At 42.0% G+C, this 144179-nt stretch overlaps 1 protein-coding gene across 9 annotated transcripts; it reads right to left on the bottom strand.

Annotated features, from left to right (window-relative positions):
• Nucleotides 1-8617: 8617 nt before the first annotated feature.
• On the bottom strand, nt 8618-115182 carry sema6dl (sema domain, transmembrane domain (TM), and cytoplasmic domain, (semaphorin) 6D, like). 9 transcript variants are annotated; one of them, XM_057348747.1, is made up of 22 exons: nt 115074-115171; nt 75538-75614; nt 75115-75201; nt 49403-49430; nt 19332-19494; nt 18710-18821; nt 18571-18631; nt 18231-18293; nt 18044-18145; nt 17746-17836; nt 17193-17312; nt 16899-16987; nt 16119-16336; nt 15902-16033; nt 15546-15701; nt 14566-14739; nt 14190-14330; nt 14006-14083; nt 13755-13813; nt 13394-13450; nt 12771-12941; nt 8618-11915 (listed from the first exon to the last, which is right to left on the bottom strand). In XM_057348747.1, the coding sequence occupies exons 5-22, from the start codon at nt 19441-19443 to the stop codon at nt 10642-10644; spliced, it is 3210 nt and encodes a 1069-aa protein (XP_057204730.1). In that variant the 5' UTR covers nt 19444-19494; nt 49403-49430; nt 75115-75201; nt 75538-75614; nt 115074-115171; the 3' UTR covers nt 8618-10641. The 9 variants fall into 9 exon arrangements, with proteins under 9 accessions (XP_057204730.1, XP_057204729.1, XP_057204731.1 ...); XM_057348746.1 differs by lacking the exon at nt 75538-75614 and having other exon boundaries at nt 115074-115182; XM_057348748.1 differs by lacking the exons at nt 49403-49430; nt 75115-75201; nt 75538-75614; nt 115074-115171 and adding an exon at nt 26823-26843.
• Nucleotides 115183-144179: the final 28997 nt, after the last annotated feature.

A 144179-nucleotide genomic window follows, 5' to 3' on the forward strand; every position in this document is an offset into this window, starting at 1 on the left:
TCACTGAGCTTTGAACGATTCACTGATCTCTTACATTATGTGTAAACGAATTGGTTCAAAGGAGTCATTTGTTTGCGAGTCTTTCTGATCGCAATGTGCGTTCATACTGGCGAACTCGCTGTGTACAGAATAACGCTGATTCAACGAGCCAACTTCACAGCTAAAAATATTACAAAGATGTAAAGCAAGTTAATTTAGAACACCTTTTAAAAAAATTGAATGTAAAACATCTGAACAGCCGTGAAACACAGCTAATACAGCTCCTAATAGCTATAGCTATTTTACTGAACTCTTCAGCATCTCACTGCGCTGGTAACGAAACAGCGACTCTATTGTGGCGTAATGCTGCAACTGCAGTTACAATTGACAATCTGTTACAAATGACAATCTGTTTAAGGCACGGCACGCAGTATTTTTTGTGAAGACACTCCACATATTTTTGACGAGAGTCTGAGGCAGCCGCCTCCACTTTCTTTATGCAGGAAAAACCCTGATCTGGGATTACTATATACAAAGTTTGCCATCTCTGTGTGTGTTTTGTTGGGGTTAACGACCTTTCGTGCATTTAAATGTGACCAAATTTCTTTACTAGTGCGTACAGTATGACTCGTTAGCACTGTACTGACCTTATTATATTGTCTTTATGTGCCCATCGGTCTGCGCAGCGGAGTCAAACAACCTTTCTACCTTTGAACTGGCCCTCTTCCTACCAAGCGCACAGCGCTCTTTGTTTGACAGATGTTTTGGTCGTCAGTCATTATAACCGTGTTGTCGGTGTTCATGGAGAAATACTCACCGGCACATTATCATTGCTCGTGGCCGGGACAGTGCTGTGTCTGGCGGGAGAGAGAGGCGCTGCTGCTGTAGGAGAAGCGGTGGAGTTTGTGTGGGGAAAAAGCAGAGACTTTGGCAACAATCTTTTGTGAATCGTCTTTTTTCCTCTCCGCTGGTGTAGCTGCGTTTCTTTGTCGTTTTATTTCCCTGCGACTTTAACTTCGTTTAGCAGCTAATGTACCACACAATGACACTCTCGCTGTGGGCAGTTCTACTAATTCCGCCGCGTCGCTAACTTTCTCTAGCTAGTGTCGAACTCGTCTCGCGCATGTACGGTGCTAATGGAATGGTCCACTCTAATCTATAATGGGGGGGCAGTGCCTTCGTACAGATGTAATAACTTAAAACGTTATGGGATATCCCGACTATTTGGATGATTACTTGGGGCTCTACGTGGCTGCTGACACGGCTTATTGGTTATGTCCACCCCTTGCTTTTGGAGGCCCCTGGTAGCTCGGGGACCCCTGGCGACTGCCTACCTTTGCCTAATGGTAAGTCCGCCCCTGGCTATTCAGACGTTGCGGTCACGGGTAGCTGTTTTCTTTCTGGAAGCAGCCGCCACCTCGTCAGCTTCCCGTCCTAGGACCGCAGCGGCTATGGCCCTGCCGTCCCTGACGGCGAGCGGCAGGGGTGATATGGGGAGCTCCGTGAGCGGCAACCCATCAGCCACAGGCTCGCGGACCGCTCGCTTCCTGTCTCGCTCGTCTGATCGTCCCCCAGGAGACGGTCCTACCCCGTCTTGTTCCTCCGCCACGTACTCGGAAGTACGTGACGATGATGAGATGTCGCTTACAGCATCTAAGGGCGACTTATTGGCATCCGATCCCGACGATTCCTCGGAGCTCCCTCCCTCGGGGGGTCGAGCCCAGCATGAGGCATCGAGATGTCAACTATGCTCTCCCGGGCCGCCGCGAGCATTGGGCTGCAGTGCACCGCACCGCCCCTCCCCCAACGCTCGCGGCTGGATACGTGGTACCTCGGGTCTGGACGCGACTCCAAGCCGCGCCCAACCCCGGTCCCGTTTTTCTGGAGGTGCATGAGGAGCGCAGTAAGACGTGGACACCCCCTTTTCGGCGCGTTTCCGTCAGACCAGCTCTGTCGCTCTCACTTCCCACGATGGTGGGAACGTTACGTACAGTATGTAACCTCAGTTCCCTGATGGAGGGAACGAGACGTTGTGTCCTTTATGCCACAACGCTGGCCGCCCACCGCAGTGGTCGAGGAATGCTCTCAGGCTCCTCAGCCCAAAAGGTGAATGAATGAGCACGCCGTCTTCCGGCATGCAAATTTCATTCGCCAATTTCATTGGCCTTTTCCAAATAGTCAGAAGATGATAGGTTCTCAAGGCAAACCCCCATCTGTCGGTTCGACACAATGTCTCGTTCCCTCCATCAGGGGCGTACAATGGAAAAGTATGAGAACCACTGCTGTAGTGGATATTTGAATACAAAAACCTTACATCTAAGTAGGGTTGTAATGGTATGTAATTTTTACGGTATGATAATCGTCTGAGCAAACATCACGGTTTTACAGTGTACGGTATTACGTCGTAATTCTTATCAGTAGCAAAGACCCTTTAAAGAATGAGAACCAAGTTTTTTGACTGAACAAAGGTTTTATTTCAACAAACTTTTCAATGAAAGTATAGAAGTCTCCCTTTTGAAAAAGTAAACAAAAAAAAATCTATACATCTCCCATTTGAATAAAATAAATTAGAAGGAATAAACAAGCAAGGTCTTTATATAAAAAAACTAAACTATCCTTCCATATAAACAGCATAAATGGGAGACCAAAATGTGCAATACCAAGTTTTTCAGCAGCATGTATTTCTTTGTTTTTTCACTGGTAATGCATAAACCCTAATGATGTATAATAATAGTATATCTCTTATAATTTCAAGGTAAACAGAACTTTCATTTTGACGGGTTGTAGCAGACCTGGAGTTAATGTCAGAGCAGATGCTTATGTATTTATGAATTCACCGAAAACACTATTATTGTCATGCATACTTCAGTCTGTCATAGATAAAACGGGCCACACAGGGGCGTGCAGAAAGAAGCAAATTGCATATTTATATGGCAGTCTTTTCGTGATTTAATATTCACGTATCTACTTTATTTATCCATCCAATCGCACGTTTTACGTGACATCCGCGTTATACTGTACTTTCAATGTTCATTGTTCAGTATGTACACTGCGTCATGGAAATTATACACTTTATAAATCTCATACATTTATCTGCACGGAGGGATGGTGTTCGCGAATATGAGCGAACCATATTGGATGTATTTCCTCCTTTTGCAGCCACTTTGCATCCACATTTTTTGCAAAATTGGATATCCGTCCTCGAGGACAATCAGATTTTAACTTCTTTTTCGGCGGGGAATGGAGATCAGATGTAACAGGCTATGTGTCTGCCATTTTCTCCGCTGCACAGTGTATGCAAGTTAGTGCGACCCGCCAAGAGGAAAAAAGTTGCGCAGGTGATTTTTTTCAAATCTTTTATGTAAAACCGTAGATATGCAATTGTTCATGGTATAATAATCATGGACGCTCAAACCCGGTACCGGTACACCGTTACAACCCTACATTTTAAGTGTTAAAGCTCATGATATACTAGATTTAAGGATTTTCAAGTCTGTTTCCTTTTAAATGACTAAAATGTTCTGCTTTATGAATGTAGGATGTGCAGGTTAGTTTTAAATGTATTTTTAGTAGAAAGTTTTCTCAGCAGAAATAGTTCTTCCATTTGGTTTCATGAAGTGCTTTAAACACCTTTTCACAGGGAACGGCCTAAATGATAATGGTAGCTTTTCACATGAAAGACAGACAGAGAGAGAGAGAGAGAGAGAGAACAGTGTGTGCTGCACTACAGAGTAATTACTGCTTTATAATCACTGACGAAGACAACTGAGAACACGACTTATTCTGAATTCCAGTAACACGCATAAACAAGCAGATATTGAACTCTTTCTCTGGCTCCTTTAGAACTAGCCCTGACTAAAAGAATTACTTGCATGCAGATTTGTTTGTTAACATACAATCTACTCAACTCAACTTTATTTATATAGCGCTTTTTACAATTTTCATTGTTACAAAGCAGCTGTACATAAGACATATTGACTATAAGCAAAACAATTAAAGTTGTACCTGCAAAAACAAGAAAAAGGTGAAAACACAGAAGACAGACATACCCACATACAAAACACTCCACACACACAATATGCACACGTACTAACACACATAGACATAGACACACACACACACACGTACACAGACAAGTACGCGCACACACACGCACAGTGAGAGCACACATTTAAGATAAAGGAGAGAGGCACAGGTCAAAGGTCAAACAGACTATAAATTCCTATATGCAATATTAATAAGTAAAAACTTTAAAATTCTAAAGCAGAACCCCCGGCCAGGCAAATAGTGCAAAAACAGTATGCAAACGGTGGCGAGGAACCCAAAACTCTAATCGAGAAAAAAAGCCTCAGGAGAACCCAGGCCCAACCAGGGGATTCCAGTTCCCCTCTGGCAAAAGCTGCTGCCTCTGCACAAGCTCCAGAGAGTTTGCACAACAAGGCTAAATAAAAATAAATAAACTTACTAATAAGGTAAATTATAGTTTAAGAATTATAGTTTAAGTTTGAAATTTTGTGGTGAGGACGTGTCAGGTAAATCTATAAAAAACAAATCTTGGGACATTGGAATGATCATGTTTTCTGGTGTAAAGTAAATGTGCAAGAAGCTTGCGATGTGTCCCGTATAACAGTGTTAGGACATTGAGGAACGTCTCAGTACAAGGCGGCAGGAATGAGGACTGCATATGAATGTGTTTTTCTGGAGCTGGGCCTCTGGGGGAATTGGCCACAGGCGCTGCGTGTGGAAATCCAGGGACCGCTGTGTGTGTCAGTGTGTTTTAAGGGTGCGATTCCTCTAGAATGCTCGCTAAAAGCAATGAAGGGCCTCTTGCGCAAACAACAACAGGAGCACCTCGGCTCACAAACAGCCGTCTGATGACTGTCTCACGTCACATGTCTCAAATTAAACCCATTCAAAGCCGCTCACGACTGAATTTAGCTTTTAAAAGACGCGAGGGTGTCTTGAGAAGTGCATTGATGGATGGAGGTCATATCTACATGTCTAAACACTCCTCCCTGGATAAACTCCAGAAGAACAAAGAGCTGGAGTGCATTTAGCACAGAGGAATGTGGGATTACCCGTAGCGTGTATCTACCTGCGCTGTGCTGTTCACAGGGTTGGGAATTGACAGCTCGTTTTTATTTGGGATCGGTTGCACGAATGATCATGCATGAAAACATTCTGCGATTTCATCAGAAAAAGTGTGGAATGGACTTGAGCATGTTGTGAAGACTTTTATTGACACCTGAGGGGTTTATTGACGAGCATATGATTCCCATCGCTCATTAGAACTCTCCACTGTTCTTTTCACATAATCGTACAGAAATCGAACTGTTTGAATTTCGATTTATGAACAGAAACCTCATTGCTCAATAGGAGGACTCAAGTGATTAATTGCTCGCATTTAACTCCTATCTGTTCTTCACTCGACATCTCTGGGCTTGTTTGTGTGTTCAGAGTGTTGAATTTGAGGTAAAAATGATGATGAATGTCTTTCTCAGGGTGGTTTTGTGTTCATGTTAAGCGGTGAGAAATGAGTTTTGTGTGTGTGTGTGCGTCTGGAGTGTTTGGTCAAACTCCATTAACCAATGCTTGGTCTGCAGGTTCAATGACAACACCATGAATCACAGCCCATGAGCCCGGGGATGTGTGTGTGTGTGTGTGTGTGTGCGTGCGTGTGCATTACGCCTATGGACTGTCCCCACGGAGATAGTAAACCAGACGTGTGTGTGTGATGAAATATCCCCTCTGTCCCCTGCTGGCTGCTGTAATTACAGTTCATTCATACCTCCTTTACACAGGATAGCTCACTATTTGACCCATTCTTTCACTTCCATTCAATTGCAAACTAAAACTAAAGGTGTGTGCTGGGGGGGCACATCAGTTGGCTAGTTGTGCAGAAACAACTAGTTGGTTAATGACTATTGAATTTCTGTAGATAAGTTGTATGTTTAGAAGCTTTTAAAGATTTTCAAAAGGGTTTGAACATGTCTTCATCAGAGTCAGAATTCGCTTTATTGTCCAAGTGTGTGCAAACACTCAAGGGATTTGTTGTGGGTTTTTTTTTTTTTGAGCACTTGATGCATACATATACGTGACACGAAAACTGTAAGAACAGTAAGTACAAATAAGTAAAACTAGAGGTAATACTACTACTAATAATCATTTTGTATCAAATTTGGAACAGAGGATTTATGTACAGGTTTGCACATTTACAGTATATACAGTTGTATATATAAAATATGCATATGTATTTACATACTACTTTAGAGAGTAAAATTGAGCTGTACCACGCCAAACCATGCAGTACTATGCAGTGTAAAAGCGCCATATGTGAATGTCCCACTTCAGGTCCTGAGAGATGGTGGTGCCCAGGCACCTGAATGACTTCACTGCAGCCACAGTGCTATTCATGATGGGGAGTGGGGGGAGTGCAGGGGGTTTCTCCTGAAGTCCACTGTCATCTCCACTGTTTTGAGTGGATTCAGCTCAAGGTTGTTTTGATAACACCAAACAGCCAGACGCTCATCCTCTTGTCTGTAAGCAGACTCGTTGCCATTCCTGGATGAGACCGATGACCGTGGTGTCATCTGCAAATTTCCGGAGTTTGACAGAGGTATCTTGAGAGGTGGTCACTAGTGTAGAGCAGGGGTCTTCAACTACTTTTCTTTGAGGGCCAGATTCCAAAAGTATAAATAGGATGCGGGCCAGTTTTTTCCCATATCATAATTTCTACTGTTATTTTGTATTTCCTTTTATTTAAGGAATGTTGTTCCTTTTATACTGTTTTTGTTGCTGTTACTTACAGGCCATATATTAAAGCATGCACACAAATATTGCATCCAGTATATACCTATTCAGGATATTTAATTACTTAAAAAGGGATAGTGTCTTTTTAATTGTATTTTATATTGATGAAATTGCTGTTAATTTACTCACCCCCAGACCCCCAGTACTTCCAAGTGCATCAAGAATCAGTTGTGATATAAATAAAACAAGTTATATAGTATGGTTAGTAGTTAAACCATGGTTAAACCAGCTTTTGCAGAATGAAGTTTACAGAATGTCCTCCAATCCAAACTCTCATCAAATGCAATGGTAAATTCTTGAATAGACCCGTTTAGACGTGTCTGTCTGGAGCTCCAGTGAAATTCTAGAGAACATCTCTATGAGTGTATGACGTATCGCTGTGTGTAGTCAGAGCCAGTGGACCAGATGTTGGGCGCTCAGCTTACAAATGACTTTGGAGGTTTTCCCAATCAGATGTGGAATGGCTTCTCCTCCACAGAGATTTCAAAACAAGAGGCTAAAAATACCACGTGTGCTCGCTCTCTCATCTGTGAAGCTTCAGTCATGCAGTTTTGGGTTTCAGCTCACAGGTTCTGTATCCAGAGGGACTGTCTCAGCATGTATGGCAGGAATCTGCGTTCAACTGCGGACAAAAGTCCAAACGCTTTAAAGAAAAAAGTATAAAGGAATCGTTTGGGTCTTTTTTGCTATTATTCACTTATCTGGAAATACTTTAACTGATTGTTAACAAACAAAATCTGATTGTAATGCAACATGACCTAACATGAACTAACAGTGACCCATACTTCTACAGCATTTATTCATCTCCGTTCATGTTAACTTAACACATGATTAAAGTCACATGCTGGCGCTGTTCACAGTTAATGCTCAATAAACCAGGATTACCACTTGTTATTATTATTGGGGTGAAATGGTAACAGGGCTGACGCGGTTGACTCCAAATGCAACTGAGATTTTATTTTTGTTTTTTGTGTCTTTATTTTAGACACGGTCATGTAATGACTGGAGGATAAAAGGGGGCGAGATTGAGCACAACTGGAGCTGAACACCCACACACACACACAACTACACAACATGTCAAAGCATGTGCACGGCCCACTGATATACATCTGATGATAAATGACATCCAAGCGCTATAACACAGAGATGAAATGTATTAAGAGCAGCAGCACTCAATGTAAGGTTTGTGCCACAGCTGCATGATTAGTGATTTTACCAATCATTTTCTCTGTTATGGTTAATCCAGCAGTATGTTTAAGTACTTCGCAGTAGTATTTCTAATGCTAAAATATCATTATCGTTGTTATCTATACATTTTTCTATTTACCTTTCATTCAGATGCCCAACAGTTAATTGTCTGTAATAGAAAAATAAGTGGAAAACTAAAGATCTTAACGTGGTTGCACCCAAAATTGAAAATTCTGTCATCATTGACTCACCCTCTTGTCATTTCAAATCTGGATGACGTTCTTTCTACCGCAGAACACAAAACGAGATGTTTTGATGAAAGTTGGTAACCAAACAGCACTGGACCCCATTCACTTCTATTGTATGGACACAAAACCAAAGCAAGTCAATGGGGGCCAGTTAACAACGTTCTTCAAAACATCTTGTTTTGTGTTCTGCGGAAGAAAGAAAGTCATACAGGTTTGAAATGACAAGAGGGTGAGTAAATGATGACAGAATTTTCATTTTTGGGTGAACTATCACTTTAAGAGCTTTTCTATGTTTCAGGGAAGAAAATAATCTGGATTGGAGCATAATGGCTGTAGTAAACCCTGATCACTTTCCATTCAGTATGTAACACCACATTGAGGAAAAAAAGTGCTTCTGTGCAGTAATATTTTATTTCAACTATACATGCCGTGTTAAAAAAAGTCAACAAAAATATTCTTAAACAATGACTGTAATTATTTACACTTTCACAGTACAGCTTTACAATATCTACACATTAAAATATTCTGTAAAAAAAAGAAAAAGCTGTTGTCCAATTGCCAATGTTTGCACAGTATCGAAACTCAATGGTAGACCGGCCTGCTTTCTTTACACACAGAGTATCAACTGAACGCGAAGGCTTGAACTCACATGGCAGGTTCATATTGCAATTTACAAGGCAGCTCAACACAGGACAACTTGAACCAGAGCACAGGATCAACTTCTTTAATAAATCTGATGTTTAGAAGGTGATGAAGCATCAGCATCAGTCCGCTCAACCGCTTCAATACAGACCATGTAAACAAACAGGGGCAACCTTCATCTCAATATACCGAAATCCTCAAGTAATGAAAAACAAACTGCGAGTCTCTAATCGTAGATGATCTTCTCGATTCGACTGCTGTGAAATGTGGAGGAATAATGTACGCTGAAAATCAGCCGCTGTAAATTTTAGGAGCATAATACATTCATTACATGGCATCTCATTATCACAAATTAGCACCTTCCAGATACGCATAAGTGGCAATACATTATTAGAACCTTTGTTTCTATTTATTTCCCTCTCTAAAGAAGCCCAGTTCATTGAAATAACACCATTGTACAGTTGTGAAGTGCTCCCTCCACCCAAACATACAGATGAGTGGCTTTTGAAATGACAGAATCTTTTTAACCTTTGGTCCCCCTGATATTAAATATTTGGTTGCATTCTTCGCTCAAAGATCATTTGTGATTAAACGTCCAAAACCAAGCCAGCTGCTCATGACTTTAATAAGGCACACAAATACACTGATCTCGGTAAAATTGCCCTGTAAAAACACAACTATTTAAGTGTGAGTTTGTTCAAGAACGCTCGCTGGCACGACTCTGCAGGACACACTGGTAGGTACTGCAGCGATTATATGGTTACTGTTTTTGTTTTGGACGAAACTGAGGTTTTAATTCATGAAAACAAGCTCAACACCTGGACAAATGCTAAATTCAATAGAAACGAGCCTGTGGTGTTGAGAATAAAGAATGTGTGTTTTTTTTTTAGTTTTAGCCTCAATAATAACTGGTTGTTGTCTTTCATTAATTAGACAGAACTTCATGGGTGCAACAGGCGTGACTGTCATATTAAGAAAGCAGAGAGGTCGATCAATAATCTGTCTCATGTCAGAGCTGAACGACGACTTCATGACACTAGAGGATTTGGTGCGTTTTTCTGCGTCTAACAGTGACCAAAGGGAACATCGTACATTTGACCGACGTGATCCTGTGCTGAGCCCACGGGTTTAAAAGCTTGACACCGCTTGACCTGCCAAACGGCTGCATGGATCTGGAGTCTGTCAAACATCTCGTCTACACTTAGCAGCACAAATGTGAAGGGCACTTTGCCCCTTGTGAGTTTTGAAATCAGTTGCCCAGGTGTAGTAGCCCTGGACATTTCTTTTGCACGCAGAAATGATAAATTAACATCAGATGTTAATACACTCAAGCTTGCTCTCCATTTACTGAACCAACATGGACAATTAATGCATACTGGTTAGCCCCAGAGACTAGTCAAACTCAAACACACAACACACGATACATCCCTTTCATTCCATCTGTCTTCTGAAGAAACGTCCTGTTTCGCAAGCAGTTTGACAGATGCAGCCATGTTTCCTGTGTTTTCACACTTCACATTGACTGGGAGAACAGTGCACGGGGTGCCCGATCGCCTATGACCTCAGGCGTCCCTGCCGCCTTAAAGATCAGAATACGTCACCTGTCCGTATGGGCACAGTGTCATTGGGAACTAAGCGAAATACTTGAAGCAGAAGGTCTGACCAGCCATTCTTTTACCTTTGAGGGAAACCCAAGACAGGCACGTCATAGCTCTGCAGGCCAAACGCTTTTACTTCCACTGTCCGTTCATGGAGTAAAATCCCACCGAGCATCTCAGTAGCTATATTTGTTCACAGGCCTCATTTGTGCAGTCTGCGGCGCAAAGCCATTGGGTTTGGGGGGAACGTCGGGCTTTAACGACACTGTCCGTTTAATGGAGGTTCGAGGTAAAGATCCGTGACCACTGTAGCTGTTTTGCCGGGACACGGAGGGTGCCATAGCCATTGGCACCCCGTGAGAGTCTAGTCTGGTAGGAGGGGTAGGGGTTGGGGGCATGTACCCGCCTCTATTCAGGCTGGGCTGTCGGGACACAATTGTCCCACTTGGTGAGTGCAGTCCTTTGGGTGGTGAGGATATAGAGTGTCGCTGGGAAGAGTTGCGGTAATACCGCTGTCTCTCAAGAGTTCCCATCTGACCTGTGGGCGAAGTCGGCGTGGTCGGCACGTCCAGTCTCTTGGTCGGGCTATTTCTGGGTAATGAAGAAGAGGGAGAGTACAACGAGGCCTCTCGGCTTGGGACTTTGGGGGGAATTTCTGTCGGGCTCACAATGGGTTCCAACATCAGGTGCTGGCGGGACTTGGGCATCTCCACCATGAGATTGGGGTTGCCCTCGTTCAGGTGCTTCAAGAGGTCGTTTAGCGTGTTCCTGGCGTCAACGGTCCGCCGCTGGTCTTTGCGTCCCGATTTGGACCCGTGCTGATCGCTATTCTGGACTTTTTTCTCAGCTTGATGGCCTTCGGGGGTACTGAAAGAGGCCCTGCTCTCATGGGTTGCATTGGGAAGCACCACGGCGCTGGGAATGGCGCAGTGGGGGGGTGGACTGGAGGGGTAGTATTGTGGGCTTTTGGGTGGCACATCTTTGCGGCAGCCGCTCAGCTTTCCGTGTGCTCTCTCCCACTGGTTCGTTATTGGCGGAAGGCTCTTCTGTTGCAACACGGGTGTGGACTCAGGCGTAGGCAGTGCTGCCAGTTCCGGCGGCTGTCCACTCAGGAGCATTGTCTTGGTGTCTCCAGTGGTTGGCGCTTCCCTCCCATTGCTCAGCAGGTTGGTGTAGAGTTTGGGAGAATCTATATTGGGTTGGTACTCTTTGACGGGACTGTCGAACAGACCGTTGAGCTTGGCAAAGCTGCCAGTGGAATCAGCGCAGGACTGGGCTGACTCGGTATCTTTCGGCATCTTACGTGGAGCACGCAGGAAGGCATCCCTATAGCAGTAAACGACCATACCGGCGATGAATGCACCCAACAGAAAGGCACCGAACACACAGGTGATGAGGATGTTCATGTGGACCAACTGGTTAGATTCGCCTGCCTGTATTTCCCACACACCTGCAAACACAGATGGCCAAACAACACGTTAACATGCATTTGCACACTTGGTCACACGGCAGCTATGTTAGGGCAGGAGGGTCCTTTCCCCCCCAAAGGTATTCAACCATTTACAGTGACTCAAAGCATAGAGCTGTTATTTGCAAAAATAGGAGCAACTAGTTAGCAAGAGCTTAAGCATCCCAGTATCCTGAGGATTTGTATTTGCATTAGTACAGAGGGTGTGGGGAAAGATTTTACTGCAGACGAGTTGGGGTATCAGGTGAGTTAGTATTTTGTGGTTGTAAGCCCGCTGTCTATGTCTAGTACCCGAGGGTGAGTTCGATTAGTATTCTGAGACATTCGGAAAAGTTAGTCGATGAGTAAATGTTGCACGAGAAGTGTTGCTTAGTGGCAAGGCCTTTCCTAAAACCCAAAAGAATGGGTGGAGAAAGAAGGTAAATGAAAAGTGTAAATGGAAACAAGATATAGCTGAACATTTTCAGACAAAAAAATCCATTGAAGCAAAATAAACATAAAATATAAGATGAGAAGCAAATCATAGTAACATAACAGACAATAAGAGTATGGAAAATTAAACAAAAGCTTTCAACGCTGATGGAATCTGAGTATAGCCGCTTGCGTCATCTCAATATGCTTTCTAAAAAGGTTTTGTGCACTCCTCTAGGAGGATCTGGTGCTCTCAACTTTGCTAATGTAGTGTGACTGACTGCAAAATTGCTTATCACGCAATTCTGTTGAGCAATGGGCTGCTATCAGAGACACATACACAGTCGCAGATGATTAGACGCACTAATAGCAGCTATGACCCACAATTCCATGCAGCAGCGCAAAGAGCTCCGGTCAAGGCCTTACCCTCCAGCACACCTGGGAAAGGCTCAACAGAATGTGAAGTGGCTGGGTCATCGTGGAGCACAAATTTCCGTGAGCCAAGGAGTTGGGTGGTCTGAGTGGGGATGGTTTGGGGTGATTGTATGGGTTCAGAGGTCGCGGGCACACTGACCGACGAGGTCGCCAACTCCATGTCTGTAGCGACAAACAAAGTGTTAAGAACCGTTGCGCATGACGGGTGAATCGAAACGCTCGGGGGTTAGTGCATACGGAGTCAAGTTTGTACGATTCATTCAGTGACAATTATTCAGCCTTTGAAGACTGACCCTGATGCTTTGGAGCATCACGAGGGTGTGTAATGGCTGTACAGAGCCTGAGAGGGGGAAAGGATGAAGACTTAATTCTAGTCGATTCAGGACACGACAACACAGTCCAGGGAGATGCTAAGGCAGAGACAGCATGTATCCATGCAAGAAGAAAGAGACAGAATGAACGAATAAGATGATGGGCTGTGGAGAGATTGGGAGCCTTTCCTAAAGATGACGATGATGCTGTGATGAAGAGATGCTGTTTCTGATAGGTGGCAGCGGTGAGGAAGAAAAGAGAGGAAGAATCAGAGAATGCTGAACTCAGTACAGGAAACTAACCAGAGGTTGGGTCGCCATATGATTTGAAATCTGGCGCTGATGTAGTGGCCAAAAATTCTGAAGGAATTAAAGGAACAGGAAATCAGCATGAAATAAAAGTCTGAAATCATAAAAGGCTGTTTTGATTAAGCTACCAAATAAAAGTGTGTGTTGGTTTTCCTCTGGTTTTCAAGCGTTACTTTAAAGCAGGTGTGTGTTTCTGTGTTTCTATGTATGCTTGCATGTGTTTAGTGTCAGACACACACATGGAATTAGTTTGATGTTTGTGTTAATTTTCCTCAGTTGCGAGTGTGACGGGGTTACTGATGTGAGAACTACTAGCTAATGCTGTTTCTGAAAGGAGACGCGTCGACGAGCTCACCGTGACAGTCACCGAGGTGTGCGGTGTTGCCGAATTCAACATCTTGCTCATAACCACTTCTGAAAGACAAAGAGAGAGAGACAAAGGCATCGGTTTTAAAGTATGCTGATACAAATATGATTAGATATTCTCATGTAGCCTTCAAACAGAGATGATGTTAATATAGCGGCAAATGTTACCGACTGCCGCTTTAACAGCTGTGTTTTATATTCTTTTGTCTGATGCCATTTCAATACTTTACAAGTACTTACTGTGTAGCTGCAGAAATGCGCTCACAGGCTCCATGAGACGTCCATCCGCAGTATGGGTCTCTTGAAGCAATGCAGGACCTGCGAAACAAAACAAACCTTTATCAACACTCTAAATTACCTCACAACCGACCGGGCGGCCTGTAGGTTACACACACACACACTGTGACGTGTAGAGAGGACTCACTTCTGACAGGACGTGTGGCGCTCGCAGCGGCTCAGAGGAATCCTGACCACACAGCTGGAAAAGGCCACGTACAGCGTGTGCGAGTCTTTATCCAGGTGGAAAGACAGAATTCTCCGGTCGTCCTCATTGCTGGATAAACACCTGGGAGAGAAGCAGAGCAGAAAGTGAGAGAGCGTAAAGAATAAATAATCACACGTTATCAGATCTACCTGTCAGTCAGTGGTTTCTTCAGAAACAAATCAGCAGTTCAAACCCCATCTAATCTCAAAAACTGTGAGGTTTATCAACCGATTCTTACTTCTACAAATAAGTTTCCCACCGTTAGCCAACTGTAAATGAGAGTGAAGTTTGAGATCATGATAGGGTGAGAACATACTTGGCTTGGTTGAAGACGTCAATCTCCTCCAGCAGAACGCTGTCATTTAGAGACAGCAGGGACGTCTTGGCCAGAACTTTTAGCACGATGCCGGCCTCCGAGCCAATAAACACCACGGTGTAGTTCTTATGGGGTCCTGCAGTGTTGTCGACGGCGAGCGCCGTGAGTCTGTACCTACAGACATGAGGGAAAAACATCTGAGAGTTTGAAAATAAAACTTGTCTGATACAAGACTACATAAACATGCTGAAATGGGACACATCCATGAAGACTTCAGACGTGTTTAAACCGTGAAACAAACACTGCAATCCTTTTATCTTATAGTGTTGATATAGTTCTGATCAATTCAACCCAGATTTGACATGGCACAAAAGTAAACATTCGAGTCCTCTGATCAAACGTATCATGAACTGCATCATTTGAGTGTAGAATGCAATTGTAGCGAGGAAGGCGGGGCGAGAGCCGTGGGGCGGGTAAGGCGGGGCCGGCGGCGTAAGTGGCAACGAGTGTCAGCTGTGCGACCGCCGGTCCCCGCATGCCTCAAGGGGGAGCTCGGGAGCATAAGAGGACGAGCGACCGGACCATTGAGAGAGAGGACCCGGGCCCGGAAACTGTTAAGTTTGTTTATGTTTGTGTGGCCGGCAGTCGACCGTGAGGTGGCTGCCGGTCTTTTATTCTTGGATTATTGTTTGTTTATTTTGATTAAAGTTTGTTAATGTTCGCCGGTTCCCGCCTCCTTCCTTCCCTTCTATTGAACTTTATTACAGCAATATTATGGGTTTCTCTTGACCCTGTTGAAAAAAACAGTATATGCTGGTTTGGTATGTTTTGATGCTGGTTTAAGATGATCAAACCAGCATCAAAACATACCTAACCCAGCATATGCTGGTTTTTTCAACAGGGGACCCAGACCCGTAACCCAGCACAAGATGGGAGATTGCATTTAAAACCTTCAGAGCTTTGAGGCCCTGCGCCCGTACCTGACTCTTGTTTTGGTGAACCACGGTTCGTCTCTGATGGAGGGGACCGAGGCGTCCATGAGTGGGTGTGACTTGATGAACTGAAGGGTCTCGTCTGGAAACTCGATGGAGGTTTTGTAAGACTCAGCTGAAGCGTGTCCCGCGCAGCACCCGGGTCTGAACACACATGCACAGAAAAATTCCGTTTGAGGAAAAGAGGACAAGAAGTCACGTGCCACAAGCCTGTAAATCTACACCAGTCTCCATATGGCCACCGCACACGCAGGTTAAATATGCAGCATGTTCAATTATCAGCCGTTAATAATTCATCTCAGAATGATTAGCCCGTCACGCACCAGCGGCGGGCGCACACTAACCTGGGCTTCGGCAGCTTCTCCTCAGGATAAGGAGTCCATACTGAGTCGGCCGTCTTTTGCTCCTTGAATCGGCCACGGAAGACACTTTCGATGTCGTCCATGGAGAAGGCGCACACAGCCGAGCCTGGGATACTGAATGAACCACAAACAGCGGTCTCAGATGATGCTGTATGTTTTCATGAGGAGATTTTCTAGAGAGATTTTTCAAAAGCTTCACCTGTTCAACTGGGTGGTGAAAACTCCAACCACGGACGACACTCCGTTAATGTCGATGATGTCCGTGATGGCCTGGAGAACGTCGAAGTAGAAAAACGACTCTCCGGGAACGGAACAGTTCAGACGGGCCTTGACAAAAGACGTCCAGTGTTTCTCCAGCACCCGTTGAGACCCTCCCATGTCATTTTTACAGATCCGAGCCACTCTGGAGTAAACCGCCTGCAGAGAGCGAGAAACACTCTAAATAATACATTGCGCTCCTCTCTCTCTCTCCAAATATACGGCAGAAACTTCCTCTGTAGTCTGCTGAAGGGCTTGAATTAGCGCAATGTAAGCGCCGATTAATAATTCACTACTGTAAAACCTTCTCACAACGCAGGTGTTTACTGCAATCTTTACTCCACTTAAATATTCAGTAGCCTGTGGTTGAAAACACTCGATGTATGGTCAAATTTAAAGCAAGACCTGAGGCAAATGAGAGATACATGATGCCTCAAGGTTAAATGCTCATCTCTGAATCAAAGCCTTTGAGCACAACATTTACAGTATGAGCACAACTAGCAGTTCACATGTGAAAAATGCTGATAATGTGTTCTTTGTTCAGCCATTCCAACAAATTTCTATGGTACTTGTGTACATTTCTGCTTGAAATTTACCATTACAGAACCTGTACCATGCACACACCAGGGTACATTAATAGCGCACATCAATACAGTAGTATTCTCATCAGATTTCACCACTTAACATCCTGTTGTTGTGCTCAGTGTGGTGCGAGTCGTACTTTTCCCAAGTTGTTGTGTTCAGCTGCGATTTCTCTGAAGAAGAAGTAGACGTAATCCCCATAATGCACAGCGTGCAGGAAATGCGGCTCTAAGAAAAAGAGGACACGAGCATTAGCGTCTCCACCACTGACCTCACACTTAAATTTCCACGCGTTTTTGTTGGCTAAGTGAAGCCGGCTTGTGCAGTATTGACCTAGATTGTTCAACAGGCCATTTTCTGCTCTCTCACATCCAGCTCGCTTTTTTGGGTATAGTTTAAATGTCTGCTGCACATATACAAGACGTGTTTTTACCTTTTAACCACTTGGAGTCGTATTTAATGGTGCGCAGAGCAGAACCGTCTCCCATACTACGATAAATGACAGCGTCGCTCGCCAGGAAGTCAGCAACCGTAGCCGAGTACAGCTTGCCATCTACAACACATAAATGTAGGTGACCTTAAACACAAGTCACAACTGATGCCAACACGTGAAATGTTCATAACAAGATCAACAGCACCACCTAAAATCCTAAACACTCACATCCTCGTTGTACGTCAAAGTTGCAGAAATCACAGTAACACTATTGTGAGGCGCATTTTTCCAACTAAGAATGAACAATTTGACAAAAGTGTAGAGATGACAAACTAGGATATATGTGCTATATAAAGTGAAGAGCTGTGGCATGTGTACTACTTCACAGCGGGTTGTGCAGTATCAGAGTTGGTGTGAGGACAGAACGCTCTCTCGCTGATTTATGTGTAACATCAGTCTCGCCTCTCATTGGAGCCTTAATTTTATCCGAAACCTTTAAAATTCATGGCAAAGTTATTCATCATCCTCCTCATTATCCTGACAGCTCTCATACCGGCAAACAGCGCAACGTTCGTCTGCTTGGCATCAAACGGGCATCGGGCCAAGCCGCTGATCTCCTCACCATCAAACTCCAGGTTGTCCAACTGAATACGTGACAGAAATAAAGAGAGAGAGAGATACTGAGCCTTTTTATCTTAAGTGCACTGTAAAACCGCTCCCAATCACGTGAGACTTCCTTATTATTAACAAGTTACTTATTAGCTTAAACAGTTCCAGACAACACAAGGACGTGCGACATGAGTCACAGTGAAAGAGAGAGAGACAAACCTCTTATAAGCACGGTGACCTACCCTGTAGTAACGGCACATGGGGTTGAAACCATTTGTCCCACATATGAACACCAGATCATCATTTCTCGGAACCAGGACTTTAATGAAATTATGGCACTCGTCCTGCGAGGAGATTGAACAGTGAGTTTTATGCTCGCTTGTGTACGGTAAACAGCGCTCGAATGCTTGATTTATGCTCAAGACTCACTCTGTGTTTGCCTTTCATGGCGCACGTCTCTCTGTCGGCCTGTCCGGAGCGCCACGTCAGCTTCTGTGACATCACACAAACACACTCACATGAAACACAATACCGATCCATTTCACAAAAAACACCAATCATAGACGCAATTGCCATCTAAATATTGTATCATGTTTTTATATTCTGACCAATGAATAAACAGTGGGCGGGCATGACGCGACACCTAGTGGCAGCTGGCGTAAAACTGGAATGAACACGGAAGAGCAAAGATTTACTGCGTCACGCCCGGTTACGACACGTGGTTATATCGAGAGCATTTTAGTCGTAAAGTGATATGATGTGAACCCACCCTGTACGGGATGATCTCGTTCCTGTAGGATTCTCTCAGACTCACTAGATAAACCTGATCCCTGCGACAGAAAGAAAACCGTTTTCATGAAAGGCCTCACACAGTGGAGTCACACAGTTTTGTTTCAGCGCTGTCATACCTGCCGGCGATGAAGAGCGTATCGTGTATCCGGGTCATCAGCTGAAAGTCCAGTCTGTGCTGAGATTCGTTGGCAGAGGGGCGTCCGCGGAACACCGGGTACTGTCGTGCATCTGCAGAACAATCACGCCGGCCGTTATTCAGTGTTAACGTCAGCACAGATCCGCATCTCTATTGATCGACGAGAGCAAGCGCATGTTAAACTGGCCTGCTAAAGTGATGAATATTACACCGGCTGCCCTGTCAGCATGCATGGGGCGTTTCTAAACTAATGCGACGTCTCCACACTTGAGAATCATCAGATTGTCTGAAACACTGGATGGATTTTAAACACAACACAATATTGATATGTATTCTGAAGGTCCTTCAATAGAGACATTCAACTGTTTTGCAATTCACAGAATGTGGAGAATTGATCAGAAAACTGAATTGCTGTCGAACTGTTCCCATGCCGCAGCTGTTTCGGAGACGCCCTTTAATGCACCACAGCAAATGATACTAAAAAAACTAAATTCAACCAGTTCACCTAGTCTTTAGACTTACTTACTTACTGCCCTGACCTATTCATAGTCCCACGTGTGAATAATGAGAATGCTAAAGTGCATTAGTACAGTGGGTCTTACAGTGTCTGTCCACCACGTCCAGAGGGATGTTGTCTTCTGGAAAGCTCACAGCCTCCATGTGTGACACCAGCAGCAGCAGCAGGAGGTCAAGGGTCAGTTCACGCCGCCCCATCGCTGGCACAGAGGGCACACACCTTCTGTACTGCACTGATCTAGATGTTACCTGAAACACACACGTCAACATACATGTGATTTCTGCTTACATCATCTGCGCAGGTTCACTCTCAGCGTGTGTGTGTGTGTGTGTGTGTGTGTGTGTGTGAGCCTTTGGCAGCCAATACCCGTGATTGAAAATCTGTCTGTGAGAGAAAGGTCAAAAAACAGACAGAGAGGGGGTGGAGAGCGCGCGTTCGCGACACCAGGACAGCGGATATCCTATCAGCTGGCTCCTGCCATTGCCACTAATGCACTATGAAGGGTGCTTGTGTGAGTGTGCTCGAGTGTGTTTGCCGTGTCAGAAGTTTGTCGGAAAATGAGAAGATAGATTTTCCAGATGTCTTCGTGATGCGGTTGGGGTCATCATCTGTGCATATTAATGAATGGTGTAAAGTCAAATATTTATAAAGCTACAAATTATTCATGCCAGCAAAAGCCTGAACGGATATAAACAATTTACATGTAGACAACGAACAGATTGGCAGAGAGAGAGAGACACTTCCTCACCACACACACATACACAATATTGACATTTTTGCTATTAGCGGCTTGACACACCTGCTCCCTCACTGTAACACACACACACACAGCTGTTATGGATTAATGCTCTATTGATCAGAAGATCTCAAAGTGAAATATAATCCACGGCTCTGAGAGACACGTGACACGTGCTCTTCTGATTGCTCTCGTGTCTAACCACAATATGATCAACAGTGAAGAGAAGCTGGAAAAAGATGAGACAAGAAGACTAAATAAATGAGAAAAGAAAGATAAAGGAGACGAGGCAGGATGAGACTAGCGATGAGAGGTGAGATGGGGTTTGATATTGAGAGATTAAAAGCTTGAATGTTTGGACACTCTGTGGATGTCAAAAAATGTGCCCATCATAATGAAGTTCCAAATGAATTTCTATTCCCATCAGCATGTTTGATCCACGCGGGACTGCGCACGTCAGCTCTCTGTGAGGATTAAGGGAGGTGTACAACAGTCCGCGCTGGTTTAACACGGCAACATTGAGGGTCTAATCACATGTTCACAGCGCCGTATCATCTCCTCCGCCTCTATATTAAACAAGAAATAAAAGAGGGAGATTTCCAGCACCCTGGAATATATTCACAGAAATTCCTCATGAGGTCTGATCATTATTCATAGAAACACCGCAGGGAGTTACGCAGACACGCTACAATAGCACGATTCCAGCATACGAGAAACATCGGGATTGGTTGACGAGAGAGCGAGAGGGAAACCTAATGCAAAACAGAAAGAAAGAACACACAAAGGTCAACCGTCTTGAATTACTTCTCAATATACGGCCCGCGCAACATGTTTTCTATTGAACGTCTCGCTTTGGTTTTCCATTCTTGCCCTCCGGTGTATGAGCCTGGACAGGCCCGATGAGGAGAGAGACGGCTAGTCACGCAACACGCTAGTGCTTAGCAGCTCTCATTACAGCCGCTCTCAACGGCACCCAATCACGCTGGCTGATGTTTTTGGCCGCGGTTCACGGGAAGTTGGCACGTTGCTTGCGTTGGCAGGCTGTTTCGGTAGGATCCACCCCGCGCGGGGCCGCCTGCGGTCCAGCTGGGGCCAAAAAAAACAGAAGCGGCTGGTGATGTTGAGGAAAGCGTGGTGGCTTTAGTTAACCGTGCCAAACAAACACTCTCCGCTGAGAGAATCACTGCAGATGCTTACAGGACTGAATCCTGTCACCGCTTGCTTCCGTTTAACAGAACGCCCGCAGTTCTGCCCGAGGCCAGCGGGCAGGGACACTTTTTCCTCTGTGAGGTGTGACAGCAAAAGAAAAACAAAACGCAAGTGCAACAATACTGAACGTCACACGAAGATGACAAGGGTTTGGTTTTATGACTGAGCGACCCTGCAAAATAATCCAATGAGATGAAGAACCCGTCACTGACAGCAAGTGTTTCCAGCGGATATAACACAGAAATCATGAAGATGTTTACAGTGAGATTACAGCTGAGCTCAAAAGTCACAACTTGTTGATCTTCAGCGTAAAGATGCCCCCCCCATTTCTCTCTCTCTCTCTCTCTCTCTCTCTCTCTTCTGCAGGTGTGTGAATGAGAACAATAGAGATGTCAGGATTCATGGGCAGTGAGGAGACTTCAGTGTTTTAAAGGTTAAATCAGTTACTCAAGCCTGACCGGGGCCGAACACAAGACACCAGCACTGCTGAGTGTAGACACAATGTGACCAACTGTTGTGAGGGCCGCACACACACACACATGTTGGGTTTCCATGTTTTATGGGGACATTCCATAGACGCAATGGTTTTTCTACTGTACAAACTGTATATCATATTCCCTACCCCTAACCCCCCCCAACCCTAACAATCACACACAAGTGTCTGCTCTTTCACATTTTCACAAAAGTTAATTCTGTATGATTTATAAGCTTGTTTCCTCATGGTGACAAAAAAATGTCCCCACAAGGACAAGGGTTTTGGATATTGCCATCTTTGTGGGGACATTCTGTCCCCATACCGTAGGGTTTACCCTTCCCACACGTGCTGAAGTTTCAGAAGAGCTAGATGTTATCAGTCTCTCTCTGAAAGAAAGCTTGACAGGTTCAGCAGAGATAAGAGGAGATGCGGAGCGCAGACTGTTGTCGTCTGTGTTTATAGTATTTCACAGAGATCATCAGATCGAGACCTTCAGTCCCTGTGTTCAACTGCACAAATCCATGAATCACACATGAACATAAACATACGTTATGAGATCGGTCCAGCCTGAGTAACACCATCAGATTTACAAACAAGACATAAGCTACAGGGCCGGGGTGATATTATAGAACAAACCACTTCAGAGGTTATACCTGGCTGCTCATATCCCACAATCCTCTGCGGTACTTCCCACAAAGCATTACTTACTACTGGACTCATGATGATGGGCTAGCACATAAACACTGAATAACACACACACGAAGATAACACAAACTGACTATAGTCATATCACAATAAACAGTTCAACAATCTACATCTACCATAAAATGCAAACTAAATTTGAACTAGATGAACAATAGTTAATCTTCATAAGGGAAGGGCTCAAACAGAACAGAGGTTACAATAAACACTTCATATTTACCATAGTATTCTTTAACAACCAACACTGCACATTTACCCACAACAAAAAGTGTGTTCGTTTTGTTAAAACTTACATGCGTTCATCCATTCTGCAGTGGCCTGTCAGTCACTCATGAGTACACACACACACACACGCACACACACGCTTTGGTTGACTATCCCTGTGGGGACAGTCCATAGGCGTAATGTTTTTATACTGTACAACTGTATATTCTATCCCCTAACCCTAAACCTAAAGATCATAGAACACTTTTTGCATTTTTAGATTTGTAAAAATTATCGTTCTGTACAATTTATAAGCTTTTGTGCCCATGGAGACCTCAAATTTGGTCCCCACAGTGACACAAGTCCCCATGTGTTCGTGTGTATTCAGGTTTAGGTCCCACTAACATATAAAAACCACACACACGCACACACACACACATGCACGCGCACACTGTTTACTTCAGTTTCCAAAACGCAGAAGTCGTTTTGTTTCTTTACTCTCTCTCTCTCACACATTGTGTGTCCGTGTGTGTGTGCGTGTGTGTGTGTGTGTGTGTGTGCTGGAGCCGTAGCGAATCTCTTGAGTTGGCAGTAAATGCATAAGGACAACAGCGAGCCGTGAGACTTGTGTTGGGTCAGTAATGGGTTCTGCTGGGAAATTGATTCTGTTAATGCATGACCACTGAAAAGCACTTTACACAACGACAGCAACACAATCTACCCCCCCCCCTCCCCTCTCTCGGATCTTTGAACTGTTTTTCTGTTTCAAACCTTGTCTTTATTATAGCGATAGCTCTTTATTAGTGGCGCACTATCAGATGAAATCAGTTTTAACGACGTAACAGCACCGCCAGTATGGAAAGGCAAAGGTTAAATGACTCTTCCTCGTTGAACGAACGTTACTGTGCAAACTTCAATCGCATTGAATCATTTCGAGACATTCATACATGTAGTAACGTTATAGTGAATAAATCTTTACATCCATCCCGTTTATAAAACAAAATAAACGACAGTATACATGGGGGATCGAAATCCTGAATCGGCTTCTTTTACAGTGTTGTGTTATCTTTGCTTTATTTCAAACCTTTTTGTTATGTACATGTTATTAATATGATAGAAAAAAACATAATGCATGCAGTTTATTTTTGTCAAATAAACGCGTTGTAGCAGCAATGTTAACAATATGGCACTATGTATCCAGTTCCATTGCTCCTACAACCAGTTTACTCGAATTGCGACCTGAATTACATAAAAGGTCCAGGTGTAATAAACTACTCATATAGCCTACTATTACATTGGTATGAGGACAAATATCCGCACAACGCGTAACAAAAGGGGTGAAGTGTTCAATCCTACCTGAATGTTTTCCAAACGGGCATGTAGACTACGACACTCTCCGCGTTATAGTCCAAAGTATTCACGCGATTAAATCCAAATGCATATCAAACCGCACGTGTGCGGCTCGGTCCATAAACCCTGAAGATCCCCATGTGTTTGTTTGATCCGAAGCACGCAAAACAACCCCGCGAGCCCGTGGGACTCGTCCAGCTCGTCCTTGTGCTCGGGATAAAGCTTTGTGATCTTCAAAAGCTCGCCGATCAAATAGCACCAAGACCCTCCCTCTCCTCTACTACTACTACCACCATCCCCCAGTCGTGCACTGGACCAAACCAAACCAAAAGACAAGTCACTAAAAGATCGCCACCGATGAAGAACTTTAAGCGCGCGCGCCTTATAAAAAGCTACAGTCCGCTTTCAGTGTGAACAGGCAACAGGGTGAATACAAATAAGTCCGCTTCTACTTTTGCTCTGCACCTTGAGTTCCTCTGTTTCGCAGAGCTTTTTCCTCCTCGCTTTTTTCTTCTTTTTCGTCTTTACAGCTTGTGACGCTCGTAACGTTGCATTTGCAGTGAAAAACAAACCCACCTCATCTAAATGCGCGATTCTCGATACTTGGATCGCAATAACTCCCAGCGTCAAGTCTCTCTCTCTCTCTCTCTCCCTCTCTCTCGGTGTGTGTTGAGCGAGGAAAACAAACTAATGCACGGCAAATGGTGTAACTCGACCCATCCCGAGTCCATCCATCAGCAGACCAATAGGATACCGATCCCTCCCCCAATCCCTCCCTTACCTCTCTCTCTCTCTCTCTCTCAGCTGTTTTTGTTTCTTCAGTCAGAGTGCCAGTGCTTTATTGCGTGTGTATATAGTCATATATGGATACAGATACACATAGCTGCCATGTTTAAGAATATATTTTGTAATGAAAACTATTCTTATGGAACCATTAAAGCTTTTGTATCTGTCATGTGTGTGAGAGAGAGAGAGAGAGAGAGAGAGAGAGAGAGAGAGAGAGAGAGAGAGGCCCTCACATCTTGGTGACCCTGAGGTCCCCCTCCCTTCTCCATCCCTTCCCCCAGCTCAGTAAGCAGCTTGTTAAATCTGTTCCACAGAACTGTTTTTGGGAGGGAGAACGAACCGCACTCATAAGCACTGACTGCTCTTTGGAAGGAAATCTTAACTTTCAGTTTGAGGAGAAAGAGGAAGACTTTATTTTGACAGTGCACCCATGCACTTTAGACTTTACACATCTGTTTTTAGTCTTCTCCTAATCTTCGCATGAAATGCAGCTGTGTGCATCTGTGTACACAAATGAAATAGTTTGTTATTGTTTTTATAAGTTCTTATAAAGCATATAAATATAGTACTTATAGTCCTGGATAGTGACTGGTCAATAATCATTCTAGCGCTAAAATACACAAAAAAACTGCAGCGACAACTACAGCAATGCAAAAGAGCTGTGCAAATCGATGCACGGTATACACTAAATTAAAGGAGTACAATGGATTATATAGACCAGCAAAGTCACATAATACATTTGTTGGTGAAATCTCAGTATGCTTATAGTACAAACAGTGAATATGTTCAGGATAAAGCTCAGTGTAAACATCAGCTGCCATGTGACGTACTTTCACTGTATTGTGTATGAGTGTGAACAGTCACACATATGAACTGATAGTGAAACAAAAGGAACGTGGCAGCATTAGAGGATTTGGACGCTCCAGTCAAAAGCATTTAGTCATGCGCTTCCTTACAAGTGCAAAACATCAATATCATCATCTGTGATCTCCTCCTCACACATGACCTCTCAGAGCGGCTATAATCATCTGAACGTTAAATCCACCGATAATTGCAATGGAACAAAACAAGGGCACTGTGCACACTTGATTCTTTCATACTTCAGAGTACACTCTTAAAAATAAAGGTGCTTCAAATGTTCTTCACAACGATGCCATAGAAGAACCATTTAGTCTTTAAAGAACCATCTGTTTACATTCATTCATTTGGCAGATGCTTTTATCCAAAGCGACTTACAAGTAGGAGAGCATATAAACATTTTGTCGTCACGCTAAACAGAAGCGTTAGTTTACAAGGCCATGCTACTAGAGGATTAAAGCTGGAGTAAGCAAAGGAGAGAATGAACAACAAGGTTCTTTCTTACTCTTTTATAATCTGAAGAACTTTGTTTCGCCACAAAGGTTCTTTTGTGAAACAGGAAGGTTCTTCAGATGGTTCTTTATGGATCCAAACGGTTCTTCTGTGGCATCGAAGAACTTTTTGAAGCCCCTTTTTGTAAGAGTGTATGCAGTGTGGAGCAATCATTTGATCTTGATGAGAAATATTTGAGTTCTCACACTTTGGATTGCAGACTTGATGTCTGAGCACAGTTGGAGACATTAGTAAGATCTGGTCTGAGGAGACACCACAGAGATTACCACCGTCTTCTTCTCAGGAGAAGACGTACAGGCTTAAGTCTCCATCTGATCTCATTGCTGTCTACAAGAATCAGGTGTGACAATAAAAGAGATTTCATCGGCTTAAGCCTTCAATGTCACATGCTTGACATGCTTTATCTTATTGATTTAAAACTGCTTTAAATGTCGTTTTCACGAGCTTACTGTAATGAAGAGATGATCTTGAATAATTGAACCTAAAATCTCAACGTTAACAAAAAACATCAGGCACGTGATTTCATGGCAAGTACCCAAAAGCAAAACAACATGCATGAGAAGTTTTAATAAAGTTCTCCTCCAGGGGTTCAGATGTAATAACACCCCCTACACACACACAATGACATACACGCATGAACAAACAGCGACACACACATGTGACACCCCTCCATTAGCGCTCTCAATGCTGTTCATTAACATTTCAATGTTTAGCAGGAAAGACAAAAAAAACCTGTGAACTACCTGCTACTGTTCTGAGATCTGTGTGTGTGTGTGATGGTGCGCTCCCTCGTTCACTCTCACTGCTCCAGCTGATTTAGTGCAGGCCGGCCCCCACAGATGGCACAGAGACACACAGAGACCGAGCGCGTGGAAGAGCATTTGTGTGACAAATGTAACCCAGACTGCCACAGACGTGCTCTTCATCAGCCGGTGTGTGTGTGCGTGTGTGTGTGTGTGTCTTTAAGTGCAACTGTTTGACTGCGTGTGTGTGACGCTCTGTCATAATGTCCCGCTGAATTTCAGCTTGATGCTCTTCAGATAAATCATGCGGACACTTTCTCAGATGAGATAACCTTTACATAAATCACTCGTTGAATGAATGTTGCTGGGATTCTTGAACGTGCCGGGCGTTCGCCACGCCCTCTTCCATCAGGAGAAATGTTTTTGTCAGGACCTGTTGATCAAATCGCGTGCGTGCAGGGTGTGTTATTTGCGTTAAAGATTATGATTCAGAGATTTAATGTGCGTGGTTGAGAGAGAGCGAGAGATTGAACCAGGCTGGGACAAGCCCGAGGTCTAGTGCAGAAGCGTTTAGCTCTGGCATGTAAAACACAGTCAAGAGTCCAGAATAACTGCTGCCTGCCTGCCGTCTGTCTTTCTTTCTTTAAATAGACATTTCCTCGACAGCACTCCACCAGCTATTGTACAAAAGTATATCTCCATAGATATAGACAGTCCTGATCTCACGGGAAACTATTTTACACGGTGGTGATTTTGTATCAATTTCTATGACGTTTATTAGAAAAAAGCAAGAATAAAACTCCCAGAATCCTGTGTTCGGAGTGAATGATCTGTAAAACCCTCGAACAATAAAAACATCTGTCTGCTTTTGAAAGGAAAGGCAGAGTTGTTCTCTTGTGTTTCCAGAAAACGGGACGGGACGAGAACTGGAGGTTTTGTTGACACTCACATTAATTATGAATGTAGCGCCGGAGCTCAGATAGACAGAATCATATTCACAGTCGCTGCCGTAGCTCATTTCCAGAGGGATATGTCGGCGTCTGTGCGAGCCTACTGACTGAAGACATTCCAGCTTATTATTTATTGACTGGTTGCCATGAAATTAGTATGCAAAATAATTTTCCATTTTTTCATTCATCCAGTAAATGTCAAATATTGTGTGTTTTGGTGGTCAGGTCTGCTCTGAGCTCAGAATCGGATGTTTATTGTGTGACGTGTGTCTGTTGTTTCTCTCACCTCAGAGATGATAAAACCACATGAGTACACCACTGATCAACGATGCCAACTCAACAACTCTCTTGTCATTGAAGAGATTTCCTTTGGCTTTTCAGCTCTGATGATATGAAGCTCATATCTGAGCAACCTGTCTTGAGGAGTGTTGTGTGTTCGTGGGTTTCTTGCACATTACTTACAAATCTCCACATTTGTATTTACATGTATAGATATGTGTATGTTATATGCCCTTTATGCATATAGTTTACATGCATCTAATGTTTGTGTACTACGGAGACGAACCCTAAATTACAACGTGACAATAAAGTATTCTATTCATTTTTATTATGTGTGTGTGAGTGAATAGTCACACGCAATGAAAAAGAAAGGCTTGATCATTTTGAGATTTAAAATACACAACAAGTCACATCTCAACAATCACACTGATGTGAACGCTCTAAAGATGGTTGTATAAACAACACATTTTTTGGATCAGTTATGGACTTAAAGACAACTTGTGTTATCCTTTTCATTTATTTCAAACAAAACCGACACATATGTGCATAACACAAACCTTTCTCTTCATATGTGACATGTGTTCTGTGCAGTGCAGTGTTTTTCAGTTAATGATCTTAGAATGTTCTTCAGGGTGTGTGTCTGGGGTAAGTCAGGTGAGAGCGAGGGCATATTAACACTGTGACGAACAGATCCAATCCAACTTACAACAAGCCTCTACAAGTCTTGTGAAGAGCAGTTGATGCAGCTGAAATGCGCTGTTAGGGTGTGAGAGACTGACTGACTGACTGTGTCTATGTGAAAACGAGTCCCAATACGAACTAGATTCAGTGGGACCAGCAATCATATACACTGCGTCTCTAGAGAATACAACAGAAAACCATCCGACCCTTATTTCATCCTGATGTTCCCCAGTGAACAACGAGAGCAGATGTTTCGATGAATCTTCAGACCGCTCTTCTCGCTTATTCTTATTCTTTAATAAGATGATGACATGAACTTTCACATTTAGATGAATGTTGTCTGTATGGACTGAGGATAACAGCAGGGGTCTCTCATCTGAGGGTTCGTGGGCCGCGACAGGAACATGTGTCCCACATTTGCTCCGTGTGTGAGATGAGCCGTTTGTTAAAGCTTCTTGTTTGTTAATGAAGAACAGAAGCAGAAATCTGTGCCGTCACCTCACACACTCTCAAGGTCATACGTCACTTGATGGATTAAAAAAGCATAGGCCAGAAACACCCTAGCACATATTTAACGTTATATCGTTGGCGGTTATGAATGTTTTCAGAGGTTGATTTCAGACTAACGCCTCTCTGCTAGCTCGAGTGGAAAAAAAAGATGAACGTAATGATGGAAACAGCTTGGCAGCAGAAGAGAATCATCGAAGAGACATTCTCTGAGGTAAAGTCGTGTATAATGGCGTCTCTATGCGCCCTCGGTGGCTCCGTCCTGCATGTTAAAGGCGGCGCTGCTCGGAGACGAGCTCCTTTGTCTTGACTTTGCTTTTGTAAATGAGGTAATGGTGAAGTGGGGATTTGTGAGGGGATTTGGGGCGGTCTGGGCGGTGGGACGCCTGTGAGGGCAGAGCGGAAGGGAAGTGATGAATATTAAACTGCTGAATGAATGAAAGAACAGCACAGGAAGATGTTCCCGGGGTCATTTTTATCTCCCGTGCCGCCGTCTGCTTTCCTCAACACGTGACGTCAAAACAAAACGGCACAATTTCTCAACAAATTTCTGCTGCCATCATTTATTAGTGCTGTATGTAGAGGCCATCAACAATTATTTGGATGATTATAACAATGGAAAAGGCATCAAAGTGTAGCGATTTAACTCTTCAATCAGATGCACTCTTCAAAAGAAGAACCTCTTGGTTTCAAAAAGATCCTCAAACATCATTTTTATCTTCAGATAAAAATGCAAGAAAGAGATGGCTCTTTAAAGAACCTTTGACTGAATGGTTCTTTGTGGAACCAAAAATGGTTCTTCAAAGGCATCTTTGTTAAGAACCCTTGAAGCACCTTTATTTTTAAGAGTGTGGACCTGAATGACATTGAGATTTGGCTCAGAAATCTATAAGAACATGCTCACCATGACCCCGAACACACCAGCCACCGTATAGGCATGCCTTGGCAACAACCCAGAGCTCCTTAACATCGCAGCGCCCAGTGTTCCACAAGAAAACACCAGTGACTTAAGACAATGTCCTGTTTGACTACAGCAGTGTCAGTCTTCGGTCTTCTATGTCTTAAGTGTGTGTGCTCAGTTTACAGGCATACGTGTGTGTGTTTTCTCATCTCGCTTGGCGGAGGCTCGACGGACTCACGGGATGTCTTATATCTGATGGGACACATTGGCTCCTGTGACCTCATTAAAGTCATTTGAGCGCTGGAAACACACGCGTGCTCCGCTGATGAAATGTGTGATCCAGTTTGTAAGTGATTATTGTAAATCAGGCTTATTATTCGGGGCTGTTTTTGGGCGTTTACCAGCAGTTGTATACGTGTGTTAGGAGTGAAACGGGCCGTGTGTGCGTGTCATCATGCTGAACGGCTAGAGTTACAGTGCTATACAGTGATGTTACACTCAGCTATTGTACTGCAATTGGCACGTTATGCCAAAAAACACCTTCTAGCCATTCGCTCAGATTGGGTGACATTACGCTTGTGCTGCTGCTGCTGTTGTGTGTTTATGGGCAGAAGATATCTAGTGAAGGTGAGAGAGGGCGAGAGGTGATTATAACACACCTTCACGTGAAGGATTAAGGGCGTTCTCACATTTGATCTTTTGGTTTGGAGTCTGTTTGCTTGGTTTTAAAGCCAAATCTGTGTGGATCTATGTGTGTCCTTTACAGCTTGCAATTTACTTATTACATGATCATGTATTGACAGCAGGTAGTAAAGTCAAAGACACAAAACCTTCAGTGCATCGCTATATTTTGGCTACAGTGGAAAAGCAGTTGGTTCTCACTAAGTGTGAGATAAAACTTGGAGTTAGACCAAACAAATCAAGTCGAGTAGGAAAACACCTGAGGAGGTCATTCACATGACACACAACTCATTTTTGTATTCTCTAGTCTGTGTTAGTTTAAAGTGAAGTTGATCTGTACGTACACACACGCACACATTTCCTGAAGGAGCAGCAGGTGTGTGACTGACTGAATGCTCAAAGAAGTCTGGGAAAAGTCCTTCAAGAAAATGTAACAGACAGACCTCGAACCTGACTTGTACTTGACATTGTGTAGCAGCGGGACAACGTCTTATGAGTCTTTCACTTATTTCATTGATCAGCTACGAGCATCACCCTGTTGAAAAAACTGCATGTTATGTTTTGATGCTGGTTTGACCAGCTTAAACCAGCACAAACCAGCATCAAAACATAACTAACCAGCATATGCTGGTTTTTCAACAGGGGCATATTCTTGGACTTGAGGATTTAAACAAACCTAAACTCCAGATAGCACCACAAAATCAACCAAAATAACAACTCGCAAAAACAAATCTGAATGTTTGTTGAATTCTACACAGATAAACTGACAGAACATGTCAAAGAAATCATGTTTTCCTTTGTGTTGTTCCTACTTCTGTTGTATTTTATTGCTCTGTTTTATTAGTGTGTATGTGTGTGTGTATGTGTTTTGAGAGATAAGCATGATGTAGTTTTATTGGTCATGTCAAACACAAAACATAAAAAGAGTTCATGATATGAGTATACGAGACTAATGTGATCAGTTTACATTAAATTGAGGGTTTTGTGAGCGTGTGTGTACATCACAGTCTGTCAGTGCTTAATGCATCCTGACACCCACACATCCATACTGATCTCTTTATCAGCGAGCGAGCGAGAGAGAGAGAGAGAGCATTGTGGGTTTTTCTCGAGAGAATTGAGGCTCTATTGTGGGTTTAAATCGACGTTGTTCGGACCCCTGAGAGTTTTTTAACCCCCACACAAAGTGTCTGTCATTAGCATATGAACGGGAGGGTGGCAGGGTCTCTTTATGGACTGTTTGCAAAGACCCCTGCAGCCCCCCCGCACCCCTCTGAACACTGGCCTGCTGGCACTCAAATGGCTCTGTATGGGAATCTGTCTCAACACTATTCACACAACCACATTTCTTCACTACTGCATTTCCTCCTCCTCTCGCTCTCTCTCTCTCTCTCTCTCTCTCTCTGGCTGTGTTTGGGTGTGTAGGGTTAAATCTGTTTTGTTTTGTGAGAGGTCACAGTGTAACACATGAAGGGACATCTGGTTGCTAGGTGAACAGACCTGTGGCTAGAAACAGTCGGCTGGTTTAACCTGTAATGACCACAATTAGACCACAAGTTCAAACACACACACACTGAATATTCTGTCAACATCAACTATCGCTCTCTATTACACCAAAGAAGAATTAGGAATGACATGAGGGTGTATGGGATTACATTTGTGTCAATAAAAATAAACGCAAACTTTAAAAAAACGAACAAAAATATACAAAGAGAAAGAAAAAAAACACTTTGATAATGAAAACAATAAACTCAATTGCAAGAATGTGACATGATTTTCAAATAAACTGCTATTTTTCTTAACAATTTTCTAAGTTTCGTTTTTGCAAATAATAGTTTTGAATTCGCTGCTAGATTTTTCATTTGCGCTTTCCGAGTTTTCGTTTACGCTTCTCAAGTTTTCGTTCACCTTTCTGGCACAAATCTCACGTGTGGGCGGGACTTATGGCCACTTTACTCTCATTGGTTAGTGAGATTTGGATTGACAGCTCCCTGACCAGGAAGTCGATACTGAAGAACTGATACTGAAGGATTAGAGAGCAATCTGTTTGCGGTTTTCTGTATTGTATTGTTTTAGTGTTTGTACTTAAATAACTTTCTTATTTTGTTAGTATATTAGCAGGGTTGCCAACTTTCACGCACTTAAAAGTAGGACACGCTTCCAGGCTTTATGACGCCGTAACAACAAGCCAACGTCGAGTAAAGACAGGATAGATAGCCATATTCACAAGCAACTACATGTGGGTTTAGAGGCCGTCAAGACAGCAGTCTATAATTATAATTACAATGATATCAGGAAAACGAGATGCATAGTGAGTTTTGAGGAGATATACAATAAAGTGTTATGCTTCCAGTTCATATTTATAATTTATAGATTATAATCGTGGTGGCATTTTATGTATTGTTTCTATCTTTAAATGTTTGTTTATAGTTTAAGAAGTCTCTCTTTTGCTTTTCTTTAACCTGTTTTGTGTAGGTGTGTAAATACATAATGAAATTGTTGTTTGCAAGAGGCAGACTAAATGAATAAAACATTCTAAAGGCCTCTAATTGTGTCACCTTAGGAATTTGTTTTGTTGTAGCGTTTAAAAAACATAAATGTCATTTGAATGTATTGGTAGTGTTTTATGAGGTGTACTTTCTGTGAATGTAAAGAAAGGGGTATAATACTGTACATTCACCATGAGTTTAAAAAGAAAGATACAGTACTTGACTTATAAGTGGACTTAATTCTTTAAAAGGAGACTGTATGCAAGAGCGACATCGTTATACCTCCTCAGCTGGACACAAGTCACCATCAGGTACATTTATGTAACCGAGATAATAAAATCACTAAAAGTTTCTCTGTACAGTAACTATGCAGCAATGTTTTCATTTAGCACGTTAATTTCTCACAACCCAATAATCTGTAACGTGTCTTTATTGGATGTTATAATGCAAGTTGTTCGTTCCTTTTTAAGAAAATTATCTTAATAGACCATAAAATAATACCTGAAAAAAAATATAAAGCACACAATGAACGCGCTTAGTAAAGACAGAATTGCTACTGTACAGGAATAAAACTTTTAGTGCTTTTCTTTATTATCTGAATTACATTAATTTACCGGAGGCTGAGAAGGACGATGATGAGGAGGAGGCCGCTTGGATCCACACCGCGCATGACTTTCAAATACCAATTACTAATATACTAACTAAATAAGAAAGTAGTTTTAAGTACAAACAATAAAGATAACAGCATGCAGATCGTTTTCTAAGATTCGTTGCACTGTACTATCTTCAGTATCGGCTTCCTTCTCAGGGAGCTATCAATCAAAAACTCACTAGCCAATCAGCGTAAAGCGACCACAAATCCCGCCTACACGTGAGATTTGTGCCAGAAAGGCGAAAGTTTGTTTCATTTTTATTGACACAAAAGTAATCCCATAAGGGTGGGTTTACTTTCTCTGTGGGAAAAAGGGGGGAATTAAACAAGATTCAAAGCCCCTGAGAACATGGTTACAGGTTATGAAATACATAAACAAAGATTTTTTGTGACTTTAAAGCCACAGTTTGTAAAATCCGCCTCTAAAGGGCGCACATTCAAAAAAATGGCGTAGCTTGATGACACTGAGATCGAGCGTGGAATGATGGGATCTGTTGGCCATCAATCAGATGGGAACGAGAAATCATATTAATCACGTTTCTACTAAGGCGGTAACAAAGGATAAACCGTGTCACTGTTAAAAACAGCGATTTTCTCACGATTTACAAGTAGTTGGAAACATTTGCGTTATTGTAAGTACTCCACTGAAAAAAATAGATAATACTGGCCTAGTGGTTTTTGTATATTTTACTGCAAAATTGTTACAAACTGTACCTTTAATTCAATATTAAAGAGATTTAAATCCAACAATAATAGCACTATTTGACCCAATATGTTGTGTTTTTTTTTTGTGGTTGTTAGTTTATGTCAATCTGAATCAGCAGTACTCATGTACATTGAAGCATTTGACAGACACTTTTTATCCAAAACAATTAACAGTGCAGTCAAGATATGTCTATACAAGAGACGTCACATGTGTGCTTAATGTTAGTGGTGATGTTTGTGTGGCGTGATCATGTAGACATCAGACAGACAGCAGCTGACCAGAGGTTTTAGAAAGAACACATGAATTGAACGATGAAGTGCACGACGTCATGATCATGATGATGAGATACAGGTATTATACTCTCTTTCTCTCGCTGGCTGAAATGTCTTCGTGAAGAGCTGAATGATGATACTGTACTTCAGTCATTTGACAGCTGCGTGATCTCAAGAAACACTGGTTGTTGTTTTCTGGCATTGTTTGTGTTTGATAAAGTTCATACACTGTATTCTCCTGTGATATTCTCAACACTCATATTGATTACTCATACAGATGAAGTAGATCCAGTCTTTCAGGGCAATGTGTCTAGTTTTGATTAGGTAGTGATAGGTAATTTAATGCATCTAAACGCAGACTATAGTTTCACTTAAAACGTGACACGAAGGCTTTTCAAGAGGCTTGTTTTCAGGTTTTGACTATCTGGTGATGTAGTATTAAAGGATTGATCTGTTTCTCAGGGAAGTTCCCTATGTTCCAGACGAGGAAGAGTGACTCACACGTGACACACGCATGATGAAGCTGTTTTGTGTCATTGTGGTCCAGTCTCTGCAAACACATGCATCAGATGAAAGACACAAACTCCACCCTCAGCTCCCCCCTCGCCTGCCGACGGCCTCGTACATGTGCCCACCCGGTTTAATCTAAATCATAGCTGTATATATTTCTGTTATCATGAAGAAAGAGAGAGAAAGATAGCGACATGTGCTAGGTTCAACAAAACTTATTATGTGTGGGTGGGTGGGTGCGTGCGTGTGCGCGTGTTGATTTGCTGTAAAGCTTGTGTTTGATTGACAGTAAATGTTTAATAGCTGAGAGATTCAGAACACACACAACAGAAGCTTCTTGTAATGACGTGTAATGTGATTTTTTCTCATTTTTCTGTCAAGTATTCACAGAAGAGATGGGTTTGAAGTAGTTTTTTGAATGTTGTGAGAGATGTGGTTAACCGGACTGAGTTAGGAAGAGTGTTCCACCAGGAAGGAGTTGTGAAGGAGAAAGAGCAGGAAAGCCATTTACTGCCCTTAAGAGAAGGCAATACAGTTTCTGGCTCATTTCCATCCATTCTGATCAGTTCAGTGAGAAATGATTAATAGTGTAATTATTTAAGCATGTGTCTGCACAACACTGCTCTTAACATTCAGGTTTAAATCAGTTTGCAACCCTGAAGCTGTAATAGTTGTACATATGTTTTGATGCTGAATTATGTCTTCAAGATGAAATAGATCTACAAGTTGTGGATTATTTCGTAGAAATTTATTAAGACACAAAATCCATGTTTATTTGTTCAAGAAAACTTATTATTAACCACATTGGGAATAATTCAAATGATAACAAAAATAGTTGATCGTTTTTACATAGACGTGTATAAAATATTGGAAATAGTAAAGTATTTTATCACAATATATATACTTTTGAAGTAATGCAGTGTTAATCATATTCACTAACCAACTGTTATTCACTTTAACCTGAATCTAAATATAGTTAATGTCATGTAAATGAAAAAACTCCTTTCAGGTAGTCATGATTTATCATTATTATCATAGGTTACCCTGGTTCATGTTTGTCTGGTTATATTTATGATGTGTGTCTGTAAACAGGAATGATATTGAAGTGTTTCTCAGATCATGGAGATGGTGTGGTGTAGACACAGATGTTCCCTTTCTGTCGGTCTCTCGACGTTGTGTCGAGCCGACAGATGGGGTTCGCTCCTATCACTTCCGACTATTTTAGAAAAGGCCAATGAAATTGGCGAATGAAATTTGCATGCTGGACTCCGCGCCCAGATATCCGGGTATAAAAGGGAGACGGCGTGCTCCATTCATTCACCTTTTGTTCTTCGGAGCCTTCACACATGATCGACTTCAAGACTTCAAATTCTACGCCGAATTACTGCTGGAATCTTACGATGTGGTGCAGCGGACTGTCCCTTCCTGCAGCGACTTCCCCTGGGCATCTCGGCAGTTCCAGAAGTGTTCGAGTTTTTTCTCTAAAAGAGCAAATTTCTCCAGCGTGGCATGTCCCGCTGTTCTCGTGGGTGCAACACACTCATCGAGGAGGGGGACAGACATGAGGACTGCTTCCAGTACGCTGGGGCAGCCCTTGTGGATATGTCCTGCCCGCACTGTGGGCGGTTGACGATTCAGACATTGCATCATGGGTGGCTGTTGCGTTGCGTCTGACCGTTCCCCACGAGACGGTCCCACCGTCTTGTTCCTCAACCACGTATTCGGAAATGGTGCGTGATGATGAGATGTCCCTTGCAGCATCGGAGGGTGACTTACTGGCATCTGACTCTGACGATTCCTCGGAGCTCCCTCCCTCGGGGGGTCGAGCCCAGGAAGAAGCGGATGTCAAAATGTCAGCCATGCTTTCCCGGGCCGCCAGCATTGGGTTGCAGTGCACCGCACTGCCTCTCCCAACGCTCGCGGCTGGATACATGGTAGCTCGGGTTTGAGCGTGGCTGTGCTACTTGCACTGAAGGGGCTGCAGCCTCTCGTGCAGGGCAGGTGATCAGCTCCACACATATCCCAGGCGACCTGAACCAGACAACCGACATGCTCTCTCATATTAGTCAACGCCTCGCGGAGAGTGGCGACTCCATCCTCGCGCAGTCCGGCTCATATGGGAGCAGTTCGGCCAGGCACAGGTAGACCTGTTGCCTCCCCGGACTCCTCCCATTGCCCGCTTTGGTACTCCCTGACCGAGGGACCCCCTAGCGCACAGCTGGCCGCGGGGCAAGCGGAAGTACGCCTTCCACCCCAGTGAGCCTCATTGCACAGGTTTTGTGCAAGGCCAGGGAAGAGGAGCATCAAGTGGTACTAGTTGCGCCCTATTAGCCCAACCGGACTTGGTTCTCGGAGCTAATGCTCTTGACAACAACTCCCCCTGGCCGATCCCCCTGATGAAGGGCAGGTTACGGCATCCCAGGCAGACCCCTGGAACCTACATGTCTGGACGGGACGAGGAGATCCTGAGTGGCCCACCCCCTGTGTTGGTTGAGACCATCACTCAGGCTAGGGCCCCGGCCACTAGGTGGCTATACGCCCATAAGTGGCGCCTCTTCTCGTCCTGGTGCTCTGCTTGAAGAGAATTCCCACGGAGTTGCTCGATCAGGAAAGTGCTGTCCTTTCCTCAAGAGAGACTGGAAAGTAACCTCTCCCCCTCCACACTGGAAGTGTATGTAGCCGCCACTGCCGCTCATCACTACCCAGTTGCTGGGAAGCCTCTGGGACAGCACGACCTGGTCATTAGGTCCCTAAGGGGCGCGAGAAGGCTACCGCCTCAACCGCGCTCCGTACCATCTTGCGACCTAGGTGGCGGGCCTCAAGAGGCCCTCCCCTTCGAGCCCCTCGGAGATGCCGCTCTTTCTCACCTCACGATAAAGACGGCTCTCCTGATGGCAAGCACCCTCCGTGTCCACAGATTGCCTAGAACTCGGGCCCGATGATTCTCACGTTATCCTGAGACCCCGGCCCAGCTACGTGCCCAAAGTTCCCACCACTCCTTCTAGAAACCAGGTGGTGCACTTGCAGGCGCTCCCCACTGGGGAGGAAGACCCAACCCCATCCATGTTGTGTCCAGTACGTGCAATTCGCCTCTACTTGGACAGCACAAAGAGCTTCAGAAGCTCTGAGCAGCTCTTTGCCTGTTTTGGAGATCAGCAGAAGGGGAGGGCTGTCTCCAAACAGAGACTGGCGCACTGGATCATGGATGCCGTCCACTCGGGGTGTAGCCTCATCATGGGCACTGGCTCAGGGTGCCTCTCTGGCAGACATCTGCAGAGCTGCGGGTTGGGCTACGCCCAACACCTTTGCGTGGTTCTACAACCTCCGTGCGGAACCGGTGTCAGCCCGTGTCTTGCAGGGAAACAGGTAAGACCGGTAGGGCGTACGCCTGCGAAAGCACCGTCTCCCTCCTAGGTGGGTCAGCGTGCTAGTTCCGCCTCCCTTCTTTCCCCACTGGGTAAAGAACAGGCATTCCACCTATCACTAAGCACCTTCTGGGGGCCCTGGCTGAGCAGAGCAGCCCTGCCCCCTTAGGCCAGGGAACAGTTGAGTTATCTACCACATAGCTCTAACCGGACCTAGTGCTCCAGATGTGGTAACCCCCCAATGGGTGGTTCCATCTGATGTATCCTCATGACTGGTTCCCACCTCGGCAACCCATGACCTCCCTAGGTGGACTTCCACCTTGCGGTTAACTTTTTCAGTCCGCACATTTTCCCATGAGTTCTCCCCTGATGGTGAGGCCATGTTGGTGTCTCCATTAATCCCTCCCTATGGTAGGTAGTGGTCTCTGTAGCGTTTTTCCCCCAGGGGGGAATAATGCTTACCCAGTGGCCCTTACGGTGCCAGGCGGCTTCTCGCTGTTAGAGAATCAAGGCCTCTGCCCGTGACGGCCGGTGGCAGGGGCTTCCCACCTTTTCCTCAAAAGCTCTGGGACCCCCTACCTCTCCACTGGACGGTTACAATTTCGCTCTAGCGGTCACGTCTGACTCGCCCAGGCCAGTCAGCGTCGCTCCGCTAGAGATTTTGACGTGGCACAGCGCTGTGGCGTTTTCCATAGGAACCCCATCTGTCGGCTCGACACAACGTCGAGAGACCGACAGAAAGGGAACGTCTTGGTTACGGATGTAACCTCAGTTCCCTGATGGAGGGAACGAGACGTTGTGTCCTTCTTGCCACAATGCTGGCCGCCTGCCGCAGTGGTCGAGGGATGCTCAGGCTCCTCAGACCAAAAGGTGAATGAATGCAGCACGCCGTCTCCCTTTTATACAAGGATATCCGGGGGCGGAGTCCGGCATGCAAATTTCATTAGCCAATTTCATTGGCCTTTCCTAAAATAGTCGGAAGCGATAGGTTCTCAAGAGCGAACCCCATCTGTCGGCTCAACACAACGTCTCGTTCCCTCCATCAGGGAACTGAGGTTACATCCGTACCCAAGACGATTTCATGTGTTGGAGTCACTTGTGTTCTGTAAATTGTGTTCAACATTAATTTACTGGAAGTGTTTGTCCCGTTACCTGATTTACATAATACTTTTGTGAATGAAGTTCTTCAAATGCACACATAAGTTGTGAATGAATGATTTCCCCGATGTGTATTGTGAGGATGTGTTGTGTAGTGTAGTTGTGTTGGTGTTCTTGAAACCCCCACTGAGAGTTGTTCTGTACACAAGTGCGGTCAGTGCAGACCGAGCGCTTCTGTCTTCTCTCTCTGGAGTTTAATCGAATCCCTTCGCGTCATGTCAGGCCTGCTAATAAGGAGAGAGCCGCGGTTTGATATCGCCGGCTGAGCCCGTCGAGCGGACGGCATTAAAACATGAGAACTGAGGAGCGGAGGATAGTGTTTCTACATGAGCTCAGGACCCTCCGCTCTGTTTGTTTGGAATAAAGAGGCCAAAGAGTAGAATTATTCTGCAAACAGAGAGAGGTCATACAAACACTTCTCATTCGCCGCTATTGTCCTGCTGACCCAGACAGATTCTGTCGGCCAAAAACAATATGATGTTTCCAATCCTAAACACTAGAGGAGTTTCATTTTTGACTCGACGTTTTATCTGTTGAATGTTTTAAAAATTAAGAGACCATTTCAGTTGTTTTTCGGATTTTAAATTGGACTATTTATAGGTATGTGATTAGGCAAAAATGATCATTTTTGTTTTATTCTGTGAAGTACTAACAATATTTCTCCCAAATGTCAAATAAATGTATTGTTTCTATTTGCATTTATTTGCAGAAAATGAAAACTGGAGAAACAGGTGAAAATAATAGAAATATCCTCCTTGTATTTTAAGTTCATATTCACTTTTAAGCAATACAACAGTCTTATTTCTACATGTATTTAGGAAAAACATATTTTCTCACAGTTTTCTTGTGTCACGCTGTCAGTCTTTCACATTGCTGTTGGATGACTTTATGTCACTCCTGAGGTTTGATCTGGTTGATGTTCAACAAACACTGGACTGGAAATGACCACAATACATCTAAATGATGATGAAATGACCATTTGCAGTGGTCTCTTAATTGTTTCCGCAGTTGTATACAGCATACTGCACACATATGTAGTATATGTCAAAAGGGTCTGTATTTTTAGAAGGCTGTTGTCCTTATATAACATCACTTATAAAACGGTCAGTTCTGGTCCTTGATTCTGATTGGCTGACCCGAGTTCTAAGCTGTTATAAAATACCCCGATTTATAACGGGTGACCACATCACATAGCCTCAATATCATTTTATTTACTTTATTTTATGAAAACTTGCTACGCATATGGAATAAGCGTTTAATAAAAGCAATAATCCCTGTGAAGCAGTGGGTTACAGTGCATTTTATAACAGCTGAGAGGGTTTAATGACTCCGCTTCGCGTCGTGCCACAACGCCCTTTACCTGTTATAAAATGCACTGTAACCCACTGCTTCACAGGGATTATTGCTTTATTATTTAATAGCAGATTTGTGTGTGCGATGGATTTTGTGTTGAGTAATCATCAAGTTGTGGTGGCTGTAGCATAATAGTTAGTTCTTCATCTGCTGATTTAAAAATGACAATTTCAATCTGAAGTGACGGAAGAGTTTCTAACAGGCACTTGTTTTCTTTAAAGCGCAAAGAATCAAGCACATCTGTCAAAGTGTTCAGAGAGTTTGACTTAACTGATAAACGCTAACAGACCCACCAATTATCTTCTTACTCATCTGAGAACCCCAATGACTCCTGGTCATTATTCTTCTGCAAACACAATGAAAGCATATAGAAGAGCTACCCAAACACAACTGGTTCTCGTGTATCTCCTGACAGTGAACGGTTAAATCTACACTCCAAGAAGAAAAGGTTCAAAAATGAACCTTTTGAGGTTCCTGGAGATTGCAACTGTGGGGGAAGCTTAAAGGTTCATTTTTGAACCTTTTTAAAAAGGTACCAATTGGAACCCTCTCTTAAAGGTGCATTGAAGAACCAGCAGAGTTCCTTTTGGAACCCCTTTGTAGTCACTATTTCAGTAGTATTATTATTGTTACTATTGTTATTATTATATTACACATTATACTATAACAACATTTCATAACACATGACACAACACCGTGATTCTCCATTAAATATTTATTGCGTACATGCACAAATTTCAGACAAAACACAAAATGACAATTCATTTTATTTAACATCTGATTGTGATATGTATAACATTAACAAAGTAAAATAATAATGAAATAAAGCACGCCCACCTCACTGCATCCATTTATTTAAACAAACAAAACTGCCCATTTTAATCTGTAATATGTGATCATATTTGATCATGATTACTCGCCATCATATTCCAAACCCTCCTGACTGTCTTTCCTTAGCAGAGCACAAGAGAAAAAATGTTGCTTTTTGACTAGTGTTTCTGTATGTAAGTGAACGGTGAATTTGTCAGTCAGTAACATTCTTCCTAACATCAGCCATAAACAGAGAGAAAGTCCATTAAGTGATGTATGCAGTGCAGAGCTGTGTAAATCCCAGTTGTATGATCCTTCAGTACTGCAGGGTGACAGTTTCAGAACCACAGTCTGTTTTTTGAAAAAGTGCAATAATAAGTAATACAAATACAACACTAATAAATTACCTTTTGCCCATCAGCTGCCACACTGCACTGATGTAGGCTTCACTCACACCTGAGAGAAAGAAAAACAGACAAATTCATAAAATAACAATTAACTTTAACATCTTCAACTCTGTAATTTTAGATTTAGATCTTAATGATATCTCACACAGTAGATCACAGTAGAGGAATATGTATCATCAGTAACATCAAGATGCCACAGCCTGAGGTAATGATAAGGATCAGTCATTCATGATCATATTGCTGTTATTGTGTATTAATAAGAAACTATAATAAATACATCCCCTTAAAACGGACCAAAATACTGAATAGAGAGAGAGGCAAGAAACCTGCATATAAATAATATGTTATTCACCTGTGATGGTAATCCAGATCATTGAGGAAAACTTGCTCAGTGTCTTGCACGGACAAATTCTGCAGCACAGCCAAACCATATAGTGTATGATGGCCTGCTAAATACAAAATGTTAATTTAAATATACCTTTATACTAATACAGAATAGCATACCACTTTACTCAGATCTCTACATAAATTCACCATCGTAGACTTGATGTTTGCATACCGTACAGTGGGCTTTAAAAGTGCAGAGCAGGAGAAGGCACAAATGCATAACATGGGTGGACACAGATCTGGAAACAGAACACCACAGATCTGTGAAACTCATTTGTGTTATGTTGTGTCCTCTGCAGTACTCCTTAAGGCCACAAGGCTTTCTCAATGAAATGTATTATTCACAGATTATGCATTTATCAGTTTAGATCAAACATGACCTGTAGCATGTTCCTTGTGGTTAGGCATAAATGGAGATCAATTATCCATTCATTAAAATTATGTAGGCTTTTGACTCTTTGTACAGGTTGTGGGTTCACATTAATGGCAACATGACAGTAGAGAGACACATCTGGAAAACAGAAAACACATGGAATGATTAAAAGCTATACAGTAATATACCACAGTAAACTTGATCAAGAAATCATTGGTTTCAGCTATATTCAGTCTTGTCATGTAAATCATTAAGATTAAACAAACATTCACACTTAAAGGGATACAGTACTTCACCCAAAAATGAAAATTCTCTCATCAATTACTCACCCTCTGATTGTTCCAAACCTGTATACATTTCTTTCTTCTGCTGGAAGATATTTGGAAGAATGTCAGATCTCAGCCCCTACTGACTCCCATAGTATTTATTTTCCCTACTATGGCAGTGGGGGATGAGATCTGCATCTGACATTCTTCCAAATATCTTCCTGTGTATTCAACAAAACAAAGAAATGTATACATGTTTGGAACAATCCGAGGGTGAGTAAATGATGACAGAATTTAGAAGAACTTTTTTGGGTTAAGTATCCCTTTAAGACAGACTATTGCTGACTTAATGTAGCTGACCGACACAAAATGCATTAAAATATTAATATTTTATGAAGTTTAGTTCATTACTTGACAGAATAAATTGTAATAGTCACTAAATCAGTACACGTTTACCTAATTAAACAGACTTTATTTCTGCTTGTTGTGCCTTGCAGACTACAGTTACCAATTTTGGCTGTTCAATAAGAAAGCACAATTTTTTTAACGTTAAACACACAAATCTCCATTAACATTCAGTACTTACGCTCTGATTGTTGTCCATATTTGGTTGCTAGAAATGCGCTTCATCCATTTTGCAGGTGCGTTGTCAACTGCGTCTTACCATCTTTCCCCCTTTCAGTGATATATGTTTATCTTTTTCTCTATTTAAAAAAAAGTGAAGGGGTGAAATAATTAACACAAATGGTGCCTTTGTAGCACTATACATCTCTCTTAATAACTTTTTCACTGTCCTAAATAGAAAAAAGGTCACTTTGAAATGAACTAACGTTAACAGAGCTTCGGTCTGTATTTTAATGTACAGTAACCACGTCTTAACTTTAATGTTACATTTCATTTGTTTTATTTTCATGTTTTCATAAAGGTCATAGTAATTTTGTTAAGTCTTACCTCAGATATTCGAGCATTTCATCTCAGTTCCTGCGCTCGCGCAGCAGAGTTTGTAACGAGCTGCGCCACGCGCGCGAGAGTCATTTGAACGCAAGACTTCGTTCGAGGCGAAGTGAAATATCCCACTTCCGACCTCACAGCGTTCCAGTCAAATACTTGACAGTCTCTTAACGTTTCGCATAAGTTACCTCCGCGCTAATGTCACCGCAAGCATTTTGGATCATGTAACGCGTCTCCCTGCGCTCGTGCTTGATTGATCTGCCCTGAGTTCATAGGTCGTATGTCCGACTATGAGCGCAGTTTCCGATGTTATTTCCAAGTAGTATATGGGAAGAAGCATTCCGAGTTTGCTTGAACGTAGCACTGGCTCTTGAACTCACAAGTCTACGTCATTTTTGATGTTTGAAATAAATTAAAACGATTGGAGATGTTTTTCTCTGTGTTTTTCATGGGGAAATGACATGTTTATTGTTTGAGATGGTGGTGTCTCAAATTGTTTGTGTATTTAATTTTTTAATATATTCATCTTTAAATATGACTAATGTAAATGTAAACTAAATTAATTATTAAGAATAATAATAACAAAAACAACTAAACAGCAGAAAATCTAGTCCATCTCAGAAAAGGGTCAAAAAGGAACCCTGGTAACAGGCCAGGTTCTAATTTGAACCCTTTTGCCACAATAGAGGTTCTAAAAAGAACTAGCAGTATACCAAATAACAAAGGGTTACTTATAGAACTTATAAGTTCAACTTTGAACCTTTTTGATTATTAGAAGTTCATATTTGAACTTTAAAGTTCTTTTTTTAACTCTAAAGGTTCAATCTCTTCTAGGAGTGTATATAACATTTGAAGGTACGGATGAGGAAAAGATTCTCAGTCTGGTCTTCATTAGAACTCAAATATATTACATGAGTGATACAGTACTAATGTTTCGTACTGCTTCACAAGCCACGCTCATTTCATGCTTTTGATAGAAAATCTCTGTTAAAAACCATTCAAGTATAATCATCCTAAAACCAGTGGCTCCTGAACGCCACACAGGTTCAGTCGCGACTTGATAATCCTTCACAGGACAGCTGCCTGATGTGTTTTTCACCTTCTTAAGTCTAAAGTAAACACTATAATGGCTTTTTTCCTGGAGGCAGACTTGTTGGTCTGCTTGTCTTAAAGCATTCTTTAGAGTGACGTTTAACCATGAGAAGCGGCTGTCACTCATCTGTAGATGTGTATTGTGAGGTCGTGCGTGCGTGCGGTGACAGTATTTGTTATTTCTCCTCAGAGAACTGGGCTAGATCGCATGAGGTGTGTGTGTGTGTGTGTGTGTGTGTGTGTGTGTGTGAGCGTGAGCGTGAGTGTGTGCGTGCCGTGCACACACGCTTCGATGAACGTGTGTAGAGATTAGCGCTTGCACGACAACTCATTTTTACCCGCATCCATCAGTCAATATTTACCTCATGCAAATGTCTCATCATATACATGGCTGCGCTGCTTCTGGCAATACAGTTCTCTCAGATTCAAGGTGAGCGAGGTTCAGGGCGGACCAGCGAGAGCTTCCGCTTATATGTGATTGGTCAAAATGAACCGACGTGTTAGAGATCTCTCAGGAAAGTTCAGCTACTGGTGCTGGTTTTCATTCATTGAGTCAAGCAATGTTTTTATCGCATGCGAGAGAAAATCTTCTTCCAGCTCAGATGCTTCTATCGTATTAATGAAAGCCTTTCAGGTAGATGGAACAAATGACCTGTTACACGACAAGAACCTTTTTAAACAATTGAAATTGGGTTTGAAAGGAGAAATGAATAGATCTTTTCATCTGATATGACCTGACGTTTCTTTGAAGGAGAACGTCTGTCTGGTCGCTCCTGTCAGGATAAACACAACCGGAGACACATTGTGCTCCCGTCTGGACAAAAGACCATAGACATTCTCTCTGGCTCTTTCTGTGGTAAAGAAGATCTGGCACCTGTGTCAGTATTGATCATTCAGTTATAACTCAATCTGATGGATGAATGATGATTCATGACGGCCACACTATTCTATATGTCTATAGTGTGTTGTCTGGCTGACATATCTCAGATTCACCTGAAGCTTTTCTGAAAGTGTGTAGCATTGATAAAGTCAGTGAACGTGACTGTCAGTTATATGATTATAAATATCATTATATATGTTTTACGAGGTGGTCCATGAACCAAGAACACACAAACGTATTGATGAATCAAGAATACACAGACTACCAGTCAAACGTTATACAACACTTGAGTGAAATGCTTCTCATTTTCTTTTGAGGACAAAAATATAATCGTGCACATGTAAACTCTTCTTTTCATTACTCACCAAAAGCTGATTTACTACAAACATGTCTTTGAAATGGTTGACTGAGCAGCTGTTAAGAGCACAGAATAGAGCAGTGGTTCTCAAACGTTTTTTTTTTTTTTGTGTGGGTCACATTGGTTTTTGACCTCCCCAAATAAAGACTTATGATCTTAAAGAATTTGAATTAAACCGAAGACATATTCAATTATACAATGCAGGAACATCAATTCTTTTGGTTGGGGGTCTTATTTTTCTGATGTTTGATTGCACCATTTTTTGGGATCAATTTCTACGAAAAACTGTGCCCCCGGACATCACAACATGATTATCAAGTTTACTTTGTGTTTCTCCACAGTTTTGGTGAGCTTACTATTATTCTGAAATGTGGAAAAAATATGAAGTTTCTAAAACTTTTGAGTATGATTATTATAAAAAAAGCAAGAATGAAGCTCCGCCCCTAAGCCTAACATCACTTGTGGTGAAAGCGGTTCTAAAACAAGATCATAGAAATGATTGAATAAGGCATCTTAGATTGTGTTGGATTGATCTAAAAAGCTGTTTTCAGTGAATCTTATTCATAAATATTAACAGAGTAATGTAATGTTCCTCCAGTAGGCATGTAGGTGTAACTGTAGTTGGTTACCTGTTACAGCCGTTTCATACTGCACGCGTGAGCAGCGCGTAGGGAGAACTTCATCAAAGCGCTTTTAAGTAGATTGCATAACTATGATTTGTTATATCCGCTGTTTCATGCTCTTGTAGATCTGTGTAGTACAAGTTATAAATAAAAAGCCATCATGCTTTGAAGGCTACGAACTCACCATAGGAGAGAGTGACTGACTTGTGATCCGATCGCTTTTCTCTCGCACATACGCAATATAAGCATATAACACGATGTCTATGTAGTTTTATCTGTTTTTTTCAGGAGGTTATGATGACAGTGGGTTTCAGACAGTACACTGACAGCGTAATGCGATCGTTTTCCACTCCTTCATATGCAATATAAGCATAACATCTAAGATATACTTGTATTATAAATCCTTTAAATGTGCTGTTGTGGTTTTGGCCAAAAAAAACTCCTGGCAAAAGTGTTTTTGAAACTCATGGCGACTGTTAAAAACACATTAGACACCACTTACGTGCTTTAAAGGTAAAAGTGTAACTTTTTCCTGTCAATCCATGTCGATTTGGTCCGTAAAGAATGCACTGTCGAGCGTACGCCGGCTTCACCCCTAGTTCACACTGCACGCGTGAGCAGAGCGAGAGCAGCGCGTATTTTTTTCGGCGTGCATGTTATCAAATGAGTGCTTTCATACCGGGAGCAGGAGCAGCGCGTCAGCGTCAAGCAGGAGCGTCGCGTGAGCAGCACTGATGCGATGGTTTCGGCGCCGAGTCTATTTTTGCTGCGCAGCTCAAGCTCAGTTAAAGTGACAGCACACTTTAGATGGACAAATATAAATTGTTGCACAATAAAAGTGCTCAGAATGCACAGAATAAGCAAGCCTGTTGTGTTTTTTTGCAAGACTGGGAGTATGTTAAAAAAACATTTATATTTGATGTACCCCTTCATTTGTTTTGAATTATTCCGTTTGGGTGGAAGCATGGTTTATAAAATCACGGCAGTTAACCAGCCAGAAAGCGGCTCTAGCAGTACCCAATCAAACCTGAGTTTGTGGCCAGATTTCCGATGTGATAAAAGGTGACGTGTCATACCTCATTCTTGTACCACAATGGACGACACAAGGCTGATCGTTGAGATTGAGAAGCACAAAATGCTTTATGATCCTTGTAGTAATTAAAAAGACATATATTCAAAGGAAAAAGCCTGGGTTTAAATAGCTTAAGACTGTATGTCATGTGAAGATTGTAAACCAGCAGTTTCCTGGTCACGGACGATCAACTATCACATGTGCTTCATCTGTTCCTCTTCATACTGTTTATGGTTGAGTTGACTGTTAATGCAAACATTTGATAGAGCCCTGCCAAATACACCAATGATATCAGAAATATATAAAAGCCACCGCATGTTCTAATGGTTGCTACGTCCCTGTTGGAGATTATGTGAAAGAATGTGTTTGAGCCATTGGCATTCAAGAGAGTGTGTGTTGGTAATTGAGAGCAGTAGTTGTTAATTGGAAGAGTGGAGGACATGACGGGTGTTTTGGCTCATCTGACCCAGTGGTGCTGTTTCACCGTCAGTCTTTTAGTCATTGAGTCTGACCTGGGCGGCACAGCAAGCGGGAGACATTAGGGGGTGTTAGGGGACATAGCAGGAGACGACAGACATATAAATCAAGCTAGCAGTTAGTATTAGCCGAGGCTCTCCTCCCGAGAGGGACAGAGAGGTGCAGGACGGAGGAATCATGTGGTCTGTCTCCATGTCCCGGTAGCTTTCAGACTAATAAACGGATTAAAGTCCACTTTCAGCCAAAGACAAAAGGGGATTTCTGCCATTCACACAGAGAGAGAGAGAGAGAGAGAATGCAGACCAGCACTACAGAGAGAAAGTGTGTTTGATGAGGTGTTAGCGGTGTATTGTGATATGACATCTATATGAATCTGTACTCACCGAAACCACAGGCCGAAACTCAGAGTACCTGTGGAGGAATGAACAAACGTCACTCTCAATGTCACACACAGGTTTCAATGATAACATTTATACTTGCGAGTACCTACAACCACCCAAAAAAAGAAAGGGACCATTTCAAAATCAGATTTAAAGAATAAAAAATAAAAAGAAAAAAATTAAGAAAAAAAAAAAAAACAGGTGAAAATAACAGAAAAGATGCTCTGTAATCTTTCAGACCTCAAATACTGCAAAGAAAACAAGTTCAGATTCACTTTTATGCAACACAACAGTCATATTTCTACATGTATGTAGAAGTTAAAAATATTTTTTTCTGTGACAAAATGGATTTTTCTCACAGTTTTCATGCGTCTTGTGTCATGCTGTCAGTCTTTCACATTGCTGTTGGATGACTTTATGTCACTCCTGAGGTTTGATCTGGTTGAAATTCAACCGACAATGGACTGAAATGACCACAATACATCTAGAAATGATGATGAAATGAACATTTGGTCTCCAAAAGTTTGAAAGTGAACATGTAAGTAGACTTCATTTAAAAGAAATGTCTTACAGAGAGCCCACAGGCTACTTCAACGCCAGTCGAGGCACACGTGTCTCCTGTTATTTCAATATCAAGCAGGCTTTAGTTTACAGGAATGAACTGTGATTTACAAGTTTAGAGGTTATGAGGAGTGGACATTTACTCTTAAAAATAAAGGTGCTGAATAATTATCATACAAGAGGCATTTATAGCCATATGGTTCCATAAAGAAACTTTCCCATTCACAGAAACTTTCTGTTTCTAAAAAGCTGCTTTGGAGTGGAAATAAAGGTTCTCCAGACAGTAAAAAGGTTTGAAAGAAATGTTTCTTTCTAAGAACCTTTGACTGAACAGATTTTGGAGAAGCAGAAATGGTTCGCTGTGAAGAACAGTGTCTGTAAGTGTAACTGTCTATATAAGGGTTTAAAGGGACATTCTTCCAAATATCTTTCTCTATGTTCATCAGAACAAAGAAAATGATACAGATTTGGAACAACTCGAAGGCGAGTAAATGATGACAGAATTTCCCTTTAAGGAGCACACAGGATGACCTTAACGCTGTAAGCCATATGCTAGACTTTATATTCAACCGAGTCTTTAAAAGTTTAAATATAGAAAATAAACAGACTCGATACCAAACGCTACACAAGCAAAGCAAAGTTCAGGAAGTCTGTAGGAGTGGTTTGGTATTGTCCGTCTCAGCTTTTGTGTGATGTGTTTAGTGCTCTGTGTAGCGTGGAGACGAGAGGGGGCAGTTTTGGCCCTGACCCTGTCAGACTGAACCCCTCACCCACTCAAAGCTTTCATTCAGCCCTGTTCTGAGATCAGCCCCGGGGTCACGGACAGAAAGACGAGCCCCGAGTGCTGAGTTCAGGAGGAAAAACCTTGTTTTGTGAAGGAGCCTTACAACTTCCGAAAGTTTCGCTGAGCTTCCCTTATTGAGGCATAAGGCCTTCGCAGGATTTTTGTATGTTAATGTGCATCAAATGCTGCTCAAACACAATAAGGGGTAGCGGGTTTGAGAGCGGCTGAAAACCCACAGTGCATTGGCTGTCTCTGACCTGAACATAATTCACTGGTTACCAGCGTCGGCTTTGACACGTTCGTTTGACTTGAATGGCAAAACTTGACTTATGGTAATGTGCCGAAATGGAGATTCAGCACAGCTGGGGAATTTCTCAAGCCAAATAAATGCACAAGCATTATATTTCATATTTTTGACTTTTTTCACACTGTAATAGGTCCAGTGATAACTGTAAATCAACATAATCTCAGACCTCAGTAAAGGAATAAATGACTTGATCATCAGAAGTGTTTTCTGAAAGAAATGAATAGCCTCACAGGTAAGAGTTTAAAGTCTACAGTACTCCAGTCAGTTATTTCCACAGGAGCATTTCATATTTAGTATAGTGAAAGTATAGATCTAGAATATAAATGTGGACGGTGAAAATAAAAAACAAACAATTCTCCCAATTTAATGTCAATGCATTATTATTTAAATGGAACGTAACTGTCTTTGTGCCTTTGTTCATTTGTGAAAAAACGGTTAATATTTATAACAATGATCAATCTACAATGGTGTATCATGGTATCACTGCAGATTCTCAATGTATGGTACACTTCTTTTAAAGAGCTTTTAATATGCAAGTTGGAAAGGCATGTCTGGGTCAACCTGTTAGCAATCATATAAGTTGACTACATAGTCCCAGAAATGTATTCATGGGGGCAATAAAAATGTACAATGATGCCATGAATTCTACATATATTAACACACATGAATCAATTTACAATTTTCCAGTAGATTTTCTGTGTTTTATTTTTGTCTGTTTTATTAAAGCCCAATGATGCAACATTGTATGAAAGCACAGTGTGATATTCTGAGAAAACAAACAATCAACGTTTAAATAAAAACTCAACTCCAGTCATTCATTTCTGTTTCTCTATATCCGGGTCCAGTCTGGTTTTAGCTGGTTTACAGTAACTGGTTCTGGTCTGGTCTTGCTACAGTAAATTGTTAGTTCTTCATTAAATTAAAGAAGTCCTATAATTTCTCAGTACAGTTACGGGTTTGGCAACATACTCCAAATGATTATTTGCTGATATAAAATGTGTACAATCCATCTGTCACCGCAGAGACCCACACTCATCTCTCTCTCTCTCTGTTTCTGTCTGATTCGTCCATCTGTGTCTCTGGCTGGTGTACTGTAAAATGTGAGGAATGACCTGCTGCCGTCATATAAAGGACGTCCTAACCTTCCCATCTCGCTCTCGCTCCCTCAAGGTGCCAGATTCTGCTTTTTAATTATTCATTACGCAGGCCTGTCCTGAAAGCGCCACCGTGGCGCGTTCGGCTCCAGACGTGGACGGCTGCCATAGCGCTGAGCGGGCTCGTTCTAACCCGCCGAACGCAGGCGACCATCTGCCGAGGTTCGGCGCAGTGGCGTGTGTGGGGATGTTTGGTTTTTTCGACACTCTGTGTAGCGTGTGTCTTGGCGTGTCACACGCACATTTCCTTCTGTTTTGACTCTAATGGTGTCGCGCGTACACGAGGCCGCCCGCGGGCTGAACCTGCTCGGCTGATATTCCTCTCGCGCCGGTTGTGCATCGATTGCGAGTGTGTCCGTCCCCCTAAATCTCATCAGTGTCTCCTTGCCAGGGCGGAGAAAAACAATATTCAGCAGCTGTAGGGTAACCTATGGCCCTTCGCGAAACATCCGTGTTGACTTTGTGTGAGACAATCCATTACTCTTGATAAGCTCATTTTCTCTCCGTCTTATCAAGCCGTGAGCAGAAGCGGGACGAGATGTGCCTGAGGTCCGTGCGGGTCGATGTGGACCGCTGCTGTAGGGCCAATGCAAACACTAATCAGCTTAATTTCAGCATCTCTCATCACCACCAGCTCTCTCTCTCTCTCTCTCTCTCTCTCTCTCTGTCTTCTGTATTAACTACACAGTAATGGGGAACTGCAGTGCAGCTGAAAAAAGTAAACGGAGAGTCTTCTCTAACCGTCTGATACATGCAGACAACAAAATCAACTAATCTTGCGAGATCTTTACTTCTTACCATATGTGCTCACGGTGGATGTAACGATAACCTTATAGGTCAAATGATTTCACTAAAATAAAGAAAAGTTGGCACACCACAGTACCAGAAGTACACTGTAAAAAATGAGTTTTTGAGTTTGTAAATAAAGCTAGCATTACTTGAGTATGTTTTACAAGCAAGTTGTATTTTGTCTTTCTACTTTAAAATGTCGCGTTTAATTCAATGTGTTACTTGAGGTTCCTTTGTAATTATTTGTGCTCTAATACATAAGTAAATTTAAATGAAAATGCCAAGTAACATTTACTTGGTGTTTTGTCATTAAATTAAGCGATGTATAAAACTGATGAACGCAAGTAAAATATACTCCACACAGCCATATAATAGATGCGCACGCGCACTTCGGACATTACAACTGGCGCGAAGAGCCTGAGGAAAGCTTGCGCAACGAAACATTTTTTCAGCGACTGAGGGGATTAAACTACGATAAGTCATTAAATGTTTTCTTTTTAAATCATGTAGTAACGTTTATAGCCAACTTTATTTTCGCTGGTTTGTTTGAGTTCGAGTTCTTGTTATTGAGTCTCGGTATTGCTAACATTTCTGGACAACGTTTGCAAACGCGGTTGTTTTTTATTATGCACATGGATAATAGAATTAACGTGATGCGAAGTTAAGCTATTAATATGTTAACATATGTTTGCTAAACGTAGTGCCAAGTCTCGTATGTCTAACATTACGTAACTTAGACAAATAACTTAACCATGTAATGCATATTCATCAAGTTAAATCAAGTTTACGCTCCGTATATAACCAATATGATATTGATAAACTTGCAGTAACCTACTGTGTTAACTTACCCTTAGCTAACTCTGCCTTAGCTAGCTCTGAACTGGCGTTGTTGTTACAGATAGAATGGTGGATCTTGAACTAATTTGTTCTAACATTTAAAAATTGTTATAACGTTAGCCTATGTTCAATGCATTAAGGTCAATAAATTCATTTGAATTATTAATGACAAATAATCTAATTGTGGCATTAACATCCATGTTCATCCGTTCCACAGGTATTGGACTCACCATTCTTACCAATAAAACATTTTTAACTGATGCCAGAGGAAATGTGAAGGTGGTTTAATGGATCTGAATTGATTTATTTGATTACATTTTTTATTCGTTTCTCAGTTTTTTTAAATAAGCTGTTAAATATTTGATTCAAACATTGAATAAAAGTATTTTTGTGAAATAACTGTCAGCGTTTTTGGTGTTCAGATACATTTTATACCTCATATATGATTTCAAGTAATATTTACAAAAAACAAACAAGTAAAGATTACTAAGGAAAAGATACTAGGACACTTGTTAAGAAATATTAAGTATATTTAGAAGCATTACTTAAATAAAATTTACAAACAAAGGATGAGTAAAATGTACCTGACTTGGAATTTCTAGTAAAAACCACTTATACATGGGTTAAGCCTTTACTTGGACAGCTCTGATCAATTTACTAACATTTCCTGAGTGAAAACATTTCCTAGCTTTTTTCAAGTAAACTTCACTCCAAATTGTTTTCAGTGTATATATATATATATATATGAAGAGTTTGGTTCCAAAATGAAATAACTCCATTCAAAAATCATGTTTTTTATTGTGCATTCCAATTAATATCAATCAAACTGCAGTTGGTTTGTTTTGATTTAAGCCATGATAACTCAATAATACAGCTAACTAACACAACCATAATAACATCATAAAAACAAACTCTTCATACATTCATTCATTACTGATGTTCACTAACACTGATAACAGATTGTTTGAATATTCCATTAAATGTGATATTTCGTTAAATGATTTATTTTATTTGCTGCTTACTCATCGTGTTGTCTCTGTTGTAAACATATGTTTTAGACAGATTCAAAAATGAAAGTAAACTGAATACTTGTGCAGTGTGTGATAAAAGCAAAACTCGACCTGTGCCGTCTCACATATTTCTCCAGAGAAAAAGAGTCAGAAATGTGTCTGTCATTAGAGTTTCAGAAGAGATGTCAATAATGTGTCAAACCATGCTCAGATTTGTCAAGTCTACTATCAAAGATCTCAATATCAAACAATTGACTCAAATCCAGATTATTTGACCTCTACAATCTACATTCATTTACACCTCCAGATTCTCCATGTGTCTCAGTTGTTTTTATTTTTAGCAATTTAAGGAGAAACATCCGAGACTTGAATGAAGTCAGTGAGACTGGATGATGATGATCTGGTGTTGTTTCTGGATGAACAGCGTGAAGCAGCAGCACTTCATCTGACTGTGATGAGTGTTTGGATGAAGGCTGATGTGTTTACATCATCGACACATTTGGGAAGATTAATTGGCAAGATTATGACTAACGTTTGTTTGAAGTTTTGTTTGTTTGATGTCGCACGCACCTTTATCTCTCTTCCCACAATGAAAGCAATACAAATGAGGTCTCCTAAATATCTCTGTTTCTTCTAGACACCCTTGAGATTTTATGGTAAAGATTTGCCAAGATGCCGCAGTACGCCGTCAAAAGTCAAAGATGAACTCAATGTGAAATATTTGTCAAGTCGTGCCAAAACCAGACAGTCTGATCCATAGCATCCATATTCTGTTATCATTCTGTACTCTTACTGCCTGTCAACAATCGTCTGATTTGTGTGCATTTTTATTTCGCTTGTTTAGTAGAACTTCCTGATGCATTCACATTTGCATGTGTTTGCATGTATTTCTGATCATGTTTAACAGGTCACACGTGCGTGCATGTGTGTGTGTGTGTGTGTGCGTGTGTGTGCGTGTGTGTGTGTGTGTGTGCATGCACAGCTTCAGCACTTTCAACACAACATCACTTCAGTTACAGACCAGAGCTACACACCACACTGTACGGTGTGTGTTCAATATGAATATATGTGTGAAACACAGGTGAAATATGTCATATATAAAGCATTTTTTGAACAAGGACACATGAACACCTATTGTTAAGCACATCATAAACCTAATAAAGACTTTGAAAATGTGTCTTAAGTTTAAGTTTTTAATAATATTTAATGCCAAAATGAAAAACATTGTACTATATTTTAGTATTTACTAAAATATGAATAGTAACAATTCTAGATACCCTAGCCATTGTTCCAAGGTTACCACAGCGAGCAGGATGCAGTTCATGGCCTGACCTGATGGTAGAGCGGAGAATGGGAAGCGGCGACCTGACAAGAGCTGAGATGATAGAGCTGGATAAAGAAGGACGCGGTCACCTGACACGTCTTCATGGCCTGACCTGATGGTAGAGCGGAGAATGGGAAGCGGCGACCTGACAAGAGCTGAGATGATAGAGCTGGATAAAGAAGGACGCGGTCACTTGACACGTCTTCACCACAAAATTTCAAATGCTATTAGATTAGTAATGATAATCTTAAATCTATAATTTACCTTATTAGTAAGATAAATTATTTTTAATTAGCCTTGTTGTGCAAGCTCTCTGGAGCTTGTGCAGAGGCAGCAGCTTTTGCCAGAGGGGAACTGGAATCCCCTGGTTGGGCCTGGGTTCTCCTGAGGTTTTTTTTCTCCATTAGAGTTTTGGGTTCCTCGCCACCGTTTGCATACTGTTTTGCACTATTTGCCTGGCCGGGGTCTGCTTTAGAATTTTAAAGTTTTACTTAATTAATATTGCATATAGGAATTTATAGTCTGTTATATTTGACCTGTGCTTCTCTCTCTTTTATCTTAAATGTGTGCTTTAAATGTCTTGCTTATAGTCAATATGTTTTAAGTACAGCTGCTTTGTAACAATGCAAATTGTAAAAAGCGCTATATAAATAAAGTTGAGTTGACTGCAGTATTTACAACAGTATATAAGTTAGACTTTACAGTAATGTAGTATGAACAAAATGTAGTTATTCTGGTATTGTACAGTTCGGATTTAAGTCATTGCTCTATATATGTAGAAACTAGCAGGGAGCCTCACACGACCACGACGTTAGACTTTGAACATAATATAAACGTATAATCAGCTGAAAAAAGTAATCTAGCACATATATCTCATAGAAGTACTTTACATATACAGTATATTTGACAGTATACTTCCAATTTGCTATAAATATATCGGTGTGTCCAGACAATGACTGTGAGTTGGGAATAGATGCTGTTTACAAACTAAAAAGAAGCATAAATGTGGTGCAGAGCACTTGTTGTCATGGCTCTGCTTCCTTAGTCATGTTTTTCTTGGTCCTGTAGCAGAGCCATGACAAAGTCTTTGGTTATGTGTGGAGAGAAACATATTATTGTCCGTTTGACAATAATATACGTTCTCTCCAGTGTCTTGTCATTGACCCCATTCCTCTCGTTTCCTCGTTATCTTTCCCTGAGTGTTTAATGTCCCTCACCTGCCCCATGTAATTATCCCTAGTTTGTCTTCTCTATTTATACCCTCTTGTTTCTTTGTCCTGTGCTCGTGTATTGTACTGTTTACGTTCGGTCCGTGTGTATGTGCTGTGTCCTGATGGTCCCTGTGTTGCCAGAGTCTATTGTCCCTGTTTCAGTAAGTGTTTAGTTTAGTCAGTTTTTCCTTGTCTAGTGTTGTCTTAGTTTAGTTTATTTCGTGAGCGTTCCTGTTTAGTTTGTATTATTGTATTCCCCTGTTGTAGTGTTTTACCCCCTCGTGGGTTTTTGTTTTGTCTTCTATTTGTTTAATAAAATAAGTTGTGTTAACCCCTTCACTGCCGTTGCCTGCGCTTGGGTTCTTCTTCTGCCTATTCGTGACAACTTGTATGCTGTTTTACAAGTCCTCTTAAAATACATTGATTTGACATGTGCCTCCAAACAAGACTATCATTCCAGTTTATATGTTTAAAAAATGATTTGAGCCTACGTTTTAGTCTGTTCACATCACTCTTTTAATTATTTTAACAGAAGAAAGTCATTCACGTTTGGTACATGAAGTCGAGTAAATGTGCGGTGAATTTATCCTAGTCAACCTCTTACTTAAATTAAGACACAATTCACTTACGCTACACTCTAAAAGTATGCACTGTTTTTGTTATGGGAAAGTATACTGTACTTTTATATTGTATGCACACTAACGTGAAACGTGAGTCATCTCATAAAGATAAACACACATCTCCATTCACTTGATTCAGTGTCCAGTGTAGTGTCTGTGTGCATGTCCACAGTTATAGACATTTACTTGTCAAATGCCGCAGTGCATTGTGGGATTTAGCCTGCTTGGCCTCTTTGCTGTTTCAGCATGTTTGTGCGAGTGAATGTCATGTGTGTAGGTGTGCTGCTCCATAAGGGGCGTGTAGTGTGAGGCGAGCGAGAGAGAGAGAGAGAGAGAGAGAGAGAGGGAGAGATCTGGTATATGACTCAGTATAAACAGACACTTACATGCCATATGTTGAAACAGGAAATGCACCATCCCCACAACACACACACACACAAACACACAGTTATGATATCATTAAATGCATATATTTTTAATATGCTGGATTCAAAATGGATGACATGTTGTGATTTCACCTTATAAATGGAAATGCCATAACATCAACTGCAAGTCTCAATATACAAAAAAGCAGGTATATGATTTGTTTTTGAATCTTAAAGGCCAAAAGGTCTGCAGAAGCATTAAATCCAAGTCCAAAGTAAATCCAATCCAATCCAACCGGTAGTGTTACATTTTAAAGGGGTCATATCATACATATTTCATAACATTTTTCTTCTCTGAGGTGGACTTATAATGTCAGTAGCTTTTTGTGGCAGAAACATGTTTTAGTATTTCATGACTATTTCCCACCGTTTCTTTGACCTTTAAAATAAAACAGTCCCCATGAACCGGAAGTTGCGACCGTTTTTACTTCCGTATTCTGACACATTTCTGAGTGAAAACGAATTTCAAAGGAAAAAATGAGTGGGCGTGGCTTATGTTTTTACTGCGAATTGATTGGCTGTGTAAAAACAGCTGTTGCATTTTGAAATGAAACTGGCAGTCGACTGACAGTTGAAGGGGAGGAGTTAACGGATGCTCTGGCCAATTTTTTGAGATGAAGAGTCATTTCAGGGTGGAAGTGCTTTTTCAGATTTTAACTGAAGATTATGAGGCCACACAATTTTTAAAAAGATAATGACCCACATTGATAAGCTATTTACTATAAACGCTGCAGTATTTCATGAAAAAATAAGAATGATCATTTTTTATTTCACTGGGACTGGGACTAAGAAATACCCCATTTATAGGTGTAACAAGAAACAGTGCTGATAACTCTCATACACCGGCAGCGCGCTTTGATGTTGAAAGTAGTTTTTGACTGCTTCATACATTAATACAAAAAACAATTACATTGACAAAATGAACATGAATCCTGACATAACGCACAACACAGACTGTAAAGATCACACTGAAATCATCAGAGACCTTCTTACTGTGAATGCCCACAGTCATGCAAAAACTACACACTGACCCAAAGCATAAATGTGTTTGTTTGGTCCCATCAGGTATCTGATGTCTGATCTGCAGGATTATGACCTGTTCCAGTCGGTTCAGCTCCTCATAGATGCAGTATAACTGGAGTGCTGGTGGACATTCAGCAGAACACATACTGCTGAAGACTGTTGTGATGTTTTGTAGATTCATCTCAAACAGAGCGAAGTGGATTGAGCGGCTTTTAACTTCACGTGAGGTCATTGACAGACTCAGGTGGGAAACAGTATGTCTGTAAAAATACCTTTTAGACAGGTTGCGCTCCAGCAGGAAGGCCATATGGCTCTCTACCCACAATCCCCTTCACTGCCATCAGCAGCCAGCAACACAACAGTGTGTCACACTGCCAAGCTTACACACGCAAAATGTGTGTGTGTGTGTGTGTGTGTGTGTGTGTGTGTGTGTGTGTGTGTGTGTGTTTGCGTGTGTGTGCGTGTGTGTGTGTGTGTGAACCGGTTGTCTGAAAAAGACAAAAATAACCGTTGACAGATCAATTCATCCAGATCGTTCTGACTAAAACCGACATCATGTGAATGGATTTGTATCTTTTCTGCTGTGTTTCGTCTCTTTTTGTGTGTTTTGTTTTGTTTTGCTGTGCTGTGCTGAGTTGCAGGTGCTGCAGGTGTGACTGGCTGACCTTTGACCTGACTCACTGACCCTGTGAAATAAGATCACAATGACGTGGTCGTGTGAATGTTGTTCAGACATTGGACTGTTAACACAACAGCATGTCCTGCTGAGATTACACTGAAAGAACACAAAGTCATCTGCACAGATGACAAACACCACACATACACACATTCTGTTCATAATAAACCGCTGTTCTTGACTCTGTCTGCCATTTTGTTTATGAAGATTGCAGTGCATTCTGGGATTGTATTTGTTGTGAAGAATGCATGTAGTGCTGCCCTAGATGTGTGTCAAACCAGAGGACAGTAGCTCAGAAGACAGCGTGTTGTTGATGAAGGTGTCTGGGTTTGAATAGAGTTTCGACAGGTGGACATAAATTAATGTTGCTCCTTATAATTATGTAATTAACGTGTGTGTGTGTGTGTGTGTGTGTGTGTGTGTGTGTGTGTGTGTGTGTGTGCACAGTAGCGTTTTTCCTTTGACAAGCAGAAAGACAGAATAATGGGGTCTCTCTCTCTCTGTGTGTGTGCACGGGCGGACAAAAGCGTTTGTGTTTTCCATGAACAATGAGCAACTGAGTGTGTCATTTATGAGCGAACCGAAAAACAAGCTCAAAATGACCTTTTCAGAATAACCACAACTAATGGGAAGGCAGATTTCGACAGAGCTGATTCAAGTGTTAAGCACTGATGTGCTCTGTTCAGAGGTGACTGGAACGGCAGATGTTTCTCCTCAGACCTGTCTGTATCTGTGATCAGCCTTCTGAAACATGAATGAATGACATCAATGTCCTCATCTGCTTCACACTTCAGCATCATTCAACATTTTAGCCATCAGAATCACTCGTCTGAAATGAATAAGCGCCCTTTATATGAAGCAGACTTCTATGTAGGCTTTCAAACACAATGTTCCTGGATGGTTATGAATAGAGCGAGCAGTTGTTAATAAACACGGATGTGATGGGTTAAGCTGATATAATTGTTCGGCTCCAGCGATGGAGAAAAACACAAAGTGGATTGTGTATAATTGGACAGATGAATTCAGTCCTGCGTTTATAAATGACACCGCTTCAGTCTGTACTACATTATCATCTCTGTATCACATAAATCACTGGTGTGCCAGCAGTTAGTGTTTATGGTCATATCTGCCTATAGCTCTTCCATTAAGCTGATTGCTTGGATGAAGTGATGAAACACACACACACGCACGCACAGAGAGAGAGAGACAGAGAGAGACAGATGTTTACAGGCCAGTGTGTGGTCATGTTGTGGGGTTATGACAGTAAGAGAGTCTATAAACATCAGATTTTTCACAGAGCTCATAATAATAACAATAATGGTGATGATGATGATGATTTGTCTCAGTTCAGGAGCTAGCGTGACTCTCTCACTCAATAAAACATTCAGCCTGAAGTTTCTGGGCGTGCCATTTTAACACAATAACACGTTTCTTCATTTGATAAATGTCGGCAATTCTGTTGAAGCATAAAAAGAAAGCATTAATGCTGCGAATAGTCTTACAGATTTAGAAAGCAGATGCAAATGTCATTTTCATTCAAATAACTGTTAGATTTCTCAGGCTCAGATGATGGGCTCAAGCACACCTGAGAGTGACACAACACAAACCCGTGGTGATTCATTTCTACAGTAAGATCTCATTGACATGTTTTAGTCCGATCTGCTTTCGCAAGTGTGGAGCTTCATTCTTACTTTTTACTACAGTCATGATCGTGATTCACGAAGTAGAGATTGATATGAAATACCACCTCAGGGTGAATGAGAAGATGCAGGTTCCGTCTCTCATTGCTCTCGTAACACTTCGTCATCCATTCGATCAGTCCGGCAGTGTTTCGACTGGTATGTGGACTCATTCTAAAGCTTGTTTTGAGAGTCCGTCTGGACACTGAGAGTTGAATGCAGGAGTTGAGAGTTGAGCGGTCATTCTGCTCTGCATGTTTGGATTTACAGTATGACTGTCGATCTAACATGTTAATTCAGTGCGATTAGTTAACAAAAACATTGGTTACACTTTATATCAAGGTACACAAATTCCTTATGAACTACTTGCTTATTAACATGCATATTGGTTGTATATTAATATATATGAAGCACATATTAATGCCTTATTTTGCATCCCTTGATCCTACCCAATACCTACACCTCAAACTACCTTATAAGAAGTAATTAGGAGATTATTGAGGCAAAAGTCGTAGTTAATAGTGAGAATTGGCCCCTATTCTAAAGTGGGACCAAAGAAAAAGATTTGATCTAAACGCGATTGATTCTGAGATGATGTTTGTCAATAATGTTCATCATTCAAATGTTAGTGTACAATATATTTGAGTGCATGTCTTGTTATCATTTCCTTCTTATTTCTTTTCTTCACTTATTATACTGCTCTTGTGTCTCTTACGGTTTTACTCAGATTAAAAATAATCTAAAATCATGTTTCTTTTATTGTGCATTTCAATTTATATCAATCAAACTGCAGTTGGTTTGTTTTGATTTAAGCCACTAACACAATAAAACATGATAACATGATTTTTTTTATTTAAACCGGCGTAAAAGCGTAAGAGACACAAGAGCAGTATAATAAGTGAAGAAAAGAAATCTGATTTTGGAAGCAAACTCTTCATATTGAGAGATGATATTAACTGGTGATGATGGATGTGTTAGTGAAGGGCTCCAGTGAGTTGTGTTCATGTGTTCAGCCGCACGCGCACGCACACGCACACACACACGCACACACAGAGTTCTGTCTGTGTTGATCTGTGTTTCTCCACCACACTTTCAAACAAACACATACACTCATATATTCATGAATGATCTCTCTGTCTGTAATCATAAAACACTCCTGTGCTGTGTCCTCATCTAACAGAAACACTGATACTATATGAGCCTTCCCATAATGCCCCTCAATGACACATGATACAGGATGTTTGTAATTACAGCCGCTGGCTGCAGGGCAGGTGTTTGAGACGGCTGGAGGACGAGAGATGTTACTATCGCACTTGTTATGGAAGCGTGTCTACACACTAGTGAGAATGTGACTGATCTGATCATGTCAATAGGAAGGGTGTGTCACAAAGACGTAGGAAGGGAAACAAAAACAGGTTTGCGTAACAGACAGTCGTCACGCCACCAAAGGTTTTACCTTTAGCACACACACAGACACGCACACACACACGCACGCACGCACGCACACACATATGGAAGCATATTGGTAGCTATTTTCAATTTGAAATGCAATACGCAAAATGGCAATGCAATTGTGTATTTAAATATACATTTTAAATAACATATTTGCAACATTAAGTGAAAATGAAATGAATTATATCAATTACATTTGTCAGTTCCTACACTAGTTTTCATGTGTTATTTAAATGGATATTTTTAACGCTCTTTAAGTTGCAAAATTAAAATGAAAATGCATTCCCCGAATTGATTGTATGTGTTTAAGATAGTCAAGCAAAACTAAAGCAAAATGAAAATTCTAATGTTATTTTCCCTAAACGCATTTATTTAAATATTTTAATACATGTGTGTGTGTGCGTGCGTGTTCATGTTTGTATATCCCGGTGGGGACCTAAACCTGAATGCACATCAACACATGGGGACTCGTGTAGCAAAAAAGCTTATAAATTGTACAGAACAATATATTTTTTTAACCTAAAACTGCAAAAAGTGTTCTCTGATCTTTAGGTTTAGGGATAGGGGTTAGGGGTAGGGGATAGAATATACAGTTTGTACAGTATAAAAAACATTACGCCTATGGACTGTCCCCACGGAGATAATAAATCAGACATGTGTGTGTGTGTGTGTGTGTGTGCGTGCGTGTGTGTGGTATAGAGATCAGTGGTGGAGTGCGTGTTAGAGTTCAGTTCAAAGGCTGCAGGTTTGTCTGATTTATTTGTGCTGTCAGTCTGATCTGATCAAAGTTGACTCGGACACACAGGACCAGTGTTTCTGTCACTCTCCATCTGTCCACGTTTGATCAGTATAAACACATATGGATGTTAAAGGCTTTTAAAAGCATCTGAACATATGCAGAGCAACAGGAGGTGTGTTCATCCACTCACAGGCTTTTGTTGTATTCTTTATTTAAAGATTGAAATGAAGGCATGACATCACCGCAGCACGCACACGCACACGCACACACACACACCTGCATCAGATTGAGACGCCACTTTTGCTTGAGATTAAGCACGTCATTGCACTCAAGCATGCACCTCACTAACACAACACAACACAACACAGATCCATATAACACATATATAACATATACTGTACATACACTCACTGCTGGTGTTAAACCGCAGGCACGAGTTCAGCTGAAAATGTCTCACGGCATTTCAAACCTGCATGATGTTCTTTTTTCTGCAGAACACAAGAGAAGAAGCTGCAATGCTTCGTAACTGCAGGTGTGTGTGAGGTTATACATCAAGGGTATATTTTTACACCTCATTGAAACTCATTGTGATTTAAGAAAATAAGGTCATTGTAAACATGAGCGTTTCCTCCTAACATTGTTTTATTTTGACACTCATGTGTCTGTGATGTATTACAGGGCTGAGCTCGGTCCTGTGGAGTTTAGTTTCTACTACTCACCCTTTATTATTCTAGTTCATTTGCTTTCTCAACCATTGTCATCACTTCACTTTTGACTAGTTTTCTAATTTTGTGTAAATGGTTTTAAATCATCTTATGAAAATGTTTTGAAATGAGTAGTTTCCGTCTTTGTTTTAGCACACAGTAATAAGCCCTGTGTGTGTGTGTGTGTGTGTATTTAAAATCTGAGGGTTATAATAGATCTCCCGCTGCTGAACTGACGCCGTCGTGCCAACACTGACTGACCCTGAACAACACTGTGAGGGTGGACCCACGACCACCCCTGCACACCCGCTGGGATCTCTGCTGGTCCACAGTCACGCTAAACTACAGTCATCTTAATGGCTAAGTGCTATAATGTGAGTTCACAAAAGGTCTCAGAGAGCCTCAGAGAAAGGTCGTGAAACTGAGGAAGTTTACCAAATGTGTCCTGAGCACCTTGAGCTCAGTGTGTCACATTTTATTGATGTCAGAATGAGACATGAAGTTGACTGTTTTCATTTAAACACAAATGGGACGTGTAAGGTTATTGTCGTTGTGTGTTTAATATGGTTGAAATGTTTCCTGTAGAGCTGAACTCAAGTGTTTCAGGAGATGGACTTTAGGTCTCTTATTGATCTTCTCATCTGAAGGAAGTCCTGTAAAATGTCCATGAAGCAATCATATTTAATGGATTCATGGCTGTGCTGACATTCAAATAATTGTTGAAATCAACTGGCCTTTTGGCAACCCTCACAACACATGGCTTCCTCCTCACCCGCTTTGAATCTCACACGGTACTCCAGGAAACTCAGAATCACCCATGAGTGACGGCCACACAGTGAGAGCCATGTGTTGCTCACGTAAAATGCTTTTTTTCAATCAGTGACTGGTCACAAGTTTGTTCTGGTAAGGTCGGCAGAGATAAAACAATATACAGCAAACCAGCACATTATCATGCGGAGTTCACATGCTTATCACCATTTAAAATGAAAGCTAACTCCTCCTATATGATGTGAAATAGCTACTGTGTTTTGGCATGAATTCATCTGTCAATTGGCAAACGGAACTGACACCAACATGGACAGATTGTGTGACAGCCCTGAAATCCTAAACAAAACTACACAAGATAAAGGAAAATACTTCTCAAACTGCATGTGTATTTGTGACACTGGTTCACTTGCACTTGTGTGTGTTTATATTCATGATTCTGTCCTCTGTGTCTTTCAGCGGTCCTCTCTGTGACATCAAGCCATCTTGTACTCTCAGGCGGCGTTTATACTAGTGCGTTTTCCTTTCAAAACGCACAACTCTTGCTCAGGGGCGCAACTGCACATTTTCTGAGGGGTATGCGAGATCAGTATTGGCGCCCCCATCGGCCACCCCAATATAGAAAACACACAACAAATAAAAAATCTGCAGACAAGTTGTATATTACCTTTGGCAGGCCCGGATTAAGAACTCAGAGGCCCCTGGGCACAAGTGTCTTATGGACCCCCCATACACACACATGCGCACAATAAAGTTTTAAATTAGCCTAGTGTACTATGTGTATGAAACACCTCAATGTTTCAGGATTACAGGATTACATTGACAAGTTACAAACCATGATCACAACCTGAAGGACAATATCAACACCTGTACACACCCTCCATCATACAGGATTTACAACAAGATTGCAACAAGGCCTTCCTGGACCAGCAACAACAATATTAAGACCTTTCCCTGCATACTGTAACTCACTGCCATATTCAAGCACACACTACCACACCTCAACCTTTTAATTCAGTTCTATCAGATTCTTCCATAATTCAACAGAAACATGCCAGATTCACAAAACTGTTCTTAAGAGAAAATATAAGAACTTTCTTAAGATAAATTACAGAAAGTTCTTAAAAATATTCTTAAATGCAATTCTAAAATATTACCATCTTCATTTTTTCAAAGACTAAAAGGGCAGGGCAGTCTTTGTCAATGATTATACTACAAGAGTAATTTGTCCATTTGTTAAACTTTATTTGTGTAACAAGCACCTCTCCACTCACGTTATTATGTAAGCGTGTAATGTGTTACAGTAAACGACATTAACAAGTATTATAAGTATTCTTTAGCATATATACAGTATTATGACATCATCATATTTATTTTTTAAACATTTTGCAATGTATGTAAAAGCACTGTGGATTATCTAATAATGAAGGCTAAATATTGGTAAAGAAAGGCAATTACTGATCAACATTATATCAATATAAAATAATTCACAATTGGCAAGGAAACACCACCAAATAAATGTAAAAAACCTCTAATCTTTTAAGATTTAAGACAGCCGCGAGGGTATATCAACTCATTATATTTACAACAATAAAATCGTTCTCATTGACATATTTTCAGTTTCTGTTGTCAGTTCATGACGTGACATCATCTAACAACTCACAATAAAAAGCGGCGATTTCGACTATTTCTTTCACACAGCCTCATGGTAACCATGTGCATATTTACCGACGAACTTTGTTCATATTTATATATCATATTTATATATCCAAACAGTCGATAACAGTAGCCGGGTTTCCATCATGGTTTTATTTGCATTTTGAAGTTTCGCATCAGACACGAGTGATGGAAACGCCAAATTTCGAATTAAAAACCCTTAATTCGCAAAAACGTTTTTACGCTCGCTTGAGGTGGTTTTTCATTTTTGCGAAAAAGGGTTAATGCGAATAATAGGAGATGGAAACGCATTTGCCGAATAAATTCCTCCAAAAAGTCACGTAACTGCATGAGACGGCCGGTGTACCCTGACTAACCAGAGTAGATGATCTTGTGACACAGCATCAGAAATGTTGTGATGGTCATTCTTAAACGCCTGAGCAAAGTCGTCAAGTATTTCTGTAATTGCCTCTTAGAACTGTCACGACTGTGTTTCCCGAACAGCAGGCATCCACAAAAGCACCGCATTTATTGAGTTTTCTAATCGTCTGTTTGCGCAAGTATTATTATATATGAAAACTATTATATTCAGTGGCTTCTCTTACTTTTCTTACTGATATTTAGTGCCAGTTTATTAGGAAGTGACGGTTGACTAGTTGGATGGAAACGGTGCTTATTGCAAATGTTTTATGCGATATTCCAATTTTGCGCATAAGCTAAATTGGCAACTTTGGATGGAAACCCGGCTAGTGACAGGTTGTTGGAAACGCTGTTTTGTACTCATTTTATTCACGAGTTACCTGTCGTATGGTGCTCTTCTTCCTGCCGGGAAAGGGAGACCTGCGCTCGCGGGGCAGCACTGGCGATATTTTCCCACTGAATGAAAGCTAAGGTTTATCCAAGAAGTCGCTAGATTTGTCGCTATGCGCTTCTTCTAAACAAAAGCCGCTGGAGGGCTCGTAAAAGTGATTAAATCAAAAGACAGACTTCCTAATTTAGAAACACTGTTTTGTGTGTGCACCTCCATGTGCGCGGGAGAGAGAAGCGCACGGCAGAATGAATATGGCGTAAACGCTGTTATGTGAAAATGTTTTCTCTTGCCTGGGCCCCAAGCGCGCATGGGCCCCTGGGCCTGTGCCCATAATGCCCATTGGATAATCCGGCCCTGACTTTGGAGTCATTCTATTTTACATCATGTGAAGGTGACAATCAGATTTGCATCTATAACAGAAGCATAAAGGTTTCCTTTTACAGAAACACTTTTCCAACTGCTTCACAATGTAACAGATACACAATTCTGAAAAGTTAATAACAATCTGAAAAATAATGAAACAAAGGAGCAAAAAGTAGTAAAAGTACATAAAGCTTGACATACACAATAAATTAGGGCAGAAACTAACGATTATTCTAATAACCGTATAATTGGACGATTGTTTTTTGATTAATCGGATAACAGGCTAAACAGTTTTTAAATTGATCTTTTGCTTATAATAACCAAATAAGGGGCTGTGTCCACCGAGCATTTACGCGGCTGAAAACGGCAGGAGCTCGGCTGAAAACGCCCGCTGCAGGCGCAGCGTTCTGCCCAAAGTTGAGCATTTTTCAACTCAGGGCGATCGGTCGAACGCCGGCGCTGAGCGTGAAAAAAACGCATAGCACCAGCGCAGAGCGCGGAAAAAAACCGTCAGCTGATGGCTTTTTTTTAAAGCGCGGCGTTTACATAGGAAACAATTGAAAAAACGCCGGCCGCAGGCGTAAACGCCTCGGTGGACACAGCCTCTAAGACTTCAAATAAGGCTATTTGTTGTATTCTTTGAAAAGTGAGTTTCACTTATGTAGTCTAGAATTTTGACATTTAAAACCTTTAACAAAAAAACTTGTCAAGTTTTAAATAATAAAACTTCTTTAAATATCCCAAATATAAGTAACAATCGAGTTGTAGCCCATTAGAGATGTGCTGATGAGGAAATAAACTTATTTTGATCTTTAAAGTTCTATATAGATTATTCCCTTTCCTTCAACAAAAAGTATTATTAACATTAATTATTATTATCAGAATAAGACGAATAAGACGTATCACATGATATACTCGCGTTGTATTTTTTTGTTCTTTTCCCACTTAGGCCTATAACGAATGCTTAGTTTGTGGTTCATTAATATTTAATAAAAACACAACAATAAAATTTGCCTATGTTAAACATACCTTTACTGTGCATTTATAATTCAAATATTATTGAAAAAACGAAATAAGATGGATAACAGATATTATAAAGCAAATAAATAAAAAATCTTTGGATTTTCCCCTTGCTTTAAGCATTTTTAGTTAGTGGTTCACATTTTATGAAAACATCATTAAAGTAAAACAAAGACAAACTCACTTACATTGAACGCTCAAAATATTTTTTATTAACAAACGTTCTTTTGCGCTCTTGTCTCTGTCATCCTGTCAATCATTGCGCTGTTTCAGTGTCCACACGCAATATCTCCGGTGCTCTGTGCTGCGCGCTGTTTGCAGAAGACGCAACTGCTCGTGTTATGTGAAGGACACGGACCTGACGTTCAAACTGCACAGCTCGCGTCGTCATATGGGGAAAACGCGTCCGACGATTAATGAAGAACCCGATAATGCGTGATAGTGGGAGACTTAACAGCTTTAACAACCGTCTCAGACTCACCCGAATGTAATTATAAAGCTCCTTCACAAACATAGATTTATTTTATAAGCGCCAAAGATGTAGGCCTAGAGGTGACCTGATATTTTTTTATAATATAAACTACCTCTCAGGCAACGTTAAACAACTTGTTTTTTACTTGTCAATTTACTTTTCATTTTCATGTTCTGTTCTGCGCTTTGGGAAGTTTCTTTGCTCGATCCATTTGGTCATTTGACTGTGAAAGAGTGATTGGTTGACATAATAACTTGATTAAATAAATTATATATTTATTGAACTGGTTTAAAATGCTAGACAAAAGTGAAACTAAAACGTTTTAGATAATGACTTTTTCGTTACATTTTTTTTATAACGTTTTATTTAAAAAAATGTTAAATAATATTTTGGCACAATGGCGTCCCCACTTGTGCGGCACCCCTATGCACCGCATATACTGCATACCCCATTTTTGCGCCCCTGCTCTTGCTATGGTTACGCCTGGTGTTTACACTAGTTTTCCACTCCTGAAAACGGAGACTTTTGGAAACGCTGCAGTTTGAAAACTCTGGCAGTTGCGTTTCTGTGTAAAAGGGCGAAACGAGACTTTAGAATACGCAGGCGTGGTTGCCCACATTGGCTTACTGATTGGCTCGTCTGTATCATTGCGTTTGCTTCCCACAATGACCAGCCTCGCAAGGGCCGTGTAAATAACACGTTTAAAACGCAGTTTTCGTATGACAACAGGCTAATGGAAACGCCTCCTCATGTGTTAGACGGATAAATCACACTTCTGCTCTTCTTTACGCATGTACAATATTCATTAGGCTGCTCTTATACGATACACCCTTTGTCTTGTTTTCCAGGATGAATACTTGAGATGTACTTCAGAAGCAAAATGACCGAAGATATCAAGTCTTGCTTCAAGAAAAACAAACACCTGTCATTAAGGTGAGAAAACACCTTGAATTAAAGATGTTTCTGCTTACCTCATTGACCTAGATATCTTATGTCATTGTACTTTTCATGTTAATGTTGTCAGGGATTCGGTGAGGCACAAACAGAGGACCCAAGTGCAGACAGCGGGTAAGGGGTTAACAAGACATTTATTAATAAAAATACAAAACAAAGACCGACGTGGGGGTAACACGACAGGACTGTCGAAAACACGACAGGACTGGACTAAAACTGACTACACCTACACAAGACTAAAATTAACACTTGACATAATTTACAAATAACTAAACTGGACTAGACTGACAAAGCACAGGAACTCACCAAACAGTCACACACACAATGAACCAGCACAAGACAGAGGACACAGGGACATTAAATAAGGGGACAAATCAAGAGGGAACAGGTGTGGGGCACGAAATCATTACAAGCAATAATGAGGCAACGAAAGGGCGGGAACACCGCAGAGAGAAGGTATGGAAGGCCAACAGGGCCAAAACTCTCCTTCCACATGAAACATGGGGTTCTGTCATGGCTCTGCCTCTTCTCGACATGTCTTTCTTGGTCTTGTGGCAGAACCGTGACAAATGTATCTTGATCATTTGTACAAAAAATCAAGACAAAAGTACACATTTTTCTGTGTAAAAGTAAATGTAGACCAGTGATCGCAATCTACTTTAATGTATACTGTATAAGCATCTTAACAATGCGGCCAGATTTCTACGTTTATATCTCACAGAAGAAAGAATTTCATATGGGTTTATAACACCATGAGGGTAAATAAGTAAATGACGGCACTTCTGAGTGAATTCTCTCAGATATCTCATAGATTATGAAGGGCTTTATGTTACAGTAGTGTGTAATGCTAGAACGGTGGCACTGTGTGGATGTTTTTGGAAGATTCATATTCTGATATTTAGTCTCTTTCTTTCTATAGTTGAGGAGCATGTACACAATGAAAATCCTTTAATCTGTGGCGTGTTCCATGACACTCTCAGGACTGATGGACACAAATCAGACAAGCTCCCAACATGTCATCATTCAAAGAGTAAAAAAGCAGTTTATGTTCTCAGTAAAGATGCTCTGGTCACCGTCCTCACTGCTTTGAGGGATTTTTTACTGGCGAGCGAGTTAACGGCACGTCCGGGCCGGCTCTGTGCGGTTCTGCTCAGCGAGCCGATAATTCAGCATTAATGCTCCACTGTTAGCGGCTGTAATGAGCCGAGATCTCATCATTAATGCAGCCAGAGATGAAATATAAAATCTGCTGCAGTGGACAGCTGTATTCAGCAGGGCCGACCCACCCGAGCGTCAAACCACCAATGCCATCTCGCTTTCACGCTCTCTAGATTACAGAGGCGGTTCGAGGGGTTTGTCGATGACCAATAAATGTTTTCTAAAATTGCTCCTTTGTGATGAGCATCACCACCCTGTGAAGTGACTCCAATGCGTCCGTGATTGCCACCGGCGTGCTGAAGCAAATTACACGTTATTAAACATCAAGCTGTTGGGAACGAGTGCAGCTGTCGGACCGATCGTGTTCGGACACGTCTGATGGAGGTTTACACACACCGGCTTCTCTCCTTAAAACACAGAAGTGTGTTTCCCTGAGAGTGAGCATTGCCCACCGATAGTGTCGTTTTCAGGTTGTATCTGACAAACTTTACTGAGACTACACATCATCATTTTTCCATGACCATGTACAGATTTGTTAAGAGAATACTGTTTATTGCTATTTATAGAACTGACCTTTGGGAATTAGAGATGCTATAGTAAGCTTCATTTACATAAAAAAGAGGTCACAGAGTAATCATTAAGATTTCATATCACAAAAAGTGTCACATTATTACAGGTGAAAGACCAGCTGACCCATCTGATGTTAAACCGTTCTTCATCAAACAAACCCTAAAATACTGCAGGATGAAAACCGTTTCACCCGAGCGAGCCCTGCTGCGAGTGTTTAACATGAATTGTCTCATTTCCACTGCAAATTGTGCTGTAGCCTATGCAGTAGGTATACTAATATCAATGTACTAGTTGTGTACTTCTGTGTGTTCTTTCTTTCACCAGTTAGGACTAAATTGGCGCTCTTTATACTTTTATGCGTAACACTAGTGAACGCTAGTTTATGACTTGTTTTTCATTAGTACTGCAACTATACTACAAGTAAGGGATAATGTACAGGCAGAAATAAGATCAGGTCTTGTGTCACACTGAAGGGGCTTATTTGGAGATAACAGTCGGCTGCTTGTACATTATCCCGCTTATTACACGACTAGTTGCCACATGAGAAAAAAACTGGACATGAAATGTGAATTTGAAATATTTTATTAGCTCATTTTTACCGAATGCAGACCTTCCGTGAGGAAAAGCCGTTTAGTTTCACAGTACAGTAAACTACTAGATTAGTAGTGTTTATACACACTAAAGCTGAACTTACTCTATAAACTTGAACATGCACGAAAGCATGTCAAACTATGTGAGAAGATGATTTAATAGACAACCAAAAGAGTCAACACAACTACACGTCAAACACACTTCAAATATCTCATTGTACCTTTATATAATTGTATATTTTTATGAGGTATATCGCTATCTAAAGACTGAGATCTAATCTAGACCAAAAGACTTTTCTATCAGTATTAATCGAACATACTTCATTGTCATTTTAAGTATATTTCTGAAAAGTCAACTGAAACAATACATGCTTATTTTGACTTTAAGAAAAGCATATGAATAACACACTTTTTGTAAGGGCAGTGTACATGAAATGTGATGTGATTGTAACTCAGAGTCCATCTGATGTGTTGCGCTGTTAAACCTGGACATCTGACTGGGTTACTGGAGGTGAAAGAGACACACTGATAGGCTGATGAGTTTCTGATGAATCATGAATCTTTAATGACTCTATTATTATGGGTGAAAGGACAGCTGACCCATCTGCTGTAGAACACTTCTTCATCAAACACACACACACACACACACGCACACACACACACACACAAAATACTGTAGTGTCACGGTCCCACCGTCTTGTTTATGAAATTCTAGTCGTGTGGTGGGATCGGGGCAGAGTCCTTGGGTTTTATGTGGGAAGACCATGAGATGTTTGTTTTTACCTCTCATGTGTTTTTCCAGTGTCTCGTCTCTGTTCCCGCCATCTCGTTTCCTCGTTATCCTTCCCTAAGTGTTTGATTACCCACACCTGCCCCGTGTCGTTATCCCTCGTTTGTCTTCCCTTTAAATACCCTCTTGTTTCTTTGTCTTGTGCTCATGGATTGTACTATGTATGTGAGTGTACTGCGTGGTGTTTGTGTTCATGCTCGTGTTGTCATCCGTGGTCCTGTTTTGTGCCTTGTATTATTTAAGATGTCTGGTCGTATCCTTTAGTTTAGTTTATTGTTCATGTTTTCATTTTGTTCCCCTCGTGGGAAGTCTTTTGGTTTATACATATATATTTCTTAGTTCTGTTTTTTCCCCCATTGTGGGTGTTTTTGTTCTGTTTTCTGTTTTGTTTAAAATAAATATCTGTTAACCCCTTCACTGCCTGCCTGCGCTTGGGTTCCTCTGCTCAGACCGTGACACTGTAGGACGACAAACCATTTCTTCACACTTTCTAACCAAAGCTAACCAAAGCATTTAACAGAAAATGTCTCTTTATATACAATATATATATATATAGGCTAACACTGAGTCCTGCGACAAGCAATTTATGTATCTGCACGACTGCACTAAAAGCTGAAGATCACAAAAAGAACAAAAATCAAAATAATATGCCCGAATAAAAAAACATTAAAATGCCATTCAGCTGCCCTTACTGAATTATGTTACTAGTTGATGTACATAAAACACAAAAAACTCAAATGAATGTACTCAATTGGACAGTATATAAGATTCGAGGAGTGTGTCTGGGTCTGGAAAGCAGGTATTGTCATCTTACTGAGAAATGTTACATTACATCTACCATCTGAAGGAGATCTTGAAAGGTCATTTTTCATAGACAGCGTTGATATCGAGTGGTGAACAAATGACATTTGTTGAAGAATACAAGTTCTCAGATGTTTCACATGCATACACAATCTCACACCTGCTCTGATGTTTCGAAAAAGACCTCAATAATTGACCAAAAACATCAAGAATCCTTTTAAAAACTCAAAGACATTTCATCATATTCCTCCATGAGCACATGGTCTACAGTATAAGTGTTGTGATTCACCGTTATTTAATGCAGCAGTGATCTATTGCATCTGCTTTATTTCTTCTAGTGGACCCTGAGAGTTTCAGATCATACGGTCTCTTGTGCTATAAAAGAGCAACAGTATTTTCCTGTGGGGATATTTTTTCAGGACCATTATTGTGTCTAGTGGCTGTGTTATAGAGAATTTAAAGCCTCTTACCTTCAGAAAGTGCAGAAGATGAGAGTTCATCTCATTCAGGGCTGGATGATGGAGAACATGGCTGAAAGCGTCCGTTTTCCAGAGGTCCTGGCCAGTAAAAAAGCAAACAAACGGTCCATCAGAAGGAATAGCTGACCATAAGCACTCGAGATCCTCAGAGAATAAACGTCATTTCCCAGCAGATGAATGCCAACAATCTTTGGCCCATCCTGCAGCCCCGACAGACACCAGAAAGCGTTACTTGCTGTTTTATACTTTAGTGTGTCTGAACATTTTCTTCCAGCTTTCTGGAGTTTTTATCCTCTAGAGGAAAATTCCCGGCAGACTAATCTTTCTGAGCATGTGATTCACTTTAATCTGCATGCGTGGATGAAGAGGTTGCTGTACTCTTAAAGATTAATGAACCCAATTTGCAAAACTGACCTTTTGCGGTTAGAGCGTGTGGTGGGTAAAGCTTCTTAATTCTTGCAGCTCAAGCACATCCTGACAGATAAGAGTCGCTGAGAGAGAGAGAGAGAGAGATGAACAAACGAAGTGTTGAGTTCCTCTGATCACTTCAAAGATGTTTCACAGGAGTCTAAACACTACCACACAATCTCAACTCTACAACCCTTCAGTCTGCCCACATTTACACTAAAAATACCTTCAACCACACAGAAAATGTCATTCTAAATATCAGCAGTTTAGTCACACTCTCTCTTTCTCAATGAAGTCAATAAATAAAGCATTTGACTTCTGTAAAGGGATGCATTTCAGTGTCAATGTACAGTGTACAGAGTGACGTCCATTACTGATTTACTGAAAGAACATTACTTTTGTTGTACTGCGTCTCAATATTTTTTCTCTATGGGTGTATCCGTAGGCTACGTCCCTTCAGACTGACTGTTCAATCTCACAGCCAATAGTTCAACCTTTTCACATTTTTACATGTTACGCACACAAATAATATATGTCATAATAATACTGTGTGTGTAACGGTACATGCAGAAGGAGGCTCGAGAGACGAAGATAATCCAAATAGTGGACAAATAGTGAATGCAATGGAAGAGTCTAGATAGAGTCCATAGATGTGCATCAGGTGTGGGTGTAATCAAACAGTGTGAAGGGTGCAAAGGATTATGGGTGATGAAGTCCAGTGGTGAGTGGGTAGACCGGAATTTTTGACTTCAAACTCCGCAGAGCCTTCTGTAGTCATATTGTAATGTCAGTCTATGGCACATACGTGTATCATATACAGTTAATTTCAGTGAACCAAAGGTCCAACAGTGTTCCTTCAGCATTTCATGTTTTCTCAAGCCCATAGCTATATGTCTGCGCAGGCTCAATTTAAAAAGCATCATGTGCCAAACAGTTTTTGTTTTGTTTACTTGCTAGATGATAAAACGAGCAAGACATACATTACAGAGGCAGACTATGATAGAGTTTGTGGGTTCAATCTCCCACAGCACATGTCTCTTATTGTGGAATATAAGATTTCATATTTTATATTAGCAAACACTGCTCTAACTTTAAAACTTGTTTTTATTGTGTCATTGTCTCTTCTGTCCTGATGTCTGTCAAGGTTATTTTAGTTGACTAAAATTCATAACATGAGATCATGAAAATGACATGTTGCCGTGTTTGAAAGTAAGCGGTCTGCCAAGTTGTCAATCCGAAGGTGAATGAATAACAAAGTTATCGGCTTGGAAAAAAGGGAGTCGACTCTGAATCAAACAAAAGAGTCGTCCCTAGTCCGATTCGCGAACCGCCGCGGATTTACGTCGCTTCATGTAGTCCCCGCCTACGTTTTGCTAGGACTGCCCACGAAAACTTCACTCTTCTCCCCCAAACACTGTAGCTCGTGAGCCTCATTCACGGTAGACCAATCACAGCAGACTAGACCATCTGACCAATCACAGCAGACTAGACCATCTGACCAATCACAGCAGACTAGACCATCTGACCAATCACATCAGACTAGACCATCTGACCAATCACAGCAGACTAGACCATCTGACCAATCACAGCAGACTAGACCATCTGACCAATCACAGCAGACTAGACCATCTGACCAATCACAGCAGACTAGACCATCTGACCAATCACAGCAGACTAGACCATCTGACCAATCACAGCAGACTAGACCATCTGACCAATCACAGCAGACTAGACCATCTGACCAATCACAGCAGACTAGACCATCTGACCAATCACAGCAGACTAGACCATCTGACCAATCACAGCAGACTAGACCATCTGACCAATCACAGCAGACTAGACCATCTGACCAATCACAGCAGACTAGACCATCTGACCAATCACAGCAGACTAGACCATCTGACCAATCACAGCAGACTAGACCATCTGACCAATCACAGCAGACTAGACCATCTGACCAATCACAGCAGACTAGACCATCTGACCAATCACAGCAGACTAGACCATCTGACCAATCACAGCAGACTAGACCATCTGACCAATCACAGCAGACTAGACCATCTGACCAATCACAGCAGACTAGACCATCTGACCAATCACAGCAGACTAGACCATCTGACCAATCACAGCAGACTAGACCATCTGACCAATCACAGCAGACTAGACCATCTGACCAATCACAGCAGACTAGACCATCTGACCAATCACAGCAGACTAGACCATCTGACCAATCACATCAGACTAGGCTAGTGGAAAGGAGGGGATTAGACAGATGAATCGCAGAACGAATCATTTGAGAATCAGTCAAGAAGTAAGGTAAGAATAACTGCCTACTATTACGAAATAATAGTGTTTTTACACCTTCTATGTACATAAACTTGTCGTTGGACACTCCATAAACCAAAGTAAGAGCCTTAACTTTAAGTACAAGTCTTATATTTATTTAACATAAAAACTAAAAATCTAAAAATAAAAGCTAATTAAAAATATTTATAAAACAAAGTAAACTAAAACCAAAACTATAATAACTCAGATGTCTGTATCTTCATGGGATTATTAGTGTGAGTTTAGTGTTTTTGGTTTCACATGGTTAGTTGGTCAACATGCAGTCAAACTCTCTACCGTGACTACTACAGCACTACTGTGGTATGACTATGTTTTAATACCATGGTACATGAATATATTATTCAGTTAGTGCAACGTATAGTCTGTCTGAAAATTCCCTGCTATTACCATCGAACATCCCATCAGTGTACCATGGCACAGTATTTTCTTTTGTATAGTAATAACATGCTGTAAAGCCACATTTCCTCTCAGCCACGCCGCCTCCCCAGCAATAAACGCTGTTGCATGGCAACGAAAAGAGGGAACAAGTTCTTCAGAGTAGATCAGTTTTCGTGAAGGAGCGCAGGACCATTTCAGGAACACTAGACAGAGGAATGGATTAGCTAGCCCTGGTCTAAATTCAGCACATATGTCGGGGTCGTGATGTCGTGAGTGTTTTTTTGGCATCTTTGTGTCAGACGTTGGAGAGAATGATGTCATTCTCTAGCTCTCAGAACTCTGAAAAGCCTCCAGTGAGTCGGGTCGGGTTGAGCCGGGTCGGGTTTTGGCTCCTCCGCTCTTCTGTTTGTCCTCCGCTGCGGTTCAGAACGGATTTCACAGTTTTCCTTTGAGCGTTAATGAAAGAGGGCAGATTCCTTCCTGCACACAAACTCTCACACCGAAACTGCACGACAATCCTGGGAAAATCCAAACCTTTTGGCATCCTAACAACCGCACCGCACAGGGTCGGGCTCACGCACACACACACACGCACACACACACAGGGCTGGATGAGCGATGGATTGTAAGTGTGTCCGCTGCCCGGCACGCTGTATGTTTGCTTTCCGCGGTTAGATGTATACGGCCATTGTTGGCTCTACGAGGCCTGACCCTGCCAGATGATGGAGAAGATAGAGAACCTTCTTTTCTGTTGAAAGACAAGTGGGCTCACTGGCACAGGCTGGCATCCTGCCGGCCGGGAAGACGTGCCAGCCAAAGAGACCTGCAGCCACAAACGGACCTGAACACTCTTCATCATCACGTACGGCCCGATCGGAAGTTTATGAATGAATAGTTTATAACCGCTCTGAAAACACGTCAGATCTGCTGCTCACTGGGAGGTTTGGCTCAAAGCAGAAGGGTGTTTTCTCTCGTTTGGAGGGTCATCAGATGAAAGGACACAGCTGTGACCCTCAGCTGGACTCTGTTTGATGTCTGATCTTTGGGGGCAAAATATTTCTGAATGCAAGGAACCAAAAGTTAGAGTTCACACATGTAGATATCAAACAATTTGTCATTTACTTCTCCAGAGTGCGTTGGCGAGAAGAAGAATGTTTATCTTCATAATCTTTCATCAAAATGTAATAACTTGCGGCATCTCGGAAATAACTTTTCTTTTCGCAAAGCCTTTAACCAGGTGTCATCATATACAGTCGAGACCACACGCTTACAAACCTGTTTCTCGTGAAAATAAAACACACATTCTGACTAATAGCAATGCGTGTCGACTTAAGGTGTTTCTCCTACCATTCATCAGGAAAACCTACAAAAATACTTCAAATCTCCACTCGATGTCCATTAATCGTCATTGTTGTCTATGAGAAAGAATTAATAGAGATCTCATTTGTGTTCCTTCTTCTCATGTGCTTGGAAAGTCTGCTGTTTCACATGCCAGTCATCACAAGGTCTCTCTCTCTCTCTGTGTGTGTTTGATTGGGTTCCAGCTCTGTTCTGAATAAAGGCTTAGAAAACTCTGTTTCCCACAAGTGAACAAAAGCAGCGAGGGCTGGAGAATGGAGCAGAGGCTCGGAGAGGGAGGAGAACAGAGCCGTGGAGAAAAGCTCTCAGTCTGTAGGAACTAATCAGCCTCTCGTTTAGCAAAAGCAGGCATTCCTGCTGATGAAAAGAAAAGAGATGTAGGGCGGGACAGGGTCCGATTGAGCCCCTCCAAGTGCAGAACAACAGCAGAGCCACTCCATTATCCACTCTACGGCCTCATTAACCAGTGCCACACACCCGCACACACGCATCAACAACACACAGCTCTATAATGTAACTCTATATTAATGTCCTTTACAATAATGCATCATTGTTTCTATACTGTGCTTACTTGATATCAGTCACTTCTGTCATTAACAAAGAAGTCACTGAAGCAGGGGCGGCGCCAGGATGTTTTTCTTGGGGGGCTTAACAGTTTAGAGGGTGGGCTAATAAAATTATTAAATCAATAAATGCCTTAGTGAGACAACATGCAATTGTGCTGTTTAAATTCAGAACAGCTTCTTAAAAATATTGTTGTTGTGCATTAACCTACACTTCTCCTATGGGTGCACTGGGGTTATAGTTATTGTTAATTAATTAGGATTTTGTGAACATTTTAGAACAAGCTTACATTACATGCTGTGCTTTTTGGTTGAAAACATTATGCAATGTGTAAAGTAGCCTACGAAACAAACGTATTTATGAACTAAACAAACAAACAAAACAGAAAAAGCAAAGGAAGCAGTATACAGCAATGAGCGTACAGAATGTACTGTAGCGTACAGTTGGCGTATGGTTTTGTTATTACTTCACAAGTTTCTTTTAAGAGAAAACAGCATATCCACAAACACAAGGTTCGAGTCATTTCACTAAGGGTCCATCTAATTATTCCTTCTGTAACCAAAAGCAAACTAATCAATGCTTTACTCTTCTGTTCTTTGTATTGAAATAGAATTTGCAGTAAAACACGCTTATTTCAGCAAAGACCACGACGTGTTCCCATAAAGTGCAGATTGATCAAAACGTTGAATATATTCATAATTTGCCCAAACTCCATATACTCTGTTGTAGTTTTACAAGTCTGTAACTACTACGTAAACTCAGATAGCATCCACACTCCACGTAAAAGCAATAAAGTAATAATATTTGAAGAGTTTGGTTCCAAAATAAGATAACTCTTGTTTTTAAATATTTTCAAAAATCATGTTTTTTATTGTGCATTCCAATTAATATCAATCAAACTGCAGCTGGTTTGTTTTGATTTAAGCCATGATAACAAAAAAAATACAGCTAACTAACACAACAAAACACAAGAAAAACATGATAACATAATTAAAAACATGAAAAAAATGAAAAAACAGAGTTATCTCATTTTGGAAACAAACTCTTCATTTTAAGAAATAAAATATTTATATAAAATATCAGTGGGACTATTCATCATTGGTGGGAGGGACAATATGCCCATCAGGTCTGTTTAGTTACGTTGCCAGTCGTTCATCCCATCCCCTACAACTTCATTATTAAACACTCGCCAATCTTTATTCATTTTATTAAGAATAAGTGGCTTTATGATCTGATATGTGATGGGAAAAAGTCTGATTTACACTTGAATGTATTTATATTGGATTGATTGTTTTTACTGTTTATTCTTTACTGTATGAGGATCAATTTAGCTCTCATTTGTAGCACACATCATTTTTTGGGAGCAATAATTTACTATACTGAACATTGTTTTCTGTAAAGAACAGCTTAAGTTTCAACCTTTTACTAAAATACCATGTTTGCAGTATAAAGTAATCATTGATGCATGTGAATTAGAGCGACATGCTTATCTTAGGCAAAAAAATGATATCATATTGCTAAGATTTATAATTTTCTCAGATAAATAAATAATGGCACCTGACAAATGAATCGATAATTTTCTGTTTTCTCTCTCTCTATTCTTTTGCTACACTCAATAACACACAAGACAAGAGTTTAGAGAGAAAGAGAGAGTGTTTGTAACGTCTTGGTTACGGATATAACCTCAGTTCCCTGATGGAGGGAACGAGACGTTGTGTCGAACCGACAGAATGGGGTTTGTCTTGAGAACCTATCATCTTATGAGTATTTAGAAAAGGCCAATGAAAATTGACGAATGAAATTTGCATCCCAGACTCCTCCCCGGATGTCCGGGTATTAGAGGGAAGCCGGCGTGCTCATTCATTCACCTTTGGTCTGAGGAGCCTTAAGCATCCTCCCCTGACCGCTGGGGTGGGCGGCCAGTGTTGTGGCATGAGGGACACAACGTCTCGTTCCCTCCATCAGGGAACTGAGGTTACATCCGTAACCAAGACGTTCCCTTTCTGTCGGTCTCTCGACGTTGTGTCGAACCGACAGAATGGGGTTCCTATGGAAGACGCCACAGCACTGAGCCGCGTCACAATCTCTAGCGGAGCGACGTTGACTGGCCTGGGCGAGTCAGACGTAGGCGCTAACGCAAAATTATGACCATCCAGTGGAGAGGAAGGGGGAACCAGAGCTTTTCCACAAAGTTGGGAAGCCCCTGCCACCGGGCGTCACGGGAGGAGGCCTAGTTCTCTAAACAGCGAGAAGCCGCCCGGCTCCGTAAGGGCCACTGGGTAAGCATTATTCCCCCCCGGGGGAAAAACGCTGCAGAGACAACTACCTACCGAAGGGAGGAACTAGTGGAGACACCACATGGACTCACCATCAGGGGAGAACTCATGGGAAGGATGTGCGGACTGCAGGAGCTAACCGCAAGGTGGGAGTCCACCTAGGGAGGTCATGGGTTGTCGAGGTGGGAACCATTCATAAGGATACATCAGACGGAACAGCCCACGGAGGGGGGGTTACCACGTCTGGAGCACTAGGTCCGGTTAGCGCTATGTGGAATATAACTGAACTGTTCCCCGGCCTAAGGGGGCAGGGCTGCTCTGCCCAGCCTACCCCCTGGAAGGGTGCTTAGTGATGGATGGACTGCCTATTCTTTACCCGAGGGGAAAGAAGTGAGGAGGAATAGCCGCTGCTCCCCCCGGAGGGGAAAGGGCTTTCGTAGGCTTACGCCCTAGCGGTTGCCGGTCCTACCTGTTGCCCTGCAGGACGCGGGCTGACACCGGTTCTATGCGGAGGTTGTAGAACCTCACGAAGGTATTGGGCGTAGCCCAACCCGCAGCTCTGCACATGTCTGCCAGAGAGGCGCCCTGAGCCAGTGCCCACGAGGAGGCGACACCCCGAGTGGAATGTGCCCTAACACCTAAGGGGCAGGGGCGATCTTGCGACCGGTATGCCGTGGAGATGGCATCCACGATCCAGTGCGCCAGTCTCTGTTTGGAGACAGCCCTCAACTTCTGCTGACCTCCAAAACAGACAAAGAGCTGCTCAGAGCTTCTAAAGCTCTGCGTGCGGTCCAAGTAGAGGAGCAGTGCACGTACTGGACACAACACGGATGGGGTTGGGTCTTCCTCCCCAGAGGGGAGCGCCTGGAAGTTCACCACCTGGTCCCGGAAGGGAGTGGTGGGAACCTTGGGCACGTAGCCGGGCCGTGGTCTCAGGATAACGTGAGAGTCTCCAGACCCGAATTCTAGGCAACCAGTGGTCAAAGAGAATGCTTGTAGGTCCCCTACCGCTACCAGGAGGGCCGTCTTCGTCAACAGGCGAGAAAGATCGGCCTCTCTCTGGAGGCCCTCCAGGACCACTTCAAGGTCCCAAGAGGGTACGGGGCGCGGGCGAAGCAGATTCAACCGTCTCGCGCCCCTCAGGAACCTGGTAACCAGGTCGTGCTGTCCTAGAGACTTACCAGCAACTGGATCGTGATGTGAGGCTATAGCGGCAACATACACTTTCAGTGTGGAAGGGGAGAGGTTCATCTCAAGTCTCTCCTGGAGAAAGGACAGTACGTACCTGATCGAGCATCTCTGCAGGTCTTCTCCTCGAGAAGAGCACCAGGACGAGAAGAGGAGCCACTTGAAGGCATACAGTCTCCTAGTGGCCGGAGCCCTAGCCTGCATGAGAGTCTCTACCACCGCCGGGGGTAGGCCGCTCAGGATCTCCTCGGTCCGTCCAGGGGCCAGACATGGAGGTCCCAGAGGTCTGGGATGCCAAAACGTGCCCTTCCCCTGAGAAAGGAGGTCCTTCATCAGGGGAATCGGCCAGGGGGGAGATTTTGTCAGAAGCATCAGCTCTGAGAACCAAGTCCGGTTGGGCAAGTAAGGCGCAACTAGTAACACTTGATGCTCCTCTTCCCTGACCTTGCACAGGGTCTGTGCAATGAGGCTCACTTGGGGGAAGGCGTACTTCCGCTTGTCCCACGGCTAGCTGTGCGCTAGGGCATCCGTGCCGAGGGGACCGTCGGACAGGGAGTACCAAAGCGGACAATGGGTGGAGTCCGGGGAGGCAAACAGGTCCACCTGCGCCTGGCCGAACTGCTCCCATATGAGCTGAACCGCGTGGGGGTGGAGTCGCCACTCTCCGCGAGGCGACCACTGACGAGAAAGCCAGTCTGCTGTCTGGTTCAGGTAGCCCGGGATGTGTATGGCTCGCAGGGAGCCGATCACCTGCTGACTCCACAGGAGGAGGCGTCGGGCGAGTCGTGTTAGCTGCCGTGAGCGAATGCCACCCTGGTTCTGTCACGTCGTAGAATCCAGCAGGATTAGATCACTGAAGATCGAAGAGTCGCTCATCAGATGCGTAGGCTCTGAAGAACAAAAGGTGAATGAATGAGCACGCCTCCCTCTTATACCCGGACATCCGGGGAGGAGTCCGGCATGCAAATTTCATTCGCCAATTTTCATTGGCCTTTTCTAAATACTCAGAAGATGATAGGTTCTCAAGACAAACCCCATTCTGTCGGTTCGACACAACATCAAGAGACCGACAGAAAGGGAACTATTTGGTTACGGATGTAACCTCACTGCCCGCCCACCCCAGCTGTCGGGGGAGGATGCTTAAGGCTCTGAAGAACAAAAGGTGAATGAATGAGCAGGCTTCCCTCTTATACCCGGACATCCGGGGAGGAGTCCGGCATGCAAATTTCATTCGCCAATTTTCATTGGCCTTTTCTAAATACTCAGAAGATGATAGGTTCTCAAGACAAACCCCACTCTGTCGGTTCGACACAACATCAAGAGACCGACAGAAAGGGAACTATTGTTAGCTGGTGATCCAAGCTGGTGCCGGATCATTGACAATATGATCTTATGTGTAGTATTAACATGATGTCCATAATCATGATTTTCATTAATGTCACAGTGATTCTCGACACTCATATATTGTGACACATTTGAACAGACAAGAGATGCAGATATACTGTCCTTAGTAAAACCAAGTAAGAATGTGTGAATGTATTTAAACAGAGTATAAGCCCGATGTTAATTTTGTTATAGCAGCACAGAAAAAAGCCATACGTCAGCTAAATGAATGCATTATTTAAAGGCAGGCTGTTAGTGTGCAAGGTGCTTTCAGGGAATGGAGTTGTGGACATTTAGCTGCAGTGGGACGCTGTGTGCCAAGAAAGTGATTATTCAGGCCTGTAGCGGTCCCTCGCTGTTCCCACACTGCTCACGTCAACCCTGTTATCAGCCCGGCCACAAAACTCACACAAGCAGGAGTCACCAATTTATCTTATTACTGTCGTATTACTCCAACTCAGAAAGTCATCTCGCTGAGAGATAATGCACAGTTCAAAATGACAATTCTTACTTTTTGTATGGAATATTGCAGTGTTTATTATAAACAATTGATCTAGTCATACTTTTTTTAAAATTCATGTGCCCCCGTGATCTTTAACCAAAATCTCAAAACACACTTCTGCCCTCCAGAGGCGATTCATCTATGATGACGTCATATGCCCGCTTTTCTATATCCAATCACTTCACAGTGGAAATCACAAGCCACACCCTCAATTGTCTCATACCATATTACGTTTCACTCGGAAAAGCATCAGACGGAGTTCACAGGGACTTTAAGTTTCATAGTATTTTTGTCTTGTTTTCCAGCAAAATATCTTAACAACATTAAAAGAGCTACTTATAGCCAAGAAGCGAAATGACATTTAAAGTCTTGAAAAGTGTAAGAAAAACAAGCATGTTGTCTCAGTTAGATTTTCTGAGCCTATTGGAAAATATCTCTTACTTTTCCTTCTGAGAAGATTTAAAGACAGCATGACCTACATTGTAGACCACGATGGAGATGCGTACTTGTCCTTTAACCTGGGCTTTCCATGAGATTTTTCTAAAGCTAAAGAATATTCTCAGGATGTGGTACTTTGTACCTTTCTATTTGCAAAGTTAACTTTGAAAGATTGCATATCTGAAGATATAAAGAGCATTTTGTTATTTAGTATTGATTTAGAGTTTTTTTCTAACAACGTATCATTTCTACAACATTTGATGCCATTTAAAAATAATGTCGACATTCTCTTGGCATTAACTAGATATGGAGACGGCCTGCGGCTGCTTTTTTCACTTTGAGCAAATCGTTTCTGAAAAGCTGTTTGAAATAAAAGATTAACACGGCTAAATTGCTTTCCTCAAGCATACATCAGTGAAAGTTTCCAAACAACACTGGAGCTCCGCAGATGAAATGTGCTTCGGTTCATTTACTTAAGCAATGAAAAGGTCATTACTTTGATACTGACTGCTGGCAAACCTACAGATCCACCGACCATCATCCATCATGCTCCAGGTCTACAGTAGATTCTCAGTACGGGCCGGGACTGACACCATCCAGATGCATTAGGATGTTTCTTTGATTTGAGTGATGAAATATTCACATGAAGTAAACGCCTCAGGGCGTTTCAGAGGTCTGATGGAAAGCACTTCAGTCAGATGACGTCCAGGCACAGCTAGAGGAAGCTGACACATGCATACGTCAAGCCCCATGTGAAGATTGAGGCGGTTTACTGGAATGAAGGCTGGAAATGGACTGGATTGTGTCTAAAAGGACAGACATGTAACCAGCATGAATACTTCTCCATCTAATACACATGTATTCCATATTCCACCCTGAGTGAATGAGTGAATGAATGTCATCGTACCTTCTCAGGATCAGTTCCACATCTGTGTAATGATATGCCCGCTGCTACAAGATCAGCAGATTCTGTGGCCATCTTTAAGAACCGTCTGAAAACACATCTCTACCGTCAACACCTGACAGATTAGTTCGGACTTCTATCTCTTTTCTACTCTCTCAAAAAAAAAAAACTTAGCTCTGTACACTGTGATAGGCTATGTGAGGCCAATTTTCTTTTACTGCACTTATGCTTTTTGTTGTCCTTATGTTGTTCCAATTGCTTCCATTGTTTCCCTCATCTGTAAGTCGCTTTGGATAAAAGCGTCTGCTAAATGACTAAATGAAAATGTTATCATGCTCGTATGGCCAGAATAACATTTGATTGTTATATACTTGGGTATTTGGGATATTATGGGTTCACAAATTCTCTGATTGTGATTCATTTATTCTTGTTTTTAAGCACGAGCATCCGAAGTGAAAAAATCCTAGTGATGCCAACAGCAGTCTAATTAAAAAATAATGACCTACACAAATAAACCATTTATAATACTCTGCAATATTACATTCATGAATTTTGCTTTTGTGGTGACTTTAACAAAGTTCAGGAGGGGCGTGATCATGTAATTCATCCAATCAGTGAGAGGATGACTGTATACAGTATATAGCCATCCCTCACCTCTGTCCCGTGACAGTTTTTGCAGCATCCCTCCGCCACCCCATCACTTCACTCTCAACTGATATCTATCACTATGAAGGAGGAGAGTACTCTTGGGTTCAGGCCTAATTCCAAGATCGGAGTCCTCCCCTCGGACAGCACGCCAAATATGCTCTGACTTCTGAAGAAAACTAAAGGTGCTAAAAAGGGTTCTTCACAGCAATGCCATAGAACCATTCAGTTCCTTAACAAAGCATTTCTTTTCACCGTTTAACACAAAGGGCCAGACTTACTAAACAAGGCAAAATAGCGCAAGAGCACAATTTCAAAAAAGCATCGATGGGAGTGGACATTTCTGAAGGTTTGATTTACTACCAAGGCGCACATTCAAAAACACAGACGCAATATCTCATTTCCATAATGACCAACACAATCTACCAAAAGCAGTGCATATTAGCACAGGGTTTAAGACAGGTTTTATCTAGCCGTAAAGTCCCAGTGAAATGCCTTGGAACACGCAGGATTTTTTGATATGTTAATGTAATTTCATCTGAAAAATACAGAGAGTGTGAAACATATCAAGCGACCCGCCCCCTTTTAAAACAACCAATAGTGTTTTGTTTACGGCACAGTCAGCCTGGCAAAGCTATTATTTGAAGCTTGTTATTTACTCATCAAGACTGTGATGTCCGATCTCTTCCATAGAGCCATAACACACAACATTCTGTGTAGACTTGAAACGGGTCACATACACTTTGTTTTCTCAGTGGATTTTCTCATATGATCGACAGATTTGATCAGCTCTGCGCTATCATGTCTCTGAACCGGAACAACCGCTCGCGTAACACTGATGCGACTTTAAGACGTTAATGTTTACACTGTCTGGATCATCCCCCGTCTCCCATCTAATGCATTATGCGTCATTCCCCATGTAGGACATAATAAATGTGTCAACAAGTGTCTGATATGAGGCGCCGCTTCTGCAGCTCTTATAGTGAAGGGGCGGGACTCTTCAGATTCTAAAGCGGATTTGATTGGACGAGAACTTTGATGAGAAGGTGAAGTGTAGTGTGATGTCATGGAATTTTAGATTTTTTGAGCTGTCAGTTTTGAACGCTTAGATCTTCTAAAGGGGAATTTTGTCAGCACTCAGGAGCATATCAGTTTATTGATGTCCTTGAGGCTCACTCATTTTTAATAAAAGGAAAAAAACGTTCATTTTGATTTCATAAATAAAGCCACAAACACCAGTACAATGACGAGCGCAAACCTTAGTTAATTCATTTAAAAACTCTCCTCCCATAAAGTTTGCGTCTAAAGAGGAAACTCCTACAAATAAGGTCAGTCGCAGAAACAGCTGTCCATGTCTTTTCAGTGCTAATCTTCACTGCTTTTCTTTAATAAATATCCAGTAGTTGTTTAACAGCAAAAGATGCATTTGCGCTGGTGCAAGCTGTAAATCTGGCGCAAAGAGCCGTGTGTGAGACAGAAATGTTCTGCAGATGTTAAAGGTTCTTTTTGGAACCAAACAGTGAATGGCTTTTCTAATAACTTTATTTTGAATCATGCAGGACACTAGTAAGCAGGGTTAAAATTGGGCTGGGGTCGTCCGGGCCTGAGTCCCAGCACATAGGCTAAAGGTCTCGCTCTTCTCTGCGACAGAGTGCGGCTCTTTTAGTGTATGGAGCAGCACTCCATCGTGCCCCAGTAAATCTGCTGCACCCCAGTATAGATCTCAAGCTTACATTCACAATTTAAGAGCCACATGTTTTTAACTAAAAAAGAATCAAAATAAAGTTAAATACAGCCCATCCTGCATCAGAAGTAAACATTGAATATGAGCTTGCCTTGCATATGCTGTACATAATGCATGCATTCGTTGCGAGTTGTAGACACGACGCCCGCCGCTGTGCATTTCATCCGGTGCCCACAGCCATTTTATTAAAAATCATTCATAACGAGCTGTTTGTGAAGAAAGTCTCGACTTTCAAATTATGACATAAAATAATAATAATAAAATTCAAGCATTAAATGCGGTTTTGTTCACGGCAGCAACTGCAGGAATGATGCACAAGTTAATCTCAGTCATGGCAAATGTTGTGTGAAGTTTTGACAAAAAAGAACTTGAAATAAACCGGTCATACCTAAAATGATGTGGATGTTAACAAATGACGATTATTAATTTAGATTAATGTGTCAAAAGCAGGCTTTCAAATGACGCAAACATGTAATAGGAGGCCTGTGCCCCAGAATAGCATTTTGTCTAGCTGTGGAGCCACTGTTACCGCCACAAGAACGAACACTTGAAAAATCCCTTCCCAAACAGAGACATAGATACTTAACAGTAACATATAAACTCTTGACAAACAGAATCATTAGTCAGTCATACTGCCCAATGAAGTAATCCTGAAAAGATATCCACCAAACAGAGCTACAATGGAGCTGGAAATGAATGCAAAACACTCCAAATCAAATTGAGTCACCCTACGCTTTTAAACAGCTCATTTACTGTATATGTATAGCCTACAGTATGTCACAGGGCCGTGTGAAGCGTGTGAGCGCACACAGGGCCTCTCACCTGGCCAGTAGTGATGGTCTCTATGAGCCGGCTGCTTTAAGTAAATGATCGGTGTCGCGCCCATAAACTGTACAAAACATGGACGTAGTGTCCGTGATGTCACCCGTAGGTTTCTGAGGAGCTGTTTTGAAGCTTAAAGTGGGCGGAGCCTGTCGTCGCCATTTTAGCAGCGTATCACTCCCGAATAATCAAAAATGGGCAAAGAGGCGGGACTTGGATTAAAGCTGAGGCACCTGGTTGCTGAAAGCACCTGTCACTCAAGTGGCCACACCTATTTTGCAGAATTTTAAGGCTTAATATAAGTTAAATGGGTGAGTTATAAAAAAATGTACCCTCCTCACAGTTGTCATGAAGGGTAAAATTAGCTTTATAGACCAAAATCTTTTTTGCACCAGGCTGTAAACATGTTTTTTTCTGCTGTAAAGTTGCCCATTTTAACCCGAGGCTCAATGAGATTCTGCTGTCTTTTGAAGCCAGTCGATGAATGGCAGTTTAAGTCACTTCCTTGTTGGCTTCACGAGAGAGATAGGAAGGTTGCCGCTTGGTGTCACCTCCCGCTCAATCGCTTCTGTTTTGCACATTTTAATTAGTCTTTAAGAAATTTAAAATTAAATATTTATATAAATTTTCATGTGGTTCTGTTTTAAGTGGGGTTTGTTTAGAAAATGTTTCATTTACATGGTTAAAAATAAAAAAGTTAAATGTGTAATATTGCTTCGTGTTTTTATACCATTTAAGTTTTAATGTAATATTAGGATATTCTGAATATTTTAAGTTTGTGTATAATTACACACAAATCATAGGTTTGTGATTAAAGAGCAGGTATTACACAGGATTTTGGGGTCTTTATTATGTTTTGCACTATAGATGCACACACCTGGCCCAAAGTTAACTTCCTGTTTGTGTTGATTGTTTTGGGGTGCGTTTCCCAAAAGCATCGTTAGCCAACTATTGTCGCAAGTTCCATCGTTCCAGCATAGTTCAACGATTTAAGTGTTTCCCAAAACCATTGTTCAATCGCAAGCAGCATCGAAAAGTTGCATGGTTGAAACTACAGGTCTAGAGCTGTGGTTAGAAGCAATAGTTCCTTATTATTATGACATGTAGACTTACATGCATCATGCCTTTGAGAAAAGTAAGCAAGCAACATGCAGTGCATTCTATACCCATCATTCGAAATATATACAAATTCAATTTGACATCTTTTAGTTTGTCAAGAAAATAGAAGCGCTGTTGTTTGAAAAGTGCGCAGATGACTTGCGTGCTCTAAGACCCTGGGGAATCCCTGGGCAAGTGACGTAGGAGGAAACTTATAAATAAATGAAATATCGTGAAATAAAACAACAAATAACAACAATAGAATAACAAAAGTAGTCCTTAAATGCAATGTATGTTATTTACAGCAAGAATTTGACATTAATTCTTCATTACTCCACCACCTGTGTGGCGTCATCAACTAGATTGCTGAACTAACTTAGTTCAAACAATTGATCTCCTACAGAGTTACTATGGTATCGGGAAAGAGTCGTTACTACATCATTAATTTCCCCAACGATGCATCGTACTACGGTGGTTAACCAGCGAGTTATGTTGTTGTTCGGGAAACGCACCCCTGGCTAGTTAATAACAATCTAAATAATAACTACTTTAATTTAATTTATATTCATATTTTATTGTAGAATAGTTTTATTAAATAAACAATTTGTTGGATTTTATTGAATGGTCATTTTATAAAAAAAACAATGGGTATTCGCATTTAAGTTTAGCCAAGTAACGGTTACGGCATTGGTCTGACACATAAGTAAAAATGAAACAACAGTTTTCGCAGCAGATGTTAAAGTCATAGATGGAATCGGTGACCGCTAGTTATCTTTTAGAATGTGTGTAGTTAAATTTTTATCACCAGAACTATCAGTAGTAATCAGAGACTGTAATAAGTGTCGGGATCGTGGGGGTGAGACAAGGATAGAGGACCTAGGTGCAGACAGCGGGTAAGGGGTTAACAAGACATTTAATAATAATAAAGACAAAACCAAAAAACCCACGAGGGGGTAACATAACAAAACAGGGGAATATAATACATGACAAGACAGGACTAAGACTAAGACTAACTACGCTTAAACAAGACTAACGTTAACACTTGACATAATTTACAAATGACTAGACTAGACTAAACTTGACAAGACACAGGAACTCATCACACAATCACAATGAACCAGCACAAGACAGAAACCACAAGGGCATTATAAAGGGGATAAATCAAGAGGGGAACAGGTGCAGGGCATGAACTAATTAACAATCAATAATGAGGAAACGAGGGGGCGGGGACAAAGATGAGACCAGAGAGAGTGCATGACATGTCAAAACAATGGCATGTCTCTCTCTACACAAAACATGAGGCTCTGCCATGATCATGACAAATAAGAGTGAAAGTAAGCACGCAGCTGTCAAATGTTCATCATGGTAACAAAACACTACTGCAGCAGAAGCTCTTCATCTTCTCTAAGGGGCCGTTCATATTTTGCGTCTTTTGCATGCACAAGTTTGTTATTGAAATGTAGATGCATGGCAAGCACATTCAAATAGAGAGTGATGTGGTCATACCATTATTACACACATGCAGAGTTGGGTAGTAACGCGCTACATTTACTTCGTTTTGTTACCATGATGAACATTTGACAGCTGCGTGCTTACTTTCACTCTTATTTGTCATGATCATGGCAGAGCCTCATGTTTTGTGTAGAGAGAGACATGCCATTGTTTTGACATGTCATGCACTCTCTCTGGTCTCAGGCCAGTCGCACGTAGGTGTAGAGCACTGACTAGCCAATAGGAACAGGGGAATGTCCCGGGAGGCGTGACGAAAAAAAATACACACAATTAGAGGTTCGAATCCCACCTCGGCCACTAATATCAAATGAGCTTGTGATCATTTTCTTATCTCTATGCACTCAATGTATTAAAAAAGTAACATTGTGCACAAAACTATAAGTAATCTTGTAAAAACTATTTGTTTATCATGTCCAAATGTAAAGGAAATTTATTCTGAATAAACAATTACATTATAATAGGGGTTAGCTATTATTGTTTATTTACTATAAAATATTTGAATGTGAATAAATGAAATGATTGAATAAATGAACATTCTGATCATGTTTTAGAAACATCAGTCATCTTTATTTGTAAAGATCCATTCACTTTATTTTGGACACATTTGTAAATGTTTTTTAAAAAGAAATATGTACAAAAAACAAAGAAAATGTGTTTTTTATTAACAATATTAAGGAATGCAATAGAATATTAGGTGATCATGGTTTCCTGTCTTCCTGTGCCAAATTTGTAGTACTTTTTACATTTTTATTTTGATAAGTAATTAAAAAATGATCATTAACAAAAAACTCTCAGTTTTGAGCTGCATTGGGAGAATGGGCAGTGGTAGTGTTCTCAGCATCTGAATTACTTGTTTAACTGTTTTTGTGTATTTGGAACGGCACTACAATGCTCTGTTCCCTTCCATACATACATGGACACATTGAAATAAAGGAAATAAATAAATATTACAAGTGTAACAATATGTTTATTTATATATACTGTACATACATACACAAAACCTTGCACAAGCAATGCCTTTACAGTGTACATGAACAACTTGAAATAAAGGAAATAAATCAAAGTAAATAAATAAATATTAAGTGTATAAATATCAACATAAGTGTAACAATATGTTTATTTATACATACATACACAAAACCTTGCACAAGCAATGCCTTTACAGTGAACATGAACAAATGGAAATAAAGGAAATAAATAAATATTAAGTGTATAAATATCAAAGAAGAGAAGAGAAGAAACAGCGCCATGAAATTTAAGTGTGGCCAAAAATATATAGCATCCGTAGTGTTAAGCACTACCATAGAGAATGAATGGGAAAAGTTAAGGGAAGTTAAGCTTAACCATTTTCGGCTTCCGCCCCGATACTACGACTTACTACTTCGTGCGTCTTCAACTCAGTGATGACGCAAGCTGCGTCTAAAAACACACACGAAGACCAACATATACTATACGAAACGCGCTCTGTAGAGCTGTTTGTCCGTTAGAGCTTACTGTACAAAACATGGCTGCGCAACATAACAAATTCCATGTAGATAGGCCCGCTCCCTATGTAGATACAAGTGATTTATTCTAAGGTAATAAAAACATAACTTTTCATTACGTAAGGTTTTTATACACATCTAAAGACACAGTTTTGTATGTTATATTGCATTTCTGTTAATAGATCATACAAAACATCCCGCACTGGACCTTAACTTAAAAAGACTTTGGCCCGGTTTCACAGACAAGGCTTAGCTTAAGCCATAACTAGGCCTTAGTTAAAGGGAGTAAAATTAAAAGTGTGTACTTTTACTCTTACTTGAGTAAATTTCTAATAGAAAATCTGTACTTTTACTTCGTTACATAACTTACATTGCGTGACGTTCCTTCGTTCCTTCATTTTAAAATATGCTTTTTAAAACGCGTTGTTTATTTCAAGGTTGTCGTCTCTTTTTACGGGCATTCCCGAGTGATCGATTCTTTTGAGTCGATTCTTTTGAAAGCATTAATTGAACAATGGGCAAAACCATTTGAATAGGCTAATGAATCAGTTCAAATGATTTGTTCAGTTCGCAGCACGATCTGAATCATCTGAAGCAGGATTACTCACTCCTCGTAGCGCGAAACTTAAGAACACGCAGAACACAAAGAGCGTTGGATGAAGTGGATATTAATCTATATCTACTACAAAACTGCAAATGTTATTGTTTGCCAGCAATGATAAATGCCCGCCATATGCGCGCACCCGCGCGACCTGTTCGTCAGACACAGCAACATGCGCGTTACCTGTCAGACACAGAGACGTGGGCTTGCAGAAATATACATTTGAAGAACAGAAGGAAGAAAACTTGTTGATGGGCGTGTGGTTCACTGTTTACTGTTTGTTTACAAGTAAGAGCGTTTCACAACACACACGTGACACAACACGAGAAAACATGAGCTTTGTTCAAAAATGTGTATTTCATTTAAGAGAGCACTGCAGATGTTCTAGATCATCTTAGGAAATGCTCTGAGTTTAGTTCATGCTTTAGTTTGACATGGTCTATTATTCTAAATAAGTTGTGTAAACTACATTGACATCAGGACTAGATGAAATTTACAGAAATGCTTGTCTCTTCTGTGTTTGTCTATTCTTTAGTCTCTCTAGTATATTGCAAAGATATCTGCTTATGATAATTAAAAATATTGATTAAAATGTAATATTAAAATATTGGCGTTAATATTAATTTTATGTAGTAGGCCTATATAATCAGATACAAAGTAACTAAGTAACTAGCTACTTGAGTAGTTTTTTCATTGCATACTTTTTTACTTTTACTCAAGTAATTTTTAAAATAGTGACTTTTACTTTTACTTGAGTAACAATTTCTCTAGTTACTTGTACTTTTACTTGAGTAAAGATTTTGGCTACTCTACCCACCTCTGCACACATGCTCAGTAGCAATTTGTTAAATTAATTATTTTAAGGATTTAATTAGCTTTCACATTTGCAGTTTAGTTCGGAACAGGGCACAATTCGTGGGGTTTGCTGGAACTGTGACGTGTGAATATGAAAGCAACGTGGACTCAGGTGCACACTTGTTCAGGAAGTAAAGTGAACGATTACGATGTATTTACTTTAGTAAAACACATGTAAGAGATGATAGTGTTGATGATTTACCTTGGAATCGAGCGAAAGCCTATAGTGCAATCAGAGCGGCAAATGAATGGTAATACGCTGTTATGAGATATTAGGAGATCATTTTCTATTCGAAAATGTGCATACAGAAAAAACATCATCCATCAGCAAATATTTTCAGCAGCTCAGACCTCGGTACACACTACCCTCACTTCAAACACTGAACTCTCCTCTTTTGCCCCACTTACTGACACTGAAGTCACCAGACTTCTCTCCAGCCACCCCACCACCTGTCCCCTTGACCCAATCCCCTCCCATCTCCTTCAGGCCATATCCAGCACACTCACACACATCATCAACACCTCCCTGCTCACCGGCACTTTTCCATCCACATTCAAACAGGCCCAGGTCACGCCCATACTTAAGAAGCCCATATTGGACCCCTCTACCGCTGACAGTTACAGACCTGTCTCTCTCCTCCCATTTCTTGTGAAAACTCTCAAAAGGGCAGTTTTCAACCAGGTGTGTCCTACCTTTCTCAGAATAAACTACTGGATGACAAGCAGTCCGGCTTTAAAAAAACAACATGCACTGCTTTCGGTCACAGAAGCACTGCGGCTAGCCAAGGAGGAATCTAAATCCTCGGTCCTGATTCTGCAAGACCTATCTGCAGCGTTTGACACTGTCAATCACCAGATACTGCTAGCAACCCTGTCATCTCTAGGAATCTCAGGCACTCCTCTCCGCTGGTTAAAATCCTACCTCTCCGGCAGTTCCTTCAGGGTATCATGGAGGGACTCGCTCTCCACTGCTCAACACATGATCACTGGGGTCCCTCAGGGATCGATGCTCGGACCATTCCTTTTCTCCATCTACACGACATCCATGGGACCCATCATACGGGCACATGGCTTCTCGTATCACTGTTATGCTGACGACACCCAGATTTACATCTCATTTCACCCAGACGATACCACTATAGCAGCTCGCATTACAGCCTGCCTAGAAGACATCTCAGCTTGGATGAAAGAGCATCACCTCCAGCTGAACCTTACCAAGACAGAACTACATGTATTTCCAGCACACCCCACAGTGCAACACGATCTCACCATCCAACTTGGCAATACCACAATCACTCTTTCCAAAACAGCCAGGAACCTCGGAGTCATATTTGATGAACAGCTGTCCGGCACAACTCCTTGCCCAGGCCCTGGTAATCTCAAGGTTGGACTACTGCAGTGGTCACCAACCCTGCTCCTGGAGATCGATTGTCCTGAAGATTTCAGCTCCAACCCCAATCAAACACACCTGAACTATCTAATCAAGGTGTTCAGGTTTGCTTGATAATTACAGACAGGTGTGCTGAAGAAGGGTTGGAGCTGCAGTCTGCAGGACGGTCGATCTCCAGGAACAGGGTTGGTGACCACTGGACTACTGCAATGCTCTCCTTGCTGGTCTTCCTGCAAAGGCTATCAAACCACTCCAGCTGGTTCAGAACGCAGCAGCACGCCTCGTCTTCCAACAGCCCAAAAGGGCTCATGTGACAGCCCTTTTCATCTCTCTCCACTGGCTACCGGTTGAAGCCCGTATCAGATTCAAAACACTAATGCTTGCCTACATGACTATCACCCTCCTACACCCCATCAAGAACCCTGCGTTCATCAAACCAGCAGCGTCTTGTGTTGCTTCTCATAAGGGCAGTAAATCGCTTTCCCGCTCTTTCTCCTTCACAACTCCTTGCTGGTGGAACATCCTTCCCAACTCGGTCTGGTCAACCACATCTCTCACAACATTCAAAAAACTACTTAAAACCCATCTCTTCTGTGAATACTTGACAGACAAATGAGAAAAAAAACTAACTCTCTCTTTCTATCAACTGTTCTGGCTTTTGTTGAAACTAGTAACTTTGTATTAGCACCTATTGTATTTTTGCTCCTGTATGACGCTTTATTGCTCTCTGTAAGTCGCTTTGGATAAAAGCGTCTGCTAAATGACTAAATGTAAATGTACAGGAATTGGATTTGAAATTTTATATAAATTATCTGATTCCTAACCTTAAGGATCCGAATCCAGAAATGCTGGATTTCCTCATCCCTAGTTCTTTGCCATTCATTTGGTGTGTCCCTTCCCTAAATGGTTCATTCCCATTTATCATCACTTAAGTAGACACTCGTTGTTGTTTTCTTAGGTATGTTTAATGGCTCATTCAGCTATGGATGTTTAGTTTTTGTAAGCTCGGATCGTGATGAAGATGCTTATAGGCGGAGCAGTTAGCTGAACTCTCATTGTTCCTCAGAGGAATCTATGGTTAATGTCTGGCGCTGTTCTAAGGATCCACAGGCTCATTATGGCCATATGCTAGCATCACATGCAGGCACTATGACATGCATGCATTATACATGTGAATTAATAGAGCCTGGCTCCACCCCGCCAACCAGCCTTTGGCTTTGATCTCCACTCTACTGGATTTCCAGAAATAGACAATAATGACTCATTCATACAGCTGCTTTTGGGCATCTTAACTTCATTATACATTTGTGTGTTTCTGATTGATGTCATACTGTATGTAGGAATATCTCATGCACTGATGTGGTTGAATTTATTTGTGTCATCTGTTCTTGCAGACTTTAGAGTGTGTGTGCTGGAGTCCTGCTTTCATTAGTAAAATCTGATTATGTTTAATGTAGAGAGGAGATTTGCAGCTAACAGGAGAATGTGATGATCCTTAAAGGCAATGCTTATCCTGTAAATTACCGTATTTGGTGTATTCATGCTGTAAAATCCATATTAAAGCACATTTAGCTGGTCTGGATGGTGTGTTTTGATGGATTTAGATGGTTGCTCTTAAGTATTGCTTTTACCTCAGTGATGTGAGGTTTAGAGCGGGGTTTCTTGTTTGCTTTTTCTAATAAGTGTATGCTTCTTGTTCAAACTAGCGAAATTCATCTTAAATTCAGCAAGAGTTTAATGAGGTTTACTTTTACTGTTACAAAATGACAAAACAATGTCTAATAGACAATAAAGGAGAGACCTGAGCCAAATGTAGAGATCAGAATACTATAGAAACTCAGCAGTGGGATCGTTTTACCCATTTCTTATAAAAATCTACATAACAATGTCATTTGAGCACCAGAAATGTTTCTTTGGAGTTCACTTGCTTACCACCAGGTCACTGCTCCAATATAAAGCAGTTAAAATTCATCATTAGATACAAACCTTCCTTTGTCAGATTTATTGTCTCTAAATGCTGTTCTCCAGTGAAGAGAAGATAAAACACAGCAGGCTGAAACTTTCATCCCGAGCTGTATTGAAGGAGCTTGATAAGATTGAAGCAGATGATTCTGCCTGTGGCGAGAGAGAGACCGCCCTGAAGAGAAAAGCTTTCTGTTTAATAAAACCATATTACTGCCTCAAATAAAAGAAAAAGATTACAATCCCTGTTGATACCAAAGTCTTGATCAGTTCTCTCTCTCGCTCTCTCTCTCTCTCTCTGCTCCTCCAGGAAGACAGTTTTATAAAGATATTAATAATTGATGTTTATATTAACCTCCATATTTGTGCTTTGTTTCATGTCTGACAGAAGCGAGCCAGCAGCAGGTGTTTATATCACACAAATACAATCCACCCTCACAGAGACATGCACAACCTCCTGATCAATGCAAACCTGCTGGAGAAATCCATCTGGTTTTCTCCGTTTGTTTATTGGTTGTGTTTCCTTTCGACGGGAATCGTGTAATTGAATCTTTGTCTCTATCACAGTGATCAGTCATAATCAGGCGATCATTAAACAATGATTTCCACTCAAAAAGTCTGGTGCATTGATCAGATCAGATTAGATTTCTTTCGTCTATGCTTTCACCAACCGACCCTTTATAGCAGTTACCATAAAGAAGTTCGGACTTGATTTTATAACCAAACACCTTGCTGACCTCTGCTTTAATCTACAGTTTTAAGAGATCGCTAACATAAAAGATAATAATCAAATAAAATATATAAATAAATAAAAGAATACCACCTTTTCCATATAAATATCATTGTATGTTTTTCTACTTCTGCAAGCTAATGGTTGTAATGCCAATTTAAATAGCAATGGAGAGAGAGTGGACAACTGCTTACAATTTATATACAGTATCTGACCATTTACAGTGCTACATATCACATAACACAAAGCACAGATGACAGGTAAATGCCTTTAAAATGAGCTTTCTGTAAATAAAGAATTCCTTTTCAAATGATAAAAGGTTTCAGCAGCCTTTGAGTGGCCATTCCATGTCCTGTTTTTATCCCAGCTTAATTTACTAAATGTGTTTGGTCTTATGAATGACCTTTTGGAAGGGTTTTAGCATTTGATTTGCAAGTGTCTTTATAGCCAACTGATCAGTTATATTTGGGAAACAAGCATATTTAAAGGATTAATTTTAATGTCAAGAAAAAAGAGCAGGGTCAACATGCATTACAACTTCTCTTGATTTCCACTCGAGTAAGAAAATGATCGACATTATGGAGGGTAAATAATATCAGAATTTTCATTTCTAGGGTATGAAGACAGTTTAATTGTTTATTATACACATTATAACCATCGGGTCAAGGGGACTTCTGCACTGTAAAAAATGATTCTGTGTCATAGTAGATTTCATGCAATTAATTGAGTAAACTTGACTTAATACAATTGTGTTCTTGTTTTTTTAACCAAAATGTAAGTTAAAATTATAGAAAAATCTATGAATTCTAAAAAGCACAAATTATTGAGTGAATTCAACTTAATTTGATCATGTTCAACCCACTTAAACTTGTATATAGGATCTTTACTTCTTTATTTTGTGGTGGGACTACATTAATTCTTTAAGTTAATTTCCCTAACTGAGCAGTGGATTTAGAGTTCCCAGCATGCTTTGAATGCGACAGCATTAGGAGAGTCATTTTGGCTATTTTATGTGCTTCACAATAAAATGAAAGGCTTGATAGAGTTTATTGTTCAGTTGTCTTTAAGATTTAGAAGAGATTCGGTTTGTATTGTTGGGTTTCGTGGTTACCATTGTTCAGAAGAGCGGTGCTTGTGCTTAGGTTATGGGAGAGATCATGATGTGTGTTTTTTCATAATTGTTAATTTTCATAATTGTGTTTTTTCAATCAATTGAATCATAATTGAAGGGATTTTGACCCTTTGTGTGTGTGTGAAAGAGAGTTTACCTGTACATATGGTCCTGCATGAGAGTATGTGCTCGGTCAGCCTTAAAGGGACAGTTCAAATGAAAATTCTGTCAAGATTTATTCACCCCCAAGTTGTTCCAAACCTGTATCAATTTCTTTGTTCTGTTGAACACAAGGAAAGATGTTTGGACGAATGTTAGCAATTTTTAGTTCTTGGACAATATTTGTTTGTTCTGTCGAACACAAAATGAGATACTTTGAAGAATTCAGGAAAGTAAACAGTTCTGGGGCACCTTTGACTACCATTTTAATTTTTCCTACTATGGTAGTCATCAATGTCCCAGAACTGAAAATTGCAAAAATTCTTCCAAATATCTTTGTGTTCAGCAGAAGTAATTTATACAGATTTGGAACAACTTGAGGGTGAGTAATTTTCATATTTGGGTGAACTATCCCTTTAATGCTACATGACAGACAGTTAGGGAGAATATAATTGTGAAGATGAAGCGCACACACACACACATCCTCTGGGCAGTTGGAGTAGCATGGAGGTGATTAGATGTACTTACTGCTCTAATGTAATTATAGCGGCTGTCATCTCCTCTGTATAACAGGGCACACTGCAGTGTGTGTGTGTGTGTGGGGGGGTCAGTTTGTGTTAGTCAGTGTTAGTTCAGGTCAGGAGGATTTGCTGCAAACACAATAATTACCTGGAATTAAAGTCTAAGGTCACCACACACCTTACAGACTTCATTTGTGTGTGTTGACATCAGTTTATCATCCAGTCGAAGAGCTCCAGATTCACAAGTGTGTGAGAGGCTCCTGTTACTGTTTCAAACCGTCATAATGCTTCAGTTTCGTTTAGAAAGTAAAAAAAAGCAAATCCAACTGTAAAGGAATGGATGTTTTAAAGTAACCAACGAAAAAATAAAACCCAAAAGATTGATAAATGATTCCAATATTGAATTCAATGATAAATACAATAGGCTGTATATGTGATAATAACGTTTGATTTAGCATTGGTTTCTGGATTAAGTATTAGTTTGTGATTATGTGTGTGTGTGAAGTCTGACCCTGGAGATATGTTCCATCAAACTGATCAGATCTGACGTGATCTGAGAAAGCAACATGATACTCGTGAAGCAGGACCCACACTCATAAGACTGAGAAATAAACAAAACCTTATATGAGTACCAAATATATCTTCAGTGGCAGAATGTTCCTGCAGGGAGATGGTGTAACCTTTGCTTAACCGAGCTGTCTGTGTACCCTGTGTTTACTGTAAATATCCCTGCGTTTACTTTCATTCATTTATTCAGTTTGTTTCTGTCTGTCTGGAGAGAGAGAGTGTTGGAAATCAGGTTAGTTCATTTGGGTGTGGATATGTGGAGCTATTTTGCCTTTTGCTCTCAGAAGCCAACACCGTCCATGCCAGTGGACCACATCCTGACCCTTCAGTCTCCCACTGGACACACCCCAAAACACCCGTCAGTCCTTAAATAAACCAGAGCTGAGGGAACTTGCATTCATTTTCTACGGGCGTAAATTTACTATCATTGTTATTAGGGCGTTGTAAATGGGTCAAACTGTTTTTCTGATAGATGCACTGCTATAAAAAGACAATTATCCCAGCGTGAGGTGAGTAATCTGGAGTAGGTGAATCCTGATGAGGTATGCCCTGAGGCTTCATTTTCACATTCAGTCCTGAGTCCAGTGTTGTAACAGTTTTTGGTTGGAGTATAGATGCACAGGAATGGTTCTGGACCTGGAAGATATGAGGAAGCTGGAGCAGAGGTTCTCAGCTGGTGGCTTGTGACCCAAGAACCATTGTATGTGGGTGCTCTGTTGAAAAAAACAGCATAGGTATGTTTTGAAGCAAGGTAGCTGGTTTGAGCTGGCCATGTTTAAGCTGGTCCTTAGCTGGTCCTGAGCTAGGACCTAGTTGCTTGGGACCAGCACGTGACCAGCTCAAACCAGCTGCATTGCTTTAAAACCTATCTAACCAGCATGTGCTGGTTTTTCAACAGGGTGGAACAGCACTTACCCACATTTTAAGACCAATGATATTGGACCCACTCACTTTTACCATCTCTAATTTCGCACATATGTTGTTCACTCTTCAGAGAGCCATCAGTCAAATCCATTTCACTTGAGGAATGCCTAATAAATTAAACTCCATTCCACTACAGCCTTGACTTCCACGCTGCTTCATCCTCAAATCCATCCCACTTGACTCCATGAGTACTGTAAGTGTTTTCACTACTTGCACATATTGCATGATATCATCAAGGTAAACAAAGAATACAGGAAATATAATCTACTCCAATAAAATTCTTCTAGGGAAGTACCCACACACTCCCCTAGAGAGGACGACAGTTTAACTTGACTAACGTTAGACACTATTACCTGTTTTCAGTTCATATGCTTGGTCACCACTTTAAGTCGCTTTCTGAAGTGAAACCAGTTGGAAACCTGAGCGACTGGAAAGGGTTGTGAGAAACAGTGACCAAATTCCAAAAAGTCGTTCACATCCCACAAACCTGAAGGCTCAGGTGCAGGACAAAAACAAGATAAATCCAAAACACTTATCTTATTTTTGAGACAATAATTTCATTTGAATGTTTTTCTTTGATTTAGAGTGCACCTAATTAAGGTGATCGCCTGTTGTCTATAAAGACTTTCCTGGTCCATGCCCGATGAAGACCTGATAGTCGAAAACGTTGTAATTGTATCAATATACTGTACAATATATATTTTGGAGCAGTTATATATCAGTGTGCGGACATTTCATTGGTTTTGGATAAATAGTGATCAGGCCGTCAGGAGCAGTATGTACTCCAGCAGTATGATATGTAATTTAAAATGCAACAAGGCATAGCACGCTAAAATGTCAGAATAAAAATGTTCAAAGGCACCATTTATTTATGTTTTTGTAAAGTGATGCGTTGCAGATGAATGCCCTCAAGAAGTGGTGCCGTTGAGAAATAGCTTGTGTTGCGATGAGGAGCTGAGCAGGTAAAAGCTTGAGGCAGAATTGGGTGCTTGCCACAGTGGGGTCCACAACAAAGATCTGGTCAAGTCTTGTAATGCAAAGCGCTGTGATACACACAATGACTGTGTGACCTTCATCTTAGAGACATATTGACTGACTAACTGGGTGGAAAAGGAGTTCAGTCTTGTGAAGCTTAAGCCTGAGGTGATGTACAACGATGTACATTCAATTTATATGCCAGATGCCAGATTTCTTCTGTGATTTTTTAGGTTTTGCATAGATGGCGTAGGAAGTTCAAACACAATTAGCAGCAGAGTGGGAGATCGGGCAAGGAGGTACACTGTGTCAGGGGCGTCTGCGTTTCAAATGATGGCCACTTTGTTCTCAAAATCCTCCATAAAGTTCTCAAGCGTGGATGACGGAGGAGGTGAAGGAGGACAGAGAAGTGATAACAAGATCAAAACAGTTTGGAGAATGAAGTGTTGATTCTGTAATGGAAATATGTTGTTTTCACTGCCTTGATGTCAGAGGAAATGTGCAAACTTGCATCAGAAGAGTGTTGAATTAGAGGAGGCGGACGGGTGCTGCACTGTGCCAGTGGGTGGCTGTCTGATGCTCTTTGACGGAGGTGCTTAATAAACTGCAAAGTCAGATAAAAAGTACCAACAGAAGGTCAACATAAGTGTTAACTTCTCGCAACCACCCGTGTACATTTTCCACAGCTGTCTCTCTTTTCACCTGTTTAATTTGGGTTGAATGAAGGTTTTTCTCTGTACATGTGCACCCAGCCAACAGAAAGGCTCAGAACATACTCAAGTGAATGAATGATAAAGCGCACAGTATTTTTATTAATAACGCTTCTAGTTTAATGGCACGGGCATTTAAGTTCACTTTTATTGCTCTCTGGAGAACTGAGGTTCCTTCCGGCCTCAGTAATGCATAACCCAATTTAGACCAACAGAACAACAGCGCTGCGGTTTTGTAACGCGTTAACCAAGCATTCACATCTGCCTTTGAGTACTTTCCCTGTGACTTTAGGATGTCTGAAGTAGAATCTTCCTCCATAAAAGACATATTTATTAGTCAAAAAAGGATTACGTAACAGCACTCATAGCTAATGGAGGAGTAAAGGGGGCGATCGGAAACCAAAATACTCTGCTGCTCAGAAAGAGAAACAGCTCATAAGCCAAAAAAGCTGAAGAATCCCGAGAACTATCATTGCAGACAGAGGTCAATGCCCCTAAGGACAAAGATCTTGTTAGCTGGGCTCCATCTTAGACGATGCTAGAAGATTTGGGCTCTGCCCCATTTGGGAGCAACATGTACTCCATCCCATACCACAGCATGAGTCGTTAATTACTGTTCTCAAATACGATCGCGTTTACTACATCTGCAGGTTGATTCCACAGAATCTTAATCTGTGTGATAATTTGGGATGCCTGGAGCTCGGTTGGTCAAGCATTGTGTTTTGCACTGTAAAGCCCTGTTTACACCTGCTATTTTGGTCAATCGGATCACAAGTGGACGACGCTAAACACAGGTGTAAACAGGGTGTAAACGTTTTGAGCTTGTCCACTTTCAGAGGTAACCGGATTGTGTTCGTGGATGCATAGTTACAGTTACATTACATTGCGTTTCTGTCAATAGATCTTCCTTAATCTTACACATTGCACCTTTAAGTCACTTTGGGTTAAAGCATCTGCCAAATGTGTACATGTAAACGTTTGGGTAAATTACCATGTTCACAAATTACATATAAATGAACCTGTATTTTGATTAGTAGCCACGCTCAAATATTTCATGACGACACAGGTAACAAGACGCTGATGTTTTTTACTCCAGCTAGAGGGCGCTTCACTTCAAAAGGTAACTGTGGGTCATAATGAGCTGCTTGCACAAACAATCTTTTTTTTGAAGGAGGCGGACAGGCTGTTTTGTCAGAGAGAAGTTGAAGGGGATTGGCTGAGACTGCAGGTGATTGAGTCTAACTGGTCGAGTCGTTGATGATTTGCTTAGCATGCGTGAGTTTACTCGCCACACAGGTGCCCATTTACAGACAAATGTAGCTTTTATTCATTAGAAATCGCTGCATGTTTCTCTCTCGGGCCGCAGGTCATGCTGGTCTCTCTGAACTCAGTATGTTCTCTCTGGAGATTAATTAGCTGATAATCAGACAGAACAAGTGTTCCACCACACCGACACTAATTAACATTATGCTTAATGAAAGCTTTGCTTTTGTGTTGTTGAAACCTGCTTTGTTCTTTATGTTCTGGAAAATGGTTAGTGTCATGCTGTTATTGCTGCGGGTGAGCAAACTATCAATGTTTCTCTTCTCTGCCTCTAAGAGAAATACAGTGGAACTGTACTCTATTCATATGTACTGTACGTCTAAACCTGTCGATGTAAACGGCATGTGCTGTGATAAGGGGGTTATGTACTGTATATCACTGTATAGCACTGTTGTTCTGTGGGCCAGTAAAACAAATCACCTGTGGTGTTTCATTAATATTTTTTTTCCACTTAAAAAATGATTTTTGCTGTTTGTTCAATTTACTTAACTTGCTTAAGTTAAATCAACACAACTTTGTGTTGGGAGAGTGTATCAGGCACAGAAATACTACGTCAAAAGCCCAACTCGTTTTTTTGACAAGTTGACCATGTCAAGCATGAGAAGCCAGCACGTTTAACATCGTAAAGAAGTCAGAATGCATGAAATGTCATATGCCCCTTAAATGTCATATCCTACAGACACAAATGAGTATCAGTATTTCATTCTCAGTTGCGGCTATCATGTTGTTTTGAATGGTGAACTGTAAAAACTGCTCTGTGGATTTAATGGAAAATCGGAAAATACCTTTCACATCCCAATTTTTCCCAGAGTATTTCACATTTTGTAAACAAAAATACAAAAAAGCTTGACATCTCGAGCATAAACAAACTGAGCCTAGACATGAAGCACCATCAGGTTTTTCACTCACAGAAGCAGAACATATTTTATACTTGAAATAATATTGACACAAATGATATTACAGTACATGAGGGTGTTTTTGATAAAACTCAGAACAGAAGCTTTTCTACTTGTAGTATAACTAATAGTAAAAGTCAAAGAAGCCTGACAGCATCAGACAGATCAACTGTAGGGGTGATGATAGAGGGAAAGACTGTAAAAGAACTGATAACTGATCACAACACAGTCTAACAACACAACACAACATATAAAATGTACACTGCAAATACACAATTCAAAGCAGTTTATGAGCTTCAAGCTCATGGGAAACAACCAACTCTAAAAAGAACTCTTCTAGTCATGGCAGGCTAAGGTTGTGTCTACTTTACATGTATACAGGGCCGTCGCCAAGGGGGCACTTGCGGGTCATGCCTTCCCCACAGGGTTGTTGTGCCCCCCACACGACACAGTTTTAAATTCATGTAATACCTACTGAAAATAATTAATAAGTAAGGAATAATTGACGACGGGCCGTTCAATTATTTGAAAGTTAATGCACACCCTGAGGTGGTAATGCGGCCAAGACGTGAAATGTAGTAACTTTCGAATAATTGAACGGACCGGAGAAATTGCTAAGAGACACTGCCAACACTGCCAACGTTTAGTTTCACTTACGTGCGTGTTCCAGTCGCCACCTAGTAGCCATTTTTCAGTATTAAAGTATATTATTCCATACATGCGCAGTGTTGAGATTTAGATCTCATTAGTTTCGGTTCACCACGCGAACAGTCTTTGTCTTGGAGAAAGATATGCCTTTTTGTGAGTTTATTTACTATTTGTAAGCATTCCTATTTTGTGTTAACATAATATTGATTCTTGGAAGTTAAACTGTGATCGATATAATATGATAATGAAAGAAAGTACTATCGCATCACATGTACACCCATTTGCAGATTGCAGTGCACGTGTTTATATGCAAAATTATACCAAACGAATGAATGTGCAGTTTGTAATTTCATATCTTGTTTAGAAAGCATCACAGAAGAAAACTTTCTTGAAAGGATAAACTGCTTTGTGTGTTTGTTTGCTTGCTAGCTGCTGTCTAACTTCATCAGAGTGACGCAGTTGCAAGGACAGCATAGTCCGAGTGGCGGAGTGATACAAACAGTCAGTGAAGTGGTTCAACAGTCAGTTCCCGTGGTGATCCTGGTAGAATATCGCATGGCTCTCAGCCAATCAGATTCGAGAACTGTTGTGTAATAATGTATAGGTGTGGAGGGAAGCTGCTAGCAATTAGCAAAGTTACAGATGCCCGATGCTTTACAAACGGAAGGCTCAGTTAGTTCAGCTTGCTTTGGAAAATAAACATTTACAACCGAATGGAAGGAGGTTTAGGCCCAATCCCATTTCTACCCCTTACCCCTATACTTTCTCGATTCTCTTTTGGTTGGAGGGGTAGGGGTAAGAAGAAGGGCCATGTAGCCCTTCAAACAAAGGGCATGGCATTTTCCAACATGGCTGCTCATGCGAGTATAATGTAAGCCTTTATTTTAGATTTAATAAGGATTTAAACAACAGATAATCATCTTGTTTATGTTAAATTTAATGCTGTGTTCAGTAATGTAATGTTTCTTGACTTGAATACTTGAAACTTTTATAAAAAGTCACAAAATTTTGCTAACATAATGCATTACTGATTGCACGATAGAACATATACAACTGCAAAAAAGTAATTTTAACCAGGGCCGTCTCCGGAATTCAATCACGAACCGGGGGAAGCAGAATGCGCTCCGAGCTTCCGAACAATGCGGCGAACGGACCGGGTCTCCGCCCAGACAGAAGGAGAGATTCACGGTATGAGATCACAAACACCGGGTTAATCAAAACGCATTCCGCCTTCCCCGGCCCGCTTGCGACTGCACTCCAGAGAGGGCGAACGGAGGGGTGTGTGGTGAGCTGCTTTTGAGGCAAAAGTTCAGGGTCACTTTTTAGGCTGTAATCCACAAAACTGATATGATTACAGCTGACATCAGCATCTTGGAAGTTTGTGATAAACATTGCCGCAGCAGCTCCGTAAGATCAGTGATGTGTTATAATGACGTATCACAGTGTAGTAGCGGTGTCCCATTTCTTAGGGCAATGTTTTTAGCCCTTCCCCATGCCACTCTGTTTCAAGGGAACGGGAGTGGGATAGGTGAAGGGGGTATTAAATAGAATTGGGATTGGGCCTTAATCTTCGCACGCAGCGCCTTCAACTTTTTTTAAAGGTACGTTATGTGTTTCATTTACTTTTAGCAAGCCTAAGTACGAAGGAGAATTATATCACAGCATATAATTGTCAACCTGTTGTTTTTGTTGTGACTGTGTGTGGTAATATTGTTTCATTTGTGTTATTCTTGTTCACTTGTGCGGAAAACCTGCACGAGTTGTATAAGTGTGCCCTTGCACAGATGTGGTAGTTTTTACTTGTTTTGTAGTAATGATGCTGATTGTATGCCCTCCCGCAGGGAGCCACTTGCCCTCCTGTTAGTCGTGGTCTGGCGCCGACTCTGCACGTATAGCAGTAAGAAGTTTAGCACCAAAATGCAAAGGATGAATAAAAATATCACAGACAAAAGTAATGGTTTCCATACTTAAGCTATGATGAGACAGACTGACAAAAATGAACCTCAATACAAAATTCTTTACCAGCATTTGCTGGTCACTTTCTCTCTGTGAATGAAGACCATGACTGGTTCCTTTTAACTAAATCTCATCAGAATCAACAAATTTGCCAATCAAAGCTCTAGAGAAATTGGCAGAACTCAATATGGAGCAAAAATGAAAGATTGGAAAAATGTGTTCTGATTAATTTTGGCTGCATGTGGGACTCAAAAGGTACCATCCGTGTGCTGCTTCTCTTCCCAAACTCTTACTTACTTACTTAACAAGACGAGGCAGCGGCTGTCACTTGAGAACATCTACAGGTTTCTCTATTCGAAATTTCTTCTGTGTGTCAAGAGACTGTGTGCCCAAAGCACACACACATCCTATGAAAATTGCCCACAAATCTGCTTTTGTTTTCCTAATTAACCTACGTGGGTAAGCAAAATGTTTGTTTGTTTGTTTGTTTAGTGATCTCCATTTACACATTTTGCACATGTATTTTCTGTCACTATTAAATTATTTTTCAGTTTTGTTGTGGGTTGATTCTCTTGTGTTTGGAGGTAACACGTTTGGTTTGCTTCACAAATGTTGTGGAGGCTGAACTAAACTTTATTTCAGTCCAGGCCCGGCTTTGCCCACCCTATCAGAAACGTTGCCCACCCTGCCTCCACCCAGTGCCGTTAACAGAGAGGATCCATGAACCACCGTTGCTGTGAAAAAACTGTTCCAATGAAGTGAACGGAGTTGGCAGGACTCTGCGTCCACCCTGCCCCCACACCACATAACTGCCAATCACAAAATAAATGCGATATTCAAGTCAGCTCCAAATATTCTTCTTTTCGGTTTTACTTTTTTTGGCGAGACAGTCTTCTTAGCTCATTCACTTACATATATTTTTTTTTATATCCCCCTCCGCCCACCTGGAAAATCACTTGGCCCACCTTTCATCTCATATCTGGAGCCAGGCCTGTTTCAGTCCTGATAAGTGTAAGTGACCTCTTAGATTGGTCGTTCACCGAACGATTGAAATGACCGTCACACCCACTCTGTGCCACACCATCAGCGTTTCATGTCCTTTGAACTGTGTGCGCTCCCTTTCTATTCAGGCCTTATGAGCAGGTCTCAGTCATTTCTGGAGCTACACATCTGAGGGAACATCTGAACGTTTAGTTGAACACAACAGAACAGCACATGCCTTTGTTTCTCCTTTGTGTTTTGTTGGGATGTTGATGGTTTGGCTTTCATGAGCAGAAGTCAGAACAGACAGGAGACGTCTGCGTTTATGTGGTTCCTCTGAATAGTCAACATCATGACTGAACTATTCAAAATGTGTTTGTCTGTTCTGTTCACACGTTCACCTGAATAATGTTCTACACCAGCAGAAGAAAAACTAATCTGATTGAATCACACCCACTGATGCCCATACTGAGAGAATGAAACCTGACGGCGTGAAAGGAAAACATGCAATAGAATGTTATGACCTACTCTTTCACATCTCTTGTATTTTTTTCATAAAAACAAATACTTCTCGCATGAGTACATTTATCAACTGAACTAAAACATCATGCCGGTTCGGTTTAGGTTGTGTGCAGTCTTGCATAGCCTGCCTTTTGACCATTGACATAAAATCTGGACTACTGTGCTTATTCTGGCCAAGAACCACACAGTTATAAACAGACAGAGATATGTCATCTGACTGAAAAAGTCAAGCGACCAACCGCTTTGTCTGTGCACGCCATTTACAGTCAGGTTTGTAATACTGGATAGAAAATGAAAAAATAAATACATTGCACAGGTGGATCAGTCTGCACAGAAGTGTCATTGCTTACCTGCTTCGACGATGTGCCAAAACCAAACCTTGCAATCATTTTTACAGTGTGGTTTTATTTCAGGTGGACTAGTGCATGTAAAGTTGTGTGGTACCAGCCAATCTCTTTTTCTGCAATTTCAATATCAGACAGCGAGGAAATGTACTGTGGCTGTGCCATCTGCTGATGACACTAGGTTGTGGATCTTCTTGGTCATGACATTCGACATGGTTGAAGAGCACAACATAGACACATCATTGACATGTATGGAACCAGCGGCCAGGCATGGAAAGAGATCTGGGATTGGTGATTTACAGTGTACATCGTTATCAATGCTGCTCTACAGAAGTACAGAGAAACACTCGACAGCTACAGCATGTGAAGAGCCAACCATATGAGGCAGAACAAACAGTCCAATCACGGTACCGGCGGGATGAAAAGAGCTTTTGATTGATGCGGTGCCATAACATAGAGTAGCGCTAATTACTGCGGCGTCCATGAGCGAGCGAGAGAGAGAGAGAGAGCACGCGGCTCCACATCAGCCCCATCCAGAGAATCACATCTCACAACGCCCTCCAGTCTCCAACCCAATCGATGGATCATTAATGAGATTGGGTTAGTGGCAGAGATAAATGAAGGGTAAAAAGAGAGAAATGTAAAGCGAGGCCTTAAAAATGGTGCTTAGGTAAACAGTGTGATTAAGAGGTTGGTTAATCAGAAATCATCCACATGTTTTAATGGCTCTGCAGTAAAACGCACGATGAATCACTGGCCGCTCTGAGCCCATTAACCCATCTCATCTATTTCAGATATACACGCCCCGAACGCTACACACACACGAAAACATTCTGTTCGGTTGCTTTATGTGAGAGTTAGAATAGGTGGTCATGAGTTGTGTTTTTAGCTCCTTCTGGCATCCGTGTGCTTAAAACAGACATGTCACATCTCTCCATCCATCCCGTAAAGCTGCTCGTCCTCTGCAGGGTTACGGGACGGCTATGCATCTTTGGACGTTACGTGGCATTTACAACACAGGTGATTCGCTGGAAAACATTTGTGGCCATCATTCAGTGCCAATGAGCAAATGTGCGACAACTGAAACGGATCATGCGATAGCCACACAACCGCCTGTAGGACCAATGGAAATGTGCTCACGCTTTATATTACACCTCCTTGGATCGGATGGTCTGATTCTGTGAGACTAGGTTTGGCGCAGTGGTCTCGTTACCTCATTTCCTTAAAACGCCCTCGTACCCAGGGGCGGGTTTCGGGTGGATGTAAGGGGTTGGCATGGGTTCAGTCTGGGGGTGGGTAGGGAAATGTTTGGCAGTTAGTAAGAGAGAGGGCACTTGCCCAGAGCAGAGAGGTGAATCAACCCTCCTCCGCCAAGAGGAACTGCACACGAGGGAGAAAAGGAAACTTTAGAAAGTGTGAATGTGGAAGACGTACACGCAAGTCCCTGCGGACAAACAAAACAAGCTGTGAAAGAGATGAAGAGGAAACGGCGGGGTGAGGAAGGCAGGAAGCTTCTCTTCAGAGAGAGCGTGTAGGCTCAAGAACCTACACGCAAACATGAAGATATGGCCGCTAGCAATCGCGCATGCTAATCGCTCAGATCCGACACTGGCCAAACTCTGAGTGGGTCGGGAACTTTTACCCTCACCGCACAAGTAAACAGATATCTTGTTATCCGTGTTGTGCATTTGCATTGTAAATGAACTGTAATTTCTGCATAAATATACTCCCTCTTCTAGAGAGCAAACACGAGTGTTCACTGCTTCATGAAATCGTTCACCCCCCCCAAAAAAAACACTGAACGTTCTCTTTTTTACTTGCCATCATCTTGTTCTGAGTTTAGTGTGCTGGGATGTTTTCAGTGGAACAACAAAAACCACATAATAAGACATACTGTTCGCTGACATACGTGTGTGAGAAAATAAAGATTGAAAGTTTCACTTTTGGGTGAACTCTAGCTTTAAAATTCACACAAGACTGTGACGACGACAATGTGTATGTTCCACAAATCCGCAGATGCTCCCAACAATAGCAGAGAGGTAAAGAAACACACAGAGAGAGAGAGAGAGAGAACGTGAGGTACCAGGGGAATAAACATTGACTTCCTTTGAACGTGTTCCTGCTTTATATTTCCCTTCAGCTGAAGCGGGAGTCTAGGGACCCGAGCTGGATCGTTCTGGACTTGCTGATTCACTCAGTCTCCGTAAGTACTGACGTGCTGCTTTTGTACGGGCTTCTAGTGACCCAAATTAGCCGTAACCTGTCAATGGCTCTCAGAAACGGGTCAACCGAGCCGTCGGCTGCAACGGCAGAAAGCTCCCCATCTCAATGTCATGTTTTATTCATCAGATGTGAATGTGCTTGGGTGGGGTCTGAAGCTCACGGGCGGTATATGGATGTTGCCTGCGCTAGCCAAGCCCTGGCAACAAAACAAAGACACGAACACACACACACACAGAACGGATCTCATATGGCACAGAACAGAGGAAACGTAACAAAGCAAGAAACAATGGAAACAGAGAATGTGTGACCAGACCAGCACCGAGTGCGTGTAGATCTGTACGTGTCAATTAACAAATTATATTTGACCAAAAACAAGTCCCTGAGGTGTCTGCAGGTGTGCAAAATCTTAGAAGCAAAAGACATTATTTAGAGAAGATCATAGACGCTCCATTAGTTTTGAGATGTGCTGTAAGTGACGGGGACACGCCTATTGGAATAGGCAGAATATGGTTTGTAAAGGAAAATAATATTTTCCGTCTGTTCCTGTCACAAAGCTAATGAAGAAACCTACGGTCGCTGTTAGAAAAGAGCTGTATTCTGAATATTTGTCTTTTTAAGAAGCATCATGTGATCCTTCCTGTGAAGCCCTTGAATCGACAGTAGTTAGAAGATAGATCAGCCTGTCTGAATAGATTTAGGAATGGACACAACGAGCTCACGCAGAGGAACACACCCCATCACAGTTGACTCTTGATTCAGTAAATTCAGCTGACAGCATCCCGGCACTTACAACCTCAAACACATACGGCAATACACCAAATCAAGCAGTATTCACTTTCTGTTCCACACAGAGAAACAAACACAGTATGAAAGTTAGTATGTTTGCTCTGTTCTATCTAAACATCCACACAACGAGATAAATTCACTTGAAAAGCAGAATAATAAGGCTTGTTTTCAGAGAATACATTCTGAAGTACCTTTATTTGTCTTACTTTCATTGGAAAATCGTGTTTTTCTTGTAATAATGTTTTTGTGCGTGTGCCTTCTGTTTTAAACATAAACCCCTCTGAATGTTATTACAAGAAAAACAGGATTTGCCATTGGGAGTGGATAAAGAAACGTACTTCAGCTTGTGTTCTCTGCTATCTTACACAAGTACATTTTTAGCAGGAAAAGAAGATGTTCGTAATGTAGTCTGCAGGCAGAAAGTGATGTTTGCAGATTCATGAAACCCTCAGGTGTGCATTGGGTCAGTCCTGTAAACACGTGCTTACATCACTGAAAAACAAAGCACACGTCAACACACAACCCTTCAGCTGATCGCATTGTTTTTTACATGACAGTCACCCGTAGTTTTCTCACAAACACCAGCTAACACAAACTAACCCAACCACCATCAAACGGCATACATCAGTTTTAAACAGCAGTTATCTGAAGTGTCTCTCGCAGGCACGCACGCACGCAGCTGAAACAAAAGCACCGCATGACACTATAGACTTACGTTCTGCTGGATTTCTGCAGGATGCACGCGCGTGTATAGAGTAGAGAAAGCCCGCTTCACACGCTGGACCATCACACGCTCAGACTGACTCTGAGAGAGAGACGACTCCACATGCACACTCTTCTCTCTCTCTCTCTCACACACACACACGCACGCACACAGCTGTGAGACAGACACTGTTACACACACACACACACACACACACACACACACACACGCGGGAGTTGAGCTCACGGGTAAAGCCCGACTGCAGCGGTGGTTCTGATAAAGCCGGGTTCTGGAAGAGGGTTCGGGACGACGGCCAGAGGGGAAGTTGTGTGCTAGCGGTTGATAAGACGGTTCAGCTTCGGCAGACAAAAGACATCATGTGAGACTAATTGATCACTTGCTTCTTCCGCGCTTGATTTGCTCCTCAGTAAAACAGGCGTGCGCAGGGGGATGCCGTGTGCGATATATATCGAAGCGATTAATCGACCAGGAGGGATTTCCTTTCTCGGTTCCCCTCAGTGAGGAGTTATTGTTTGGAGGATTTATTTTATTTCAGTCCCGTTACATACGTGTAAAGAAAGACTTTATGGAATCACAATGTTAGCATTATTCCGATTCGGCCACTTGTCCAGATGTGAAACAGAGGTTAGAGAGACAGAGAGAATAAAAGTGGACTGCTGGAGGTTTCTCTTCATTGTCTGCGGGCTGTTCTTGAACTGTGAAACACAATAAGCTCACGCTGGCAGATTGGAGACAATCAGACACTCAGTCGATACCATCGGCACAGGCAGGCGACCAGAGCGGGAACGCAGACAGCCCTGAGGGTGCAGTCTCTGCTAAATGCACACACACACACACACACACACACACGCGCGCACACGCCACACACACACACGCTGTGACCCATCCCCCTGTTTGCCTGCTAGCTCTTGAGAACACACACACTCTTCTGCACTGTAAGATAAGTCGTCCAGAAAGGGCGCTGGGGTGAACGTGCAGCAGAAATCATTGGTGCTCGTGATACGGGTCAGTAAGAGACATTGGACCGCTTTCGTAGCCTCCGGGCCTAAACTTATAATCATGTTCAAAACATGTAATGCATTCCACAGGTCCCCAAAACAAGGGCTGATTTTCACATTTCCAGACCCGTGGAAGTTTTTCTCTAATATAAAGCTGGTCACCAAACAGCAACTGCGGACCTAGAGTGCATCTATCTCTCTCACACATTCACGTGCCGGGTGAAATACTTGACATGTTTGTCTGAATTGAATGGCTCAACTAACCGCATCACAGTACTGACCCACAGCCATGTTCCCACCGGGCTCATACATCTCACCAACATGAAGTGAAGTGCGTGATATGAGCCGTGTCAGGCCACAGTCTGCTGTCACGCACACATTAAAGCACACGTGTGTGTTGACAGATGAGTGTGCTTTGCATTGTGGGACATATCAGTTGATCTTTACAACCGTAGAGAATGTGTTCAACATTGTTTCACAGCAAACGCCTGAGACCTGACACAACTGAATCCTGAACCATGTCCTGCAGAGTATGAACATACCTGAGTCACTGCGACAACATTATTCATAAGATCACAAGATTGGGGCGGGGCTAATGCAGACTGAGAACAGTCTTAGCTGTCATGATGAAGGGTCGTTCCACTTCCAATGGCCCTTCAGAATAAAGGATGGCTATAAAATGGGTTGAACCCATGCTTGGGTCAAATCTGGTCAAATCCAAGCACTGGTTTAAATTAACAAAGAAACTGTCCCTGTTGAACCCAACCATAGATTGAAACAACCCCGCGTTGGTTCACTTAAAGCCAACAGTTACTGAAGGAACACCCTTCATCATTTTATTGTCTCATTTATTGTATACGTTTGTATTTACTCCCTAATCTTTATTATTATAACAGGTATTGTGATTTGCATGTCTGCACTGGAATCACTAGACGTGTGCAAGCACGTGGCAATAAAGCTCCGATGCTGATTTACTGACACTAGACTAGTGGCACACAATCTTCCATACACCAGAATGATGAAAATAAGGCCTTTAGTTTTAGTGGCTCTCTAGCTGCTCTGTTTGAGTGATACAGATTTTAGGCAAAATATCCATCAGGGCCCTGGAAATCATGAGCATGTACCGCTGGATATTGCTTATCCACTAACAAAATTCACACTAAGAATACAACAACACTGCCATGCATGACGCCCTACACACAGAGTGTGTTTCACATCATGACAACTTGAGAAATGAGGGGTTGCTGGAAGGCGTTGATAATGGGTCTCATTCATGAAACACGAGCAAAACACATTTTTGTGGAAATCGTTCGTAAACACTAATTTTCCGATTCATGAAAATGTTCGTATTTTCAAAATGTTAGTTGGTACGAAAGAAATGTCCACCTGCTCCATGCCAGGTGTAAATAGCGCGTAAAACCGCACGTAACGTTCTGTATTCTTTTAGACAAACTGATTATGTATCATAATGTTATTTGACGAGTTATTTTTCCCTGTCTTTTATTGTTTTTTACTTTTTAACTTTGGGTAAAACGCAGAGCTCGTCACTGTCGTCCAATCACAGTGGAGAAGAGGCGGGACAAACACTACATTGACCAACCATCATACACACCAATGGAGAAGTTAATATTAATGGTTACTGCGTTTTCATATTCTAGTAACAAGTAGGCTAACTGTTCTAAATCACAGACACCAACGCATCTCCGGAATAAGCGTTCTCAAGTGCCACCAGCTGGTCGTTTTCAGAAGAGCACCAGGTATTATTATTTCGTTTGGTGGACACGGTTTAACTGATTCATTGATTGGTAAGCATATAGTCTATTAGTCTCTTATGCACTTATGCAATATAATGATGCCAAACCAGAGAATGAAGTCCAGAGGATTCCGGCATTCCTAGATACGTCATTTGCGTAGCTGTAATTTTTAGGCGGGATTATGCTAATTGTGAATGAGCGTGCATGCACGCCCTCTTTACAAGTGATTGGAATTCATTAACATACACACATTTCACTATCAAATCTGACGTTCACGAAGTATTTGCGAATCCGGAGGAAAGTTTTCGGGCAGGTCTGTTTTAAGTGCGAAAAACTCGGAATTGACTCATATATTTAGAAATGTTTCATGAATGAGGCCCAATGTGTGTTTGAAAGTGTGCGTATAGATGAGGGCAGTTCTACATTAGGATCTGTGGTTGTAATGCAAAGATGTCAGCTTCAATCCTAGACATATGTAACATACAAAGTTTACAAAGTTAAATCAACTTTATTTTTACAATGATGAGAATTATATTTCTGCACATTACTATAATGAGACTGGATGGAAATGTGTAAATTGTTATGTTGCATAATGCAAAAAAATGTTATTATAAAACGGCCAGTTCTGGTCCTTGATTCTGATTGGTTGAGCTTGATGTCATGCCTAACCACGCCCCTTCATGTCACTCCTCAGGTTTGATTTTGTTGAAATTCAACAAACACTGGACTGGAATGACCACAATACATCTAGAAATGATAATGAAATGAAAAATTGTGTATGGTCTGTTAATTTGTTTTCTGCAGCTGTATGATGTAAATATAATGTATATGTACTGTATCTTTTACACTCAACATTTAAAACAACCCAACAATTCAATGACTAATGATGATGCAAGGTTAATTTAAACCATTGATGTATATGATCATGTTTGGCAACCCAGAATTTGTATATTATTGAACAGTTGGGCGAAGCAAGACCAGAACATTTCTTTGTCATTTCGTCTGATTCTGCATTACCTGTACTGTTATATTGCTCCACATCAAATAACCATTGTAAACCTCTTCTTTTATCCTGAAATCACTGTAAAACAACGCTTCATACCCAGACACACCTAGTCCTCCATTCTCAATATTGCGCTAGAACTGGAGATGCATGGAATACTAGTATAGATAGTATGCACATTGGAATTCAGTGGATGGCTTTCTGTGAGACAGGCTGACTATTCTGTGTATGCTATAACATATATGAAACAGAATAATGGTACAGAATGTACGATGTGTCAGAGATTGATGGGATAGACACACAGGGACAGAACATCACTCATTCTGATGCCCCTGCTCAACCCTTATTGCATATCATATATTTTCAGAATGAACGTTCTGCTCCTATAGTTTTTTAGGGATTCACTTTATCATAAAGCATATGCTTGGAATGCATTTGTGAAGACAAATATCTGCAGAATTGCTGCAGGCTTCACATTCACTGATTGGCTTTTGTATTCTGAACTTTGCTGCTGTTTATGGCCTATAAAAGTGAACCGCTTACTGCCTGCAAAACAACAAAAACAGAACATATTTCTCAGCGTAAAAGAGCAACCAGAAGCGTAGCCGAGTTTGTTTGTTTGTTAGAATGCTTCTGCTTTGTCGTTCATATTACCTCATGAATATGTAAATGAGTAAGGTCAAGCAGACATGAGTGAAACTCCTCCCTCTTATTGTTACTCTTTACAGCACACAGGGAGGGGCTCTTCACATTAATACAGCCATCAAACACGCGTTCATTTCATATATGTGTGTGTGCGAGAGAGAGAGAGACAACAGAAATGATTGCTCTCTCATGACAGACACAGTATTTAGCATATATGATGAATTTATTTTGGCACTCGGGCTGTTTTTTTCCTTTTTTTGGCCGGTACTGAGAGAAAAGAGCGGGAAAAAATCTGACAATGGATTCTGACATTTCAAATGCATGCATTATCCCTTTGTCTTTATCAGCATGCACACACACACACATGCTCAAAAATCTTCGTTGTCTTAAAGCTGACATTGGAAAATCCTGGATAGAAAGCTCTCTTCTAAGGCCCTGTGCACACAAACACACGCAGTTTTTTCTATGCGGTTTGGCCGTTCGTCCACACGCAAACGCAGTACTCGGTCACTGAAACCGAACTCTTTTGAAAACTCCTGCCAGGGTGAAGATTTTTACAAACTCCAGCTTCAGTGGGGTCGTGTAGATGGTGGGAAGCAGGAGATTTGGCGTATGACGCTGGAATGGGTGCCGCTATCTCCTTTGTTTGACATCAGATTGCAGGCTTCTGATTGGCCCTACACGGCTTTATGGTTTGGGTTATATCGCCACCTGTTGGTTTGGCATGCTTTTGACAGCGCTTTATAGCGTGTTTTTGCGTTTTCGTGTGGACGCGATTTTTTTTTAAACAAAGAAGGAGAAAGTCAGTTCATAAAAACACCCGTGGACGTGTGGACTAGGCCTAAGGCAGTATTCTGACTGAATCAACACAATCTCATGGACAACACTTATGGATGTCTATTTAGGGTTTAGGGATGTGGCTTTGTGCTTGCCATTTTTTTTAACTAATGTACATTTTGGTATGATTCACATTGTTTGAATGTGAAATTGCCATCTTTATCCAGTGAGATCAGGTGGACTGAAATGATCTGCCTTTGTTTGTCCTGCAAATAATGCTCCACACAAGTGAATGGGAGTGGCTTTTACATTAGCATCTTGCTAAGCTAAAGGTGCATTGTTTTTATGACTTACATCAGATCTGCCCAGTCTTTGTCAACTTTCAAATCAGCCTTAAAAACAAATCTATTTTCATTGGCATTAAACACTCCCTGATCCATTTCTACTGTGGTATTTTTATTTTTCTGTTTGTATGTGTCATATTGTTTTATTTTATTTATTAATTTTATTTGTTGTGAAGCGCTTTGGTCAACATCTGTTGTTTCTTAACTAAAATGTGCTATATAAATAAATGTTGTTGTTGTTGTTGTTGTTGACTTCCTTTCTTTCAAGAAAGCACCATTGTTCAGGTTCCAATATTTATCAAAATATCTTCTTTTGTGTTCTGCAGAAGAAAGTCAAGCAGGTTTGAATTGACAAGAGGGTGCGTTAATGATGACAGAATGTTCACTATCAATTAAAGATACATTTTGAAGTTGCGTAAAAATGGTCAATTTAAATTAGACTAAACTATTTGTAGTAATAGCTTTTAGCATTAAATGAATTGTAAATGTGTTTGTACTCAACATTGTCCAAAATCATGACTGAATGTTTTAACCGAGTTGTCTTTTGCAATGCATTCTGGGATGTCCCTTTCTTGAAGCACACGTGCAATCTATTTCTTTAGACTATTGTAGAAGGCAGCAGAATGCCGTTGGCCATCTTCTGCAAGAGCCTTTGCATTGAGAATGCACCTGTGCACACTGCAATCTCACTGGTCCAGTCCGGGAGGTCGAAACTGTCTGTCCGGCTGTCATTGATATTGCCCCGAGTATGTGTCCCGTTCTAATAAGCTCATCTCTGGGAGGCATTTGATGCATGAAGCTTTCCTTCATTTTTCAGCATTCATTCTGGGGGTTTATTCTGCTTTACTGAGCTCGGGGTGATGTCCCACCCCTCATGCATTTGTGTCTCACGCTTATAAATGCTCAGATAATCAAACACATGCTGTGAAGCGGAATGAAGGCGGTCAGATGTAGAATCAGCTGAAGATGAATGACCCGGTGTCTGCCGACAGAAGGGATAATGTCCGATCACGTCAGGTCTGATTAGTGTTTTAATAATGTACACAGATCAGGGTGACATAAAGCATAATCAAATATTTGAAGGACATTACAACAAAAGCAATGCTTCGTATATTGATTTATGTTCATCTGTTGAATGGGAAGTTGATCTATTGATAAACGATAAAGCAGTCTGTTTAAAAGGCAAGATTGACCGCAGTGTCCTTCTGACCTTCTTTCTCATAAAACAGAGGTCAGGGTGAGGCCATGCACAAGACATCTTCATTTCCCTCTGGACACACACAGTTTTTCTTAAATATGATATCTAGTCCTTGTACCACCCTCAACCTTCCCCTTCCCCGGCCTTTAAAAGGGTTGTGTGTCATTCACAAGTGATTTAAGAATGCATTTAAAACGTCACTGCAGGTATTCAATTCAATGGAAGTGGAAGGCAGAATACAGAATTGTAATTTGGGTTTGTTACAAAAGACATCGAAAAAGAATGGCTGAAAAGAATACAAATACAAATCGTATATGAATTTCTAATACACAGTATTCATAACAACATATAGAGAATTTCCAGAAAAAGGTGCATATTATACACTCTTAAAAAAGGTCTTCAGGCAGAGTTTGAAGACAAATAAGCACAGGACCGTGTAAAAGCAGCTTCGTATCAGCTGAGGTGAGTTGAAATAGTCTTGGCTACTGGATCCACATTCCGCTCGTGCGTAATATATCCCGACACACACCCGAACCCCAAACGACACATGAATAATTATTACACCCCTTATATCAAATATTAGCGGTTCACCCGACGGGTGATGGTTTTGACACCATTCCGCCGAACAATGCTTCATGAGAGGACTTTTTTTACTTTTAGCTCATGAAAAAGCAATGGACTGACATAAATGAGTTTGTGACAGAATTCTTTCAAATGAGCAGAAAGTTAATGCTGTGAATATTATAGTGATGTGAATAGTTCTTTTTTTATGTTTTCATCGAATCTAAAGTTACTAAACTGTAAAATGTAAAATAAATGTAAATGTAAAAAAATCTGTAGGCTAAATTATATAAGAATGTAAAAATAAAATACACAATATTAATACGTAAGAATTAGTCAAAAAGTCAAAATAGTTATTTTGTGAATAGTTCGTTTATAGAAATATTTTGTGGCAAAAAAATATCAATTTAGTTACCCCCCCACGCCCACCTGGAAAATCCCTTGGCCCACCTTTCATCTCATATCTGGAGCCGGGCCTGGCCCCAACTGAACTTCCGGTACACATTCACAAACAATAGAGCGCGCATTACTTGGCTAAACTTGTCTCTCCAATATTTAGAATTTAGACTGCGATACCAAGCTCAACCGCTAGATGTCAGTGTACCGTACGGTTTCTTTAAATGCGACCAAACTACAGGACCCATTCAACAATTTGTTTATTTAATACAATGAACATACAACAAAATTCAACAAATTGTTTATTTAATACAATTATTATACAGTAAAATAATAATAGAAATGAATATTAATAAAATATTAATACACTAGCCAAACACAAAACTGAAGTTAACTGGGGTTCAGGCGCACGCGTCCGATGAAACGGTCTATATATAATTTGTTTTGTTTTGTATACCTCAATTTACTACATAATTTTACAGTGTTTTATACAGAATTCCATATAAATGATAAAGTTTTGTGTGATAGAGCTGAATGAAAACATTATACGTTGCCATCGTTTTGGCAGTATTGAATTTATCTTAAAGAAATCAATCTGCCATCCGTGTAGGCTGTGTCCTCCCCACGGCCTGAGATGCTGAGACAGTTCACATGTGACCCTGCGGAGGACATGCAGGATGGGTTCGGAGGATGGACGCAAATCATGAAATTGCATTTCTTGTCAAGTTGCCATTCAACATCATGTGGGCGTGGTCAACTCCTTTTAAAGCATCACTCAGTCAGTGACATTCTGAATTTTGTCCAACCCTGTTTCTTATAGGATCCTAGCAAATGATTGAATCAGTTAGTGATGAACCTAAAATGAAAGACATCAGGAATATAATGTATCTCCCCTTGATATTAGAAAACCACTTAACATTTTAACTACGTCAAATGAACAGACTGAAAATGTCAGACATCAGCAGTCAGTCAGAATGAGTTAAGAAATCCAGTCAGCACAGATTCTCATCTCTCAGTCGTGTATTGATACGAAATATAAGCAAGAGCAGTCCAGTCCAGTGTTTGCTGTGTTTGATGTATAAGATGTTAGTGTGTGTCAGATGGACTGTATGAGTGAAGGCATGAGGCCGGTGTGATGGTGTAAATCAGGCGTGTCAGAGGTGAATGTCAATACAGCTGCTGAACAAGTCAAGGATGACATAACACAGATTCAGATGTTTCATTCAGTCACACACACCCTGTGTCACAGACGTGGAAGGGGAAGAACCCAAATGCAGGCAGACGGTGGTGAAGGGGTTAAACAAAAGAGATTTTAATAATAAAACAAAACAAAAACCCACAATGGGGTGCAAAACAGACTGGACTAATTGTACAAAAATGCAAAACAAAGACTTCCCGCAAGGGGGAAAAAACAACAAAGACAGGATAACTAAACTTACACGACGTACACAGGACTGGGGAACAAGGCATCAAGGTACAATCCAAACAAGACAAGGTTAGGCAAGAATAAAGCACACAACTGTCAAGACAAGAACAGGTACACAAGCACAACGAACCAGCACAGGACAATGAAGCATGAGGGCATTTTAAAGGGAGACAAAGAAAGGAAGATAACGAGGGGCAGGTGAGGAACATAAGACACGGCAGGGAAGCAATACGGGAAACGAGAGGGCGGGACTAATAACGACACGAGAAAGCACATGGAGTGTCAATGGTAAACACCACATGACTTTATCACACTAAACATAAGGGATCTGTCACGATCCTGCCACAAGACTAGAAAATCATGAACAAGAAGGCGGGACCATGACACCCTGATATCCCTCTGATAAACTCACTACATCAAACCAGAACTGACACTGGAGAAAAAACACCACATGATGATACTGCATCAAATCAATTCATCCGCACACGTGTGTTTTAATGTGTGTGTGGGTCAGTGTTGAGGAGAAACTACATGACTGAAGCTTTCAAACCCACATGATTGTCAATCATGGAATTAACACAAAGTCTTTGCACTTGAGAGCTTTATTAGCAATTCCGCAGTTATTTTACTCATGCAACACCATGTCCTGAATGGAGGAAGGCTGGTATCTCTAAAATCACTTTCTAAGATATTTCTAACCAACAGCTAAATCATGACGTCAACAGTAGCATAAATCCCTGTTCTTAAGCGTATGAACACAACACTGCACAGAGAACTACGAGTTGTTTACCATTGACTTCCTTCACTAGAGTCCTTGGAGAACCAGAAAAATAGATGCTATAGTCAAACTTCTAGTGACTGGAGTCACCTTTCATTTAAAAAATCCAACGTCAACACTCTTTCTATTTGATCTTCTTGTGTTCTTCTAAATATAGGCATGCAGGTTTGAAACAAATGATGTCAAATGTTCCAGTCTATTGTCACTTTACCTGTGTTTTTTCTGCAGTTCTTTGACAGTGCCGCTTTTAAGACAACAAGTTGTTTTTCTAACGAGTAGACATTAGCATGACAAATCTCTGAATCTGTGGTTTTATGTCTATTGTATTGTGCTAGAAGCCTGAAGACATAACCAGCATGCTTCTCTGCACACTCCAAGCTGATTTATTCATAGAAATAAACCAATGAAAGTCTTTATGATGAGATTCAACACTCCTTCCCTTACGGAACAAAAATATATGGGAATATACTGCGAAATATAATGCGGTATATTACTTAATACATTTCCAGATATTGGAAACTGGTGCTAATATTTTGCAATATACAGCAAAATATGCATTGACAATGTTTGGCTATATATTGAACATACACATATACTTAGAAACGAAGACAAAAATAAATCTAATATTCATCACATTTGGTCTTTTATTGAGTACAAGTACTGTATATTGCCCATAGATGTTCCCATATAAATGTGATTGTATGTATACACAGAATGAGTTCAAGCAGATTTCTAGTTCCCAGCATGCTTTGCTTCTGACTGCTAAAGGAGAGTTAACAAATGTAGGTGTTATTTCATGTCTTTTTGCTAAATATGAATATAGGGGGAGATCTGTTAGTGTTGTATTACTTTGAAATGTAGAAGGGTTTCTAGTATGTGTACATTTGTGGGGTTACCGTGGTGTTGAAGAGTACCTGTGGTTAGGATAACGATTGGCCAAACCTCACGAAGATTACATGTTAAAAACGTTTCAGTGCAGTTACTGCCTGTTCACTAAGTGCTTTAGTATGAGCAGGTGTGTGCTTATGCTATGTTTAAAAATATGAAACACGTATGTTGTAAATGGTTGATAAACATAAGAAATACATATCTCCATATATGTGTGTGTATACGTATATGGTATGAGTAAGTATATTATTCAATATATTTTTACACATTCAGAACCATATCTTATCATATGTACATCAATATATTATAAAGTATATTACTGATTATAAAATGACATGTATTGTGACATACTGTATAAGTAAATATATTGTGATCTATTTTTCAAAATATGAAAAGCGGCAATTCCTCATGTATTATTCAATATACTATTCTGTATATTTTATAATATACCATTATGTCATTGAATATATTTTTATATTAGGAAGCACATTTTCTTTCCGTAAGGGTTATATTTAGAGATTCATGTATCTGCCCTGAAAAGCAAGTCATAACACAAACACACAATATTACACACAAACTATTCTCTATTATAATATCTAATTTGTCTAAAATCAATGTGATGTGTGACATGTTGTTTAGTTTTATATTTCTAACACATGACTACATAATAGATTGGAAATGTTCAATATACAGCTCATCCCTAGTAGCTATAGACCAGAAATCCGAGACTTCACACTAGAGTGCGTGTGTGTGTGTGTGTGTGTGTGTGTGTGTGTGTGTGTGTGTGTGTGTGTGTGTGTGTGTGTGTGTGTGTGTGTGTTATTTGTCTGCATTTGATCATGAAAAAGGCAATTGGACAGAATGAACATACTGATACTGTATATGTGCAAATGAAGAGTCTCACGGCCCGGATGAACAGTGGTAGATTAGCAGAAATCATTGTCTCACGTGGCCGTAATGATGGAACTGCTGAGCAGAAGAGATTGAGAAGCCACTAATGAGACGATAATGTGCGTGTGTGTGCGCGGAAGGCCAACATTGTGTTCCTGCTTTATTAGAACCAGATCCATCTTATGATGTTGTAATGACTTTGGCCCACCTCAGCTGCTGTGAGAGATGTGTTTAGTAAATCAGCAGCTGTGTGTGCTTTTTAAAGGGGGGAGCAGTGCTCCACTTCATCAGCTGTAATCACCTCATTTGGGTTGTTCAGTGTCGAAGACCCGTCATGGGGTACGGCCGGGGTCTGGCCTGCTGACACTCTCTTTCTCCTCAGTAATCATGATGTTCAGCTTGTGTCCCAGTCAAGAAGGAACATTTGGAGAGCTCACGTCTTCATCTGGTTAGTTCTTATTAAACCATTACCCCCATTCTCTCTTTTAGGGGTTTGTCAGTAACAAAGATGGATTATGGTCTGGGCTAATGGCTCCAGGGCTCTGGGGGATTTGACTATCAAGGGCCTCAAACTGAGAAGCCCGCAGCGGCCTGACACCCCAGTGAAGGGACTGTCAATGAAAACATCAATATAGACAGACACAGCGTTTCAATGTATGCCTGTAATATGATTATATTCAAGTTATTTCTGTTCTATCATGATTAATCAATGATAATCCAAGTCAGTTTGTTAATAAGAAAATAAAACCACGTAATGTGTATTTATTTGGTTCGGCAAACATAGTGTCTGACATTTGTGGCAAAAACCCTTGTGTAATATGAAGGAGACAGCACAGTGTCTTCTCTCGTCATTTGACTCGAAGCAATAAAATATTAATATTAAACTACATTCTTCTCATTTATAGATAAATTAAACTGCTTCAATTTGAAAACCAGATTTTAAGTCATTCTAGGAAATGGGTGCCATATGCGTCTGCAACGTTTGATGAGATGCACAAGACACAAAATATGTCAAAAAAGTGTGTTTCTAAAGCTTAAAGTTATTAATTCATACATATGATACAAATGATACAATTATATATTTTTTAAGAGTAACATAATAGTTGTAATCAGTTTTCATTAGTACATAGCGAATTTCACATGTCTGTGGTGACCAACATGACAAATATAAATCACTTATTTGGTGATATTGTCATGTTTATTTTGAATAATATATTTATTCAAAACAAACCCTTTTTTGCAAATATTTGTTGATTTTTGTTTGACTTACCACCCCGTCAGACTAACTTGTTATATCTATAAATAATGTACTGTTGCTTTAAATGAATCACAAAGCAGAACTGACATCATTTGAGCATTGTAGCCACCAAGAACAAAACAGGCACGTACAGTCATTCTTTTACATTGTTTATTTGTTGCTTTTTCATGTTAGACAGGATCCGTCAAGCTCAAACCAACCACCCTGTCATGCAAATTTTTTACATGAATACATTATTTTACATTATTAAATGTAAAGAAAATTACATTTCAGGTGGAACGCATGTATGATAGGTGAAGAATTTTACCACAGGGGAGATTTGCGGTGAAATTTACCACCCCGTCACATTTTTTATTGTGACGTGGTGGTAAGGGATATGATGGGGTAGTTCTGTGCTGTCTCCGTATAAAAGCAAAGATGTGTGAAATCAAGAATTTTGGTATATGCTAATCAATTTAATTCAGTATTAATCGGTATTTTCTGTTAAATTAACCCTGTTTAGTTCATTCATTCACTCACTCACTATTATCACTCACTAGGCAAAGAAATTGAACTTTTTAGATTGAAATGAAACTTGTCAGTTTTTGATAGCACGACCAAAGTTTTCCATTACATTTCTACTTTTGATATAAAAGCAAAGATGTCTCCCCTTCCCAATCTTGAAAGTTTAAAACCAGTAGTTCACGAGAAACACTTTGTCCATGCCACCCTGTCACCGTGAACCATACCACCCCATCACAAGGTCATTTTGTTAAAAGTTTATGGAAATAACATTTTACATGAATTAATGTTGAATGGTGTTCTTGTGGTGTGGACTAATCAAATAAATGTAAGTTTATTTGTATTTTTTAAAGTGAGTTATTTTTTTCAGTGCAAACAACGAGGCCATTGAATCAAAGAATCAAAAAATTGATTCAATTTCAGACTTTCTATTGATGGTTTCCAAGAAAAGGGACATTTTACTATTAGGAAAACACTAGATTTTAAAAATATAATTAAAATAAAATATTTATTGTTTGACTAATAATGGAGTACATATTGTCCATAACGTGGTGGTACAAGAAAAAAAATATATTAATTAGGATTTTGTTCCTGAGGTGGGCAAATATATTTTTGGATGATTCAAAAATATATATTTTTTAACAATTAACAATATGTGATATATATATATATATTTTTAAACGTTTATTCTTAAAGGTGCCATAGAGTGGAAAACGTCTTGGTTACGGATGTAACCTCGGTTCCCTGATGGAGGGAACGAGACGTTGTGTCGAACCGACAGAATGGGGTTTGTCTTGAGAACCTATCATCTTCTGAGTATTTAGAAAAGGCCAATGAAAATTGGCGAATGAAATTTGCATGCCGGGCTCCTCCCCGGATGTCCGGGTATAAGAGGGAAGCCGGCGTGCTCATTCATTCACCTTTGGTCTGAGGAGCCTAAGCATCCTCCCCCGACCGCTGGGGTGGGCGGCCAGTGTTGTGGCATGAGGGACACAACGTCTCGTTCCCTCCATCAGGGAACCGAGGTTACATCCGTAACCAAGACGTTCCCTTTCTGTCGGTCTCTCGACGTTGTGTCGAACCGACAGAATGGGGTTCCTATGGAAAACGCCACAGCACTGAGCCGCGTCACAATCTCTGCGGAGCGACGTTGACTGGCCTGGGCGAGTCAGACGAACACGCTAACGCGAAATTATGACCTTCCAGTGGAGAGGAAGGGGGACCCAGAGCTTTCCACAAAAAGTTGGGAAGCCCCCTAACGCCGGCCGTCACGGGCGGAGGCCTGATTCTCTAAATGGCGAGAAGCCGCCCGGCACCGTACGGGCCACTGGGTAAGCATTATTCCCCCCTGGGGGGGAAAAACGCTGCAGAGGCCACTACCTACCGTAGGGAGGAATTAGTGGAGACACCACATGGTCTCACCATCAGGGGAGAACTCATGGGAAGAATGTGCGGACTGCAGGAGTTAACCGCAAGGTGGGAGTCCACCTGGGGAGGTCATGGGTTGCCAAGGTGGGAACCATTCATGAGGATACATCAGACGGAACAGCCCACGGAGGGGGGGTTACCACGTCTGGAGCACTAGGTCCGGTTAGAGCTATGTGGGAGATAACTCAACTGTTCCCCGGCCTAAGGGGGCAGGGCTGCTCTGCCCAGCCTGTCCCCTGGAAGGGTGCTTAGTGATGGATGGAATGCCTGTTCTTTACCCGAGGGGAAAGAAGTGAGGCGGGATCGCCACTGCTCCCCCCGGAGGGGGAAGGGCTTCCGCAGGCGTACGCCCTACCGGCTGCCGGTCCCACACCTTGCCAGGATGCGGGCTGACACCGGTTCCGCGCGTAGGTATTAGAACCTCACGGAGTTGTTGGGCATAGCCCAACCCGCAGCTCTGCAGATGTCTGCCAGAGAGGCGCCCTGAGCCAGTGCCCATGAGGGGTGTGCCTCACTCCCAACGGGCAGGGGCGAATAGAGATCGGTATGCCCTAACGAGGGCATCCACGATCCAGTGCGCCAGCCTCTGTTTGGAGACAGCCCTCCCTTCTGCTGACCTCCGAAACAGACAAAGAGCTGCTCAGAGCTTCTGGGCTCTGCGTGCGGTCCAAGTAGAGGCGCCGTGCGCGTACTGGACACAACACGGATAGGTTGGGTCTTCCTCCCCGGTGGGGAGCGCCTGCAGGTTCACCACCTGGTCTCTCGGGAGAGTGGTGGGAACCTTGGGCACGTAGCCGGGGCGGGGTCTCAAGATAACGTGAGAATCCCGGCCCCGAGTTCTAGGCAATCTGTGGACACGGAGAGTGCTTGTAGATCCCCTACCCTCTTGGAGGTGAGCGCCATGCGGAAAGCCGTCTTTATCAAGACTGAGAAAGAGCGGCAACCCCGAGAGGCTCGAAGGGGGCGGGGCCTCTTGAGGCCCGCCACCTAGGTCGCAAGAGGGTACGGAGCGCGGGTAAGGTGGTCACCCTCTCGCGCCCCTTAGGAACCTAATGACCAGGTCGTGCTGTCCCAGAGGCTACCCAGCACTTGGGTCATGATGAGCGGCCGTAGCGGCTACATACATTCCCAGTGTGGAGGGGGAGAGGTTACTCCCCCGTCTCTCTTGAGGACGGGACAGCTCGTACCCGACCGAGCAACTCCGCGGGTCTTCTCGCCGAGAAGAGCCCCAGGACGAGAAGAGGCGCCACCTATGGGCGTATAGCCGCCCAGTGGCCGAAGCCCTAGCCTGAGTGACGTCCCAACCGGACCGGGGGTGGGTCACTCAGGATCTCCTCGTCCCGTCCAGACATGGAGACCAGGTTTTGCCTGGGATGCCGTAACGTGCCCCTTCCCCTGGGGAAGCTGTCCGCCAGGGGGAGCGGCCAGGGGGGAGTTGTTGTCAGAGCCTCAGCTCCGAGAACCAAGTCCTGGTTAGGCCGAAGGGGCGTAACTAGTACCACTTGATGCTCCTCTTCCCTGGCCTTGCACAGGCCCTGTGCAATGAGGCTCACTGGGGGGAAGCGTACTTCCGCTTGTCCCGCGGCCAGCTGTGCGCAAGGGCATCCGTGCCGAGGGTACCTCGGACAGGGAGTACCAAAGCGGACAATGGGTGGAGTCCGGGGAGGCAACAGGACCACCTGTGCCTGGCCGAACTGCCCCAAATGAGCCGGCTGCGCGGGGAGGGAGTCGCCACTCTCCGCGAGGCGTCGACTGACGAGAGAGCGCATCGGCTGTCTGGTTCAGGACGCCTGGGATGTGTGTGGCTCGCAGGGAGCTGATCACCTGCTGACTCCAGAGGAGGAGGCGTCGGGCGAGTCATGTTAGCTGCTGTGAGTGAAAGAATACGCCACAGCAGCTGTGCTGTCCGACCGGACCAGCACGTGCTTCCCTGCACGAGAGGTAGTAGCCTCCTCAATGCAAGTAGCACAACCAACAACTCTAGGCAGTTGAAATGCCAACGCAGGCGGGGGCCCGTCCACCGCCCCGACACTGCTTGCCCGTTGCACACGGCACCCCAACCCTGCAGGGAGGCATCCCAAAGGGGACCCCTGTCCGCAAGAAGGTCATGGAGACCAGGGGGTTAGGGTGTGTCGGCAGAAAAGCGTGTGACCATACGCCTGCTGCCGGTGTGCCACGCTCTCCAAGGAACTTGACTCTGCAGCCAGTGTTGGAGCGGTCGTATGTGCATCGACCCGAGGGGGACCACCCCCGCCGAGGATGCCATGTATCCCAGGAGCCTCTTGTTACAGGGGGACCGCTGACTGTCTGATCTTCAGGCAGTTCAACACTGATCGGGCGCGCTAGTCAGTCGCGCTGCCTCTGGGAGGCCGCGAGGGTGCGGGCTTCCTCGTCGCGGGACTCGCGCCCCCCCGGGGGGTGAGCGGGGCCGCTCGTGAGGACAGAGTCGAGTTCCATACCGAGAAAGAGGATGCTCTGCACCGGGGAGAGCTTGCTCTTTTCTCAGTTGACCTGTAGCCCCACCGATCTAGGTGCCGGAGCACCAGGTCCCTGTGTGTACACAACAGATCTCGAGAGTGTGCCAAAACTTGAGCCAGTCGTCGAGATAGTTAGTACCCGCACACCTCCTTCCCTACGGGGAAGGAGGGCGGCTTCCACGACCTTCGTAAAGACTCGTGGAGACAGGGACAGACCGAAGGGGAGGACCCTGTACTGATATGCCCGTCCCTCGAACGCGAACCGTCGGAACGGCCGATGTCGAGGGAGGATCGAGACATGAAAGTACGCGTCCTTCAGGTCGATTGCCATGAACCAGTCCTGACGCCTGACGGACGCCAGGATGCGCTTCTGCGTGACCATCCTGAAAGGCAGCTAGTGTAGGTGCCTGTTCAGAACACACAGACCCAAGATAGGGAGCAACCCTCCGCCTTTCTTAGGGAAAATGAAGTACGGGCTGTAAAACCCGCTGAACACCTCGGCCGGTGGGACGGGCTCGATCGCTCCCTTCACCAGAAGGGAGGCGACCTCCGCCCGAAGTACGGGGGCATCCCTGCCTCTGCCTGAGGTAAAAGGACGTCCCGGAACTTGGGCGGACGTGTAGCGACTGAATCGCGTAGCCGAGACGGATCGTCTTCCTCAGCCCGCCTGACAGTCTGGGGGCTCCCAGAACTGTGACAGGGGACTAGAGGTTGATCTGCTTCATTGCCCCCGCGGAGGGTGGTTCGATGGCTAGCAGTACGGATTCCTTGCCAGGGGAGGCCCCCCGGGGAGGAGATTGGCTCTGCCATATCTGCCTGTCTGACTGAGAGTGCTGAGGGCTGGTGTTTATACTCGACATTGCGCTTTGCCATGACGCAACGTCGAGTTTGCCGTTCACCGTCGTGCAGAGGGTGAGAGTGGCTGAGGTAACCCAGAGAGAGAGGAAACTCTCCTTTTTGAGAGTAAGTGGGTGCCAGCCCCCCAGAGGGGGCCAGCAGATGGAGGGACGGGGCAGGAACCGTCCCTATCCGACCTACCAGCGCTGTGGCTGGGGTCGGGTCCAATGGTAGCCTCGATCCCCCTGAGGTGATCCCATGACAGCCGCTGCCCGCGGCTGCTGATGGGGCGATGGTCTCCTCTTCGCTGTCTCCTCCAGGTCACTGGAGGGCGTTGAAGAGGACCAGGGCTGCTGGGAAGCAGACAGTGCATGGGACTCGACGGCCGAGGCGGCCGAGTTGCGGCACGGAGGACTGCTTTTTACTGTCGAGAACCCTCCACAGTAACACCAACCAGCCCCCCCTTGCGAGACGGGTACGTCGAGAAAGCGGACCTTCTCAGCGTTACTCATCTGCGCAAGTATCAGCCAGAGGAGTTCCTCATGGACCACAAGTATGGACATCGTCCGACCCAGGGCCCCCGTGGTCACCTTGGTCGCCCGTAGAGCGAGGTCGGTGACGGCGCGGAGTTTCTGCATAAGCGCTGGGTCGGTCTTACCCTCGTGGAGCTCTCTCAACGCCCTGGCCTGGCAGGAGCCATAGCGTGGAGAGAGGAGGCAGCCTGGTCCGCCGCAATGTAAGCTCTCGACACCAGAGATGCCGAGACAACACATGATTTGGACGGGAGTCTAGGTCGAGCCCCCCCAGGTGGCCGCCACCTACGGGCACGAGTGCACCGCGGCGGCAACTCCACCTGGGGACACCGACGCATCCTCCAGCTGTCTCAACCTCGAGGGAAGAGAGGGTGACAGAACTTTGTTTGAAGTGAAACGTGCCGGAAGGGGCGTTCCAGGTCTTGCAAAGTTCCTCATACACTTCCGGTAAACACGGCACTGGGGGCGGGCACGGCTTGGAGCCGCGCTCAAACCCGAGGCGCCATGTAGCCAGCCGCGAACGCCGGGAGAGGCAGTGCGGGCACTGCAACCCAACACTCACGGCGGCCCGGGAAAGCATGGCCGACATCTCGACATCCGCTTTTTCCTGGGCTCGACCCCCCGAGGGAGGGAGCCCGAAGAATCGTCGGAGTCGGATGGCAGTACGTCACCCCCCGATGCTGCAAGAGACCTCTCATCATCAAGCATCATTTCCGAATACGTGATTGAGGAATAAGACGGCGGACCGTCTTTTTTGGGGAACGGTCAGACGAGCGAAACGAGGTGTGAACGGTCCGTGAGCCGTGGCTGGCGGATTATCGCTCACAGTAATCCTCATCTCACCCTCGCTGCTTGCCATAGCGGACGGCAGGGCCGTAGTCCTGCCGCCACGGAACGGGGAGCAAACGAGGTGGTGGCTGAGTCCCGTGGGAACACAGCCACCTGTGACGCAACGTCTGAATCGTCACCGCCCGCAGTGCGGGCAGGACGTATCCACAACGTCTGCCCCAGCGTACTGGAAGCAGGCATTGTGTCCGTCCCTCTCCTCGACGAGTGTCCCAAGAGAATCTCATCATCACGCATCGTGTCCGAATACGTGATTGAGGAATAAGACGGCGGACCGTTTTTTTTGGGGAACGGTCAGACGAGCGAAACGAGGTGTGAACGGTCCGTGAGCCGTGGCTGGCGGATTATCGCTCACAGTAATCCTCATCTCACCCTCGCTGCTTGCCATAGCGGACGGCAGGGCCGTAGTCCTGCCGCCACGGAACGGGGAGCAAACGAGGTGGTGGCTGAGTCCCGTGGGAACACAGCCACCTGTGACGCAACGTCTGAATCGTCACCGCCCGCAGTGCGGGCAGGACGTATCCACAACGTCTGCCCCAGCGTACTGGAAGCAGGCATTGTGTCCGTCCCCCTCCTCGATGAGTGTGTTGCACCCATGAGAACAGCGGGACAAGCCACGCTGGAGAAATTTGCTCTTTTAGAAAAGGAAATTTGCTCGAACACCTCCGGAACTGCCGAGACGCCCAGGGGAGAGTCACTGCAGGAAGGGACCGTCCGCTGTCCACGTCGTAGATTCCAGCAGAAAGAAAGATCATCCAGATCGTAGAGAAGCTCACCAGATGCGTAGGCTCTGAAGAACAAAAGGTGAATGAATGAGCACGCCGGCTTCCCTCTTATACCCGGACATCCGGGGAGGAGCCCGGCATGCAAATTTCATTCGCCAATTTTCATTGGCCTTTTCTAAATACTCAGAAGATGATAGGTTCTCAAGACAAACCCCATTCTGTCGGTTCGACACAACGTCGAGAGACCGACAGAAAGGGAACTGTATTTACCTAGGCATAGATGAATAATAAGAGGTCTGTACATGAAAATGACATATCGTGAGCCTCAAACACTATTGTTTCCTCCTTCTTGTGTAAATCATTGCATGCAAAAGACCACTGAAAAAGAGGCCAATCCCAACATAACACCGACTGTGACATTACAGTCGGGATGTACGCCCCCAACGTGCATATACCCGCCCATGTTCTAGGCCAGCCGGACGTGCACAGCCGAATCATCGGAAGTTCTGCAGGTATTTGATAGGGTTGGGCGATCTCTACCAAATTGGCATCGGACGATGTCTACAGTGAAACCTCGCGATGGACGATGACATCGTTGTCTTCTTTAAACAAGCCGCGACGTTATGAAGTGAGGCGTGTCTAGGCGCGAACTGCGCAGAGACACGTCTTTTTTATACAGCGCGAGCTGGGCAGTTATCAAGTCAGGTGCGTGTCATCTGTACAGTGCAAGCTTCTAGTTATAAACTCATGCGCGTCTTCTTTAAACTGGCGAGCTTGCATTTGATCTGTCATCGTGCGAGTTTTTATTCAATTCAATTCAATTTTATTTATATAGCGCTTTTCACAATGTGCATTGTTCCAAAGCAGCTTTACAGGAGCAAATAAGAAAAACACAGAAAGGTAAAACACAGCACAGTGCATGGTGTTTATAGACCAAGCAAGATCATTATAATAAATAATATCTAATAAATAAATGAATAAATAAATGCAGTCTCCCGGTGAGCAAGCCAACACTGCACTGCTCTGCTGTGGGAGGAACCCAAACTCCAATGTGAATAATGGAGAAAAAAAACCTCGGGAGAAACCAGGCTCAGCCGGGAGGGCCAGATCTCCTCTGACGTGTCATAGCTGCACTCAGTGACCCCGACCAAAGCCACCGAGCAACGTCCACGAAGAACAGGGAGAGCCCACGAGCCGCGACCCAGGAAGCCCCACCCGCCGAAACCGTGCAGGTCCAACCCGGTCCCATTCCGCGATCAACAACAGACAACAGAGGAACAACCAGGGAAAAGTAGTAATGGCATAATTAACTTTATTCCTCTGTTGTCCGACATCGACCACAAAACAAGACCAACCAGACCAGACCCACACAGTCCCAACAAATGAAACGCCCCGAACCACAACCAACAAGCCCCCCTATATGCCCATCTAGCCTTGTTTATTTTTGTTTACAATGCAAACTTGAAGCACAGAGCAGCGAGATTCACGTGACGAAAGTGAAAGAGACAGTTTTTCGAACCTGGGACCACATCAAGCAGGCTTCGCTCAGCGTTTTGATACTGATTCAAGAAGGGGGCAATTCCGACTATATTCACCCCTATCACCAGCAGAAAGCAGTGATTTTATCCACTTCTTCCATTGCACGTCTGACAGTAGCGATCTGTTTGCTGTGTGAGCTAGTGGCATGAGCGAAACAACCAATCAGAGCAGAGCTCAACATTATTCATTATTTCATATTCATGACCCTTCCAAATAAGGTAATAACAGACCTTTTTATTCTAGGGACAAATCCTGGGGTTGTTAATGGACATGTAAAACCGTTTGCACTTAATAAAGCCACATACCTTCTATGTAGATATCAGAGAACAATTCATCTTTGGCACCTTTAATGAAAATTTTGAAAATTGCAAAGTGGAAATGGCACCTGTTTTGTAGAATGACTCTTTTATATTTATGAAACGGCACTAAAATGCAACCAATGCAATTCTGAGATGTGAAAATGTCCAATACTTCATGTGTGTCAAGCGTTGTGCACTTTGGTTTATAAAATGTTATGATGAATGCATTCAGTGTGTGTTGACCTGTGATCAAAGTCTGATTGACGCGGTTCATAAAAGCAAACAGTAAAAGCCCATTTAACTGTATTTGAGTTTGTGATTAAGCTATTCACCAGCATTAACATAAAATCCAGTTCTGGCCTCCAGCATATGAGGAGATTTTTCCATGGGCAGACAGATAACAGCAGGACTATGATCTGTCTTTGGTCAATAAGGTTGATAAATCTGTAAATCAAGAGGAAACATGTCAGTTTGACTCTGTATGAGAGAGTGATATGAACCTTTCATGATTAAATATCTTCATTTAACTAAAGCAAGTCTGTGAAACCAGGTCCTAATGTTCTGTAAGGCGTGAGCTGCTTTTCCACCATCAGGCTGAACTTTCCTAAGTACAGGAACAGTTACAGTTATATTTCCACTTGAGCCTGGTTGGGCATGGTACGATAACAAAGCGTTCTCGCCACGGCTGTCTAACGTAGAAACATCGTCACTCTCTATCTGATCCAGCACGATATTAGAGTGAACGTTACACGGGAGTCCTACAGACCAAAATATATGATCATCCTCATTCTGGCTTTGAACTCCTGCGTTCCCAAGGAAATGACTCCCAGAAGAGCTCAGTCATGAGCCGACAGTTGCAAATGAAACCATACATGTACCTTCTGGACAGGATTGGCATGGAATGGAATGGTTTAGCAACTAGTACGGTTTGGCTGGATGGTGGAAAAGCAGCTGTATAGAGAATGGTGATAAACTACAGTATAGGATCTCTTATACCCGTACACTGCTTACTTAAAACTAGAGCGATTATTATGATAATAATAACAATATTAATCCAACAGTAGTGTGGTCACTGTGGTAATGTTTCTAACAGGAAAACACCATCTGAATGATGACATTTAAACACTTGGAATGTTTGAAATAACGTTTATGAAGTGAAATGTACAGGTATGCTCTACAGAGAATCTTAAGCTTTACCTACAAATAATTGTACATCACTATCACAGATGAACCAGGCAAAAAATCTAGTGACCAGTGATTCCAGTGTTTGTGTAGCTCAATCGGTAGTTGTGTTAGATGCACTGATGTGTAGACTGAATGCACACTACAGTAAGCTGCGTTGGATAGAAGCGTCTGCCAAATGCATAAATGTAAATGAAGTAGACTGAACACCTTTGCTATGGTTCTTGGTGGACTGAAGGCTCAATCCTGAAAATCACCTAAAGCCCAGAAATCAGAGTGAAGCTGTGAAAAAGTCTTTCTTTGTGTAGCGTATTCTTTATTTGTGCCAAGGAAAATTTGGCCACTTGATTGAGAATTCAGCTGCATTACCTGCATGTACCCTATAGTGGGTCACATAAATCCCACATGGAGTTCTTTTCAATGTGAACACTTTGCATTTGTAACGCTATGTAGAGAAGAGAGAAACTGATGACATGTACTCATCAGTTTGTTGGGATAGGTTAGATTCAGATAAGTAATGATGTGAATGGTGTTCATGGAGTGCAGCGGCGTAGACAGAGAAAGTAACTCGAAGAAGAATATCAAGGACAACTGGGAAGCGGAATCACAGAAAAATAAAGTTCTGACATCATGTAGAGAATCCACAACCCTAAACAAGACCAGACACCTGAGGTGTGTGCTTATATACTGCGGTTGATGACGTTAATAAAGGACAGGTGCAGATGATTAGAATTCAGGAGATGGTGAATGGTAAGCTGGAGTGAGGGTGGGCCTGTTGTACACGTAAGATATTAGGTGTGTGTGTTCGACTTCATGGTGCGCTGCGCAGATCTATCAGCGAGATTTGTCGCTTGCAGTCGAGGGGGGAGTTGGAAAAAGAACGGCTAAGTCGGTCACCTACTGCTTGCTGTAGTGACCATCGTGTTGTGTCTCCAGATGAGCGTGCGTTCTCCCCATTCATTTCAATGGCAGTGACGCATCTTGTTCATATTAATATCTTTGCTAGTATTAAGCTGGCAGGGTAAGCATGCACCCTGTGTGTAAAACTTACTGAAAAGATAGCCAGAGCGCTCTACCTTAATAGGAAAACCATGACAAAATGATGAAATACATCTTCCTTTAGTTTCAGGTAGCCTAAAGCTTCTGGTTGCAAAGCAGACAGACATTGTGACTGCACGATTAAGCAGCTGGTGAGGAGCAGAGAAATGCAAATGAAATAGGACGCAGCCTGGTGTGTGTTGTATGACTACTGGTTAACGTTGATCAGCTGCGCCTGATGTGATCGGCTGACTCAAGCTTGACTCACGTGACCTGCCAGAACTGATGCTACGCTTGATTATTACCATTTTCAATGAGCAATATTTTGTATGTTTACTAATCAACGCACACACACACACACACGCACGCACGCACGCACGCACGCACGCACGCACGCACGCACGCACGCACACACACACACACACACACACACTCTAATACTGTCTGACACAGCTCACCTGTGATGGCTACTCAACACAGAAATGATGAAAAAACCAGCTGAAAATAGAACCTGTTCCAGGTTCAGTAAGTTCTGCCAAGAGCATTTGTGGCATGATGCCAATTACCACAGAAATATACCAAAGACGTGCTGTCATGAGACTTACGTCCTGACCTTTTCTATGGAAAATGATACATTTGAATACATTAGAATCACTTTGTATAATACATTACTTTGTCGTCATGACAACAGAAAGCCTGTGAACCCAAGTTCTTTTGCTGTTTGGGACTTTTTTCGAATTTTCTTGAAGTAGGCGTGAACATCATCTCCACCTGCTTCAAACCTTCACCTACTGTACATGCTTTCCATGCAGAATGTCCTTTAACTTCACTATCAGATTTCTCTAATAAGAAGTCTGAACTCTGTTTCACTTTAAACTTTCTTTTCTTTGGCGTGTCATGTGATGTCGGGACTCCAGATGTTCTTGTGTATATTATATCGACTGTCTGTTGGCATTGGCGCAGGGCACTATGGGATTGATACTCGCTGACCTATGAAGAAACCCTGCGTGCAGTCAGACAGCATGCGGGGAGATATAGTGTACGAGCGTGTGTGTTCATGTTAAAGTGTGGCGCTCGTAACAGAACGCTGTGACCTGCTTTAAAAGAAGACCTGTTGTGAGAGGTTGTGTTTGTCCTCTGCGGTCCTGAGATAGAGCGAGGCGTCAGAGACCCTGAGGCGGAGCGACAGAAGGATCCGTGTGGCGTGTAAGATGATTTTCACTTCACATGAACATACAAATCTTACTCTGGCCTAGTTTCATCTTCTGAAAACTGCGTATGCACCAGATAACCTGGACTAGTAGCAAATACCACGAACCATAGAACTGTGTGTAAAACATTTGCTGTGGGTTTAATTGTTGATGTCAAAAGTCATATGTCCATGTCTATGGTCTTTAATTGTTCATACGTGTAAACAGACACGCTGTCACAGAAGCATTAACAAACCTCATAACTCAAAGAGGCTTTGAGGTGTTTCCTATGTCATGGTAATTATTTTGTTTATTTACATGGTTTTGATCAAGTCAATGACAGCTTTTAGGGACATTTTTATTTACTTTTCTGCAACAAACAATTTCCATACTGTGTTAGCTTATCCCCCATGTAAATCCATTTGAGAACCTCTGATCTAAATATTGTTCCATTTTTGTGATATGAAAGACAGTGATTGGACAAAAGTTTGGCCTGAAATAAAAAGAGATAAACAGGTTTGATGGGCTCGACCTGATTTTGCCAAGTGGTTGATGTCCTCGGGGCAACATATTTTGTTGACCTAAGGACAACATTTTCATAAATAAGACCTAAACCCACACCAAAGCCCAACCCTAACCATAACTTACCCCTAAAATCAGAGGGAAATGATAAGTGAAAAACAATGGTCTAGAAGCACCTAATCCTGGTTGGAAGATTACATTTAAAATAAACTGTAAAACTTATTTCTGAAATCTGATTGGTTGATTTAAATGACATCAACCACTTGGCAAAAACAGGAGAGCCATTTGATGGCGTGGCCATATCAGACCGCAAATGTCATTCAAACTGCTCTGCAACCATGCAAAACTGCAAATCTTTGTTGTGCTTCAGTGATAGTTGTGTGTTACTACACTGGGGTTTGTCACCACACTATATAATGTTTTTAATCTGCACTATTGCTTGAGTGCAACTGAACCAGCACGCTGTTATCGGTCGTGTTGTGACGGGTGTGTTGAAGTACATCAGATATGTGCAGATGCTGCTTGGTTAGGCTGTATTAAATGCATGATGATGAGTAGTAAAGTGAGTGAGCATTATTTATGAAACATAACCCAAACTGGCTAGAGGTTTGACAACATGTATTTACAGCTAATGCTGACAAAAAAAGAAACGATGAAACACATCAAATACGTACATCTTACACGATAGTCATAATTATAGATGCATAGTGCTATTAAGCATCAAATCATATGGCTATCAAATCGAATAAAGATCCCTAATGTTTTGTAGCATGTATTGCATATTTTCCTGATGTGAAGATTTGGACTCCTCCGCAGGTCGTGTCTGTGACACCTGTGTTCTAAAAGCTTTTTCGGCTGGAAATGTCAGTGCATATAGATTTCAGGGCAGTACCTGAAAATCATTAGTCATGCTGGATTCAGGACATCTCTGCGTTCAGACGTGGTCCCTGTCTTCCCACACACGCTGCCTGTGAGCGAGGGAAAAAAGTTCTTTCTCCTGTCTTCCGAGAGAACAGCGCATGCATTTCAATAACTAATGACAAGAGTGAGGAAATACAGCTGAAACTACAAACAACAGACACAGAGCAATAGGGAGCTTCCAGAGCTCCAGCTGCGATCCCCAGATAAATGATAATGAACTCATAAAGCGCATCTGTGCTGGATAAGGAGATAAAGTGTTGTTGTATCTCACAGAATTCAAACTGCCACTTTAATAACTGCATGTGTGTGGGTGAGAAAGAGAAAAGAATTACACAACATACTGCACTAAAAACCAGACACACATGCTTGGAGTTACATGAGAACACATGCATACACTGACCACATATGTGCGGCGTTTATTCACAGGTTGTGTACATGTGCGTGTTGTAGACTGTGTGTTGATGTGCTCGTCAGTGTTATGAAAGCAGACTAATATCAGCCTGAAGCAATCAGCAAACTCAATATAACCACCCAGCCATCTGACAGCCATTATACCCTCCATTACAAAACATTACAGCTTAATAATACATCTGCCCCTCACTGGGGCCTCTGTGTGTGCGTGTATAGAGACTAAATCCGTGAATATATGGAGAACATGTGAGTGAGTGAATCAATAAGAGTGTGTGTGTGTTTGTTAAATGTGTATTGATCAGGGGTGGACCGGAGCTACACTGCAAAAAAATGACTTTCTTACTTAGTCTTTTTTTCTTGTTTTCCAGTACAAAGGTCGAAAAATTCTTGAATCAAGATGCATTTTCTTGATGAGCAAAATGACCTAAGAAAATAAGTCTCGCTTTTAGTCAAAAAATATGTGCTTAAACCAAGCAAAAAAATCTGCCAATGGGGTAAGGAAAATAATCTTGAATTGAGTGACTGAGAAAAAGGTAAACCTTAATTCAAGATTAGTTTCCTTACCCCATTGGCAGATTTTTTGCAGTGTAGTAATTCCAACAGTAATGGTTCTGCTTTAAATAGAACAATCCATTATATCACAGCATGAAGCCGTAATTTACTAATACAATACATACTGTCATACAACATCCTTTTCATTAAACACACAGGTGTCCCTCAAGGTTCTGACCTGGGGCTGGAAGATTTCCGGATGTTTGGGAAATCAGTTCTGTTGACTGAAATGTTTAGTTTTACTTGCTTTACTCATATTTAACCAGTCATTTGTCAGTTATTGTATTTTGCTGAGGTGCTTCTTTCGAATTACTCTCTGTGAGAACAGAAAACACCAGACTGTCAAAAATCTGGAAAAAAATTGATGGCATCATAATAAAGAAAAAACAAGTGAAGTAAACTTGTCATGTCAAGTCAAGTCAAGTCAAGTCATAAAAGAGCACATAACTAATAATCGATTACATATTTTGGCAATGCCTTTAATCTCTTTATTGTGTAATTTGTGGCGTGCTTTGAACATTTTTGTTTTCATACCTTTACTCATTGTTACTTTTGTGTCTGTCCTTTGAAGCTTTGTGAAGGCTGAAATACTGTAGAAATGAAAGGAAACATAGCGTATCTGGTTACACTGCTTACTGTAATCACGCATTACTCCTTTTTAAACTATACGTTTCAAACTGTGGCATGCAACTCATCCTGCTACATGAGTGGTGTACCTGTGATCATAACTAACGGTTTCAACATCTGACGTATTCCCATAGACTTACACTGAATGAAGGACCTGTGTCACCAAGGGAGCAGAATATCTCAGACCAGCTGTCCTGGAGACCCCTAGCCCTGCACACTTTGTATGTTTCTGATTTGACACACCTGATTCAACTCATAAGATCATTACTAGAGACTTAAACACCTGAACTGGGTGTGCAGGTAATGGAAACATAAGGCGCTTTCCGAACGGATAATGCGATTCCGATCGCATTTGCACCAGCAAAAGGAACTATTTAGTGGTGTAAGCCGGTCGACGGCAACTTCATTTAAGCGCATCCGTCGAACAACGACAAACAACCAAACAACAGAAGTTCGGCCAATCGGCGTTTGCTTACGTCACGGGCCATCCTATCCTGCTGGTTCAGACCCTGCCTCGGAGAAGGAACTAAAGCGTTTCTCCCAAACTAAAAT

The sequence above is a fragment of the Triplophysa rosa genome, linkage group LG12 (genome assembly GCF_024868665.1).
Source record: "Triplophysa rosa linkage group LG12, Trosa_1v2, whole genome shotgun sequence".
Lineage (NCBI taxonomy): Eukaryota > Metazoa > Chordata > Actinopteri > Cypriniformes > Nemacheilidae > Triplophysa > Triplophysa rosa.

Excerpts from the sequence above, each read along its gene's own strand:
- sema6dl (XM_057348746.1), bottom strand. The coding sequence starts at position 19,443 with ATGGGGCGGCGTGAACTGACCCTTGACCTCCTGCTGCTGCTGCTGGTG. Across the intron at positions 17,313-17,745 it reads GAACGTTGCGCTGTTTGCCG|ATGGCAAGCTGTACTCGGCT; the intron begins GTATGAGAGCTG and ends TATGTGTTGTAG. Across the intron at positions 14,084-14,189 it reads CGCCACACGTCCTGTCAGAA|GTCCTGCATTGCTTCAAGAG; the intron begins GTGAGTCCTCTC and ends TTTGTTTCGCAG.